The sequence below is a fragment of the Diospyros lotus genome, chromosome 10 (assembly GCF_014633365.1).
Source record: "Diospyros lotus cultivar Yz01 chromosome 10, ASM1463336v1, whole genome shotgun sequence".
NCBI lineage: Eukaryota > Viridiplantae > Streptophyta > Magnoliopsida > Ericales > Ebenaceae > Diospyros > Diospyros lotus.
Window position 1 is genome coordinate 24,778,470 of NC_068347.1, and position 144,179 is coordinate 24,922,648.

Genomic DNA, 144,179 nt, shown 5'->3' on the forward strand with positions numbered 1-144,179 from the left:
TTCAAGAGACAACATATTTTAAAAGTATGTGATTACTTGAGTAAATTGATTTTCCCATTCACAGAACCACATTAATAAACTATCTCTCATGTTATTTGACCGGGACAAAACATACTTGATTAACAATATTAAATACTTCGAGCAATATTTGAAAGATATTTATATCTAACATTCCCAATTATTATTACTTGATTACATTTTAGCTCTATTAGGTGATTAATTAAAGATTAACTCGATTAACATTAATCGAAAGATGTTGACACTTACTTAATTAAATACTTAAGTATTGGTCACTTAATACTTGATTCAACAAACTCTAAATCCTTCAATCACTTGAATATTTTGCTTACCAAGCAATAAACCTTCAACCTTTAAGTTCTTCAAGTGTTCTTCCTTGTTAGAACATTAAGAGGTTTAAGTATTTGTTGTCAGACATCAAATAGACAATTTAAACTCTTTGGATTAGGGCTCAAGTACTATCATTTGAGTATATGTGTAAAGGCCCGCTCTCAAATATTCCCTCTAGTATAGGATGTTCGAAAGGAGATCATCACAGAGATGATATAAAACAAACCATAAATAAACAGACAACTCATTTCATTCACTAACAGCGAAAACTAAATTTAAGTTCAATTACACTTCCAATAGCCCATGAGTTCGGGCTCGACGGCCATACAAAATAGATAAGAGATTCTAATGTTAACTAACAACATAAGTTTATTTCATTACAAGCCTCACCAACTACAAATCAGGATCTTTAAGTTAGGACACATCTCCGTACACCACTATGCCTGGAACTTAGTCCCATTAGATTTGCCCCCAATAATAGCATTTCCTTTACCTGGAATGACAAAGAAGATCAAGTGAGTCACAAGACTCAACAAGTTCGAGAAACAATGTGTAACACTCAAATTTCTCAGGCATATTATAATTTAGGATAATTCTAGGATAATAATTTTTTTTCTTTCAAACTTAAAGTTAAATCATAAGGAAATTCTATTCACAGCCTTTCCCCGCCAAAATTTTTCATCATTTTTCAAAAATCCTATTTTACTCTTCAGTCACCTGCACTATATCATCTTCCTTCCCTTTTTACTCCGCACAGTCACTCTATCTCTTTCTCTCTCACACCAATCTCTCCATCTCTCTCTCCTAATGCGCACACACACAAATATATATATATATATATACAAACACACACACAGATAAATTATTATAATAAAATAAAATTTAAAAAATACAAATAAATAAATTATTTTTAAATATTTGTATTTTAAATAATTATAAATTAACTAATTATAAATTTTTTTAACTAATTTTAAATTTTAAATTTTAAATTATCGTGAGTTAAATTTTTGATACTCAAAAAAATTTAAAATTAGTTAATTTATCTTATTAAATTACTTAAAGATACATATACTTAAAATTAGTTATTCAATTAACTAATTTAATAAGATATATATCTTTAAAAATTAGTTGAATTTATTTAAAGATATATGTATCTTTTTAAAAATAATTTATTAAATAAATTCAACTAATTTATTTTTGAAAATAATTAACTAATTTAATTTATTTAAAGATAGATGTATCTTTTTAAAAGAATTAACTAATTTATTTATTAAATAAATTCAACTAATAAGATATATGTATCGTTTTAAAAATAATTTATTTATTTGTATTTTATTTTATTATAATAAAAAAATTAATTAAAATAAAAAAAAAAAACTTCCTCGACCTCTGGCGATCGGGGAACCCAGCTTTCCCCGAAAGCTGGGGGTCGAGGAATGCCCCCGAAAGTTGGGGGTTGGGGAACCCAGCGTTCCCCGACCCCCAGAGGTCGGGGAACGGGGCATTCCCCAACCGTTGGGGGTTGAGGAAGTGTTCCATGGCCACAGCTACCATGGTCGCGGCCATGCGTATGTATATATATATAGGTGTGTGTGTGAATGTGTGTGTATATATATATATATCGTGTGTGTGTGTGTGTGTGTTTGTATATCTGGGGTTCGGGGCGGCCTTCATGGCCTCTGACCCCCCCATCGGGGGTTCCCGGCGACAATGGCGGCATCGCGACCGCCGTCAGCCGCAAAAGATGGTCGCGACCATGGTCGGCTGCAGCTGCCATGGCCACGGTCTGTGTGTGTATATATATATATAGGTGTGTGTGAGTGTATGTATATATAGAGAGAGAAAGATGTGTTTGTGTGTGTATATTCGTGTATATATATGTGTGTATATTTAGAGAGATGGGTGTGAGAGAGATGTGTTTGTGTGTGTATATATGTGTGTGTATATTCAGGGAGATGGGTGTGAGAGAGTGAGAGAGAGAAATGGGTGTGGTGTGGGGTTGTTGAGGGTAAAATAGGAAATTTATAAAATGGGTGTGAATTTTGGCGAAGCTGGCTGTGGAAAGCAATTTCATGGCTGTGAATAGAATTTCCCTAAATCATATCATGCCTCATATTTATCCCAAAATTTCTATACTTTTTCTCGAAAGAGAATCATCATACACATCTATTGCAGAAGCTAGAATCGAACCTGATATCTTAACATTGATCATAAATCAATTATTACATCTTTATTAACCATAAATAAGGATATACATCATCACTCCTCAAAATGTTCAGAATTCAAAGTAGCAGAACTTAAATATATGGGCTACATAACATACATTTCATTCATTATGCACTCTGCTAAGTGTCATTTCCTGCCTCATTCATCCTTGTTTCTGCTACAATCTCCATCTGGAACGTTTGAATATTCCAGGAGTAGAGCCCAAGTTAGATGATGAATCATCTAAGTAAATGAACAATAAACATATTTCGTGTATGAATGCAAAATGTAAAATGTCGTTTCCATATTATTTCGGTTTGAGTCGACCGCACTCAACTATTGCTCTTCATTTTTACAGCCTCTTTACCAGGCCGAGGTGTATGGGTGTATCATTGACAAAGCAACGGTGTCAGTCCATAATCTCAAACCCTTATGCGATGCATGATCAATAATATCATCGTGAATATATACACATTTCATCATCAATACATGTAAATACAATCTACATGATATATTCACATCAAAGTATGACAACATAATAAAATCATTTACTTAAATTCGGGTTTTGGGTTGAACCACTTACAAACCAAACATTTTTCATAAAACTAAATCTAGTTGGGAAGTACCACTTACCTTCTCAAGTTTATCGGGCTACATCGATATTCGTGTCTTGCCTCGAAATACGTGTATCGCCTCGATTTGCATGCTAATCTCAAAATTCGCACAAGTTACTTCAATTTAAACCTCAAAGTATCATAATCACCACATTTATTTAAATAAGCATTAAAACCTATTTTTCATAATTTCTTGCATTTTCTTTATTTTTCTCTCTATATCTTCCTATTTTTTCTCAATAAATCCAACTGAATATTTCCTCAAATATTTCACTATGAAAATTCATAAAATAATATTCCTAAATTTTTGAAATTTTCTAAGAAATTTTACTTACCTCAACTTTGTCTCTCAAGCTTTCTCAGTATGCGTGTCATATTCTTGAAACACGTGTCCGAACCATTTTCTCATCCAAAATTTTTGAAATATTAATAAATATCCATTTCCTATTTTTTGGAATTTTTCTAGCATTTTTCTATATTTTTTCCATTTTCTTTTTTTTCTTTTCTTTTCTTTTTTTTTTCTTTTCTTCTTCCTCCTCCTTCTTCTCCCTGCTTCTTCCCGCGCGACATGCGCGCATGGCCGCCACCACCCGCGCACCTTCCGACCTTGCCGTCACCCTCACCGGTTGTCCTTGTCTTTACCGATCGCCGCTGCAACTGCCTATGTTGCACCGAAATGGAAACGGGAAACGTTTCTCATACGAAACGGAAACGTTGAAACGGACATTTTTCTAAAAAAATAGGCATAAATATGGTCCGAAATGGGAACGAGAAACGTTTCAAAAATAGGGAAACGGCTCATTTGAGAAGTTTCCGTGCAACATAGACGATCGTCTGTAATACCCAAGAAATTAGGATTATTTGAAAATAAGTGTTTTATTAGAAAAATAAAATTTTGGGAAAGATTGGTATATAAATAGCCAAAAAAATTGACTGAATCGATTGTAGGGAGTGCCCTGGAGCCGAGATACCAAAGAAAAATGATATGGCAGTGATAAGTATTTCAAGGCATGATTTATGGCATTGAAAGAAATCGAATCAGGAATGATTTTCGATACAGCTAAAATGCAGCTGTAATTTAGGCTGCAAAACTGAATTATTGTAGGAGACTTCTGGAAAGTCAACAGAATCTTGAGGGGACTCATATTCGGTATGTAGGACAACCCTTCAGTGGTTTCAAGAAGAAACGAAAGGGTTTACGGTCAAAACGAAGATTTGGGCCTAAGTGCAGTTTTTCAAAATTGGCAGAGGGAGATCGAAATGAAATTTTTTTGGAATCTTAGAGGATGAAATGAAGAGTTCAAAGCTTGAGGAACTCAATGGAAGTTATAGAAAGTTTCATGGCTTCATGGAAAGACCGAAAAGTAAAGAAGTAAAAATGAATGGGGTAAAAATGCAATTTTCAAAACTTGGAAGCTATCATGGCAGACCAAGTTTCCTCCACCACCTCCCATCATTGAATTCACTGGAAAAATAGTCTAGAAAAGTAGTCTAGGATGCTCTTGGGTCAAGCCTAGGCTAGCAATCGGCCTTGGCTTGGTCGAAAATAGCCAAACTTTCGGCCGAAAGAAACTAGATTTTTACCCTCTGTAAATTGATTTTTGAAGCAACTTTCGATGGGTCTTGGGCTCATTAAGGGAAAGAGGAGACATCATAGGCCTTGGGTTGCTCGAGATCTGTTGTTTTGGGGTTCGAATTTAGCTATAAATAGAGGATATGGTGGTCGAGGGTTTTGTAAGATTTGAGATTTAAATCGACATCATTTTTGAACAAATTGAGGCATCAAACCATAGGGATTTTGTTTCCCATGAGGTGATGATCATTTTTGAAAAATTTGAGAAATTTTAGAGTTCATTTGAGGGGTGATTGGAGTTTCGTCGGAAAAATCGAATCTTGCTGGTGTCAGACTGATTTTTACTCGGATTGAGGTCTTTTAAGTGTTGTTTCAAGCTCAAATTTCGTCAAGCTAATAGACTCGAGGTGGGATATCTTTTGGTATAGTCATTTTGATTTTCCGGTGTGCCAACAGATAATTTTTATTATTTTAAATATTAAAAATAAAGAAAATAGAGTAAAAATAGAAATAAGAGGGATAAAATTCTGGAAAAATATCCAGAAACACAGGAAGAATGAATAGTTTATGTTTATGAATTTTGATTTTGAAAATTTCATGAGAAAATAATTATTTGTAATTTTGGAAAGGAAACTTAGTTAGAAAAAAATAGGAAGAGGTTTTGGAAAATTCCCAGAAAATATATGGAGGTTAGAAATGTTATTTTAAGAATTTGGATTAAGAAAAATTCAAGAAATTACTTGATTATGTATTTATTTTGAATTTTGAAAAAAGTTATGACTATGAAAAATAGAGGAAAAATAAGAAAAAAGTGTGAAAAAATTATATTATTGATTTTTCCTTGAAAAGTATTGGCCAAGATGTAACACCCCAAATTTTTCGAGCGTGTTATAACTTAGGATTTTGGGAATATAAAAATTTTTCATATCTTAATAGCTGTCATACATCACACAATATCCCAAAAACTCTAATTTTCACTTTCTCAATTTAACAAACCCAATAATCGAATAACTAAGTCAGGCGTTAAAATCTCAAATGCGGAAGCTAGATCGAACCTGATATAGTTCACAACCATAATACTTTATTTATCATAAAATTGTTCAAGACGTCTACAAAATATATTACATGGACATCATCAAGTGATAACTGAACATCTTAAACATATCCAAAATTACATAAGTTCGCACATAAACAAAAATATTCTAATCATGCCACAGACAATAATTTAAGCTAATTCTTCAGCTACCCATTTTCCCTTAGAGCCGCTCGTCGAACTTGGAACGTTTGAATATTCCAAAGACATAATCTAATTAGAAGATGAATCTTCTAGTGAGAAACTCCAAAAACAGTTTATATTGATATATGATCAGGTACAAAATGTATAAGACAACGAGAACTACTCCGAAGTGCCTCGTGAACACGTCAGCCTCCTCCAACGAGAGCTTTCTCAATGGCGCACGCATAGCGCCTCTCAAGAGGTCCCTAACCATGTCACTTTGGCCCGACCTCATAGAACTCATGCAAGCACCACATCCGTTATTCCTTAGATTCACGGTCTTCCCCACGAGAGCTTTCTCGATGACGCACGCATAGCGCCTCTCGGGCGATATCCGACTTTTGTCCTTGGCCAACAACAAATAGGTACAACAGTATGGCCACACGAATTTTATGAATGCAATAGGTAAAAAGGCAATAGCATATAATTTTTAGAAAAATACATTTCATATATGCAACATGATTTCACGTAAGAGAATAACAAGAGTTTACGTACAAGAACTTCACAAAACATGTCTCATGCAATAGAAGTTTCTCATAAGAGAATAAAAAATAGGATTTGGAGTATAGGAGTCTCACCTTGTTGGTTTATCTCTTCGACTGTATAATTTCACAGAAAACGGCCTAGGTTTCTATAGAAAACACATGTTTTGGTAAACTTAACCTCAAATATTTTTATATAGGGTTGAGGGGCATTAAAGTAGGGACAAAATTGAAAATTATGGAGAAAAATAGGCCCTTTATGCGCTCTCACGCGCCCTGGAAATGTGGCCCACGAGCCTTCACACGCAGCCACTTCCGGCGCATGTATCTCACACGCTGCATAGTAGAATTTGGACAGTATTGCATCATTTTCGTATTTTGGCCATATCTCCCTCGTTTTAACTCCGATTCGACCCCCGTTTGAACCTATGCAACCCTATCTTCCCCCTCTACAAGATTATCAAAAAAAATGGACTTACCTCACTTTTTTTCTAACTGATTTTGGAGAACTCCGGCGAAGGCTTGTAACTCCGACGAGGCTCATTCTTCCCCGACTTTTCCTTCAATTTCTTCCCGCCTTCCTGCCGAACTTCCTCCTCTCTCTCTAGAGAAAGCACCTCCTCTTAGAGTGCCTCAACTCTCAAACTTGCTTGGAATGATTTGAGAATAACCCATAGTGCCTATTTATAGATTTCTTCAACCAATCACATTATGCCACTTGTCACAATCTAAGCCATGGACTCCAAAGACTTAAAGATATAATTGAATGGCTTTTGAAATCCAAAGGTGGAATGAATTTAACTTTTGAAATCCAAGCTAATTCCCCCAACTTCTCCCAAATAACATTTTGGCCCTTATTTCAAGTCCTCAACTTTAATATTTTACCACATAAGCTCTTAATTTTATCCTTATTTCATTTGGATAATTCTCTAATTATATTTACACCCTCAAACATCAAATTTATCGATATACTTAAAATCTCAAAATTTATAACTCAAAATTTCTCGATATGTATGATTTCCGGGAAGCCCTTATCATCATTCGGTCTTTTTAGGCTACAACCTAACTTAATTGAAAAACTGTCTCTGATTTAATTTCTTTCAGCTTCATAAATCTCACCTCAAGACGCTCATCAAAAATATACCTTTATCCTCAGGTATCTAAGCTCTAGGGCACTCCCTGCGACTGATTTGGTCACTTGTTATCATTTCAAACATATTTCGGTATTTTAAACTCACTTAAAATACGTGGCATCTTCACGAAAATATGGGGTATTATACAGGAAGTGATTTGGCTAAGGATCTTGATGATTTGTATTATTTTTTAGGTTAGCATGAAAACTGAGGTGATGCACGTTTATTGAGGTATTTCAAACTTCGTGCTAAGGTGAGTGGTTTTATCTCGAGAACCTATATATGACATGATTGCTTCATTATGCATGATATTTATTGAAGTTATGATCATTTTGTCCTATTGCATGGAAAGTCGTGATTTTTGCATGGCACGATATTATTGGCATATTGATACTCGTGCATGGGATTGGGATGTCGCCCCGATAGTGTAGCCAAAATTTTCCAAGGGCAAATGATGGAATAACGTTAGGATTATCCTGAAACCAGGTCGAGATTCTGCCGAGGGTTCCATGCCGGGCCGGTGGGCCAGGGAAGTTACACTAGGGCATATGATTATTTATGTTATTGCATCATGTATTCATGTATCATGTTTCTAAACCCTCACTAGAAGATTCACCTTCTAATTGGGTTATGCCCTTTGAACATTCAAAGGTTCCAGTTAGGATTTGCAGTTATGGCAAGGGGATGATTAATGACGTGGCCGATGAGTTCGGCGAGTTGTTCAGGTATATGCTCCTTCGTGAGGATTTAGGATACGTCTTTAGCCATGGTTAGGATATTATACTATATTGAAGATCATGTATAATTATGTATTTCTGAGGAATCGTCAGATTGTACAGATAAGTCTCCATGTATTTAAGTATTTGATGATATGATGGTACAAATTCTTATATTATGATTAAGTGAATTCAGTTATATACCATATCAGGTTTCGATTTTAAGCTTCCGCATTTATGATGATTACATGTCTTACCTTATTGATTCTTGTTTAGTATGCTGGGAAGGTAAAACAAGATTGTCAATAAATGGTTTATATTGAAAAAAAAAATATTCCCAAAATTCTTAAGTTATTTAACGCTGGGAAAAGCGGGGCGTTACACTGTAGCACCGCAGTTGGGTGCTGCCCGCGGCTGGTTACTGCCTCGTTGCAACCGGTTGCAGCCATGGCTGCCATGGCCGCGCATGCTTCCCTCGGCCGCCTCCCGAACCTCCAACGACCTCGCCGACCTCGCTAAACGTCGCCGCTCCTACGGCCATCACCGCAGCTGGTGTTGGCTGCCTCGGGTTCTCGCTGCCATGGACGTTGCCCGCCTACTGCAGCCAGTTGCGGCTGCTTTCGGCTATCGTTGTTGTTGCCTTCAGCCATCATCGTGAGCTCCAAGCTCTCCCCCGACCTCTGGTTGATTGCTCGCCACTTCAGTCGCCTATGCTTGCTGCCATTTCTTTCTCGGTCATTGCTTGCTTCATTTCTCTTATCTCTTCCCCTTATATAGTCGAAGCATCCACCGACTCCCCTGCCTAAGCCATCTCTCTTTGCATGGCTTGGAGTTGCAGGGTATGGGCGACCATCACACGCACGCATATATATATATGTATATGTATATATATATCTATATAATACACCCACATATATGGAAATTGCACATTAATCCCCAATTTTATCATAATATCACTTGGGTAATTCTCTTATTGTAATTACGCCGTTAAACCTCAAATTAATTTGCATTACAATACCGAAAACGCAAAATTAATAACTTTAAAGTTACTCGATAATGACGATTTTGCCCCAGTGTCCTCAACGAGCAGTTTTATCCCAAAACTACTGAAGGGTTGTTTATTATGAAAAACTGAAGCCCCTTCAAGCTTCCGTTGACTTTCCAAGAGTCCCCTACGATAATTCAGTTTTGTAGCCTAAATGGTAGCTGCATTTTAGCTGTATAGAAAATCGTTCCCGATCCGATTTCTTTCGATACCATAAATCTTATCTCGGAATGCTCATCGAGACCATATTATTTTCCTTAGACAATTTCACTCCGAGATATTCCCTACAGTTGATTCAGTACTTATAAATTCTATCAAGCCAATTTTTCAGTATTCTAAACTTACTTATATTACGTGGCAACCCCACGAAAATATGAGTTCTTACACAATGAATAGTATATAGGATCCAAGAATGTGGTGACACCCAACGGAGTAATCCAGAACTCAACAGCTATATACAAGATTCATGATTATGACTTGATCAATCCCAAGTTAAATGTATCATACCACCATATATCACCGTGCAAATGTGCATATAAAATTAAATGTCAAAATCAAATCTCGTAAGCTCGCAAGCCATCAAACAACATATGCCAAAGTGCATCAAGAGAATAAAAACTCACATTCAATATGGAGCCAACCTGCCGGGCTATGGCCATCTCGTCCCGCGCTAGGTGCTCTAGGGTATCATTTCCCTCCGCGCAAAATATTAGGTGCGCAAAGATAAATAATACTATGCCTCATAATATGATCATACTGAATGTGTGTGAAACATGGCATGCATTCACTTCCACATATATATAAACATCATGAATTTCATCTCACAAGCTATTGACATACTTATGTCTATTTTATGCCCATCTCACAAATCATGTATATTTCATGTCCCTCGCTTGAGACATCAAATGAACTTCACAGTAACTAGGAAATTTTTACACAAAATATACACAGTGGGAAACACTACAGCGAAGTGACACAATAAACAATAGTTTGCAATGTCAAAGAATAAAAGGGAACTTGCAGAAAGTTAAAGAAGAAATTAGGAAATCAAGAAAGGTTGCATTTAAATACATAATATATATATATATAAAAAAGCTCGCACTGAAAATAAGTGGAAGTGCGAGAAGAACTTGCCTGAGAGATGTTCTAACAGAAGAACCTGAGACTCTTTCTCTAAACTCCAATCGCCAACAGAATAACGGATGAAGATGATGATGATGATGAAGTAGCACACGAACCCGAAGAAGATAAAATGAAGGAGCAATGGAATAGTGGGGGGAAAACAAAGAGATATACAAATCGACACTAAAATGGAAGCAAGCATAGTGCACAGAAGGAAAGGGGCTGCGGCACCAGCTCTGTTCGCCAGTTTTTCGAAGGCTCAATTGCCCCTATTTTTTCTAATAGCAAATAAACTTTTTAGGGCATTTCTGACCTTTGACACTTATTTTTATTTTTCATTCTTCTTTTCCTTATTCACACAAAGTTTTAAATTCCTTTATCATTGGGTCCAAGCCCAACCCAGCAATTATATAACCCACCTGATAAATCCATGGACTCGTTAACTAATTAATTGTGGCCCATCACATCATTTCCAAATTCTTAAAAAAAATCAGGCCCACACACTTATTTTCACAATCACATAAACCATAAAATAAAATTTTAAAATCCAAAACTATTTCTATGCCATCAAAATAGTTTATCATTAAATATTGAAGTACTTGGACCCACATTTAAAATGCCCTCAACCGACATTAAGTAATAAAACTCCTAAACCCATTTTAGGGTCGTTACAATATGATTATTCACTCAATAATTTGATGTTTGTCACCTAAACATCATGTATTTTAAACACATTGCTCTTAAACCTTGAGTGATGCTAACTCCTAGACTTGATGTGTTACTAGATTAACACATGATTTGAGCACTTAGGATATCATCTAATCCTAAGGGTATTTACTTCATGCATTATGGACACCTAGGATATTCTTTGAAAGTCTAGAATAACATGCCTTGTGAGATATATTAAAGTTTTGTATAAAACATTCATTATCAAAATATTCTCAAAATTAGACTTAATAAAAATTCAATGTGAAAAAATCTACAAGATTAAAAATGTTGACAAAGTGCAAAAAGCCCTCTGGGAGAGCCTCCCAAAAAGGGCAGGCTATCACACAGTCTACTATTCCCTCTAAAAAAAACTCGAATGAAATAGTGGAGAACAATTGATGTGTTAAAGATCAAGCCCACTAAAGTCAAAACCTAGGCCTGAGAAAAGGGAGAAGTATACATCTCAAAACTCAAGAGATTGTTCAGTCTCTGGAAGACTATCAACAACTTCCCAAAATACTGTTAACAATTCCAAGAGGTAGTTAACAGTTTTAGGAGTCTATTACCAGTTCTAGTAGATTGGGGAGATTGTTGACAATCTCAAGAAAAAGGCTAATGGAAAGGTTCTAGGAGATCAAAAGTCTCCTAGAGATCTTCTTCTTTCATGTGGAAATCATAAGCAAAATGTGAAAAATTCCTTTGAGAATTTTGTAAAGATTATACATCATTTGTAAAAGTCCTAATAATCCTAGTTAATCTCGAAATATTAACGATGCTTATCATGAATTTCGACACTTTTCTATAAATAAACAAACTATTATTCCCAAAAAAAAAAGGGTTCATCTTGGATACTGATTTAATACTGCTTGCAAGTTTTCTACAAAATTAAATGTTTGATTTAAATATCAAAATATTTACGTAAAAATGGTCTTGTGCTCTCTAATTGTGTTCTCTTTCAAGACTTGAAACAGTTTGATTAAAAATTCTGTCATAGTGATAACAATTATTGCAAACCAAAAAGCAAAAAAACATTCATAGAGTACAAGGAATTAGATTGGGGAAACCAACAAACATAAACACATATGTTCACCACAAGCCTAGAATATGTTTTTGATAATTAGGTAAAAATATGGTTTGGTGGTGTTAGCATGAGAAAATGTTATGAAGTGACCATTGAGGTGACTGCTAAGGGATAGTTTTGTGACCCTGTTTCCCACTGGTTCAAGGAAAAAAAATAGGAAAAAAAGAAAGATGCTGTTTAAATGACTAACAAAGTCCTAGTTCGGTATGGAAAAGGCATGATTATGAGTTACCCTAATAGGTGAATCTATTGTAGAGTTATTATAATAAAATTGAGTCAAGTCCAGAAGTTTAGGTTCAACTTAAGAGTTAGTAACTGGGTTTAGATTTGACTTATCAAAAGGTTAATAATAAGTCCAGTTTGAGCCACGAGTTCGTCAGAATCTATTATTTTATTTAAATTTAATTTGTTATTTTATTTTATTATATATATTATATAATATTAAATAATTAAATTAATATATATAATAATTTTAAACATATTCAATTTAATTATATTATTATAATAATTTAAAAATTAATAAATTTATGTTAAATAATATATTTATAAAATTATAAATAAATATATTAATGTATTTATATACGAGATTGTTCATAAGTTATTCGCGAACTTCTAATCGAATATGTTTACGAGTTTTTAATCGAATCTATTAATTTTTATAAGTTTCTAATCGAACATGTTCATGAACTTTAACTGGTCAAGTTTTATTAAAATCAAACTTGATTTGTTTATCAATTGAGTATTAAAATTAGACTTAATCTCAACTTATTTATCTTAACAAACGAAATCAAATGAATTTTCGTCGAGACGGACACAAGCGACTCGGCTTATTATGGAGTCTAATCAACTGGTCACTTGTAACCCATTGAAATGCTTATATATATATATAACTGGTAATTAATTGTAAATAGTGTATAATAGTTCCCTGGATTATTTTATGATTACTATATTGGCATGCAATGCCCAGCAACTTGCGAAAGAAGAATGTTGACATCCAGTTCAGACATTGAAAATATTTAGGAGATGAGACAAGAGATGCCGGAACCTTCGGACATGCGACGTACCTATGTAGAATATATAAAAATATATATAATATATATTATATAATTGCCCTTGAGCTAACCCCTCTACCTACCCATTTGAGGGGGATTTGACTATACACTAGTTCAAAGTTGAACGAGCCATTTCATTTCTTCAGTGCCAGCGTCACCTAATCTCTGTGAATAATATAATATAATGTTTTGAGTATTAATTATGGTGAAAATTTTAATAGAGGATTGATTTGGTTGGCGTCTGAAGCCAGTAGTCGGCCAAAGGCAGGAAAACGTTTTGGCTTGAAGAAAAAGTCACAGAGCTTACTGAACCCAAGCCCCTGTGGCTGTGACTTCGTCTTCTCCATCTCTATCTCTGACGTTCGCTGTTTGATTTTCTTGCAGATTCCAGGCCAAACTTCATTATCTTATCATTAATTATTATGTTAATGACATTTGAAGCAAGAATTTATTTTTTAACATAATTTTGTCACTATATTAAGATTCATTTTATTTAAAAGAATTAAAATTTAAAAATAATTAATGTCAAACGTCATTTAATGAATTTTTACTTTTTTCACATGTACCTGTGTGTGTTTGAAATGCTATTTATGATAAAAAATATATATATATATATTGTCTCTTTAACTTGAATTTTTATGATATTTTAAGCTACAACAAATTTGAAAATAACTTAATTTATTGTTATAATAAGACTCACATTTATTTAAAATTTGCCTTAAAAAAAGAAAAAGGTAAACTTTAATTATTATTAATTACCCTCTAGCTAGCATGTATATATTCGAAAGGAATCACCATCGATAGGGTAAGGTAAGAATGAGATCAAAAAGAATGACCCAGTAATATATATATATATATATAACAGAAATATTATATAAAAAGATGTATGACTCGTGACGGGGGATTCATGAAAAGAGGTCTTGATATTTTTACTTATGATCGTGACATGCTGACGCTAACACGAACACTTAACGTTAATGTTTACTACACACAAATAATATTTTATAACCAAGGTGTCTGTAGGACAGGTTGGTCAACTGTTAAACAGTTTGAATGACCCAAAAAAAAAAAACATAAATATAATATTAATTTGTTCTATAAATATGAAATCGAGTACCAAAAAGGTGTATCCAGTGAATATACAGTTACTTAGTTAGCAGTAAATTTTTTTTTTTTAATTTTTTCCTTTTGAGATACACATACAGTAGTACTCTATTATATCCTTTTTTTTTTTTTTTTTTTTGGTTCTAAACGATGAGAATTTTTATTAAAATTGGAGCAAAGCCTAAGTAAAAGCCCCTGGCCTGGCCTGGCCTGGGAACAATAACTGTTGGAATTAGATACTAATAAGTCTTCTCTCCAATTAAATAAAGAAAAATAAAGAAAGAAAGAAAATTTAAGTCCAGTATGAATAAATAGGAACGAAGTGAAGTCCCAGAAACACGAACACCTATTGAGGACAGACAACTCAACAAATTCACGACTCCCTCCCAGACCCAGTCCCAGTCCCAGTCCCAGATGCACCACGTACCTAAACAAGCAACCACCCCTTTCCAAATCAACCCCAAGCTTCCGATGTCAAAGTATACGCTCTAAAACAGAGCATCCAGACGCAGTCAACACTTTGAATGTATGACAGTGATAAAACTCTTAAATATAATTAATTGAATAATAAGATAAGTAAGACTTATATCTAGAATTCCCAAAAGAGAGTGATCCAAAATGTTTTTAAAAGTCAGTCTTATCTAACTCTCAAATATGATTGGCTGAATAATAAGACAACTAAGACTTATGCCTAGAGTTCCCAAAAAGGAGTGGTCCAAAATGTTTTTAAAAATCAATCTTATCTGCTATAAAAAATTAAAAAATTAAAAAATATTATATTTTAAAAGGCCCCCCCTAACCTCTTGAACCAACCCTGCTCTCAAGTTTTCTTGAGAGTGGCGGGGTTCGACTTTTAGTGAAGGCAAAAATATTTTATTTGGTAAAAATTGATCGCGTATTCGTTTTAGAGTATATAAACTTGTGATCGCATCCAATTTATTTGGATACTAAATTAGAGGGAATGTTAGTCTTCTCCAATACTACACGAACAAAGTTAAGACACTTGAGTTTTTAAAAAAAAAAGTTACGAGTGAAATATCAATCATGCTAACATATGGATAATTAATATGGAAGCTCCTTGAAATTCGGTTTAGATTCAATGAGATTTTATTTCAAATTTGTGAGAGTAAAGATGGTTTCTCGAATGGATTATCACTTTCTTAGATCTAATCCTAGATTGCAAACAATTGACACGTGCATGCCTAGTTACATAAAGAATTTTGTATTGTATTAATTGTTTGATTAAATATAAAAAAAGTGTTTGTTTTTGTATAATAATAATAATAATAATAAGGCATAATTTCCTATTGTGGAGGAGAATCACACAATAAAGAGAGACAGGCAATTTAATTGATCTGAAAAAAAAAAAAAAAAACGTTTTCGTTTTCATTTACTCCAAACATATATATCTATATATATACTAGAATTTATTATTATAAGAATAAGCAAGTAGTCTTCTAGTATTTATTTTTTTATTTATTTATGAAACGTAACCCGAATAAATAACCCTAATCATGAGATTTTTGAATTAGTCATAAATCTCATAATTGAGAAATGAAAAAAGAATTCAAATTAAATCTTGACACGAAATAGGTGACAACAACTTGTAACCTCTCCTTGTCAAAAGCCATGTGTACTTGTGGTTCTAAATTGGCCGTGTCCCCCAAGTCTAAAGTCGTCACCGTCAATATATTACTATTTAATGGATGTATCCTAGGATGAATTAATGAACCAAATTTGATTGCCCAACTTTTGGAGGTTGAAATTGTGGTGCGGTCATCCATGGCAGATGGCTGTCAAGCCCTACATAGCTAAGCTAGCTCATCCATCCATCCAAGTGTGTGTAGTGTATTTAATTATGATTAAAAAAAGGCAGGTCATACGTACTGTCAGCCAACAAGTTACTTTCCAAATATTATTAATTAAAAGGCCACTGGTTCTATCCTCCCTCCATTCGTCCTAGACTCCCTAGCCCAACAAAATTATCAGCTTCGGGGGGTAGGTTTTCTTTCTTTCTTTCTTTCTTTCTTTCTTTCTTTTTAGGTTCTCAAAACAGTTTTGGTGTTCACAAAATAAAAAAAATTAGAAAAAAAAAATAATATACCACAATCCTCTAAACTCCTAAAATAACATAGAAACATGCTCAGTTACAATATTATATATATATATATCATTTATTTATTTATTTTTTTTGCATTTGCTTACACAACTTCATGCACATTGAACAATATAAATATATATATATATAATGGTAATAATAATATTATAATTTATTATTTTATGCGAAGTTGACCCTGTGTTACAATTGATTACTTCATGTAACTCAAATAGTCTACGCAACAGAAATTTTTATATATTGCTGGCCACGTCGGGCACTCACACTGTTGAAAAAAAAAAATTATTATCTCTACCTAACACCAACTTCCAAATTCCAATTTCTATATTACTTGAGACACTTGATTTTGCTGGCTCCTCTCTCTCTCTCTACAGATTACGTTCTGATGGAGGAGGGTATTGAAGTGAATTTATAAATTAAGATTTAATTGTTCTATTCGTTAATATTTAAAATACAGAACAGAAGGAAGTTATTCAAAAGAGGTCTGAATGGGTGAATGGCGGCCGGGATTAAATTTTAATCATTAGGTATATATATGAATCAAACTTATACACCCACCGGCCCGAGAATAATTATTATATGATGATGCAAAAAGTATATTAGGAATAAGTCAAAAATAGAAATTAATTAGAAAGCAAAGCAATATATATTTACCAGCTCCCAATCCAATGGCTGTCCTCAAACGTGTGGGTGTAGGTTCAATTCAATATGTAGAGAATCATCCTCTTCATATTATTCAATAATATTAATATTGTTTTAACAAAAGGACAGCACAAAGCTTCAGAATTATTTATTATTTTCTGTTCCTGTCCGCATCACGTTTACATCTCCTACAGATTAGCCATCCTTCCATTGCACCCCCATTGGCTTACGACCTAATTAAAAAAACAGAAGAGAGATATAGATCGAGAGAGAGAAGTGGCTAACTACAAGAAGATAGTTTATGTCGGAGCCTGCCTTGCTGATCAAGCAAACTGAAGTTATTAGCCAAAATTAATACAAAAAAAATAAGAAAGATTTGATTCAGTCTAACATCCATATATATATTTTGCAAGAAGGGTTCGTCAGAGATATAATTAACGGGGCCCAAATAATGACAGAAAAGTAATCACGATTTCTTGAAGGTGAGAGAGAGTCAACTCGAAAGCTCTACAATTAATGAAGGCTTTGTTTGCAATGAAAGATATATTGGGAGAAAACAAACAATTAAAATAACTCCAAAAAACATGTTAGGTATTCAATAATTAATCACTTTATTTAAGTCAAGTAAACAATAAATATGTTCACATTCTTTGGCATTGGCACAATAATATATATATATTCTCAACTCAATATGGTACATAATGCCCAATAAATCATTTGTCAATGGGCATGACAAATAATAATTTTATAAATCTCTTTTTTTTTTCTTTATATATGTGATTTGTGTTCACGATAGATCTAAAAAGCACATAGACAGTAAATTAGATGGAGTGACTAGTTACAGTATATATATATATATATATTGATGTCTGGAAAAATTGATAGTGGCTGACGTTCAGTCCAACCTTCCCTTGAATCTACCTCTATTTGTGTCTCGAGTTAATATTTTTTTTTATCTCAAATAAAGTGAAATAAAAAATTAAGTACCTTATATCCATAATGTTCTGATAAATAAAATAATCAGATCGGGTGACTTCGTTGACATCATGAGATAGTAAACTTAGTCGACCTTTCTATCATTATTCAAATAAAATTAATTTCTCGACAAAAACAGAAAAATATACATATAAAGTACTTTGGAGGAGTTGCAAATAACTTGGAGGTAATCATGCGAACTATGGAATTGTTAAATTGCCGGCACATGCCGTCTTTCTAACTTATAAGTTTTGAATTATGCCAAATATATATGCAGAGGGGACACACTTTTTGCCAATTAAAAAATATATATATGTATATATAATTCATGTTAAGATCAAACATTTGCCATATGATTTCAGAAAGAACGTCATGGCTCGATTGGATTTTAGAAATTATTTTTGGGTTTTTCATTAATGAGTTACTGCCACTTAATCATGCATATATAAGAACATGAAGCACACAATTAATGAAATTCATCACCTCCCTCCAGAGACGGGGAGATATGTCATTCATTCCAAGTTTCAAACTCACTATATCTTTCAGAAGACATTCCTAATTTGAAATATGCAGCGTCAGGATGTCCATCCCATTCTAACTTCTACGTAGGATTATATATGGTCTATATATGATGGCTGATGATGAACCTAAAATCTGTCATTTAAGGCAACTCATGGTAAGCTATGATCCAGCGTTCCAAAAATATTAATTTAAAGACAACTGGTACTGTCATCCTACTACAAGCTAAGACTTAATTCCACCTTCCCCACGCAATCGGAATACCACGCACTTGAAAATAATTCACATTCTATCCCAAATTCTTGCCACCTTTTAATTAACAACCACAGACATAGGAAGCGGGGAACCAACGGTTCTTTTATACTCCACATATTAATAATTGCTTTAAGTTTATTTAACTAACTAACTATATATATATATATATTCTTTGTTGGACATTGGAATTTTTCAACTTCCACGCAGCCCTCCCTTGTTAGGACCTTTTCATCACCGATTAGAGAGCAGCACATGGAAGAGGGGGGCTTCAGTTGGGACAATCTCTTAATTATTAGGGCCCAAGTGGTAGCTCCATTGTAATTGATGTAAGTGGATGTAAGTGATGCTATTGATTTAATTTCCTCAATGTTTAGTAACGCAAGGATAAAATAAATTACCTTTGCATGAATATCATTTTATACAGTTCCTCTCTTGGATTGGGAGAGACTTAAAATATATATTGATTGCCTATGATGTCCAGAGACTTCTTGAGATGATCGTTCTTGGGATGTCCAGACTTCTTTGTCACTATGTAACATGTAGTGTTGTATAAAAGATCAAGAATGCATCACATGCATTACAGAAAATATAATTACACATGCCCCTTTCATCCACACCTTTCTTTTTATATAAAAAATGGCTTGAAGACAATTAATGTGAGTTGGGATATATACCTCAGATTAATCCTCAATAGTTTTGGAAAAATTCATTAAAATCCTCGGGAATTTTGTCAAATTACATTTTCATCCCCAAAATTCAACATTTTGATAAATTTCTATTTCCTTTAAAAAAAATATCCATGTAAAATTTTGGATATTTATTATGTCTTGATTGTATTATTTTGTGAAATCATATTATTAATTGGTACTCCTTGAACTATACCTTGACCTACACAATATATTACAAATGACAAAAATACCTCTTGCGCCATCTCATCGTCTTGGGTGAGGAGTATTTTAGGCATTTTAGTTATATTATACAGCCCAAAATATAAGTCATGGTATATCAATACTATTTTCCTATTTTGTCTCATAAATTTAAAAGTCACTTTCAATTAACACTTTGGGATAACAACATGTGATGTTATAGTTTAGGAAGCGTAAAACATAAAAGAGGGGGCGTGCCTTATTTTTAATGGGAGCAAAGGCTTTGAAATTTGTTTTCTCCTGTTTCTCATGAGATTGGTTTACGCTGAAGCCTGTTTGGAGAAAGATTTTTGCTGCATTAATTTGTCTTGGTGACGAGGCTCTCTTCTGTTTGGTTTGGTATCTAGATTTAGTTGTTTGGTCTTGCAAGTCCTTATATTTTGTTAGGCTCTCGTGTGAATCTGTTTTTTTGGGTTATATTCTGAGACCTTAATTACATGTGCATTCATTTGGTTTAAAAAATAAACCATATAAGAGAGTGTGATGAAGTCTCTCCCTTGTTAGAATGAAAAAATAGAGGGCACCAAGCAAAAATGATTGATTATTTGCTCTTTACAATAAATATAAGGTACAACGATTAATTAATGTTATTATACTTCAGTAAAAAAAAAAAAGAAGAAGAAATTATTGCTGTTATTCTTTGGTCTTTGAAACAAGCTATTAATTTCGTGTCAAATCATAATAGGATATAATAATCATAAAATTTTACCCTATAGTTGTTAGGATAATAATATTGGATTTTCACAATGATATATTAAAATATTAAAATTAATAACAAAAAATATTAGTCATTCTCCTTTTTTTTCTCTCCCCATTTTTAATTTTAAATTTACCAAAAACAATCTAGGGTTATATATTTATATGGTTTGCTAACCGGATGACTTGGTATGAGAGAGTTGCTAACTTGCCATTGTCATGGATATGGAAAGTAAGCCCGTTGAATTTAAGGATCCAAACGAAGGAAAGGGTAAGGGCAGACCATCCAGCAGGAACTTCTACTCTCTATAAATACCCACACACGTCTGCGAAAGGACGGTATCTCATCCCACTAATTCCCACCACCATGGACTTCCAGTTCCAGCTTCCATCTATTCCCTTCATCTTCTCCTTCCTCCTCTTCGTCTTCGTGCTCGCTAAAACTCTGAAAAAAAGGGGAACCAAAACCAAGTCCTCTCTTCCCCCGCTTCCCCCCGGCCCCCCGCCGCTCCCCCTCATCGGGAACATGCACCAGATAAACGGCGGACTGCCCCACCATAAACTCAGAAGCCTAGCCAAAACATACGGCCCCTTGATGCACCTCAAACTCGGCGAAGTCTCAAACATTGTCGTCTCCTCGGCCGAAATCGCCAAAGAGGTTCTGAACAACAACGGCGTCATTTTCGCCGAGCGGCCGTACCTTCTTCTTCCCGTGATCGTCTCCTACAACAATCACGGCCTCGTTTTTTGTCCCTACGGTGATTACTGGCGGCAAATGAGGAAGATCGCCACCGTGGAGATTCTTAGCCAGAGCCGCGTCCAGACGTTTGGGACGATTAGGGAAGAGGAGGTCATGAATCTGATTCGATCGGTTTCTGCGGACCGAGAATCTTCAACGTCGGTGAATCTCAGCCGGAAAATTTTCTCCCTGACGTACGGGATTGTGTCGAGAGCTGCGTTCGGGAGCAAGAACAAGGACCAGGAGGCGTTCATCCCGCTTATAGAGGAACTCGTTGCCTTGGTGGCAGGGTTCACCATTGTCGACATGTTTCCGTCGGTGAAGCTGCTTGAAGTCGTCACCGGGATGCGGCGCAGGCTCAATAACTTGCACATGAGGATTGACAGGGTGCTCGAGAACATTCTGAATGAGCACAAGGCGCGGAATAGGATCAGAGACGATGGCAAGAGAGAGGAAACGGAGGATCTGGTTGATGTTCTTTTGAGGATTCAGAAGCATGGGGACCTCGAGTTTCCATTGACGGACGACCAAATCAAGGCCGTCATATTGGTACGTACGTAAGAGAAGAAGCGTGACTGAAAATTGCATCTTTTTGCGTGGAAAAAAATTAAAAATGATCCTCGTGTCTACTCTAAATATAATACTAAATATATAGGTGGCCACACATAGATAGAGTCTCTATTTATCTGCCTATGCCTATGCTATGGTCGGCCAGTCAATGGGACCCGCACTCTATACACGCAACACACACATGGTAACCTAACTTCACTAGCCTGCCTGCCTGCCTGCCTATAATAACCTAACTTGTAAAAATGAATGATGAGTTCTATAACTTTGTATATATTTGGAAATTAGTTTGTTTGTTTTTTTATTTCTAATTAATGAAAAATAAAAAAAAAATAGATATTAATATTATTTTTTAAAAAAAAAAATTAAAGGGAGAAAAATGGAAATTAATAATTTAATTTGTACGCGATCGATTTGCAGGACATTTTTGGAGCAGGAAGCGAGACCTCATCAACAACCGTGGAATGGGCTATGGCAGAGATGCTGAGGGCTCCCAGTGTCATGGAAAGAGCACAGGCGGAGGTGAGAGAGGCCTTCGGAGAACAAGGAACCGTTACCGAGAAAGGCGTTCATGACCTCAAGTACCTTAGCGCAGTGATCAAAGAGACCATGAGGCTTCACCCCTCTGCTCCGCTGCTGGTTCCGCGAGAATGCAGCCAGGATTGCGTGATCAGCGGCTACCGGATTCCGGCCAAGTCGAAAGTAGTCGTCAATGCCTGGGCGATCGCGAGGGATTCCAAGAACTGGGATGATCCGGAGAAGTTCGATCCGGAGAGATTCCTCGACAGCAAAATCGATTTCAAGGGCAGAGACTTCGAGTACATACCGTTCGGCGCCGGGAGGAGGATGTGCCCGGGGATCGCGTTCGCAGTTCCGAACATCGAGCTGCCGCTGGCGCAGTTGCTGTACCAGTTCGACTGGAAACTCGCCGGCGGAATGAAGCCGGAAGAGCTCGACATGGACGAATCATTCGCCTTGACGGTGAGAAGGAAGAACGATCTGCTGTTGATTCCGACACCGTATAACAGGAACAAGAATTGAATATCGGTCCGACTGCAGATGATATCCGAGCACTCAACTTCGATCTGTTGAGGAGTTTGAACTTTTTTTAGTTGTTTTCTTTGATTTATGTATGTGTGGGGAGAGAGAGAAGAGAGAGAGAGAGAGAGAGAGGGGATGATGTGCTGAAGATTAACTCAAATAAGGGGAAAAAAAAAAACAAAAAAGAATTTACTTTTCTGAGGTGAAAGCTATATATGTAAAAATAAATGTGTTTCGGAAGTTATAACAAATTTCTTTTGATTGAAGCCTGTGGGTGGGTGGGTGGGTTTTGTGGAGTCACATTTGGATTTGGTACACTCGTTGCTTTTTTGGTTTACGACCGCAAGTCACTGTTTTAAAAGCGCACATTTAGATAACGTTATCTTCTTGGTGATTTTCAGGCTATACTATGGGTTTATAAATTAAATCTCCTATATAAGAGATATTATCTTGTCATTTTAAATGGAGAGACGATTTGTCTGGCCACAGCCAAACATAAATAAAAAATTATCTTACTATGTCGAAGATTATAGATCCCTTACCCCAAAAAACAAAAAAGAAAAAAAAAAATTGCAATTAGAGTCCCACTGTAACCTATTTTAGTTCTTATATATAAGAAGTAAAGGGTGGTTTATTATTACTTTTGCTTTTAATGCAACTTATAATTTGTACTATTCTTTAAAAGTAAAATGGTTTATCACTTATTTTTAACTTTTCATAAAAAAATTATTGTGCTTTAAAAACACAATAATACCAATAAATCCGATATTTTTAAATAAAAAAATGAGAATCTGTAATTTAATTAAATCTTCATTCAGTTAAAGACCATTCAAAAAGAATCATAGCAAAATTAATAGAAACTAGGTATTATATAATTAACTAATTCTCCTTTTTATTATACCAAGTAGGAAATATATATATATATAATAGTTAATATCTGTCCAGGTTGTAAAAAAAAATTTATAAAATATTTCAATCAAGACTTATCAAAACGACGTTATTTTGATCATTTTTCTTTTACTTTTTTTCTTCTTTTTTTGTTGTCTTGAAATGGGAAGATGAAGCATCAAGAGCGTCTATGAACAATAGCAAAAAAGATGGAGATAATGAGACATTGTGATGCTAGAAATGATGGAGCAAACGGACAAGAATAAGCGATGTAAGCAACAATGTAGGTGCTATATGCAAATTTGGGTTTTGTGACATCCCTTAACTAATGTCCACTATCGGCCCTTTATATTTCTCAATCTGTTCATAAATATGCTGACTATGCTTTGTTTATGTTATTTTGATAAGTTTGAACCATAATTTTTTTATATTCTACATTAATTTTAGCTATCTATTCCCTTCCATGTATATATTTATCTTTAAAAAACATAGTGGGACAATTTTTACCAAAATCCTAAATGAGATCTTAAAAGTTAGGAGTGTACAAATGATCAGTTCAATTACCAAACTGATCAAAATTCACTAATCAATTAAATTGAATTGAGGAGTAAAATTGAACTGAACTAAATAATTAACTTAAAAAATTAAATTAACTGATAATTAATAAAATCGAATTCAAACAGATTGAATAGATTAAATAAAAAATACAAAAAAATAAAAAAATTAAATTAACCAATAGAAAACAACAAAACTCAAGAAAATGATGTAATTTTATAAATATTAAAATAACATTATTTTAAAAAATCAAACTAAAAACTGAATTTAAAAAAAATAATTAAACCAAATTAATATAAAAAAATAAATTAAATCAATAAATTTAATCAATTCGACTAGATTACTTGAGATAAATTGAATTTTTGCTCTTTCATACTAATGGCATGTACAGCTAGGGGTGTGCATTCGATTTAACCAAACCGAACCGAATTGAACCAATAGATTTTAAGATAACTGAACCGAACCGTCGCTAAATCTATAACCAAACCGAACAAAAACACTAACCGAAATACCTAAACCGATTTAAACCAATTTTCAGTTTGGTCTAATTGAATCGAAAAACCTAGCCTAGAACCGTACCGAACCAACCGAAACCTTTAATAAAAATCGAACTAACCGAAACCTTTAATAAACACCAAACTAACCGAATTTGACACTAAGCTAAACAGAAAACACAACCAAATTGTGGTAGACTGTTAATGCAACAAATAGTTCTAGAATGCCTTTCAAAAATCATAAATAATCATTCACTGATAAGCACATAATCAACAAGGTCATGACATAAAGTGCTCAATGTAAATCATCATTCATGAATAATTAAGATGCAATTGAAACAAGAATCATACAATCACTAAGGTAGCATTTAATCTTTCTTTTAAATCATACCATAGCAATCAAGATCATCACAGATAATTGAATAATCAAGAGAGATCAAACAATCACAATTATAAGCTTAATCATGGAATTAATCACCAATGCTCAAAGATTCACTAAGCTAAGTCATCAAAATACTCCCCAAAATTGAATCTTAACATTGTCCTCAGTGTTAAAGAAAAGAAAATAAAGAAAAGTGGAAGAATACTCCCCAAAATTGAAGATGGTTTAACGCACACATGACTTGATCACATTGTAAGGCAATTAGACAACATAAAAAATTAATAAGCAGCTCACGATAATGAAGGATTTGGAAGGCATTATATTGCCAATTCCCTTGAAACAAATCAGCAACTATGCTCTTTGGAACCTACATGAATTGAAACATAAGAAAACACGCTAACGTATTTAAACAAACAAATTCTAAAATCAACAATTGCAAATTCAACAATATCAATTAAAATTAACAACTGCAAATTCTAAAACCATATCTCCACTACAAATCTTAGAAAAGGAGAAAAAAGAACAATAAAAAGGGCTAAATAGAACACTTCTTTCTGCTTAAGCCAAGTTTGAAAAACAAAGTAAAGTGCACCCTACTTAGGCTATGCTTGGGGAGAGATTTAGTGATGAAATAAAAATGAGAGGAATGGGAAATACTTCCTCATTTGGGAGAGAAGGGTAAAGTAATGGGAAATACTATTTGGGAGAGCCATGAAAATGGATGAAATAGAACATTATTAAACAACTGTCATTTATACCTTTACAAAATTTGCTCACAAATTTATAAAAAGATGAGATACATGAAAGTGGTGGGGTAGGTTTGTCCTTGCTTATAACACCATTTCCACTCATTCCTTTTCCATCCACATTCCATTCTCCCCCAATTTAAGGGAGACCAAAAATGTTGGATGGAAGGGTTCCCATCCAATTTCTTTCCATTCCACTACACACAACCCCTCCCAAACAACTAAATCTCATTCCATCTTTTACCATTCCATTACATTAGTAAATCTCTCACAAACAACATGGCCTTCGGAAGAAAAGAGAAACAGGCAAAGACCACCTCATCAGCAAAGCACATAATTACTTCACAAAACATATCCATATTTGTCAAAAAGAATAATCAATATATAAAAGAGAATACATGGGGGAGAAACAAATACATAATGAAAGATTATTGGCAATGTAATGATTCATATCATGCAAAAGAAAATGTGCAACAAAAGAATATCAAAATGAAAATTTCTTAAAACCATCAAGCCAATAACAAAAGGAATTCGGTAAAAGTTGAAAGCTAAGAATATTGATAGAGAATGCACCGGATAAAAGCCTTCATATTATTATAAATAGATCTGCCTTCACCTACAACAACAACAATTGTATTGAAGTTGTCATCTGCTGAAACCATGTCAGAAGCTTCTTTTGTAACCTAGAAAAGGGCATAAAGGGGATAAGTAATAAAGAAAAGGGAGAAAACATAGTGATGTTATAACAGCACCAATTCTAAAACCATATCAGTGGAGATATAAGCAACAACTACAGTATCCAACCAAATGGCACAGCAGTTAAATGTTAAATGTTTAACTGAAAATTCTAAAACCATATCAGTTAAATGTTTTTGTATAAGCAACAACTACAAAATCAAAAATGGCACAGCAGTCAGCACTAGAACAAACCTTATCTCCAGCTTTTCCAACCAAATCTAGTATCCAAGCTTGAATCAGAATAAGCAACAACTGCAAACAATAATTTAAGAATAATATCAGTTAAATGTTTTAGCAAAAAAGGCATAAACTGCAAATCTATACTTTGACATATATACTTACAAATGCATGAGATCTTCAAAATCAAAAATCTAAATTTTCATATTGGACGTTGAGCTACTGCTGTTTATGATAACTTTTGACAATTCTAAAATCATTATGCAAAATTAATTAGTTAATATCAAAGTAACATGTATTGAACTAACTCTTAAGTAAATTTAAAAAAAAGTAAAACTGAGTTTTACCTTCTTTAAGTTGTTTAACATGCTCTAAGTCTTCTTTAACACTTATTGGAATGGTAGATGACTGAAGTCAATCTTGGGTACAAATGAAACTTTCAACCACTTTAAGAAATAAAGAGCTCCTAAATCGATCAAGTACTCGACCCCCGATATTGAATGCAGACTCAGACGCAACAGTAGAAACTAGAATTGTCAATACATCTCAAGCCATCGAAGACAGAATAGGAAACCTATAACAATTTGCTTTCCAACATTTCAAAATGTTGAATTCTTTAGCTGGAGGCTCACACACTTCACTGAAATACTTATCTAATTCCAAAGGCACAATTGTAGGTCTACTATCACCACCACACTTATGTTTTTTGAAGCGAGAAAAAAATAGATTTTCAGAATTGTCCTCGTCATTCGCCACAACAATTGGAGTAGACACTTTAGATGGCTCTCCAACATCACATCGAGATCCCAACTTTTTCTTATAATCCTCGTATAAAGCATGTAGGGAATTTTTTAATAACAAAACTACACCAACTCCTCTCTCACCCTGATACATCTATTTCAGTACATATTCCATATATTCTAACTTGTATCTCGGATCAAGCACCACAGCAATATAAATTAAGTGATTTGTTTTGTACAGATCCCCCTAATATTTATCAAAATTTTCTTTCATTTTTATCGCCATTTCCACCATTTCAAAATCGTCACTCTCCAACCACCCTTGTAAGAGATAATGCATCTTACCAAGGTCATGAAAAAAATGTGTTTGAGGTGACATATGATGAACCCGATACTCGCAAAGTTAGCTCATAAAAATGTTTCAACACTTTGACAAAAAGTCTAACCTTATTCCAATTCTCTGACTTCGATCTCCCATCAATAGTAATAACTTGGTTCAAATCAGTATTCTAATTACTTGTACTAAGATCAAGTTTAAAACAAGGATCTTCTTCATCAAATCTCTCAAAAGCCCTCTCAAACTTTTGAACGGTCTCTAACATCAAGTAGGTGGAGTTCCATCTAGTTGCAACGTCCAACGATAACAAGCCCTTACATTCAATTTTTTCCATTTTAACACATTGTTTGAATTTTCTCAATCTTGCTGGGGATTGTCTAACATATCTCACTGCATCCCTAACTCTTGTTACCGATTTATTTAGGTCTTTCAACCCATTTTGCACAACTAGATTTATAATGTGAGCTATACACCTCATATGCAAATATTGTCTATTCATAATGCTAGTATCCCATTTTGCCATTTTTTTTCTTGAAATTAGCCACAGCAACATCATTTGAACTAGCATTATCCATCGTCAAAGTAAAAACTCTATAAAGCTCCCATCCCATGAGACATTTCTCAATTGCCATAGCAATGGCATCACCCTTATGACTAGATATTGGACAAAAGTTTAAGATTTTTTTCTTCAAAATCCAAGTATTGTCAATATAGTGCGCTGTTAAACACATATAATTAATCCTTTGAATTGAAGTCCAAGTGTCAGTGGTTAAGCAAACTCTTTGACAATAATTTTTTAACTCATTCATCATATTCAACCTCTTTTCTTTGAATAACTCAAAATAATCATGCGTCATAATCAAATTTAAAGGAAATCGAAATTTTGGACAAATAACATTCACAAAGTGTCTAAACCCCTCACGCTCAACAAACTTGAAAGGTAGCTCATCTACTATCAGCATACGACCTAAAGCCTTTCTTGTGAGCACTTGATCAAATTTTCAATTAACCACTGAAGCAACATTATCACCACCCTCTCTCCCACCTCCTGTTGCAGTTGATTGAAAATGTAATTCCATTTGACGAGATTCTAATACATAAGGGTGTTTCTTACAATTTCCCATATAATTCCTTAAAGTTGTAGTCCCATTTTTTTTGGAATCACAGTGGAACTTTTTAGAACAATAGTTGCATCTCCCTTTAATCTCACCTTCTAAATTTTTAAACTTGGTAAAATGATCCCAAACCTCTGACCTAGCTCTTATTGGTTTTCTCTTTGCCTTACCAAGTGATGTTGTACCTCTATCATTTTCTAGTTGGCTATCTTGGGTTGATGCTATTGGTGGTGCAGGCCTTGAACTATCATCCACACTAGGAATATTTGTGGTGTGAGTCATATATTCTTCTCTTGCAATCTAAAATTAAATTAATACAATTGACAATTGTAATTTTAATTAAAATGTATTTAAAGACTAAAGAGTAATTTTAATTTAATTTAAATGTATTTAAAGATTAAAGAGTAAAGACTAAAGAGTAATTTTAATTTAATTTAAATGTTTTTAAAGACTAAAGACTATAGTTGGAAAGGGCATTTATGTACATAAATTAGGAAACCCAACACATGAAAACAAGGATCAATTACAAAAATATCATATAGGAGTATGACTTTACGTACATTGCAAGATAAGGACGTTGAGGCTACTATTTCGAATGAAGTACTAGTATAATAACACTTATACTCCCTGTTACATTACAATAATATTATCAAAATTAGTCTATTTCAAATAATAGTAATGTTGTCATTACTATTATTTGAATGGCCTTGGAAGGATAACCTTAGTGGGGTTTAAATAATACCACCACTAGCATCCAAGAAATCTATGTTCATAAGTAGTATATTGCTTAGTCTGTATTATGCAACTGTGCAAGGATATTTTGCTGTTATAAATTGATGATACTTTTTCTTACAATACTATTGTTAATTAAATGTATTCTACTATTAATAACTTATTTAAATAGCGTTGTTAATTAAATGTATTCTGTTATTATAACCTAGAGAAAGAGAGAGAGCCAAAAAAGAAAACATAAAGCAGAAGAGAAAACCCTAGTTTGTAATTCTAGTGAGTTCTTTTCTTTCAATTAAATGTATTCTATTAATTAAATGTATTATAGTTTTAGTAAGTTCTTTCAATTTTACATAGATTAACATAAATCATGCATATTTATCAGTTGATTATAAATGAAGTCAGAAGCTAAACCTTAGTTTGGAACCAGAGAACAAATTAGGAATGTAGTCTTTTCTCATCAATAAATTAATAATAAACCTCAAGACAACACAAAATAAAGAAATAAATATTTAATTCTACCCAACCAAATCAAACACAAAAATTCCACAACTACAACACATATTAATAAATCAGTCGGTCAACAATCAACATAAGTGGCTCGCAACAGTGTATTGTGTACACGAAGTTGAGACTCAAAACCACAAAACAAAACAAAGTTACAAAACCACAAAACCAAACCAACTGTTGAGTACGTAGCATATCAAAACCAAAATCACAAAAACAAATAAATCAAAAAATACCTAAGAGTGGACGGAAGATAGAAAGCGGACAGATGGTGACGATCGACGCTAATATCTGCAAAATCAAGTTATCAACAAACAAGTTAAATACCGGAGAGAGAGAGAGAGAAAAAGAGAGAGAGAGAGAGAGACGCGATGAGAGTCATGAGACTCACCTGTCACCTATGTGACTAGCCGACGTCTGACAGCAAAGGGAAAGGCGACGGATGGAGGAGGCGACGAAGGAATCGAGGGCGAGGAAAGGTGGAGGCGACGAAGAAATCGAGGGCGAGGAAAAGCGGAGGCGACGAACGACGACAACAACGATGGTTGGGGTTCAGTTCGGAATGGGGGGTTAGGGTTTCTGATTTTGCTCTTTCTCTTTCTTTGAACTCGGGAAGCTTCTTGAACGGACTAAACTAGGGTTGGGTTGGGGTATACGGGTTCTAAGTGCAAAACGACATCATTTTAAGAAATACAAAATGATGTCGTTTTAGATATCGGTTGGTTCGATTTCTTCGGGTACGTGATCGAACAAATCTAACCACAAAACCAAACCGCAAATAAATCAATCTAAAAATCAAACCGCAACCCGCTAAGCTAAATAACTGTTTCGGTCGGTTCGATGAAGCTGAAAAATTGTACACCCAATCTACAGCGGTTATTTTCACATTTCCCCGAGCAAGGATATAAATCGGAATATGAAATATCCCGAGGCTACTTCTGTCATTTGAAGAAACTCCCACTTGCTCGCCGAGAGAAGGTAGAGAGATTCACAGCTGCAGCTCGGCCGAGAAGGCGAGAATACGATAACGGCGAAGAACAAACCCTACTTCACTAGTCCATTCCGATTCGATATCACAATCTCTACAAACTATTTGAAATTTTGAATTCTCATGGATGTAGCATCCAAAGTCTCACTTCTTAATGGCTCAGCGTTCATCACCAGCCCGAAACGCCCGGCTTTTCTACTTCTCCGTAACCAGCATATCACACTCTCCTCCCGGAGTTTCCCTGCGAACCTGCATTTCTCTTCTCGATATCTTACCAATTCCATCCGTCTTTTCGATGATAGAGGCCGTTCCAGATCTGTTGTCGCCAAGGAGAGTGATGATGTTTATGGAGTTGAAGGCTCAATTACGAGTGCGAATTCAGGTTTTTCGGAGGTTTTTCTAAAGCGAGGGTTTCTGTTAGCCGCCACTGTTTTCGGTGTTCTTGTGTTTTGGAGCCGGGGAGTTTTTGCGTCGGAGGGTGTTGTGAGTGCCGGCCATGGGTTTACGGGACAGAATATCATCTTGTTGAAGGGTTCTTGGCCGAAGGCGTTGCAGGTTCTTCGGGTTTTCAAGGAGCAAGGCTTAGTTTTGGCTGTGCTGCTGGGGCTTTCTGCCTTTTTCTCTATGGCCGAGACTTCCATTACCACGCTTTGGCCTTGGAAGGTATAAATGCAAGGGACAGTTTGGTTGGCAGATGAAATAATTTTGTTTTGAATTAACTGTTTCTGTGGTTCTCAGTTCATCAATGAACCAATTGAAAAAACATCTTTTCGACCTCTTGAAACCAAGGTTGCTTATGATTCTTTGTTTCCAAACAATTGACTGGATTTAGATTTTCATGCACAAAGCAAATTTTGAGCAATTTTAAGTAATTTTGTTTGAAGAAGTAAACACATCTAATTATATAGTTCCTAACCATCTAAATACTTTTGTCTAGAGGAAGACCAAGGAAAACTTGGTGGGAGAGTCAGACTTTTAGGTTTGGTATGAGTTATAAGCACTTTATAGAATATAAGCCCATAGAAATGATTGCTGAGCTCAAATTCACATAGCCGAACCCACATAGTGGGATTAAGGCTTAATATGTTGTTGCAAATCTTACATCCAATTCCTTTCTAGTACTCCAATTGGGATATTTCTTACAAAATTTTGTTGGGCCAACTGTTATCGTGAAATATCAGGGTCTTATCTTGCTCCAGGCATGACCTGTTAAAAGAATAACAAGTTCTTGAGTGTATTCATTTTTAGTTTGTGGTTTTGCACATTTTTAGTTTGTACAAGAAATTCTAAGTTGTCTATGCAAAGTATAATCATTAATGAAAACATTTCTTGAATTAAATAATTGCCAATCTTGTCTGTGAAATATCTCCTTGGTAATTGGTACACACTTCTCTTGCTTGATTGCATTTAGCAGTGTGACTGTCTTGTTTGCATGATGCCAGCATATTGGGTAATTATTTATGGTCTAAAGTTAATCTGAAGTCTGAACTTGTGATATATATATATATTGTTGTACTATTTCTCCTTTATCAGCAATAATGAATCGGTTATATGACATCTAATAAATAGAGAAAGTTTAGCTAGATTCAGATTGAATAATCATTGTATATGCTATAGCACTGCCATTGAAGAAGTTAATCACCACAAGTACAAACAAATAACTTTTTCCTTTTCTGACAATGCCTATCTCCAGCTATCTGATGAAACTGAAATGCGGAAGCAACTTTCTTCCAACCCAAATTCATGGGTTTCAACTAAGTTGTCCTATTTTTCCCTTTTACTCCTATCTGAGTGGTTTGTTATACCATGTGCATCAAAAGAAACTAACAGTGTGCATTGGATATATAATCTAAGTTATCTAACACCTTAGAGGGGTTACAGTTCCTTCTTGGAATATGCTAATGAGTTGAATAAAAGGAATATACGAAGAAAAAGCTTGGTTGGATTAAAGATGGGGCATGTCTCACTCATCTAGAGTAAGGGCAGTGATAGCTGAGATTTTACCCTTCTACTGACTGATATCATTAGTGTTGTTTGAATTGATCAATGAAATTGCAATAATCACACTTCCAATCAGTAACTTCTATCTATGCTGTGTTAGGGGAATCCACGAGTAGATGTCTGAAAGAAAAATCGAACTCGTGGATAGAGCTTCGTTTTTCTTCATGACAGGATTTTTGAGAAGGATCTGAATCTGATATTGGAAATTGTTTGAGATGCTGGGGCACTTGTGGTTCTGAGCTGTAATACAAATCTCTTATTAAAATAATAAAGAAGAGATTCGATATTCCTCTGACCTTGGAGATGATTATTTGTTTGCTTGCTGACCATGGCATGACCTGGTTCTATTGTTCTGTAAAACATGATGTTGCTATGTGGCTGATCATTGATGTTATGCATATATGTTGTAGGATTTGGCTTTGTAAAGGTGGAAGGTCTTATACAATCTAGTTTATGAAGGAGCTAGGGCTTATATCTCAAGGTCATTGCATTGCTAAAATTGATTGCTGTTGGTAAAATTTTTTATTTGAGGTCTCTGTCTTATGTTTGGAGATTGATGAGGTTGAGGAATTAGTTTTGAGGTTGAAAATACAAAAAATGTGGGACTAGTTATGATTGTTCAGAAAACAAGTTCTGCAGAGAATGATGTATGGTTACTATCAAATCTGTTCACTGCCTACAGCATTTAACTTGTGGTTAAGGCTTAAAATGGTTATTGATTTTAAGGATTTTGAAGTAGAGAGGTATATGCTCTCTCTGTGGTTTTATCTTACATGCCATTACATGTTTCTTAAGTGTAGACTATTATTCTTTCTTTTCATGATTGTAGAAAATTTTAACCTTCTTTTCATGTGTTCTTGTGCACTTGTGCTTGTAGTACTTCCCCTCTGTTTTTCTTTTTTCCTTGCTTAGAAACTCACTTTTTATTTCTTATTGATTATAACAGGTGAGAGAATTGGCTGAAAAAGAGCCTGAGAATGGTGTCTTCAAAATGCTTCGCAATGACGTTACTCGTTTCCTGACAACTATACTTATTGGCACCACGTACTGCCTTTCCTAAACTTGAATAAAATTGAGACTTTCCGCATCTTGAATTTGAAATTGTATCTTATTTTAGATTTTATTCATATACAGTGTGCTAAACATTGGCGCAACTGCACTTGTCACAAAGGCAGCAACAGCAGTATTTGGCGAAGCTGGTGTGAGTGCAGCAACTGGAGTGATGACTGTATGCCCCGTCTCCTTCTGTGATTAGTTGAAGTACCTAAATCAATAGCAAAAAAGTTTGGTAGAGATAATTGTATGAGATCCCAAACAAACAAATATTCTACTCATTCTTTCAGCTTGCAGAAAATTATTCTCTAGATGTTAATTATCTATAACTATTAATGACCCTTCTTTAAAATTGTCACTATATGCTTTTGAGTATTCGTCCTAGAATTTGTCAGTCCAATGTTGCTGAGATTGGTAAAATTACATTGTTTTTCTTATATTCTAGTAGTAAAATACCTGGATATGATCTCTCTCTCTCTCTCCAGCAACTTACATTTCGTTTGATAACTTGTTTTGAATTACTTATTGGAGTCATGTTGCTGCTAGTTTCTTGGCTTCAGAAATTTTTGAGATAAAGGAATTCATAATAAAAATATTTGCATATACTTGTATGACATGTCTTCTCTCTCTCTCTCTCTCTCTCTCTCTCCGTGTTTTATTCTTGTTAGTTGGGGATTTTTCAGTATAAAAGAGTTCTTGAAAGGTTCATAGGGCCAGTCAGCAGAAAGCTGCTCATCAGGGTCTAGCTGGGGAAAAATATTCTGAAATTTTTACGTGGTTACTTCAGTGGTATCTTATTCTTCATGAGAATCAAGGGTTTCCAACCTTGCATCTCCTAAATTGTGTCAGAATTCAGTTCTTTCAATTTTTTTTTCTTAATTTGATTTAAAAATCTTCAACCTTCTGTAAAGAAATTAACTGCAGTGCACATCCCTGGATGGGCCGCTCTTTCTGTTATAGGTGCTCTTTTAGCTAGTCTCTTATGTTGTCTAAGTGTGGGAAAAACGAGCACAGCTTGGTAAATAAGGCTTATGTTTCTATTTCAGAACAAAGAACAAAAAAAATTTGATTTATATGCCGTAAGTTAAAAAGTTTTTTCATGTTTCTTTAAGGAATCTCCTTTTCTAAAATAATCTAAATGTAGTGTTTGTCTTCGTTTCTCCACTTCTGTTTCTTTATTTGGAATAGTGTATTTCTTTATATTGTCACTTGAACATAGCAATGACTTTATTTATTGGAAACGTCATTGTCAAACCGCTTGGACTCTGTAAGAAAGAGAATGATTAGAGGGTGTAGGGTAGTCTCTGCGTAAACACTCTGATACTTAAGTCAGACATTGAAAACTTGAGTGTCTTATTGAAACCAATATCAGAGATGTACCTCTTTTGGAATTGGGGCTCATCCATTTAGAGAGGAGCCTGGAGCTTTCCCAAATCCTCTTGTATTAGAATTCTTTTAGATAATATTTATCTTAATATTCCAAACTCCACTTGGAGTAGAATTCTTATGGATAACGTTTATTTTGATATTTTGCGATCCACTAGAATTAGAATTCTTATGGATAATGTTTTATCCTTTTCGCAGAACTCTTGGAGGGATTTTTGAATGTTAGAATTATTCTGTTTGCACTTTATTCGGGACCCCCCCTCAAGGGGAATTTACATATTTTTAGCCAAAAAGTTATTTTGGACTTTTTTGATCTTTTAATCGGATTTTGCTTATGACATATCAATTGCTCTCCACTCTTTCATTCGATTTTTTTAGAGGGAAGAGTAGACTATGTTATGGCTTACCCTTATTTCTCTTTCATTTGACAATTGTGGTTTTTTTGGCATTTGTTCGTTGGACAGTCTGCACTATTGATTCCAACATCCCTTTGTCTTTTGAGTTTTTCTATGAAGAGTACCTCAGTTAGTTGCTGAGAAGTTAGCATTTAGGACCATAAGGTTGATATGGTGGTTCCAATTTGGAGCTCTTGCCCAATTTTCAATGTAGCAAGCTTGGCTGAGTAAGTTTTTAGGGCTCTTTTACTTCTCTTGTGTCCCTTCCTTCTCAAGTTAGGGTTTGTCCCTAATCTTTTGGAAGGACATTGTTTTGGCAAAGGACTTTTGTACTTTTATTGCTTTTGTTTCTGGGTTATCCTTGATCATTTCATGCTTTTCACGTCTCTGGCTTTTGCATTTATTGCTTTTGATTCTGGGTTATCCTAGATTTTTTTCTATGTTTTTGCGTTTTCGATTTTTTTTAAATCCAGTTTCACGCATTTTGCGCTTATGATACTAGGTTGTCCCTCTATTATTCTCGCGTTTCTAATACTAGTTTTGTCCCAGATCATTCTTACACTTTTTGCGTTTCTAATTCTAGATCATTCTCACACTTTTTACGCTTTTGACTCCAGATCATTCTCACGTTTTCTGTGTTTTTGATACTAGTTTTTGTCTTAGATCATTCTCACGCTTTTTGTGTTTTTGACTCTAGATCATTTTCACGCTTTTTCTGTTTCTAACACTAGTTTTGTCCTAGATCATTGTTATGCTTTTTGCGTTTTTTTTATTTTGGATCATTTTCATGCTTTTTATGTTTCTGACTCTAGATCATTCTCATGCTTTCTGTGTTTCTAATACTAGTTTTGTCCTAGATCATTCTTATGCTTTTTGAGTTTTTGATTTTGGATCATTGTCATGCTTTTTGCATTTTTGATTTTGAATCATTCTCATGCTTTTTGCATTTCTAACTCCAAATCATTCTCACACTGTATGCATTTTTTATATTAGTTTTGTCTTAGATCATTCTTACACTTTTTGAGTTTTTGATTCTGGATCACTCTCATGCTTTTTGTGTTTTTGACTTTAGATCATTCTTATGCCTTTTGCGTTTCTAATTTTAGATCATTCTCATGTTTTTTGTGTTTCTGACTCCATATCATTTTCATGCTTTCTACGTTTTAGATGCTGGGTTTGCTTTTTTGCAGAGGCTTTTGACTTTTTCGTGCATTCATTATCCTGTAGTGTATTCAAGTATTTTGATTTCTTTTGAGGGCTTTAGGCTTTTGAATGGCGAAACAAGCTTCTCAGATCCACGTTTCATTGGATTAGTAAGAACTTTTATACTCTTCTTGCTTTTCTTGTCTTCAGTTATGCCCCCCTTCCCTCAAGAGTAGTTTGTCTGTTCATCCCTCTAAGCTTTTGTGTGTAAAAATTTTTAATTGAGTGCTCAGACCTCTGTATGTGGTCTCTACAGTATAAATGGGGTAAAACAACTTCATTTCTACTGTCGTGCTTTTTCTCTGTGGGTGATTTTTCTCTGGAGGTTTCCTTCACACCTCCTAAAGACTATTTTTTGGCCTCTCGAAAGTTCATTTCAATCTCTTGGAGGTGTGTCTTTTTGTCATTCCGAGTCACTACAGTAGTCTTCGAAGTTGATTTCTGGTCTTCAGATATCTATTTTTTTTGTCTTTCCAAGTAGCGATTTTAGCCTCCTGGAGGTGTTGTTCGGTCTCTTGGAGGTGTGCCTTTCACTGTTCAAGTTGCAAAATAGTCTCCTAGAAGTGATTTCTGGTCTTCTGAAAGTCTATTTTGTTGCTCCGAGGAACGTTTTTTGAAAATTAATTTTTGGTCTCTAGTGAGTTAATCCCTTAATCTTTCATCGTTTGAGCCTTTTTTGTTCTTCAGATTTGTCCCCCGAAGGATTGATTCGTCAATTCTCATCTTTCGAACATTTTTCGTCTTCCAATCAGTCTCTCGAAGCATTAATCCCGCAAATTCTTTTGTTTCCCAGTTAATCTGCTGGAGAGTCTCTCATTTGGTCTTCTAGAGATTTTAGTTGTTTAAGTCCTTTATCGCGTGGAGCTGTTTTGGTTTCTTGAATCGGTTTCCTGAAGAGTGTCATTTGTTCTCTTGGAGGTTGATTTTTGTTTTTTGTGGGAGTCGTTCTTAGTGTCGAGTTTAATTTTCGGTCTTCAGGAGATAATTTGCAGCCTTCGAAAGTCATTAACTTTTGGTCTCTTGGTGATGATGTTAGTTTCCCAGAGGTAAATCTTTCAGATCTATCGGTTCCTCGTCACCCAGAGATTTTAATAATCGGTCTTCGTTGTTGGTGCATTTTCGATTCTTCAAATCAGTCTCCTAGAAGTAATCTTGGTCACGACAATTCGGGTTCCTAGAATTTTAGCATACAATCTCCCGAAAATTAGTTTTGGGCTCCTAAAATTTTAGCAAACAATCTCTCGGAGATTAGTTTTGGGCTCCTAGAAGTCATCTTGGTCACAACGGTCTGGGTTAGAATTTTAGTGGACAATCTTCTAGAAATTAGTATTAGGAGGGCTATCAACATTAGGACCCTTTTCGTCCTGTTTGTTACATGCGGCTTGAGATCTTGTTTGAACTATTTTAGTATCCTTAGACTTTTTGAACGTTTTTCACAAACGACGTCAGTTGTTGTTGCTCGAGCACAACTATGAATTTATTGACTAGAATCGTCATTGTCAAGCAGCTTGGACTCTGCAAAAAGAGAACGATCAGAAGGTGTAGGGCAATTTCCACGCAAACACTCTAATGCTTAAGTCAGACACTGAAAACTTGAATGCCATATTAAAACCAGTATCAAAGACATACTTTTTTTTGGAATAAGGGTTCATTTATTTATAGAGAAGCATAAAGTTTTCCCAAATCCCTAGTATGAGGATTCTTCCAAATAATGTTTATTCTAATATTTTAATGTTCACTAAGATCAAGATTCTTATGGATATCATTTATCCTGACATTCCAGGATCCACTAGAATTAGAATTCTTATAGATAATATATATCCTGACATTATGGGATCCACTAAGATTAAGATTCTTATGGATAATGTCTATCTTGACATTTCGAGATCCACTAGAATTAGAAGGATTCTTATGGATAGTGTTTATCCTAATATTCCATTTTTCACTAGAATTAGGATTCTTATGAATAATGTTTATCCTTTTTGTAGAACTCTTGGAGGGATTTTCGAATGTCGGAGTTATCCGGTTTACGCTTTATTCAGAACCTGCCCCCTCCCCAAATCAAGGGGAATTTTACACATTTTTACCCAAAAGTTATTTTGGGCTTTTGGAATTTTTTGATCTTTTAATAGGCTTTTGCCTATGACACATCACTTTCTATAGATTTATCTCAATTTTGTTTTTTACTCTCATTGTTTTACATATGTTTCTGAATTATCACCACCACCCAAAACATAAAAATTATATGTAATTCTCACTAGTATAGTTTTGTTGTCCTCAACATAGAAAGAGCCACTATAAGGGTGGCAAGAGACATACTAATTTTTCCAATCACAACCTACAATAAAAGCTAGGCTATGGGTTTTTCAAAGTAGAGCCAAGTTGAGCTAATGCCCCACCTTATTTCAACAGAGTTGGTATGTTTCACTTTATCTAGCATCAATTCTTTTTGCATACTGAAAATACCAATAACCATTTGATAATTGAGGTGGCTTAAGATCTCCTCAGTGAGTTTTTTTTTTTTTTCTTTATGGTTTTTGTCGTGAATCAAGGCTATGATTATGCATGTGGTTGGTCAAATATTTTGTAGATTTAAAGACTGTAACAATCCCACAATCTATGGGATTGATTATAATCAATCTTAATTATTGGGATTGATTGATTTAAATTAGTAATTGATGTAATTAAGATTCATTCTTTTTTTTTTTTTGGTTATAGGGATTTGATTAATTTCTTTATCCTATATATATTGTAATTAAGTGAAAGTGGAAAGATATCAAGTTTTCAGTTTTCTTCTACATGGTATTAGAGCCTAAGAAACCCTATGACTCTTATTTCTAAGCCTTCATCATCGACTATTCTTCTACTGCTACTGACAATCTATCACCAATAACCTTCATTGTTGCCCAGCCTTATCCGCTACTACAGCCATCACGAGCAGCCTTCATTGTTGCAATAGTGCGTTATTTCCCATTCCTCCCTTGGCCCCTCCCATTAACTGGAGATGTTAGCCGCCACTGATGAAGCTAATTCCCATGATACAAGGGAAACACCAGCACCCATGTTGCTTCAGCCGTCAGGAGAATTGCAACAAATCAATGTCGCCTCTTGGTTGGATGGAAGGAATTATCTTAAATGGTCTCAATTGATTCGAACCATTTTAAAAAGGAAATGGAAGATTAACCATATTATAGGAATTGGACCAAAGAAGGGAGATCCAGCCTATGCGGCATAGGATGAAGAAGATTCCATGATCATTGCATGGTTGTGGACAACAAATGAGGTTTGGGAGTCTATCAAACAAACCTACTCAAAGGTGAAGGATGCAGCCAATATCTACGAGTTGAAGACCAAAATAGTTGCAGCAAAGCAAGATAACAGAACTCACTGAGTATGCCAATTTCCTGAAGGGACTATGGCAAGGTAATTGAGTTGAAGAACAGTAATGATGCAGCCACCTTGAAGGCTTTTATAGACAAAGATTATACCTATGATTTTCTTGCAGGCTTAAATGTGGAGTATGATTAGGTGAGGGTTCAAATCCTAGGCAAAGATGACTTACCTTCACTTAGTGAAGTGATTTCAATTATTATAGCTGAGGAAAGCAGGAGGGGTGTCATGTCGGACCCCAAACTAGTTGAGGCCTCAGCAATGGTGGCAAAAGGAGGAGGAAATCGTGGGTTTAAGAAGGACCAATTACTTGGAGAAAATGGAAAAACAAGTCTCAAATCCATGGGCAATGACAACTGTGAGAATATGTTATGTATTTTCTGTAAGAAACCACATCATATTAGGGATATGCGCCAGAAGCTACATGGAAAGCCACCAAGCAAGGAATGGGGAAATAGAGGTGGACAACATCAACATAGGAGCCAGGGGCAATTTAATATGACAACTCCACAAGAGGAAAAAAAATCCCATGAACCAAAAGAATTCAACAAGGAGGAGATTGAAAGGCTGCTGTACTTTTTAAGTACTGTTGAGGCATCATCCTCTTCAGGTACATGCTTACTACAACAATTAGGTAAAACCCCAATTTCATATGCTTTAAATGCCTTTGATACATCCCTTAAAAACTCATGGATTATTGACTCTAGAACCACAAACCATATGACTCCTTCCTCTTGGTTTTTTCTTTCATACTCACCCTGTTCTAGCAATCAAAAAATTGCTACAGCTAATGGTTCTTTGATCACAGTAACTGGAATATGAGAGATCAAAATCAGCCCTTCCTTGACCCTAAAAAATGTCCTTCATGTGTCTAAATTGTCCAATCCACCAACTTAATCTCCGTATCCAAGCTATCCTATGACACTAATTGCAGAGTGTTTTTTTCTTCCTTCTTGCTATTGGTTTTAGGACAAGGACTTGGGACTAATGATTGGACATGCTAAGGAATGAGATATTATACTATCTTGAGAAATTACCTATTGACAGGTGGAAGCAACCTTTAACATGTCTTTTAGGACCACATAACCCCCCCTCCTAGGGACACTATTGGCTACACCATTATAGGCTGGGACATCTTGCTTTTTCTACTCTTAAAATTTTGTTTCCTTTATTGTTTCAAAATCTTGATATTAGAGAGTTTTATTATGATGTCTGTGAGTTTGCTAAACATAGACGTGTTGTTTTTCCAGCTAGAAATAACAGATGTCTTACTCCTTTTGAATTGATTCATAGTGACATTTGGGGTCCATTAACCATTCCAAATGTTTCTGGGGCATGTTGGTCTGTTTCGTTCATTGATGATTGCATGAGGGTTGCATGGGTCTTTCTTCTTAAATCTAAATCTAATGTGAGCAATATTCTTCCCAATTTCTTTTCTATGATCCACAATCAATTTGGGGCACAAATCAAACAGTTTCGGCTAGACAATGCAAGGGATTATTTCAACCAAACCCTTTCCCACTATATCTTTCAACGGGGAGTTATTCACTAATCCTCATGTATTTCTACCCCATAACAGAATAGGATTGCAAAATGAAAAAACAACCATCTCTTAGATACTACCAGGGCATTGTTGTTTCACAAAAATGTGCGTAAACAATTTTGAGGAGAAACTCTCTTCACAACCACTCATGTCATAAACCGATTACCCTCTCGAGTGTTACATTTTCAAACTCCTATGGCAGTCTTATCTCGCTTCTATCCTGTTCTTTTAAACTCCTAAAGTATTTGGGTGTGTTTCATTTGTTCATGTTCACAGCCCTTATCGGGGGAAGTTGGATCTTAGAGCTCTTAAGTGTGTCTTTGTGGGCTATTCTTCTACACAAAATGGTACAAATGCTATCATCCTCGGGCTGAAAATTTTTTGGTTTCTTCGGATGTTACCTTTGTTGAAATTGAACCCTATTTTACTCACCCTTCTCTTCAGAGAGAGATCTCAAGTGTGGAAGATAAGGATGAGTTGCTCCTTCCTAACTTTCTGCCGCCAGCTCCAGCTCCTAAACTTCTACTTGAACAACCTACATTTGACTTTGCCTCGCAAGCTCATGAACCTAAATCCTCCCTCCAACTTGTTCTCCAAACTGTTGGGGAGGAGACCACCACTGACAAATAGTTTCTCCAGATTTACTCAAGAAGAAATAATCTAGAACCCAAACCAAGGCTACACCTATCATCAATTCCAATGTGTGGAAATGAGGTAACATCTATTGACTCACCTTCTAATGTCGATTCCATGGCTGATATTGACCTTCCTATAGCATTAAGGAAAGGAATTAGAGAGTGCACAAAACATCCCTGACATCCACTCTCTCACTTTGTATCCTTTAAAAGATGCTCTCCATCTCATAGAAGCTTTCTTACAAACATACACACAGTATCCATTCCTACCACATTATTAGAGGCTTCAAACTGTGAAAATTGAAGGAATGTCATGAATGTTGAAATGCAGGCTCTTTTGAGAGGAATAATACATGGGAGATTATGGATTTACCAAAAGGGAAGAAACCTGTTGGGTGCAAATGGGTCTTCACAATCAAGTATAAAGCAGATGTGACACTTGAAAGATACAAGGCTAGGTTGGTAGTTAAGGGTTATACTCAAAACATATGTGTTAAATGTTGTCTAGAGTATAGGATAAGAAGATCAGTGAAAGGAGTGAATTTTGAGGGCCAATGAAGTATTAAATAGAAGTTTATATATCAATATGTAATTAGTGATAGTTGGGGGGTTAAACTGTAAATATTTAATAGTCTTAATTTTGATATCCGCCTACTATTATAAATAGAGGGCAAGGGGTAGCAAGAGACGTAGATTTCTCTTTTTATGTGTGTAAGTGCTGATTGTTTATGAGAAAGGCTAGAGCTTTGTAATCTTGGGAAAACAATTGGGATGTACTCGGGATAAAAGAGAGAAAAGGAAGACTGTTGCACTGATCAAGTTTCTATTAATAAAGATTGTTCTTGGTGGCTCTTGAAGACTGGATGTAGGTTTCCTCAAAGGGAACCGAATCAGTATAAATATTGTGTTCATTTGGTTGATTGGTTTGCATTTCTTGATTCTGTGATTTCATTTATTATTTTTGTTGATTATATAGTTTTTGTTGATTCTATTCAGGTGTGGTGTTTGTGTCCAAATCGAGAGGGTTGTGTGTGTGTAAAAGGCAAATCTCTTCCAAGATTCTATTCCGTTGTAGTCCTAGTTATAACAATATGGAATAGACTACCAAGAAACCTTTGCCTCGGTAGCCAAAATGAACATGGTGAGAATTCTCTTATCCCTAGCAGTTAATTTTGATTGGCTTTTGTTATAGTTTGATGCGAATAATAATGCTTTCTTGCATGGAGACCTCGAGGAGAAAATTTATATGGACATACCCCCAGATTCAACAAAAACAGATTTGGGACTAAGGTTTGTAGACTCAAGAAGGTACTATATGGCCTAAAACAGTCACCAAGAGGTTGGTTTGGGAGATTTTCCAAAGTAATGCAGGCCATGGTTTACAAACCGAGCCAAGGGGACCATACTCTATTCATAAAACACTTAGGTTCAGATCTTGTCACAGCTCTTATTGTTTATGTTGATGATATTATAGTGACAGAAAATGATGAAAATGAGAGGCATAACTTGGACAGATGTTTGACTAAGTAGTTTGATATCAAAGAATTAGTAAATTTGAAGTATTTCCTAGGTATTGAAGTGACATGGTCTAGACAGGGGATATTTATATCCCAACACAAGTATGTCCTTGATCTTTTACGAGACACGGGGAAAATGGCTTGCAAACCATCTAGCATTCCAATTGACCCTAATCACAAACTTGGTAAAGCAAAGGGAGATAGAAACACAAACAAAAAGGCATATCAAAGGTTAGTCGGCAGGCTAATTTACCTCTCTCACATATGGCCGGATATAGCCTATGTCGTGAGTATAGTGAGTCAATTCATGCATGAACCCAAGGAACTTCACGTGTAAGTAGTTTGCAGAATCTTACATTACCTCAAGGGTACTCTAGGAAAGAGAATTCTGTTCTAAAAGGGGACAAGCTCACTCTAGAGGCCTACATTGATGCAGATTATGCAAGCTCAGTGATTGATAGAAGATTTATCTCAGGATATTGTATTTTCTTGGGTGAAAACTTAGTTACTTGAAGTAAAAAACAATCTTTCGTGGGCAGATCAAGTGCTTAATCAGAATTTCAGGCAATGGCACAAGGGATATGTGAACTATTATGGTTAAAGATTATTCTGGAAGATCTAAGACTCAAGTGAGAAGATCCCATGAAGCTCTATTGTGACAATAAGTCAGCCATTAGCATTGCACACAATCCTGTGCAGCATGACTGAACTATTATGGTTAAAGATTATTCTGGAAGATCTAAGACTCAAGTGAGAAGATCCTATGAAGCTCTATTGTGACAATAAGTCAGCCATTAGCATTGCACACAATCTTGTGTTGCATGACTAGACAAAATACATTGAGGTGGATTGACATTTTATTAAAGAAAAATTGGACAATGGTCTTATCTGCACGTCTTATATACCAAGCAAATCATAGCTAGTTGATGTTCTAATTAAGGGACTCAATAGTTAGGTCTTTTACAAGCTTACAACCAAGTTTGGAATGGACAATGTTTATTCACTAGCTCGAGAGGGAGTGTCGTAAATCAAGGCTGTGATTGGTCAAATATTTTGTAGATTTAAAGGCTGTAACAATTTCATAATCTATGGGATTGATTACCAATCCCAATCAATCCCTCAATCTATGGGATTAATTATAATCAATCTTAATTGTTGGGATTGATTGATTGATGTAAATTAGTAATTGATGTAGTTAGGATTCCTTTTTTTCTTAGTTATAGGGATTTGATTAATTTCTTTCTCCTATAATCAAGTGGAAGTGGAAAGATACCAAGTTTTCAGTTTTCTTCTACAGTTTTCTCTCTGTATTACCATTTTCCTGTTTCTAATAAAGGTTCCTTCTAGATTTGTTAAGTTCATTTAGACAAAATAAATGTGAAATTACAGCATTCAATTCCATCCGTTTTCATTTGTATCCATTTCCAGCGTGAAGCAGATTTCTTTAATCTGTTTTATGCAATCTTCTTTTCAAGTACAAGAGTAATGAACCATCAAAGAGGAGACTAATGAAACCTGGTTATTCTTCTTTTACCTTGTGTGGGGCAAAGTTTAGGAAACTTGTTTGTAAGCCTAGAAGCTTTTGTCCATGTCTAACCCTCACACACTTGAGATGCATTTTCCTTCCTCATTTAAGCATTAGCCTGATTATACTAAAAGAAGGATTAAGATTTGGGTTGGTTTATTTGTTAACGAAAACAACAAAATTCACTGATCTGGAAACATGCAAATAAACACAAGTTGAGATGCTTTATTTCTCATCTAGGTTATGGCCAGCTGGATGCTTTAATTTTCTTTTAGGTTATTCATCTTATAAATAAGCAGATGTTATTCTTCTATGTTATATATGAGAAATAAGATAAGTCTAATTCCTTAGAAATGTAATATGATGAGCCATTAAATTATGATTTCAAAATGAATCTTCTTGACAACTCCTTTAATTGTACAAAAATGGAAAATTTGAGATGCTTTATTGATTTCTGTTCAACCCTAGGCATGATAAACTTATTTTGCCTGGTGTTTGTGTACACATACATGCAAAAACATATTTCTATATTGCTTCTGCAGGTAATTAAACCAGATAATTTTTTCCCCGATGATATCAGGTTGCCATTTTGCTTCTCACTGAAATTACTCCAAAAAGTATAGCAGTTCATAATCCCACTGAGGTTGCTAGATTTGTGGTAAGTCCAGTAGTTACCTCTTTCTTTTGAACTGAGTCAAAGATCGGATAGAGTTGTTACTTGGTTACCATTATAGAGTATACATGTCTGTTATTTGACAAATGTGCCATTTTCAGCCTGTGTTCCTATATTAATTTAACCTGTGCCACTTGTAATGCCTCTAGGTAAGGCCAGTGGCGTGGCTTTCCGTAATATTATATCCTGTGGGAAGAGTTGTTACGTATCTATCAATGGGAATGCTAAAATTGCTCGGTCTGAAAGGAAGAAGGTGCGCTTATCACAGACTTCTTTTTATCTCTCATCTTATTTTGTTACTTATAGTATCTCTTTAAAAATTGAGTATTGTAGTAACTCTTTTTGGAACTGTTTTGGTCTTAAGTATCCATTGTTTAATTGCTTATGTTTCCACATTGTTTAGCTTTCTACTAGTAGTTGACTGACTGTATAGGAAAATTTCAAATTAAGGATCTGGTAAATGACATGATTTAGAGAATTCATTATTGACAATATCTCAACTTTTGTTGCCTTTAAATTTCTACTATTAGTGGTTCTGAGGCAGTTTTCACGTGATTTTAGCATCACAAGTCATGTGCAGTGAATATAAACCACAGGAGAGCTGAAACATGCATAATATGGTATTGTCAATGGTGCAATTGAACAATCACTAATGAGCCTTTCTCAACTTGTGCTTTTCCCTCTTAGAGGATAGTTCTTAGATCATTAGGCTGCAAAGACTTGAGTTAAAGTCCAATTACATAAACTTTTAAACAAATATTTTCCCTCAGTAATGACTCTAATAACAATGGTGATGTTCATTTTCTTTATGTCAGCCATTTTTTGCAAGGAACATGAGTGTCATTTTGCCGTTTGTCTGCTGTTTATAATAATGATCATGTAATGTTTCCATATCCTATATGCTGTTCTGGTTATGCTTACCTTTGGTCTATGTGGCTAAATTTTTCTGAATCTATCAATATTAGTGTTGATAAATTTTTCTTGAAGTTGTGGCTATGAAATAATGATGTCAGTGGACCTTGTCAAATTTGAGGTACTAGTGAACCATATGTTACTGAGGATGAATTGAAATTGATGTTGCGAGGAGCAGAGTTGAGCGGGGCTATAGAAGAGGAAGAACAGGTAAATGAATAGGCTTATTTTAGCTACTATTGTCCATGCTTTTTCTTTGTTTGAAACTGGATATAAATTATAGGGAGCAGCTTCTGGACTTTTCTAACATAAAATGCTAACTTCATTCATCATTCTACTTTCTACTACCTCTTTCGTCAAATATTGGTTGTTGCATTATATTCAAAACATCGTTGGATGTAAATATTATTATAACTATTTTTGCTTAAATACAACAATAAATTTATAGCTACAAGTGAGTGTCCATCTCGAGCTTCCAGTTTCCGGAAGACTTGCAAAAGAGAGAGCTATTGTTGCAGGGATACAACAATTAAAATTTATATGTCCGGGAATCTCTGCAAACAGTTGTTAGGGCTTAGCGAAAATGAAGAGCCAAAAATTGCTTGAGGAGATTGGCAGTTGGGGGCTCGACCTGTTCACTAGGGAAGCGGAAGGGTGGAGCATCGGAGGAGCAGGAGGAATGAGCACCGAAGAGGTAGGGGTGCTTCAAATGGGTCTCTAGAGGGTGCCTGTTGAGTTCGTGGATGAGTTTTCTAGAGGGTTTGCAAAGCAGAAGACAGTTAGAAGGCATGCAAGGATTTCTCTTACACGGGCCCTACAATACCTAAGTCTGTACAAGTTATGAAGAAGTAAAGATGTAGTGTGATGTAATATGTTTGAGTGTAATACGCAGTGCATTGTGAGGAGGTGCACTGGTGAGTAATATGAGTGAACTACATAGGTGGACTCTTCGGGTGAGTGACACAAAAGGATAGAGAGATTATGTGGTTGGAATGACTTACTTGAGGCTGATGGGCGATATATATTTATAGAGGTCGAACGATGTGATTAGCACGTGACACGCAGATGTAGGGAGTGCATGACTCTCCCGTTGCATCTGATGGTCTTGGGGTTAGGCATTTATAAAGGGACCTAGGTCTCCCCCCCCCCCCCCCCCCTCCCCAAGAAAAAAAAAAAAAAAAAAAAACCCTGAGAGGAGGAAGGAGAACCTTAAGATGTTGGCCTTATCGTTATGAGGTGATGAGGGGTGAGATCTTGGGGGTCTTCGGGTGACCTGGGAGGTCACCTGATGCTTACGCGGATGCCCAGGAGGGTCATTTACGAGTGCTTGTGAAGGAGGAGTTCGTGGCACGATGCGGGGCACTTAGCACAACATGGGAAGGCACACAGGTACGTTTGCTAGAGGGTGTGCGGCGGACATGCAGTAGCATGTGACAAGAGGGCATGCGTGGGGCACGCATAGCATGGCAGCAAGTGTGGCATGTGCCACATGGGTGTGAATGGGGTGCCACTGGCGTGCGCAGGGGCTAGGTAGCAAGTAGGTGAAAGGGCCTTTTGCATGCGTGAAAGAGCCTTCTGCATGTGTAGGGCTTAGGCTTCTGTACCCGCGCACGCAAAAGTGTCTTCTGTGCGTGCAGGGGGCCTTGCGTGGCCAAAAAGGTCGTAGGAAGGATGCCCGCCCCTATTTATAGGGGACAAGCACTACCTTGTTGTGCCTTGCCCTTGCCTCTTTACTTTTTTATTATTTATGATTATTATTATTAATTTTAGCTTTTCCCTTAGCTTCGGAAGGAGGTACCTCTACAAACGCTTGTTTGGCCACGAGCATGCTTCTCGAGCATCTTCCTGGGGACTTCTCCAGGGGGAACTATCTTGGGTGCTAGGCTACAACAAAAGCAATTATGTGCGTGGGATGTTCCCACACGGGTCTTTTGATGCTTAAGTTAGTCTCCATGGAAAAGTGCGGAAAAACAAGAACATTGTAGTTTGAGTAGAGTTTGTCTTTCCTTGATTGGAGGAATCATCTCTTATTTATAGAGATCGAAATTGGCAAGTGGAGGATGTTAGGACTATGGCTATTTTTTGCATTTAATTTCAGTCTTATTTTTGTTTATTCAATATGCGATGCTGTATTTCTTTTATTTTGACTGTTGCATTTATATTCTAGCTATCAAATTCCGTTAGATTAGAGGGTCACGTGTAAGGCCTTAGGAAAATGACAAAATAGTTTGTTGTAACCGTTAGAGGGGGGATGATTTGCTGTATCCACTCCCACACTAAACGCCTATATGTATTCATCCCATTCTATGGGAGAAAGCATGAAAAGACTGAATACAAAATTATCCTATTTTCTCTCTATCGTCTCACTCAATTCTCTCTTCTTCCTTTGTTCTTTCTATCCTCCCTACCCAATTCTCTCTGTTAGTTCCCCTTGAATCACACCAAGTCAAGGGAAGTTCACTGTCTTTGTCTAGGACAGTGACAGAGGAGTATCTACATCTTTTGGACCATCTATTCTAGATTTCTAAATAGAGACATCAGATGTGGGTTTGACACATTCTTGGACCCTAGAGAGGTCTCCAAGAGGGTTTCCCAAGGGTACCTGAGAAAGATCTTCAAGAGTCTCCCAAGGTAGCCTGGAGAGGCCCTTAGGAAGGTCTCTCGAGTGTACCTAGGAGTCTCCCGGGGACAATTTTGTTGGGAGGGTCTTGATAGCCTGATAGGATCCCAGCTAGAAAATCCAAACTGTAATCAATTAACAATGGCTATCAGAGTTTTCGGTCAAGAACAAGCACAACCCAAGGCATTCGAGAGGCCCTTAACTCTCCCAAGAACTCAATACCAAAATCTTCTTTTCCCCCCTCCCAATATCTTCACCCTCTACATATATCCCTCTCTCCTCCTCAACCGCATTCTGTTACGCACACTTACTGGGTTGTTACACAACCCAGCAATTTCCCCACTCTATCCCTTATGCACGTGGCTGGTTGTTATGCCAGCCAACCAATTTACAACCCTACCCTTGCCTCTTGGACCTTATTTGATAAGTCCAATGAACCGAGACCTATCAGGCCTCTCGAGAGCTTCTCTTTTTGGGCTCATTCTTCTTAGGACTAGTTTGAGCTTGAGTCCACTTTCTTAAATACAACAATAACTTCGCAATATTCTAAAGTATATGCTACTCATGATCTTTCTTTCTTCCTTCCAATCGTAAAAATTAACAAGAATTGAAGGGATAAAAGAATAGAGCAATGTACATCCTTAAGGTCAAATTCCTACTTGGATGTAATGGATGCCCAACTATTCTTTACTTTCACTGTAGGTTGTACAAAAAAAAGAAATGGGAAACGTTTCTGATACGAAACGGAAACGGGGAAACTACATTTTTCCAAAACAGTAGGAAATAGAAACACAGGGTTAAGTGTAAATTAAAAAAATTTATGGGTTTTTTTTGTAAATATAATTTTTAATATAAAAAATTATAAAAAATAGTTCAAAGATAATACAAACAAGAAGGAAGAAGCAATCGACGACGTGAACATTGAGCAACAAGAAGCAATCGGTGGCAAGTGCGAGAGGGAACGACCGAGAGAAGGAATGATGACCTTGAGATCAAGGCTTGATTGATGGTGACACGAGCATCGAGTAGCAAGAAGCAATCGATAGTGAGTGCGAGAGGGAAAGGTGGAGAGAGGGGATGACTACGAGACCAAGATTCGATCGACGGCGACACGAGCACCGAGCAAGCAAGAAGCAATTGGCGAGGGAACGACAATGGCGATCTTTGGGATTCATAAATGGAAATTATATTTAGGGTCAAAGGACAGACGGCGTGAAAAAGATTGAAGAAGAGAAGGTAATATATATATATATATATGTATATTATCGGTGGTTATAGACGAAAGCACCATAATTGGTTACCAAACACGCATTTCCAGTCAAAAATGCTTTTTTGACAATTTTTTGTAATTTGCAAAATGCCCTCGAAACGTTTTGCAAATTATAGAAATGGCCCAAAAAACGTTTCGGGTTGTCTTGGACGTTTTCGAAATAGTAAGGGCCTGTTGTCTTTGTCGTTTTCAACTCGTTTTCAGTTTTTCAAAACATTGAAAACACGTTTACTTTGCTATTTTCAAAAACGCATTTTCGAAAACAACTAAAAATTTTGTAAAGAAAACCCAAAACAACGAATTGTTGTTTTGGGCATTTTTAGTGAAAATACACTAAAAATTGAAAAATACGAAAAACAACCTCTCCCCATCCCCCTCACACCCCTACTCCCCAGCCCCCAAAATCTCGAACAGATCTCTCTGTTCTCTCTCTCTCTCTCCTCTCTACTCTCTCTCTCAAGCATCGACCATCGATCACCCCGCGATCTTCGTCGTTGCCATGAACCATGGCCGAAAGCCACCGTCGACCGCCTCCACGCAGACCCACATCTCTTCTCTCTTCTCTCATTTCTTATCTCCTCTGTTCACGCCATGGCAGAAATTAGATCTGATCGGTGTCACCGGCGAACATGGGCCTTGCTACCTTTCCCATCGTGGGTAATCGTCTTGGTTATCATTGTTGTTCTTCGTTATCGTTCGCCATTCGATGGTTTAAAGCCACTGCCATGGCCGACTAGTTGAGTTGCTCCTTCTCGGCCATGGCGTTGGTCTTCTCCCCCCTTTCCTCTCGAACAGATCTCGCTGCGATGATGGGTGAGGAAGGAGATGGGGCGATCGGCAATGATGATGAGGAGAAACAGAGGTGGCTGGCGGTGAAAGGAATAGGCGGTGGTGCTGGGACGCGCAGACAGCCCTAAGAGATGGAAGAAGATGGTCTCCTCCCCTCCTTTGCGATTTGTTTTTTTTTTTTTGTGTGTTATTTAATTTTTTATTTTATTTTATTTAAATATTAAACTGAATGTGATATGATTTTTTTGTGTTAATTTTTTTTAATGATATTTTTAAGATTTTTTTTATTTATTTTATAGTTTAAAGTATTTGAATCAAATTTACAATTTACTAATAAATGTCTATAATTTATTTTGAATCAAATCTATTAAATAAAATAGCATAATAACAAAAAAGAAATTGTTTTTAAAATTTTAAAGTAAACGCGTTTTCTAGTTTTCTGTTTTAAGAAATAGTTTTTCAAAATAACAAAAAGAATGTGTTTTCAAAAATTTCAAAACAGACACCCAAAACACAAAACTCAAAAGTAAAATACAAAGAGAACTCCACCCAAACGTCTTGAAATTGCCAAAACAGTATTCGAACCGTTTCCGTTCATCAGAGCTTTTACTCAGGATACATGGTGTAGATATTTTGTGTCAAGTTCCTACTTTAGCATTGTTAAATTTTCTAAAATAACTAAAATATCCTTGAATTTCTCACTCCCCTATATATTTTTCTCTCTTTATCTCACCATCAGAGAGCCATGTCTACCTCGTTGTACTTCTCTCCTATATATTTCTCCTTCTACATCTTACTTTCTACCTCATTAGATTGCCATGGAAGAGCTTTTCCTCTCTGCCTTTTGAAGGCAACCCAACGATGATGGTTCCAAATCCAAAACCCAATTCTCTCTCTCTCTACCCCACATGTGGGGTTTAATTTGCAGAGAATCGAATCCTCTAGAACCCAATATATCAAAACAAAAAAGCTTAAGAAGTTACAATAAATTAGAAAACAAGAAAAGGAGGAGATGAAATTGCAGGGCATGGTCTCCTAGTCGCCAATCTCTTATAGAAATTTACAAAGAGAGGGAGAAGATGAAGATTCCGATCAAACCCATGTCAAGTCCTAGTAGAATTGAGAAGCATCTGCCATCGTTGATGATGAGATTTTTGAGAACCAATGTTAAAAGTAGAAGCAAAGAAAGGTCTTGTTCTAGCCCAATGTCTGTTCGCATTGATGGGTTCTTTGCAATCGAACCCCAACAATGGGGTTGATTCTCAGAGGGGTTTAATTCTTTGCAAATCGAAACCATCGATGGGGTTTGATTTGCAAAGAAAGGTTGTCCATGGGCGATGGATGATCGCCTTCTCCAACAGTGATGTGCCACTCTTTTTTCTCATCTCCTTTCTCTCCTTCCCTCACATTCCCTGTTTGCAACCCCATTGCAATGGGCTTTTGATGGTTGTGGTGGTTAACCCTCTCTCACATTGAACCCACCACTGGGTTCGGCCACCGAGAGAGAGATAGAGGGGGGAGTGAAAAGCAGGGGAAAAGTAGTTTTTTTCCCCCAATTTTTAGAGACAAGGGGGTCCTTGTTATTTACCAAAACACATGGGTGTACTATGTTTTTCGCTGAATCTCAAGAGTGCCCTATGGAATTTTCCCAACCTAAAAATGTAACATTGCAAGCAATCTCTCTAGCTCTAATATTTATCAACCAAATTGGAAATGTTCTCATTTCATTTTTCATAAAATCAACTGAACATAGCCTTGTCATTGCCCTTTGGGGTTAGCTAAAAGAATAGGCGAGCCTTTTGGATCTTGTCAAAGGTAATAGAAATTTATTTTGTTGGCTGTTGCATTGTTTTTATTTAGAATGGATGGTAAATGTTACAATTGTTTCTATTGTTGCCTTAATACAATAATAAATTTATAATGCGAGAAGGTGTGTGAGCCTCAGGACATCTAGAGAATTCTGAGTTTCCGTGAGACCTCCCTATGATTAGGAGAGTTCCCAACGATCCTGAGTGTTCTCGGCGATCCCGAGAGCTTAAAATGGTCTCGAGGATTCCAAATGATCTTGAGACCTCAAAGTTATCCTAAGACCTCCAAATGATCTGGTGGTTTCAAGATGACTAAGTGGGTTCAAAATGACCAATTGGGTTGCAAATGACCGAGAGGCCTACTAGGACAAAAGCCGGTTAAGGGCGTGGGTGAGTATCCCTACGTAAACCCTTCGATGCCTAAGTTAGTCTCTTGAGAATGCTAGAGCTCAATGAGAGAGTTCAGTATTAGAGTGGTTGTACTTGAGTGAGGAGGTGGCCCCACGTTTTTAAGCAAGAATATTAGAGGCATCTTTGAGGAATCTTGGGAGATTCTTTAACCAGGTTTCACACCTGTTGTTGCCAACATACAACAATTAGAATTTGTAATGCGGAAATGTGGGATAGGGTGTACAACGTCTGCCCGGCTTCAATAGGGTTGCTTCGGGAGGAATGTTGGCTTTGGGAGGAGGGAAGTTGCTCCGGGTGGAATGGTCCACTGGGAGGAAGGGTTGGCTCCGGATGGAATGGTCCACCAAGAGGAAGGAAATTGCTTCGAGAGGAAGGCTCGGCTCCGAGTGGAATCGCTCGAAACCGACCCGACCCTTCCTCTCGGTCTCGGTGGACCATTCCACTCAAAGCCTTCCTCTCGGAGAACCCTTCCTCCAGAAGCAAATTCCTTCCTCTCGATGGACCATTCCATCTGAAGCTGACCCTTCCTCTCGGTGGATCTTTCCACCCGGACCAACTTCCCTCCTTCCGGAGCATTCCTCTCGGAGCAACCCTACTGAAGCCAGGTAGACATTGTACGCCCTATCCCACGTACTCGCAACAACAACACCGGTGGGAGGGTCTTGGAGAGAGGCTCTTGGGCCTAGGTGGTTCACGAGATGGTCTTGTATGGCCAAGCAACCTGTGAGTTGCCTTGGACGGGTCTCTTAATCATGTCGAGAGAGGCTTCTGGGGGAGGCGAATTGTTGAGTCTCGTGCCCGGGGGGTGTGATAAGGCTTGAGGTAGCAAGGAGGTGAATCTAGCCCACATGATTAAGTAGGGGAAAGTGGCCACTCAGTTATGACCGAGTGGCCTTATACCCTCTCGATTATTGTTTTCTTCTTTCTCCGTCCATCAATCTTCTTGTCCTGAGCCCCTTTTGTGGCCTCTAGTGCTTTATTACATGACTTGCTTCAGGTTTGTTTTTTCTTATGGGCTGGTGAGAGGAAGGCCACTCATGACCAAGTGGCCTTGTACCCACTTGGTCATGGCTGAGTTTCTTGGTCTCCATGTTTTGTTTGGCCTTCTTTTGGATTTTTTGACTCATTTGGTCCACTTGGTCTTGGTTTTGATGGTTTTGGTTTGCAAGTGACCTGATCATTTGCAGCTCTACCACTTGGATTTTCGTAGACCTGGGCTGATTACTAGGCATAACAGTTTCCATGGAGATCTTAGTCTTCTACAATTTGAGACTTGTAATTGAAACTTTTCAGATGAGTTCTAACTTAAATAGATTTAATGAAATTGTTCCAATTGGGAATTTGTACTAGAAGTAACTAGGATGTATTCCATAAGTGAATGTCATTGAATTGCAGTTAAATTTTTCTATTTGAAAAACATGGCAACAAAACTTCCATTATGTTGTATGCATGGTGCAAATAGTTTGCTGTGTTTGGTGGCCTATGGTTGTGGAACTGCTTTTACATCTTGGCTTTTATATTGTTACTCAACTAAATGATTGTGAAAGCTTTGGTACACCCTTAAACTATGGGTTGGAAGATTTTTCACCTACATTAAGTCAGTAATATTTTCTCAATCATTTGTCAAAAGATATATTTCTTAAATTGAAATGATATATGTTGCTAGAACTTCACACATATTAGGGGTTGAAGCTTGTTAATAAACTTGAAGAAATGCATTTAATGTGGGAGAAGAAGGAGAAGATAAGAAATGGAGGAGGAGGAGAGGTGAAGGGGAATCATGAATCTGTAGAGGAGACGAAAGCAACCAGGGAAGAAAGAAGAGCCTGAGAGGATAAATGGGTAGTTATTCTCAATTGATTAATTTCATTTAAGCTCAATCATATTTTTGAATTACAGAGCCATATCTATGAGCTAAATAATCTTTAACTAGAACTCTTTCAGAATAATTCTGTAACAAAATCTATTAAAATTTAAAATTCAAAAATCATAACCACATATGCAAAGATAAAATTAAAATCCTAATATATAAAACTGATTTTTATTTGATGGATCCACTTATTTTGATTACATTAGTCTCCCTTTGTCAAAAAAAAAAAAAAAAAACACCTCGACCTTGAGTTTAATGTACTTGCAATTCCCAATTAATTAACCATAACCCTAACAGTAAGGTGGGTAATTGGCTGATCTTTTGTTGTTGCTAGCCATATATGCGTATAAGTGGTGGCCTAAATCTTATGGCCATGCCAACTTGTTCAGAGTGGGAAGAATTACATGTCATCAAGTGAATATCAATGCAACACCCTGTGAAACACATCACTGTCTTCTGCTTATGATGAGTGATGATTCATCCCCATGGTCTCAGGCTTAGCACTCAATGTTGCCTGCTGAGCTTGTGTCTTGTTGGGGGTTACCACTTAGGCCAATTGAGCATGTGCTTGAAGTTTCTATGTTGGGCTACAGACTACTTATTAGGTAAAGACTTTTAATTGGTTAGGTTCCATCACACCAATTGGTGTATAAGTTTGGGTAACAGAAGATCAGGTAACAGAACAAATCAATTAACTACCTGTGCAAGTGAAAGTAATATGTCATGTTTTTCCCTTAAAGACCACCTGGCGGTTTATCCACTTGATTTAACCAAAACTTTGATATCAAATTTGATGTGGGACAAGAATAGGAATGAACCAAGGAGGAGGAAGGAAGAAACTAAAGAAGAGGAGATGACAAGCAACTGGGGAAATGAAGAAGAACCAGAGCGGAGAAGTATTCTCAATTAATTAATGATATTCAAACTGTCATATTTTTATATTACACCCAACAGCCATATTAGTGGATTAAAAATCTCAAAACAAGTACAACTATTTCAAAATAATCCTATCACGAAATCTATTAAATTCAAAAAATTGCAAAAACCCTAATCATATAAGTTAAAATTAAAATCTGAATCTCATAAAACTAATATTTATTTGACGTGTTCCCTTATCTTGACTGCATCAGTATTTTCTCACCAATTTGTACCTTCCACAATGTGGTTTTGGAGATCTAACTGTTCTACTTTCATGTGTGACAGCTAACATTCTGAGATACCTCTTACAGGATATGATTGAAAATGTGTTGGAGATAAAAGATACACATGTCAGAGAAGTAATGACACCTCTTGTGGATGTTGTTGCCATTGATGCCAGTGCAACACTTGTTGATTTTCACAACTTGTGGGTGACTCATCAGTACTCCAGGTATGGAAACCCAGTATTTGTTTGTATGTGTTATATACTAATTCATGTCTACATACTCAAAATTTTATGAACACATTCCTAGGGTGCCTGTTTTTGAGCAACGGGTTGATAATTTAGTGGGTATTGCTTATGCTATGGATCTTCTAGATTTTGTTCAGAAGGTCAGCTAGTTGCTTCTTCTTTCCTCTCTTAAGTTACTGATGCTATATTTTTCTAATTATGCATGAAAATATTATAGTTTGCAGAATTATAATCTATTTCATTTTGAAGGGGGAGCTACTAGAAAGTTCTGTTGTCGGAGATATGGCTCACAAACCTGCATATTTTGTCCCTGGTAAATTTCCATGTGCATTATTTTGGTGCCTTAAGCCATTGGTTTTTATTGAAAAATTGAAGTGCCCAGTAGATTGTAGTTAGTTTCTAGGTATCTATACATTGCCGTGCTAGGTATGTAGGCAATGGTTAACATGGAGACCATATATGTTGAAAATTAATTAGATGGTTAAGAAAATGCTATAGTAATTTGTTTGCCAATATGGATCTCCTAAATTTGAAGGATTTTACTTCTCTACAGATGAAAGTGCATGATTTCCCCAACTCAATTACCCTTTATTTTGAACCGATAGGCAAACTAATGCTTCTCCTCCATCTAAGCCACCAATTTAAAGAGAAGATATCTCAAGTTAGACCTCCCACACTCGACACTCCCTGTTTGACTATTTCCACTGGTAAATCATGGCATTATTTCCTGATTCCTCTCTAGACCTTAATGTCTCAATTACTTCTGTGGTTGTCTTGCCACTATAATGTCCAAACTCAGTTCAGACCACCCTCATCTTATGAGCAAATCTCTTTAACTGTTGGTTTGACAGTCCTAACCTCTCACTTGCTAAGCCACCCTTGAATATTTGGTTACACACCATATGATTACAATTAACCAATTATCACCTAATGTATTGCCCCCGAGGTCTTCAATGTCAATCCTTTTGTCATTTATTGACCATCTTAACTGCTAAAGAAAAATGGTGCAAAGGGAAATGAAATTTGAAACATGGAAGATGTGATCTTCATAAAGATAGGGCAGAAACTAAATTCCAAGTATTTGTAATTCAAGGTTTTCAAATCAGTATATTGCATGCATTTCATAATCCCTTGAAAGTTGAGGTATATCAATCAGTTTCAAGCTCCAAAAGTTTAGTGTTTGATATTTGATTCGGTTTTTGTGATATTTGTTAGATTTTCATCTGAGGATGACAGATTTCCTTTGTCAAGTTTCTGTTCAATGTCCTCTTTTGATATTATAAACAGTCATGGAAATAAATAAAAGCATACAACTTTGCTATCAACATTGCAGATTCAATGTCAGTCTGGAACCTTCTTAGAGAGTTTCGCATCAGGAAGGTTCACATAGCCGTTGTTCTTAATGAATACGGTGGGACTGTTGGGGTATGTGTAGGCCCTGATTCTGGAACCATATGAGTTGTGTACTATGTTTTTGTCTTAGATGTGGCCTTTTTTTTAATCTTTTCTTTAGTTTGTGTCTGTATATATTTTCTTGTTCGGAATATTTAAACTTCTCAAGTTTCATGGATGAAGCAGATAGTGACCTTAGAAGATGTGGTTGAGGAAATTGTTGGAGAAATCTTTGATGAAAATGATTCAAAAGTGAGGTTCCTTTGATCTTTATGATTTTTTATCATGCGATTTGAAGATATTGTAATCCTTTTCTTACTGATATTATCTTCTTTTTAGATCAACCACCTTAACTCCTTGGTAGATCATAGCAGTACTTGTTAAGAAGTGTAAAGTTTAACACTTAAGGCTATTTCATATCTGTTGGCTAATAAAGAAAACTCTTGTTTTAGATAGTGAGATTTTGGCCTTAAAAGTTTGGGCTCACCAAATCCAGGAACTTGCGTAGATCATAATTTGAAACCCGGATTATGAAAAGAAAACTTTTGGATCAGATACCGTCAGTTTCTAGAGTCCAAATCATGTTTCAACTGTTTCAGATATCACTTCGTGGATTTTCATAGTTTTATGAATGGAAGAGAGTAGCAGCACCTCCAGAAAGAAAATAGCACGAGAAAAATTGCCGGGAATAAGGTTTCCAGTGCTGCAGACTAAAACCGTTGACATAGTCTACATGAAAAGATTGATGCAACATTAGATGAAACTCTTGTGATTATTAAACTGAAGACTAAAACTGTTGACATATTCCACCTGAAAAGATTTATGTAACATTAGATGAAACTCTAGTGATTATTAAAACTTGTGTTTAAATGGGTTTAGATGTATTGGCTTCCTTAATACCATTACTAGACTTACTATGATCTTTATTGATAGTTTTGTTCTGTTGCAATGTAACAGGAGGAAATCCAGAAAAAAACTGGCTATATTGTAATGCGAGCAGAGGGAATATATGATGTGGATGCAAACACATCAATTGACCAACTTTCTGAAGATCTCAACATCAAAATGCCTGAGGTATTTCATATTTCTCTGGTGATAATCACTTGGTTGATGCCTAATTATTGAATGTTCTTTATGCTTAATTGAATTATGTGGAGCCTTGTGCACATGTATATAAAATCTGGCAACTGAGTCTGAGCTTCTCTATATTTTGTTTGGAACCTGGTGTTACAGGGGAACGGGAAAGTTATTTCCTGTGGTATCAGAACAAAGTGATTTCCTTTGCATTTAATTTTTCCTGTTCTCCTAGTCAATTGCAGGACTTGAACACAATATTGAGTTCAAATAACTTCACACAATCTTTGGAATCAAAAGCCTCCAGAATTGGATTCAAAAACAGGAAAATAAAAGAAAGGATTTATTAAAGAACTCCTTTTTCTTCTGTTTGGAAGCAATTAACATTTAGAAAAGGAGAACCATTGTTTTTGTTGGTTTGATAAGGAAATGGAAAATAAATATTTTGCTGACATTGCTACTATTATTAAAGAACTGTACCTATCATACTAATCAAAACATAATTCAATCATTAAATTTAATATTGCTTAAATAGAGAGAGAGAGAGAGAGAGAGAGTGAGTGCCAAGGTTGTATACAAAAAATGACCTTTCATTGACCCTTGTAACATTACAAGCCTTGCACACTAGGGTGACAAGTAGGTAATGTTGAATCCACTTTTATTCTCTCTTTCCTCCCTTATTCTTCTAAAAAAAAGGGAAAAAAGAGAAAAAAGAAAAAGGGCAGAGAGGGATTAGTCACACAGATATTTGATTGTATCCCGAATCTTCTTCATTCCTTCCCATGTTAATAACTAGAATGAAAAAAAGGGGAATGTCAATGCATCCAGAAAAAGCGTGATTAATCTCTATCAATAGACCTGCTAAAGCCCCGAACCATAAAGTACTTAGTACCGGTGCCATAGAGAGATAAATAAGTGGAAAGAATCAGAGAGGAAAAGAAGAAACATTGCTTTGATTCTGAATTGGTATGAGACCAAAGAAGACGAGAAAGCAAGGGGAAAGAAAGACCAGAAATAGAGGACAAAATGGTTTTTTTTTTTGGTTGGGGGTGGGATCTAACAATAAGTAGTAGAAGAAAAGAAATGGAGGAGAGATGGGACCCAAAAAGGAGAAGAAAGAGAAAGAAAGGAACTCAATCTCCAAGATTCCATATTTCATAATCAATAATTCAAATATGAAGAATCTTTACACTTATGAGATATTTTTATGCTCACATTTCCCGACTAGACTACAATCTACTAGGTAATGAAATCAAGGGAAAATATTCCCAATCCTCTATAGTTTCTACATAAATAAAGTTAAATTAGTATTCTTCATCTCCATCATTAAGTCATCCATCAAAGCACTATGGGAAATAAATAGAAGCGCAATGTGGAGATTCAAAATAATTTAGTTCTATGAAGTCCAATTTTCATGAATCTAATGATGGCATTTCTACTAGCTCCCTTTTGTTGGATATTAACCTTTGCACAGAAACCGAGAAGGACTAATGAGTCTGGAAGAAAAGAAAATGAAGAGCTTGGTGTAGAGGACATAGAAACAAAGAATCAGATTCTTGGAGGATGAAATCAAGAAGGCCCCTGGGATTTCAAAACCATCTGCTGAGTTCTCCAAGTAGAAGATAAGGGTGAATTTATTATTCTTTATTTAATTTCCTGATTAGTGTTTTTCCTATGAGTAGGCTTAGTAATCAATCATTTGAGATAACTCACCAATAAATAGAGTTGAGATTTTTCTCCATTGTATCCATAATGCACACAAGTGTTTATGAGAGTGTGAAAGGAGTAACAACATACTCCAATAGGTGGTATCAAAGCCGTGGAACGTTCATTAAGACCTTGAAGTCACTATTAATCCCAAACAAAGGAGACAAACCTGTGGTGTGCAGATTTAAAAAAAAAAAAAATCTGTTGTCTTGGTTGGAGTTTCAAAAACTTAGAACCACGGAAAGTAGAAGCATTGCAGGAAAATTAGAAGCTTCGAAAGTCTTTAAAGAAAGCCTCAAAAGCTTTAAAAGGAAGCCTAGGAAGCTTGGAACCTTGATTAGTAAAGCTTCGAAAGCCACAGAAATTGAAGCCTTGGAAGCCTCGAATTAATTGAAGCTTTGGTAGAAGAAGCATAAGTCTTGGGAGCTTCGGAAAGCCTAAGAAGCTTTGGCTAAAAGAAAGTGTGTTTGTGCCTTAATAATTGTGTAGTTGCAAAAGGCAATTTGGTGAAAGTGCAGGAGATATTTGGATATTGATGGAGGAAGAAAGAATTAAAAAGAGGAGGAGAAGTGGAGTCGTGGCAACAAGCTTTAATCGTTGACTCCAAAAGTTGAGAAATCGAAGTTGTGAATTTTGGGTTTGAAAAGTCAAAATTGGTGCTTGAATTGAAAAATTAAAGGAAAAAAAGGAAAATGGCTACAAGTGGCTTTCAACCTCCAAAGCTCACCAAGCAAAATTATGTTTGGTGTATCCAAATGAAGGCTCTTTTGGGATCACTTGATGCATGGGAGCTTGTCCAAGATGGCTATGACAAGCCAGCTAACACTAAAGCTGAAGCCACCTTAAATCAAGAGGAAAAGAAGGCACTTAAAAATTCCCAAAAACAGATAACAAGGCATTATACACAATCTATCAAGGAATTGATGAGACGATGTTCTTAGTTGCCTTGGTAAAAACTTCAAAGGAAGCATGGGATTTACTTGAAAAAGCCTTCAATGGAATTGATAAGGTTAAGATCTCAGTTTGAGACTTTGTGCCATGAATGTTTGAAATTGATGACCAATTATTTTTCACAAGTAATTGGAGTTGTCCATCAAATGAGAAGAAATGGAGAGGACATCACTGATGTTTAGGTCATGGAGAAGATTTTGAGCTCATTGGAGTCAAAATACAAGATGGTGTCAATAGCCATTGAAGAATCGAATGATTTGGAGCAAATGATCATGGAGCAGCTTATGGGGTCGCTTCAAGGTATGAGGAGAGATTAAAGGAAGATGATAAACTCATTGAACAAGCACTGCAAACAAATCTAACACTACAAGGGAAGAAAGGCAAGTCAAGTAGAGGAGGCTCTCAAAGAGGAAGAGGATATGGTTGAAGAGGAAAAGGTGGTTGATATCAAAACATGGAGCTAGTTAGCAAAGGTGAAGCTAAAAACTCATCCAATCAAAGAGGATGTTAGCTTTGTGTAAACAATGGCACCTTACACCCAAGAGGGGGGGTGAATTGGGTGTTTATAATTTTTAAAAAATTTATGGAGGTTTTCAAAGATAAATCACAAAATAGTGAAATACAAGCAAAATGAACAATCAAAATATGCTACACACACAAGAAATTTAAAGCGGTTCAACTAAACCTAGCCTACCCTACTACTCTAGTTCCTCACTAGAGATTTTAAAATCCACTATAACCTCCTACTTAACCAAGTAGGCCCTCTAGCAAAACCGCTAGGAATTACAACCTCCTACTTATACACAAGTATCACTAGGAAATACAATACAATCTACAAAGAGAATAATCTAAGAGTTGATACTCTTAGTTACAAAGATCTCTCTAAAATATGCAACAAGGCTTGAACAAGATATTACAAAAGTGTCACGACCCTAGGGTTTGGCTAGGGTTCAAAAAGGAAATTGGAAGAATTCAGGAGAGAAATAGAGAAGAATTGGAGGAAGAGATAGAGCAAAAATAGAGAGAATGGAGGGAAAATAGGGGAGAACGAGAGAGAGAGAGGGAGAGGGGAGAAATTTGAATTCAACATACCCTTCTCTACATATTATAGCCTATTTATAGGTTGTTTAACTAAAAGTAGAATCTAGAAACAGCACCCATGTGCACTTTAACAGAATTAATAGTATCTCCTAACAAACAATTGTAACTAATTACAATATTGCCCCTCTAATATTCCCATTGGGTCATGACAATCCCCCTCCTTAAAAAGTTTCTTGTCCCCAAGAAACTTACATCTGCTGGCCCTATTCTTCATCCAATTCTAGTCTTCACAATTTGATTTATTCTTTGCATTTTCCTGTTCGTTTCTCTTACTTGTTTTGGCCTCCTTTTCTTTCTCTTCTTGGTTTTATCTGATATTCGAAAGAGGAGGAAACATCTTTTTGTTTAGTAGGTATTTCAAGCTCTCTTATAGGACCTCCTTTATTTTCCTCTAGTAAAATCAGCACCAACGCCTTTGCATGTTCAGTGGCTATGAAATATCCAACACTATCATCTGTTATGATTTCCTTGGTAGTGCCTAACAAACCAACAAAATCTTTTGCCACACTTTGACATTTTTTAGCTTTTTTTTCCTCCTCCTCATTGACACTATTCTGTAGACCCTTAAAAATTATTGTGTATTGTCATCAGGTATTAGAGGCGTATCTATTTCTTCAAGAAAAACAGACTTGAAATCTTCCAAATCCAAAGTTGTTGTGATCCTATCTTGTCTCGAGTTCATATCATCTTTTACTTCCTTATCTTAGGGGTGTGCATTTGGTTATAACCGAAACCGAACCACTCGATTTTAGCAACCAAACTGAACCGACCTTAAGCATATAACCGAACCGAACACCTACACTAACCCAAACCGAACTAACTAATTCTAAATTTGAGCTAACCGAACTGAAAACCTACCCAAAAAACCGAACCGAACCTACACAAAAACTGACCTAACCAAAACTGAATGGCAAATAATTAACATTCATTCATTCAACCTTATTTGTAGGAAAATAATAGCAGCCAAGTACAACAATGTGAAAAATGAAAAGAAAATTCGGAATTAGAATAAGACTTGATTGCCTCTATTCCGAATATGAAAACAACAATGTGACATCGAAGATTGAATGACAGAAAATGAAGCAAAACAAGATACAAATCGTGCAAATCAACAAGAAAGAGAACTGGACCTACTGGTGTTTTGAGAATGAGCAATGATATAAAAACATAAATTCTACACCAAGAGGACTTAGAGGAGGACTAACTGATTGATAACCATAAATTATAAAGAGCATCCAACATACGCTTTACGACATCATTCCAATGAACAAAGGAATTTAAGGAACAATCTTGAATCTGAAACAAATTAACAAACTAACAAATGAACAAATAGTGTTTACAATGGGAAGTCAAGACATATAAGGCGCAGGCACAATACAATAAGGCAGTTGCTTACCAATGGAATAATTTCCAGTGTTCTAAAAGGCGCTAGGCGCTAGTCAGGCGCCCGACTGGGGCCTAGCGCCTAGGGCGCCTAGGCGGCGACTTGGAAAATAGTGTTTTTTTTTAAAATTTTTTGATGCAATCTGAAAATCATAGATGATGGTTAATAAATAGTTTTAAATACATAGTACATACTGTTAGTGATGCTTGAAGGCGGCGGACTGAGAGAGAAAGGGGCTCGGCGGTGGCAGAACACAGAGGAGAGGCGGTGCGGTGGCCGGTGAGAGAGGCGACTAGTAAGAGAGGCGACCAGAGAGGTTGCTCGGTGAGAGAGGTGGTGCGGTGAGAGAGGCGGCTAGACAGGTTGTCGTTCCAGCAAGCAGCGGCGGCGGGTCTGGCGACGGCGAGGAGGGGAGCAACCGGCGACGCACCAAGATGAGACAACGAGAGGCGAGAGAGAGAGGAGGGGGGGAAATCTGAAAACGAAATGAAATGTAAACCCTAAAAACGATCTACGCGCTTAGCTGAAGAAAAGTGTGGGGGGCGGAGGCCTAGGCAGTGGCCGCCTAGGGCTGCGACTGGCGGCTAGGTGGCCGCCTAGGCGCGCCTGGAACCGCCTAGTCGGGGGGCTGCCTAAATGGGCCGCCTCCCCCAAAAGCGCCGCGGCTGGCGGCCGCCCGGCGCCTAGGCGGCCGCCCAGTCTGAGTTTTAGAACACTAATAATTTCCATTGACTATGTGAAGTCTAACGAAAATTTGGTCGATTCTTTGACCAAAGGAGTGACAAAAAAGCAAGTCGCATCTACATCTAAGAGAATGGGATTAAAGTCTGTGAAATGAATATTCCGATGGTAACCTAATCTAGTTGACTGGAGATCCCTAGATCTAGATTAAATAGGCAAACTAGATGGAAGAATTCATAGTTTACACACTAAGGAACTTATAGTTTATTCCCCAGTTCTCGATAGAAAGAGAGTGTGATCTGTCGATGATACAGGTAATATTGATATCTTGTTACAAGAGGAGTAGTGATAGAGTACTCTTAATTAATGATTACCTATGTGAGAGTAGAAGTGGGTTGCTTCTATGAGAACGATTTGGAAGGCTTGGGTTCTTTAAAGCTCTCATGAATTCAGGATGTTATCTAGGACCAAAATGGATACAGTTGTATAGAACTCTTTGGTACAAGACATGTTGTGCATGATATCCGTTGTCTCGATTTACCATAAGAAGGATAGTTCAAGAACCGGTCTCACTATTTCTTTTGTAAGTTCAATGGATGCTCACTAAGGAAGGTTTAAGTCCAAAAGACACCTTATCTGATGCATAATCTGTTTGTTTGCTCTCCGTGAAAGACTGTTATCCAGTTGAGTGCAATGTCAAACTAACCAAGGTGAAGGAAAGCTGGTGAATCCAACCTACTACAAGAGTTTGATTGGGAGTCTAAGATACTTGACATGCACAAGGCCCAACATTCTGTTTGGAATTGGACTAGTGAGTCAATACATGGAGGACCCTAAAGGCTTTGATTTAATGGTTGCAAGGAGGATTTTGCACTACATCAAAGGAATAGTCCAATATGATGCTATTCCTCACAGAACCAGGAGCTTATCTGATACAGTGATAGCGATTGGGCGTGAAGTCCTGATGATTGAAAGAGCACTACAGGTTATGTGTTCTATTTTGGAGGAACTGCTTTCTCATGGTTATCAAAGAAGCAGTTTACTGTTGCTTTGTCAACTTGTGAAGCTGAGTATGTTGCAGCTGCATCCTGTGCATGCCATGCAATTTGGTTAAGGAGATTGCTTAAAGAGTTAAAGTTGGACTTGGAACAAGAAGGTCCAACGAAGTTACATGTTGATAACAAGTTATTGCCTTAGCTAAGAATCCGGTTCATCATGAGAGGTCGAAGCATATTGATACTTGGTTTCATTTCATCTGAGTACAAATCAAGGCTAAGGAGATTGAGTTTGTGCATTTAAAGACAAACCATTTGTGCATCTTTGAAGCCAGCTTGGAATTGTTAACCGGAGCAAGCTTCGGGCTATTAACGGTGCAAGTTTAAGGGGGAAGAATATTGGATATTAAACTTTCCACAGAAGCCAAGAAGGACTAATGAATCTGGGAGAACAGAAAATGAAGATCTTGGTGTGAGAAAACACTGAAATAGATTCTTCGAGAATGCAATCAGGAAGGCCATTGGGATTTCAAAACAATCTGCTATGTGTTCTTCAAGTAGAAGATAAGGGTGAATTTATTATTATGTATTTGATTTCCTGATTAGTGTTTTGCCTGTAAGTAGACTTTGTAATCAATCATTTGAGATAACCCACCAAGAAATAGAGTTGAGATTTCTCTCCATTGAGTCCATAACACACACAAGTGTTTGTGAGAGTATGGAAGGAGTAACAACATGCTCCAACACCTTTTACGTTCCATTTCCATTTCCTACCAAATTATTTCCCATTTTAAATTTAATTCATTCCTACCAAATCAATGCCATTTTAAATTCCAGTTCCAATATATATTCTATTAACTGTTCCCCTTCCGAACAAGGTTTAACCTTTCATATTTATTCTCTATTTTTAGTTTGGTTTGGAATATCATTTTTAATACCGAACATGGATTAAGTAAGTTCAAATGTGTGGTGCACGTGAGGTGGACATATAATCACAATATTTGCAAATATTCAATAGATGACAACTTATAACTATTATTTTAATGCATTATGCATGTCGTAAGAATTAATGTTTTCTTATATTCAGAAAAGGTTTCCATTTCTTTCTCTTCCATATGCTGGAAAACACATTAGTTGCACTTTTTAGATTTAATTCATTCCATTTCCATTTCCTACCAAATTATTTCCCATTTTAAATTTAATTAATTCCTACCAAATCAATGCCATTTTAAATTCCAGTTCCAATATATATTCTATTAACTGTTCCCCTTCCAGACAAGGTTTAACCTTTCATATTTATTCTCTATTTTTAGTTTGATTTGGAATATCATTTTTAATACCGAACATGGATTAAGTTCGTTCAAATGTGTGGTACATGTGAGGTGGACATACAATCACGATAATTGCAAATATTCAATAGATGACAACTTATAACTATTATTTTAATGCATTATGCATGTCATAAGAATTAATGTTTTCTTATATTCAGAAAATGTTTAAATTTCTTTCTCTTCCAAATGCTAGAAAACACATTAGTTGCACTTTTTGACCTCTTTTCCAGAAAACCCGAGTCTCAATATTCCCGTTTGAATGATATCATTGATTATTTGATACACCTGTCTGAGCTTGAGTATCAAAAACAGAGGCCTAAAGAACCCTTACTACCTTAAGGATTTTTCATTTGCTGCAAAGGAACCAATTACTTAGGCATCCATGAAACAGAAGCTTCACTGCAACAATTATTGATGCATGCTGCAGTTGACTTAGATTACATATCCTTTCTTTGCACAGATGTTCAGAAAGATTTTATAGAGGATACGTGACATACTAAAATCCATACTCCCCTCTTCTCCCCCCTCCCCCCCCCAAAAAAAAACTGGCACGCGCACACACAAAAAAAAAAAGTCACATGCACAAAAAAGGAACCTTTTGAATTAGGGGGCCTGAGTTGCCACTCCAGTACCTCTTACACGTGTCTTGAGTTATATTTTAACCTTTGAGTTAATTAGTTTATCTGCAATTTATTTTTCACTGGACAATATGGAAATTTTAACTTTATTTTGTATGAAAAAATTTGTTGCGGTCATGTGTGAGCAAATCTCTATTATCTGATTATGGTTGGAAGTATAAAATCTTTTTCATTTTTTCTTGTTCATTTTGTTCTAGAAAATGTTATGGGCCATAAACCTTTAGTGGCTTGGTCCTTTTGCTTTTGTAAAGACTGTTAACACAACATCAACGTGAATTATATTTTTGTCTATGGCACTTGTAATGTTTATTGAGTCATTTGTGATATAAAATATTTTAATGTTGCTTCCCTGCTTGACCATAAGCCCAACTATATAATGTCTCTCGTGATAGTGCTAACTATGGCATGGTTGGACTTAATGTTTTTTTGCATAGCCCCTACTGTGGTTTTCTGATACTTCATATTATCAATTTAATAGTTCTATTTATGATTCTTTTTTTCATGTGCAAAGTTTAGAAAAATTATATCAATCACAGGAAATGGTTCTTATTGTGGTTTTTGGGTATGTTTTTATTACTTTACTAGTTCTATTGATGACTCTACCTTTTCTTCTTTTAGACATGCAATGTCCAGACAAATCAGCTCATGTCTGTCAAGTTCCATCAATTTCTTCTTCTCTGTTTTCTTGGTCAAAAAGTAACAGATAGAAAGAAACTGTTGATGTTTAAATACAATTTGACAGCTTATTCGTTTCCCTCTTTTCTGATAGGGTCATCAATATGAGACAGTGTCAGGTTTTATCTGTGAGGCATTTGGATATATTCCAAGGACTGGTGAGTCCATAAAAGTGGCACTTGAGAAAGCAAATGAAGAAGAGCGTGAATATAATGAAGCAGAAGCCGACCACCGAGATAAAAATAAAATGCATCTCACTTTTAAACTCGAGGTATGATTTTCATTTTTCTTTTGCAATGGAGTTTCTAATGCAAACAATCTCCAAAGTTTTGGGGTGCACAAGAGCTGTTTGAATTAACCAAGGATCATCTGAGATGCATTCATGAGTGAAACATATAAACTTCAATAGCCAACTCGATAAAAAGCAATGTGAATTTTAACAATTAATCTATAAGAGTATACATTTTTTTATTCTAACTTCACAAGTGGTTGATGACACGAGGAATGCATAGCCTGGACACCTGAAAATTTCCATTGGCCATGGCCTTTTCTTTCCCTTGAATGAGTTGAGAAGTTATTTGGCATAGGCTATGTAGTAAAGCTTTTCAGAAATTAGCCAAGGTTTCAAAATCTAAAGATTGACATGATACTTGATGAAATAACTGAATTAGATTTCTAGTAATATGTCTGGGCTGTACAAGGAAAATATGAGCATAATGATCTGACATTTCATGAATTTGTTGAGCTCAACTTCAAGACCATTAGCTCTTTCTGATTTGTTGTAGGGTTTGAAAGCAAGTTTGAAGAGGTAGGTTTTACCATTTGGCTGGCACCATAGCTTTGACTGGAAAAGGTTTTCTTTGTTGGTGTGGTCCTAATTCCTGTCCCAAATTGCCTGACTATGGTTTTTGGTACTTGAGCAATAGTTATCTAAAAGTACTCTGTTCATGGCGTGGTATTTAATAAAGCTGTGCAAGATGTTAGTCACATTTCTCACTGATCAACATTAATTCACCTTAATTCAGTTTTTCCATGTTGAATTTTTGTCCCTTCTTCAGTTTGAATGTCTAATTGAAAATGTGATGGTGCATTACTTTTGAGGCCATTCTAGTCAATGTTCCTTGCAGAGTTTATTGTTTGGTAATTTTTGCTGTTGATATTGTCGGAAGAGCTGGTAAAATTGTTAAGATTCCATAAAATATTTATGCCATTCTAGGATTTTGATGTTGGCTTTACAGATTTTATACAGTTATGTGCTTGATAATTTAGCTATGATATGTGCTAGTCCGTCCAGGATTTTATTAGCACAAAAGTTTTTTTTTTTTTTCAAGTTATTAGCACAAAAGTTAAAAAGGCACGTAGTCCAACAATTTGTAATTTAAGGATTGCATACTCCTGGCTTTTGAGTGCTTATGTGTAAGCTCGGTTAGTACGATTGTTGTGAGTGATTCAGTCAACAATAATATTACCATCAAATCTGAATTTTTTCCTGTAGCTTTGACTATTAGTTTATAGTTTCAAATTTTCCTGGCTTTGTAGTTTAAATATTGTGCATGAAGTGAGAATGAGATTGGTTGACGCATTCTGGGTTATAGGAACAGCAAAAAAAAAAAAAGAAAACAAAAGGTAATGTAGTGTTGACTAAAGTAACAACACTCCAGAATCCATAATCAGTAGTCACGGGATGTGAGAAGTATAAGTAGTTACTGCAAAGAAGCAGAAATTGGAAATGAAAGAACAGGAAGAGTGGAATAGAGTAGATTTTTCCATTCAGTGGTGGGTGACATTAGGGATGTAAATGGGTCCCCAATTAACTCCATTTCAGAGTTTGCAGAAAAGAAAGGGGGGGCACCACACAACAGCTTTTAGATTCTCATGTTCTCAATTCAGTAGGCTCAGAAATGTGATAATTATGACAGACCTAGAAGTTTAGCTGCATATTCTTTTTTCTTAGCTTCTCACATGTATGATAGCAACCAATTTAATGATTCAATATCTACAGCTTTTATGTGCATTTCGCATGTGTTGGCCTGAATGGCTCTAATATAATGCATCATGTTATTTTCCTGTACTGACTGTTTGATTGCTCAGACATCAGAACTGTTAGAAGTTTCCAATAGCCCCCCAAAGCCCCAAGTGGTGGCAAAAATCTAATATTCACCTTTTCCCCTTCATTTTCTACGCAATTCGGCACAGAAGAAATGCAAGTGCATGATCTTAATTGGCAATTTTAGAGAACATGTTACTGACATGTTGTAATGACTGTTGCAGATATTAGAAGGAAATGCCAGAAAGGTGAGTGCAGTTCGGTTTGAACGGGTAAACCATGATGATTCAATATTGGAGGCAAAGGAGGTGACTCGTTTAGTTCCTAAAATCATGAAAAGGAAACGGAGTGGCATTGGAGACTCAGAAAGGACTGACTATGATGAAATGCCATACCAAAAGAGGATAGATGATGACTTTTCCAATGGCTATGTTGTTAATGAACAAAATGAATATGGCCATGAGCATCAGAGTAAACAGTAGTTGCATTATTCACACACTTCCCATTCTTACAACAATATAAAGGGTTTTAAGCAGTGAAAACATCATAAAAACGGGAGTAAGCAAATAAACTGATACTGGTAAAATTTTCAGAGATGAAGAGAAGTGTCAATATCTGAGTCCTCAAAGTTGCTTGGTCTGTACATGACTGTCTCTCTGTACTGTGAGTTTGCTGAGGTTGGATTCTCAAAGGACTGGAGATCAGATTGCCTCCTTTGCAAATTATGGTGGAGGGAGGTGGAAGAACTTTGAAGAGGCTGCCTGGGTGGAACAATTAGTTCAGAGTGGAAAAATAACCTGGATGGGTCATTACATGTGGTTGAACCAATGCGTTGGAATTCAGTTCGCTGTCGCAAGAGTTCCCTCTCCTCTCTGATCTCCTTAGCTCTCTGCAGCTGTCTGAACCTCTCTTGCAGAAGAGCAATGGAGGAATGACTGACAGGTGAGTCGCCTTCCTTCCTGCTCATCTTAGATTAAGAACTGGAAATGGTTGTATAGAGGTCCTTTTAATGGTTCTTGAAATGGCTATAAGCTATAGCCTATTATATATATAAGGGGGATCCCTGTCACTTGAAACCCATTCATGCACGCATATGTAGCTACTGTAGTATGTCGTCTTTTTTTTTTTTTTTTTTGGTAGGGAGCTACTGTGGTATTTCTTATGCATAAACATGTGTGTGTAATTTAAAAAATGGGGGGGGGGGGGGGGGGGGGGGGAGGATCAGCACCAATTATAGGATGCAACGTCCAAGAAGGAAAAGTTACAATGGTAATTTTAGGAGTGTAGGATTTGATGAAGAGGCAAAAGGGGGCTAAGAGAGGCAGAAAAGGGTGGGGGAGAAAGTCCAAGAAAAGCTGGAGTGTAGCTTTTGGAAAGGCTTCTTAGTGTGGAATAAAAGGGAAGGATGGTATTTACTCTGTCGGCTGTTGGGCTTTGGAGAAGATGGTGCCCTTTTTGGTTGGTTTTTGGAGGTATGCCTATAATTTCTTTTCTTAGCTTTTAAAAGATTTACCCTATTTTGTTTTGGTTTTGGATTGAGCAAACAAAACAAGAAAGAGGGAATAAATTATGGGGCTTCAATGTTTTATCTAGTTGTTTTGGGGGCATCTGTCTTTTTTATCTCTTATGATTATATCAAGTTTCTTGTGATTAGGGTCCTCCTCTCATAGTTTGGATTAAAACGGGATAAGTATGTTTTGGGTGTCAATTTAGGGCATAAAATGTTATATAAATTGTTATGCCAAATGTAGAGGCAGGTTTTCTTGTTTTTTGCCTTTATTTTCTAAATTAGATCTGTTGAGAATAGTGTTTGTTTTGTTTTATCCTTTTTGATCTTATTAGAAGAGGATTTATTTGTGTTAAGAAGTTGAGCTTCGAAGACACTGTTAAAATGTGCTGAGAAGAGGAGTTGTTGGTGGAAGGGAGGAGGAGAGGTGGGGGTGGGGGAACACTGTGAGAAGAGTGGAAGATAGCGAGCGACCAAAAGTACAAAAGGAAAGAATCATGGAAGAAAAGAACACAAGGAGCCAGGCGAAGAAGGTGGAGGAGGAGGCAGGCAAGCAGGCAACAATACAATGCCCGCCAAAAATCTTACTGATTTTAAAGATGGGATTTGTGGTGGATGGATGTTATCTACCCCTTTGTTTCTTTGGTTCTGTCGTGAGGCAACACTCTTCTTCTCCTTTTTTTTTTTTTTTATTTCTTATGGATCTGACTTTTTCCCATTCTTCCAATGCTTCAATTCTTTTCTTTCAGCATCTCTGTATCAATAGCATTTTAATATCAACAACATATCCATTTTGAAACCCCAACCCCCACCCCCGCCCCCGCCTCGAAAATAGGTATGATAGTCTTAAACAAGATATCATGTATCTTGATTTCATCAAAGATGTTACAAATAGAGATTTTTGTTATTTTAGAAATTATATAATCGATCTCATCGAATGAGATTAATACTCACAATTGTTCAAGTTTTAGAGTGACCAATGGAAGAGTGACCTTTACTTGTTTGTACTTATTTCTTTCATAATGGGTAATGTATGGTTTATTTGCTTAATGTTTAGGTCAATTCATAAATGGGGATTTTATGTATAATTAAAATGGTCATATCATTGATAGATGTTGAGTATAGTGGAATATGAAAATGTTATTTAAATACTTAATTTTGATACTTTGATTGATATTCTATATTAATATTTTATACATTTATATTGATATGATACGAAATGTAAAATATTAATACAAAGTATCACTACAAGTGTTAAATTGAGTATTTAAATAATATTTTTAAATGGAATAAGATTTAATGAATATTTGTTATGGGAAAAAATGGTATTCTAACACTTCTAAGGCTTGGTTTAAGACATACCTTTGAGGTTCTAAAAATGACAATTATCTTCCTTTTTTAACTTTCTAGATTTTGTTGCATTAACCTTTTGCTATTAATTTCAATTAATATTCTTAAAATTTCCAAATAACCTCTTTTTTTTTTTTTTTTTTCTCTCCCTTTCTTCCTCGCAACCGTCCTTTCTTTCTCGAGGCTGATGTTTTCTATCCCTCCTTCTCCAACAATGGCAACGATAACAATTATGTGTCCCTCCCCCTTCTCCAGTCAAGATGTGAAACCTCATTTATGATCTAGGCTCATTATTCTTCAAGGATGGATGGCTACTCTTGCGTTGGCTTTAGGGATCTTCTCTTCTAAGGGGGTGTTTGTTTAAATGAGCAAGATAAGGTGACATCAAGATAAGATTGCGATGTTTTTCGGATCAAGATATGAAATAATCAAGATAAGACTGGGAAGCATTTCAAGATTTCTATCAGACTGTTTGTTAAATTTTTTAGAATCCACTGATAATTGTATTTTTTTTTTTCATATGTTTGTTAATACATATAATAAGCACTAAGATAAGGGTTTTTTTTTATCAAAATATCCATATTATCAAATTTATGATTAAAATAGTATTTTTTGATTAATATGAATTGTTAAAAAAAATTAAGATTAAAATTAAAAATAATATTTTATTTTTCAAATTCATGTCCAAAAATAAATTTAAAAAGAGTTAAATAAAATATATATAGAGAGAGGAATTTAAATTTTAAAAATCAATAAAATGAATAATGTCATTTAAATTTTAAAAATTGTCAAAACATATAATAATTTAAAAATATATTAAAAAATATTAATTATAAGAGTTAAATAAATAAGATGTTTTAATAAATTTAAATATTTAAAATGCACTTAATGGCATTAATTATCTTACAAGGGGCAGATAAGTAATTCAACCTTATTTTGAAAGAGCAAGATAAATTTATCCGAGGGGGAGGTTGAATAAATTTATCTTGAAAGGGAGAGATAAGAGGTCACATGAGATCTTTTCCAGAAATGGTTAGATAAGGTTAACAAATATGTTGGAAATACCAAACATCCGGAATGCTTTCCATATTTAATCTTTTCTCCCTCATATCTTGATTAATAAACACCCCCTAATTGAATTGTTAGTAACCAACTTTTGGGTGGGTGCATCTTTAACAACTATCTTCTTTAGTAAATTTCAATCTGCAAGTAGAGGTCTCATTTGTCTCTAACTCCAATATAGGGTTGGTAATGGAGAGCGTATGAGTAGCGTATTTTTTCTATCACCTCTATACCTGAATCCAATGTTTTAAAAATTAGACCGGAGAGCGAACCGGTCTATTAATTGGGTCACGGGTCAGTTGGTCCAACCGATTAGACCGGAGTAGTCTGACCGGATGATGTTATATATATATATTTTATAATTAAATAATATATATATTTAAAATACTAATATTCTATATATTATTATGAGAAATGCTATTATTAATTAATATATAACTAATATTTTATATATAATTGTTATATATTTGTTAAAAAATTAATTAAGAATTAAAAATTTAAAAATAAGTGTGAGGGTGAAAAAAATCGGGGTCAATCCGGTTTCCGGTTTGATCGGATTTTGACTAGTTTTGACTGGGTTGATGAAGATTTGATTTTTTATGTCAAACCGGATCGGATAGACCACCAGTTCCCAATTTTTCTGGTCCGATCGGCCAGTCCGGTCCGATTTTTAAAACAATGCCTGAATCTGAATTCTTGTCTCTATCCTTACAGTTGTACCTTCATCCATATACTTGCAGGGTATTCGTGTATCTAGTCTAGTAAAAACATCAAAAGAAAATTGTCAACAACGAGAATAAACAAATATAGCATTTGCAACATTGTGAGTAACAAGTATTCAGAAGCTTGAAAATCCAACAAATTAGGTCTAATTGATGATCCCCACCTTGTTATAGAAATGAGTTTGACAAACTCAATTTGGTTCACTAATCAAGTAAATGAATTTGAAAGTGACTATTATCAAATTTTGTTAGATAATTTTACAAATAGTTAATTTACTTCTCTATTTGATGAAAGACTTTTTAACTTTAATATATATAATAATTATGTTAGGCTTGTAAACTAATCATTTTGTGTTTGTAAAATGAAAATGTATGATTGGATTTAGGGGTTTTATTTGTCTCTCACATTTAAATTATAATTCATAAATATATAAAATAAAAAATATATTAATTAATAATAACACGTGATGGTGGGTTCCATCCCTGCCCTAGCGAGAGCATTTGAAATATGCCTCCGTTCGAAGGTATTTTTGTTTTGTACACAAACCCTTCCTAAGTGAGGAAGGTATGGCATAAAATGTCTTTCGTGGTGAATTTTAGACCAAAATCAAGGATCGAGTCTTGCAAGCAGTAGTGTGGGGTACCTCTTTCCAAAGTGAGGGGGGCTCCTTGTGCGCGGTGAGTCCGGGTCTAACCACTGCGTCCGACTGGATCACTATGATTAATCTCCTCTCATATTCTGTCGGACCAGGTATGAGGTGACTGAAATGAGCGATTTTACCTTTTGAACCAAGTCTGGCAAGTACTCATGAAATTGTCTTCCCTCCCCTGCTCTAATGGATTCTCTCTCCTTGTAATAACTAGAAGTAACAACAATGGGATTGATATCTTAGTGATGGGGCATTTCTATAACCCAGTGATATATAGGAGAATTGCTGGAGTCTTTATTTTTTTAAAAAAAAAAAAAATACATCATATTTTATATATAAATATTTTTGTAACTAAATAAGTTTTCTATAATTATACTATTTTTTTTTTGTAGTTTTTATATATATATATATTATATTAGATTTTCATTGTGTTTTAATAAGAGAAAATTAAATAGTTTAGAGAGAGAAAGGAGAGTGAAGATGAAAGAAATTAAGAGTAAAATAATTAATTTATTGTAGTTTTCAATGACAGATGGATAAAATTAAGGATTTTGGGGGGGGGGGGGTCATTCCAATTTACTTTTATTTGTTTTTTAATTTAATGGATAAGAAAGATTTAGTGGTGCTAAATAATTGAAAATTGATAAAATCCCAAAAGTTGATTAAAGAAGGGGTTTGATTATTATTATTATTATTATTATTATTTGTTGTTGTCAAGCATAGACAATGGGAAAAAAATAAGAGAAATGAGTTGATTAAAGAAGCTTGTGGGATTGCTATAGTTCAGAGCAGGCAGGAGAGGAGGGGAGGGGGTTGGAGGCAGAAGAGAGACAAGAAGGTGGGGAGTGAAATAGTAATGGTGAGTAGTTGACAACTCCCTTGGACTCAAGTGGTCGGTTTCTTGCATTTGTATGGTAAAATGAAGCATAAGGAACAAAGCTTAGGACACACTCTATTGTTCTCTTTTTTTGGGGGGGGGGGGGGGTAATCCGGATGGACCCCTACACACACTCACCACCCCACCCCCCACCCCAATTCAAAAACTTCTTTGCCATTGTCAACAGAGTTGTAGTCTTCATGGTACGTATTTAACTTTTTTTAGATAGTATTTGTGAATTAAAATATAGACCAAAAAAAGAGAAAAATATTCTAAATTTTTGTCATTTTTAATGTATTTGTTAAATTTATCTGATGATATTTAAAAAATAAATCACATGAGTTCTTATCAAGGTTTTTTTAAATATATTTATTTTTCTCCCCTCAAGATAAGCATATCTTGATTTTTACAAATTAAAAAAAATAACGTTTGTATCTTTAGTGTATTTTAAAAAATTTAATAAAAATCTTAAAATATTTTTTAATTTTATCTTGATTATTTTATATCTTAATCTGAAAAGCATTTAAACTAATTTTATTTTATTTATTTTAATAAATGCTACTTTAGTAAATATACACTCACACACAAGGTGAGAGTTGCTTTATTGAATGATCCCTATAGATAGAATGAGTGACCCGTAGTAAACTATAAGTAAGGTAAATACCTTTCTTGCAAAACTATGGGTCACATTAATTAAGCATTTCAAATGATAACATCATAAATTTCTCTTCTTCCAAATTTTTAAATTTTTCTTTTTTGGCTTGTTTTAGGAGAGCTATATATTAGCTTTAATTCATTTATACAACACAAATGAACTATTACTAAACATAGTTAATTGACTTAATTCACCTTACCAATCGAATTTAAAGGAGCGGAATGGAATTTGAAATCCCAACTAGAAGTGGGAAATTTGCCCTAAATTTCCAATCAAATATAAAAAATAAAGTAGAAAGAAAATTACATAGTTGAAGGGCTTTGACACAATTTTTTGTTTTATTTATTATCTTTTATTTAGTTTTGTTGTCACTTAAAATTTTATGCTTAATTTCTTTTTAGTTTTGAGTTACTTTTCTATTTTTGTGTATTTTTCTCTCCATGATCTCACTCGGTTCCTACTTCGTGCCACTATTCTAACAAGTCATCATCTTTAAGAGTTAACCCATGTTCTATCATTGCGTGACACTTTTCAACGCAATGGGGCAATGGGGCATTGAGAATGGTCTCTTATCATATTCATGTTGGATTATTGATATATATATATATATATATATATCTCTGGTGATCAGTACACGCATGCAATCTTGTGGAGATACTTATTTGTGCTGTTATTATTTGTCGCCCAAAGAATAATAAAGCTGGCTTCGCTCCTCATCATCATCCACCTAATTAATTAGAGTTGTGTCACCACACAAGGGTCCGGGTTAGTGACAAATTAAGTGGTACGTACTGGCTAGAGTTGTGTATGGTGATAGTGTGGAAGCGCACATTGAGTGATCTTGGGGTTGGGCATATTGACAAACAAGTTGTTGTGCATTAGCGGTAGATGCATGTATAAAAGAAGGTGGGTGGGTGTGTTATAAATATACACTACGCTCTAAGCGCTTCCAGATAAAGAGTAAATAGGAGGAGTACTCACACAGCACTGAACTGACTAGTCCAGGAACTTCAAGGTGAGGGTAAGCTAGAATCCAAGCTACAAAGGCATTGCAAATGTGGGTGGGAGAGCATATAAATATGTTACAACCCAGCACTTCCCAATGCAAGAGGCAGCAGCAGCCATATATATTAATATTCCTGTCTGTCTGTCAGATTACTGATATATTTATTTATGAGTAAAAGTATCTATTTTTATCAGCTACGTTGCTTATATGTGGTGTTATTATTCGTCCAAACCAACACTTGTCAATGCAAGAGGCAGTTGTACGTGTACGTTGAGGGTGGAGGGGTGGCGGGTGGCTTTCATATTCAACGAACAAGATTTTGAAGTTTGTTCGATAAACAGATCAAGCCTGAACATAGGTTGACTGACTTATTGCCAACTTATTCACATTTCATGCAAAACCCTCAAGTAAAAATTATATATATTATAATACTTATTATATATAATATACTACAATATTATATATATTATATATGATATTGCAAGGTAAATTGCCCCCAAAATCCCACATGGTTTGGATCATCTGCATAAAGGGCTCTTGTGATTTAGAGATGATCACTATATAATTAGTCTCTATGGTTTTTATTTTTTACTCATAGACCTCTTTTATCAATAACAGTGTTAATTAAATTGTAATTGTATCAAATTAACCTAAATTTAACAAGAAAATAAAAAATCAAACAAGCAAAAAAAAGGTAAGAAATCCATCACTCATGAGTTGGAACTCGTTGGTCGTGGTTACAGTTGTTAATGAACCATCAATGACTAGAACATAAAGAGATGGAAAGAGAGATGGGCAAAGGCATTGGTCTTTGTCATGGCGATGAAGATGATTTGGGGAAGTAGATCTGGGGAATGGTAGTTACAAGGCATTTCATCGATTTCAATTGGTTCCAGTTAGTCCATCGCAAGAACCCATCGATCGTTGGTTTTAAATAGATGATAAAGTTATAGAGAAATATATAAGGTGACAATTACAACTTTCGAAAAGCCATGCACCACCTCAACCATAGCAACAAGAAAATGGGGTAGTGACAACCAAGGTTTTGCAAGGGGGAGAGAGCGGAGATCGGGAAGAAGAAGAATAGAGAGAAGTGAAAATTGTTGGCAAATGCAGCATCAACAAAACAAGGCAACAATGATTGGTTTTGTGGAGAGAAATAGAGAAGGGGTGAGACAGAGACAAGCAAATAGACAATGAAAGAAAGAAAATGAGAAGATCAAAAAGAAAGAGAAAGGTGACAGGCAATAGGTAATTAAAAAGAATGTTTTTAGTGTGATGAGGTGAAAACAACTCATAATAGTGCTTGCAATTAGGGGTAAGTAGAAGTTCAAATAAACCAATTTTTTGGTCAGTTCAATTCAATTTTTCATAAGAAGCGGTTTCGTTCGGTTACATTTTTTTCTAAAAATCGGTTATTCGGTTCAATTCAATTATTTTGATATAAATAACCAAAGAACCGAACCAAACCATGTATATCGTATTACTCGTGAAGCACCACTTCCCCCTCTTCCCCAGCGGCACCCAAGGCTGAGTCACTCACCTGGAAGGCTGGATCGAGACGGACATGAGATGCCAAGAGAGACCAATATCAATAAAGAGAGAGACCCATTGAACCCTAATAGATTTTGTGTTCGTCACCATCGGTAATCATCACCTCCGCCTTCGACGCCTTTCCTTTTACTGTCAACAGTCGATCGCCCAACCTTTCCCTTCGCCGATTGACATCCCCTTTGTTTCCTTCGTTAGACCCACACTGATGATGGACCTAACACACACCATTCTTTCACTTTCTTGTTTCTTCCTTTCCTTGTACTTAGACGATTGACCCATACCAACGACGACCAACCATCGACAAAGGCTAGTATCGATAGTTAGGTTAGGGTTTTGTAAGATTTTTTAATTTTATTGACTTTCAGTGAGATTAGTTTCTTGATGTATTTCTTCGTTTGCATTACGGGTTTTTCATTTGCACAAATGGCTTTGTATTCTCTCGTATGTATTTCCTTTAGTTCTTTCTCATTGTAAATGGTTTTACATTTTTCTATATCAATTGATGTTACTCCTCTATTTCATTTCTATAAATCGGTTTGTTTTTATATCAATTTATGGTTTTGCACAATCATTTTTAAGTTATTGATTTGGTTAACTTGATTTAGATTTCGATTAGTTGGGATTAGTCAGTCAGTTCAGTTCGATTATTACATGTGGTTCAATTAGTATTTTTTGATAAGTTCGCTTCAGTTATAATCGATTGCACACCCTTACTTGCAATAATGCAAGAAATAGAGAAAAATAATGATAAATGGTGATTGACGACGTGCAACATAGGCAAAAAAAGTAACGTGAGTGACAATAAGGATTGTTGGCTCGTCTTTGGCGAAAGAACAAAACATGTTTTTCAGTGTTGTTTTTTGGCTATTTTTTTTTAATTTTGTTTGTTTAAATGAGTTTTAAATTTACTTAGTTATCATAATAATATTAATTTAATTTAATTAATATTTAAATAACAGAGGGGATGTCCAAAGAAAACTTTTAAACCACATGGACTTTTAGAGTCATTTCTGAATCATAAAGGGTCTCCATACAAATGAACCAAACTACAAGGAGTTTGATTATAATTTATCTTATATTATACATTCTAATATATACTATAATAATAATAATATTTTATTATACAAATGAACTTAGAAAGGTAAAAGAGCTTCTTCATGAACATAAACTAATAGAGCTTGAACACGAAAGAATGTTGACAAATAGAATTTGAACACTGTCTATAAAATTCAACTCTTAAATAAATCTAGCTTTAACTTATGTTGTACGGAAACATTTCATAGAAACCGATTCCCCATTTCTGAAACGTTTCTCATTCTCGTTTTAAACCCTATTTATGTTTATTTTTTTTAAAAGAATGTTCATTTTCAAATTTTTATTTTCTATTAAAAATATTTTTCGTTTCTGTTTCCGTATAACATAAGCATTAACACCTAAAAATAAATGAACAAGTCGAAAGAGAAGTGAGCTCGACTCGGTTGACTCTTTTACATCCCTAAATACTACTCAATTGTAAATAATACTTCACCAAATAACCACATAACTGGATCAAACATTTGAAGATTTCTCTTGTCTAAGAATGCTTTTGTTTGCTAAATCAAAATCTAAATAAAGATTAGTTAGAAAGCCAAGACTCAACCTGATCCAACTGGAAATTCATTGAGTTAAATTGGCTTAATTTTAATTTACGAATGAGTTAATTTTGGTCCTAAATTAACAAATTTGATCGTGATTAATTAGGATCGGATCAATGCCTTTACTCATGAACACCCATTTTGAAACCATCTCCAAATTGAAGAAAAAAAAAAAAAAAAAATAGAAGGCACCATTTACTAGGAGCTTTCTAATATTGCATTCACCTCATTTGTCATTAATAAATCAAGCAAAATGACCATTTTGCCCTTGAATTTAAGATGTTTTCCCTCTTTCTTTTTCTCTCCTCATATCTTTTTCTTTCTCCACCTTCGCTCATGTCATTAATGACAACTATTAGTGATGGGGTTACCACACAATGATGGGAAGAAACCCTTTGTTAGTAATCGATGATAGGGTTTCCTTTTCAATCACTGACCAACGAACAATAACTGTGCAATAAGCTAGGGTTTAAATCCTATCCTTATGGGTTCTTATAAAAATCCCCTATTGGGATCAACAAGGGCTTATCTTAAAAGGGTTGTTAGTACTAGTGGTTTGGTGGTAGAAATGAGAGTCATCGAATCATAGTGATTGTGTTGTTGGTGGAAATGTCATGACAACAAACAATGTTTTAGCTGTAAGTTTTTCTCTCTCATTAAAAGGTAAGAACCCCGACAATTGGAATGAACCCAGATTTTTAGGTTTGAAAGTTTGATTCCTTTAAACCTAATATGTTGAGTTATGTTTTGATGATGAATACTAATTAATGCAAAACTTTAATATGAGTTTTTAAGTAGTAAACATATATTTAACACTGAAAGAAAGTAGTTAATAAAGTAAAACTGTTTATTAATCAGTTTAACATGTTTATTACTTAGAAAATCTTAATTGTAATTGATTAATAATGTTTGAAAATGTTAGTTTTAACTAATTTTTAAATATTATTCGAGTATTAAATATCTATAATCGAGTAAAGTATGCTATGACTTGAAGATTAATCAACTAATGCTTAAGCTTAATAGAATAATAATCCTTTTTGATTGAGTAAGAAAATATTTTAGTTGAGTAACAAGTGATTATACTTGACTAACATATAATTTTAATCGAGTAAGACTTGATACTTAATGAATTAATCGATTATATGCTTGTATTACTTGAGTATGTGATGATATAGTATTAACTCAGTAATCAATATGTTAATCAACTATGTGACATATTAGTTGAATAACAATACTCATTAATCGAGTAAGAAATAGGATTAAAATGACAAGTTTCTATATTCTTACCCTTAATCAACTAAATTGAACTTGTAATTGAGTAATGTTACACTTTAATCAAGTAATCAAGAGTCTTACTCAAGTAATAATTTATGAGCAAAATGTCAATTTTCTATACTTTAACACTAATCGACTAAAATAATGTGCTTAATCAAGTAACATATATATGTCGTCGATTGAAGTCTATGTATCTACTTTGTTAATTGACTAAGAAGTAATTTGTACTCGAGTAGAGATGGGAAATGGGCCGGCCCAGCTCGGCCCGTTACTGTAGTAAACGGGCCGGGCCGGGCCAGCAATATGTGGCCCACAGCCCGGCCCGGCCCACCAAAATAGCTCGTGGGCCGGCCCTCTAAAATGGCCCGGCGCGGCCCACCAAAAAAAAATATTTAAAAAATTATGTTTGTATTTAATAATTATAAACATAATAATTAAAAATTATGTTTCTTGTAAACATAATTTTATTGTAATGTTTGTAAACATAATTTTAGTGTAATTTTTGTAAACATAATGTTTACTGTAAACATCATAATTTTACAAACATCAAAATTATAAGTAAACATTAATAAACATATTTTTAAAAAATATTAGTTACATTTGGAAAAAAATAAAAAATATATATTTAAAAAATTATATATAAAAAAATTAAAAATAAATGGCTCATGGGCAGGCCCAAATAACCAGGCCCACGGGCCGGCCCTGCCCAGCAGGCCCATGGCCCGGCCCACTTTGGCCCATTTATTAAGGGCCATAGGGTCGTGCCGGGCCCAAGTTTCCATTTCTTTGGCCTGGCCTGGCCCATCTCCCTCGTGGGCCAAATTCGACCTGGCCCACCAAATTAGTGGGCCAAGCGAGATGCGGGCCGAGTCGACCCGGCCCGCCCATTTCCCATCTCTATACTTGAGTAATAATATATTTTAATCAAGTAATATATTTAAAGTCTCAAATGGTTAAAATGTTAAAATGAGCTTTAACCGAGCAACATCATCATTTAGTTGGGTAACATAAATTTTAGCCAAATAATGAATGTGCAGTTGATAATCTTAATCGAGTAAGATTATTCAACAATCGAGTAATATCTAATCTTAGTCGACTAACACCTAACATTACTCGACTAATATTGTGTTGAGTTTTAAAAATATAGTCATTACAGATAATATTAAATGTACACAATTTTGATTTCCAGACAATTTAACTATTGCAAAAAGTTGTGTGAATATTCTTTCATATAATTTAACAATGTTTTGAGCTTAAAGAATATATAATAACTGTTGAAACAGTATAAAATAAAATATATAGGTTTCAATTTGTTATCCTCTGGACCAAAGCTATGGAGGGCATTGAAGTACCTAAAACTATAATGCTCAAGGCATGCACAAAAATAAGGTAACTGATTTTGAAATTAAGTTATCTCGAGAAGAATGAAAAAGAAGAAAAAGAAAGAGAAGAGTTGAGCCTAAAGCCATCTGTTCTCTTGTCTTCTACAAGGTGATCTCATATTAAAAGGGAGGGTAAAATGGCCCCAAAAACATAATTTTATTGATACAGGAAGATTCTATAAAGAATTACTCTCTTATCTATGCAATCATGGATTTTTTTTTTTTACCGTCATTTCTATTTTCAAATCTCTTTCTCTCTACAGTTAATTATATAATTTAGTTTGGAACCCTTATTCGTTGCCAGCCACCAGTAACTTTTTTTTTTTTTTTTTCTGTTTCCTATAATTACAATAAAGAATGGGCATTATGAGAATTTAAAAAGAAAATTAACAACTGGTTATTAGTGGCGAGGGAGATAAGTGGTTAATACTTCTAAAACTAATAAAAGATGGTTCTATTTTTAGAAGTACAAGAATAGTCAGTCTATTTAATAAAATTTAAAGGGTAAATTACTATTTTTCCATGGGAAATTCATAATTACATTCCAGAAATATTCCTATTATCCCTTTACATTTCAATTTTGTCAATTTCTTTTAACAAAAATTTTAAAAAGATCATATTATCTATCCTAGCCCAAAAAGCATTTAGGGGTAAATTACTATTTCCCTCTAAAGTTAGATAATATTCGTATTCACATCCTTACGTCTTAAAAACATCCTTATTACACCCTTACGTTTCAATTTCGCTAGTATCAATTAATAAAAATTAAGTAAAGATCGTATTGTCCATTCTTATTATTAAACCATACATGATTCATATAATTTTGTATGAATTGTATCATAATTATGTATCTGTGAAATATTTAAACTTATTGCATCATCTTTTAACATAATATTTTATACCTTTTTATTAAAATAAATTAATTGTGTACTATTGTAGCCATAATATATATGAACTCACATAAATTTTTTATAATTAATATAATATTTAACTATTTCTCATCAATTTTCTTTTTTTGTTTTGTTTATTTTTTTTTTTGTTAAGAAAAAATATTTATTCCATTTTATTCATTTTCCTTCACAAGATTAAATATTTATGTGTAAAATTTATCTATATATATATTTTTTCTTAAATTTATGTTTTCAAATGTATATATGTATTATAGGAGTAACTCACATGTAAAAAAATAAAAATTATAATTTTTTTTTTATGATTAAGTTTACTTTCTAATTTATTTAGACAAAATTTAAAATAAAATAAGTTAAATTTAAATAAAAAATTTAATTTTAAATATATAATAAAATAGGTTGCGTAAAGTTTAAATTTTATTAATATAATTTGTTTATTTAATTTTTTTTACAACTTATTTTAATTAAAAAGAAAAGTATTTGTAAAATTATTAATAAGTTATTTGAAACTCATTTATCACGTCAACAATTTATTATAGATATTAAAGGAATTGAAACGTAAGGGGTTAATAATGATATTTTCAAAACATAACGATGCAATTATGAATTTCACCTAATTTGAAGGGAAAACAGTAATTGTTTTTAAATTTAAAAGGTGAAATGTGAAATTTAGCGAAGAAAAAGCCTCCGAACAGAACCCTAATCGCTTCGGTGCTCAGGCTTTAAAACCCTAGCCAGCCTCCATCTACAGTATTCGTCGACTTCTGGTCTTCCTCCTCTTTTTCTTCTTCTGTAGTTCGCTGGGACAGAATGCAAGACCGGCGATTCTGGGTTTCACTCTTCTCTGGTGTCTTTTTCTTCTCATCCGTGTTCTCACCCTAGCCTCAATTTCATTGACCGGTTTAAAATTTTATTTTCGTGATCTTTGTTGTCGTTTCGAGATTCTGTCTTTAAGTTGGTTACAGTTAGAAAAAGGTATGTGATGCTAATGAGAACTCAACCCCCCTCTACTTTGGATTGAGTGTGTTTAATTGATTCTTCTATTATGTTCTTGCTGAATATGTTTGTGCTCTATGGTGCTTGGATAGGATTTCTCAGGGGAAAGAAAAGATAAATTGCTAATTCATTTTTATATTTAAGGGATAATCAAATCTCAACAAATGTATATTCATTTCTGTATTCCAGCGAAAAAAGGAGTTAAATATAGTCTCACTAGATTCGTTTCTTTCATCTTCTGCTTGCTTCTTGCGTTCTTTTAAGACTTAAGAGAGTGGAAAAGGGAACGAAAGGGAGACTGAGATGAGTTAAATATAGTCTCACTAAATTCCCCACTTTTGTTTGGTTGGGATGGTGAAAGTAAGAAGAAACTCAATAGAGAAGAAACTCAATAGTTTTTTTTTTCTTCTTTCTTTTAATAACAATGTTTTTTATTTTTATTTTTGTTCTGTTGTCCACACACAAATGTATACTAGATTTTCATTTCCTCAAAGTCATATTGTTATTGTTTATGTGAAGCAGTTGATGCTTTCCACTTTGATTTCATCCGAGTGGTTGTTTATATACCAAATTGGAGATGCAATTTTATGTCAATTGGAGTTTGGGAAATGATGCGACGATCCAAGCAGATTGTATAGGCTCGCTGCTCTGTACTCTGTTGAACTGTTTTTTTTTTGGTTTGCACGTCAGTCTGATCCCAAACTCCGTTTAGAGTAAAAAATGATGCCTTACTCACTGTTATGATGCTTGTATGGAATAATATTTATAAGACAAAATGAAAAAAAAATGAATCTGACAATCTTAATATGGCTTAATTAAGGGTCCATTTGACTTTCATGCCATGCCTGATTCTTGGTTTTGCTAAGGGAACGTCCAAAAATAAAAAGGGAAATGGACAACAGAAACAACATTACATCAAGATTTAATCAGACTAGGTCGGGTAGGCTACATAAATTCAACCTCACTGATCACCTCTTTCTATTGTTATATCTTCTTTGAGACCACAGGCACAACATATCAAGGCTTAATACCACTAGGTATGAAAGAGATAACAAGAAAAGTAAATGGATAGGTTTTACAGATTTTTGTTTTTTTTTCTTTTTCTTTTTTTTTTCTGTTTTGGTTCTCCATAAATAAATAAGCACAAGTAATTTCATTTTTATTTTAGTAATCCTAACAAGATTAGTGCTTTTATATAGTAGCCAGTGCTCTGCCTTTCATTTTGTACTAGTGGACACCTTATTATCTGTTTTAGCGTGTATTAAGCAAATTGGGCATGTGGCTCTGTGTAGTCATTTTACAGTTTGGGAAATGATGCAAATATCAAAACAGATCACATGAGCGCAGTGCTCTGTCTGAGCTGCTGAATATTTCTTTTGCACGTCAGTCTGATCCCAAACTCCTATGATTTTGAAAATGAATTTTACCTTAATAGTTCCTTGATGCATTTATAAGCAAGAAATTTTATATGCCTGTTCTCTTCTTTCATTTATGCTTGCATAACCAGCACGTCTATCCAGCAGACCTTGCTGGAAGCTTTTTCTTACTCTGTAATCTTTTCTGTTTTCAACTCTAGCATAAAACTCTTTGGATCAAAACTTCATGAGTTCTAGCATCGTTGTGTATTTGTTTTCAACTGAGCAATAATCTTATATGGTGTTGATGTTACGTATTATGCATTTTAGTGGGATTAAGACTTGTGACTGTTGTTGAATGAACAAGTGAATCTCTTCCTATTCTTTTGTTCCATGGCATAAGGATTTATTTCACGATATCATCCTCCTATAAATTTGGTAGATCTATCATCTATCATATAGATTATCCATCTGGCCACTGCTGCTGCTTCTACAGGGAACGGCTCACTTCTGACTTGATCAATACTTTTGGATTGGTTAATCACAGTTGACGACCCATTCAAGTAGGTTAATATTTACCGGTTGAAGTTTGAAATCTGATGAGGCTAGAGTTGGCTTGCCGCAGCCATGCCCCTCCTCCATTCCTTAACCGTTGCTGATTGTCAGTCTGTTTTGCTCCTTCGGCTAGTTTGAGGATTTGATGATGTGTTCTTGTTGGTTAAACTTGAAAGGGAAAATGTGTCAGGTGTTTAGGCAGAGATATCTGTTGTACGCGCTAAAATCTAGAAACAGGGAATTGCTGCGAGCACCCCTGACCAACAAGCCGTGGAGAGGAAACAGACCACCCGACTTGCCTTTATTGGAAATTTGAAGAAAGAGAGAAAAATAGCTGGTGGGGCATTGTTGAAGAGAGAAATAAATTATTGGTTTTCCCATATTAGATATGGAGATAGATGTGTAGATGGATGTTAATTGTTCCAATATTTATGAATTTTGACCCATTGCTTGCTTAGGGCTTCAACCCTACTGTCATCTGGTCGGAACGGGAAGGAGAAATAATATTTAAATGTCTTACTTGTGGTTAAAAGGTCAGGCGTTTAAAAGTGAGAAAAGTCGCTTTTTTTACAATAGTCAATTTTTTGGCTAGCTGCTCTTCAAATGTGTGCAATGGATTAGACCATATTATAATTGGCATACGATTTTATTGGTACTTCTTATCTTTTCAAAGACTTGAAATCCGGATGGGTCAACAACATCAAACACCACTCGATGCATGGTTCCATTGGAAATACAGATTCAATGCATGCAGCGAATGGAGGAATCAGCTAGTGTTGAGGGTTTTCAACTTTAATGAGTGATTTCATTTTATCTACAACCGGGTTGTCTCCAACATCACGTTAAGACTCAAGCTAATGACAGATGCAAAACTATCTTGTTTTATCTTGTAATTCTGAAGTAAGGCACAACCCATAATCAAGAAGTTTACATCACTGAAAGTTTTAGCAACAACAATATATATATTGATGATTAAACGATGATAGAACATAGTGATTCTTGGTTTTCCAAAAACAATGATCCTTCAACGATTTGTTTCAAGATAGAACAAAGAAAGACATCCGAGATACCAGACCAAGATCAGAATTCAAACTCAAAACTGCTCCTGATAGCATGGAAAAGACCTCCCATGACCGGTAAGATTACTTAATGGCAACTAGCAATAAGATGGTGGCAAGGGTCACTCACCAGTTGGTCCTTGTCAAAGATTCCCACAAGACAATTCAGTCTACTTAAGGGTAAGCTTACAACAACAATGTAAACCTTAATCCTTGAAGTAGCTGGTTAGAAGAAAACAATCGTGTCAAATTGTCAATATTTCTTGCGGTTTCTCAAAGATTCCCCTGGCAAGGGCACAACGCGTACATGACGCATCATAAAGCTAAATATGCTACATAGTTAGACACTAGAGAGTGGAGACACTATAGGAGCAGATGAATTTCAAATAATACAAAAAAGATCTTTATGGTAGATGAAAGAAATTTGCAATTACAAATGGCTAGTTCAGAAAATAAAAGTAATAATGCAAATAGTTGGTAGCAAGGTAAGAAGACTGCTAGATATAAAACAAATAAAACTTATAATATTTTGTGCATGTACAAGAAAACATAATCAACAGTATTTTACATCGCAACTACACAAATTTCTTGCCAAGTGTAAGTCAGCAAATGAAAGAAAACCTTGTGTCAGTTATGCAGCATTAAGGTCTGAAAAAAGAAAGGTTCTCACTTGGTCTTTTACCAGAAAGATCCCAGCCAGCTACTTCAGAGCATTCTGTTGACAGATTGCAGTCAAAACACAAGCCTGCAATGGGTTAAATAAAACATTAAGACAGTCATAACCACCTTCACTTGTGAGATTAGAGGGAGATGCCTCATCAAGACAATTTGCATCAAGTTTTCAGTATCCTCCGACTTCAAACCCCTTATGATTTATGCATTTCAACAGTTCATTAACTTTCTTCTTCTTATTCTTTTCTTTTTCAGAGTTCATGGATGATGTAAAGCCATGCAATCATATAAATAGCGCCTGCTCAATGTAAGAATTATCTCATTTTTCTTTTCCAATTTTCTATGCATGCTTGCGGTAGGCACCATACCACAGAACTCGAGCAGTTCCTGTCACGAAATATCAAAGTAACATCTCAGAGTCAAGATATGTTCATGTATTCTGTTAAAAGTAAACAACAAAAGAACATAGTCGGAACATAGTGGGAAAGTGACATACCTAGAGGGGCTTGCGTCACAGGATCTCAGAGCCATTATGGACATATCTTCACTTTACTGTCAAATGTTATTAGTATTAATTACCGGGAAGACATGCATATCAGTTGCAACAAGTTCTCTGACAAGACCATTCTACCTGTCCACTTATCTGCTTTTATGAATCCCCAATGAATTTTAAAGTCACGTATCATTATCAACGTTTATATTTGTCTGCAAACTCTTTAAGCAGTAACCGTTGACGAAATGCCAAATATTTATCTAAGCTAGTACCAGCCCATTGTTGACAGAAGCTTTCATCAGATGGAACCAGTGAACTGAGAGGAAAAGGCCCTTTCGGAGCTTTCTTTAGGGAAACAAGAAACCTATGGCGCGGACGGATTCTCTGGTCAAGAGACAAACTTAGGTATGTAGGATATTTGGCCAAGGACCGCACCTCATTTTGAAGCTCGTTGACCAAGTACATATACTTGGGTTTCAGATTTCCTTCCAGTGATAGAGAAAATACCTGCATATATTTGTCAACTTCATTTGAAGCTTTCGAGATGAAATAATTGGATTTACAACACTCAAGACACTGAATAACTTAAAAGAGGTTAATCTCTCTCGTAACTAACTAAAACTGAGCATGACACAGAAAAAATGAAGACGAAAGACAGTCCAATTAAATCTACATAAAAATAAGCACAATAATTAACTGAGAGCTTGTTTGGTAGAATCTTTCATTTTCAGTTTTTAGTGTTTAAATTTCCAAAACAAAAACACAAAAATATTGTTTGGTTGCTTACCCTTGTTTTAAAAAATTATGAGCACTTTTCAAAAAAAATGAATACAATCAAACGGGTATTTTCCATATATCTCATTTTTATTTCCTTCCCCTTCCCTCCCCTATTAGTTGTTGGACATACAGGACTCATTCAGCAGGTTGCTGGGACATGACAACCCCTTTGGAGTTGCTGGGGACTCACAGAGCCTCGTCTGGGAGTCAGCTGACAACTCTGTGACAGTAACCGGAGGTCAGTTACCCCACCAGTGGACTTGTTGGCGACTATACCAGAAGTGGGAAGAATAAGAAAGAAAGGGCGTGGGGGAATCAGAAACAAAATTATGAAAATGCAAAAGTAATCAAACAACATTTTTAATTTTCTCTTGGCAAAAAATAGAGACATGCTTAATTATCGTTTTTTAATGAAAATGAAAATCAAACAAAAAAAGAAAAAAAATAATGAAAACCAAAACTGAAAACTCTGTCAAACAAGCTTTTAGATGATGAGAGGAACAAAAAAGTAAGGAGGAGAAGTGACCTGGCTAAGGCTAGTCAACACTTTCAAAATGTCGGAATTACGCATCCCAATACTCCTTAGAAAATTGATTCTTGGCAGTAAACCATCCTCTATGCTGTAGTGAAGTAGTTGAGGGTGTTTGGTGACCATCTTCACTATACTATCTCTGGGTGCCCCCAATTCCTTTGTAAGAAAATTGAAACGAGTTGTCCATGAACTATCAATCCTCTGAACCAGGATTTGAGGGCTAAGCTGCACAACTTTACTTAATTCACTCTTCTTAATGCCAACCTCTTCAAGCAAGTACCTCACTGTGGGTTTCAAAGAATTCTCCACACTATAAGAAAACAGAGATGGAGTAACAGTGATTATCTGCCCTATTCTAGAATCTGGAATACCCAAACTCCCCAAAAATGCAACATGAGATTTCAGATTGTTCTCCACTGTGTACCCTAAGATTTGTGGTTGCCTTAATAGTATCTTTCTGATGTCTTTATGTTTGACACCAACACTCAACAAGAACTCCAACCTTTCCCGTGCAGAACCCACATTTATCTGAAGGGAAGGCATGTGCCTCTCATATATTTGGATGAAGTGCGACTCCTTAAGTCCAAAAGTGCTCAAGTAATCGAGAAGTGGAAACCATTTCTCATCTATATCAAGTTCTTCTGACAGATTGCAAAATCTGTCCTTCGCAGATTGCCCAGCCTCCAGCTGCAACCAGAAAAAATTATGTTTTAATTTATCCACTAATATCCATAGAAAGATTGAGGAAATTTTGTGAACAGAATACCTTTCCTCCACAATCACCATGGAAGGAGCCAATATTATTTTGTCTGCTTGATGTAGAATGAAAACTGCCTGCAGTTTTCGACTGTAACGAGTCTTCTGAAAGCCTGTGCCTAACTGCACAAATAAATTTCCTTTTTTGTCAATCTCCCATGGAAATTTTTGTCTCAACTTCAGCCTTACCTTGGTTATTGTTTCTTGGTTTCCGTGATTTAAATCCCTGTTTATCAGAATCAAAGGCTTCTTCATCTGCAAACTCATCCTGGAGACACACCACCATGTCAAAAAGGAGCAATGTTGATCATGAAAAAGGCAAAATGAGTTTGCTTAATCCAAATTGCCTGCTGAACCAGATGTCATGTAGCCAGGAACAAACACTTAACATAAAATTCTCTCAATATCAAGTACCAAATGAGGACGAGTAAATGTAACCAAATTAAAAAGTCCACATCTATGTGCAAAAACATAACAAGGTTACTTGCTGCTTGAACCGAGGACAATCTACCACCAAAATGCAGCAGCACATAGCCTTAGAATGATCCGTGCAACTGCTACTTTCAAGACAGAGAGATTGATGCGCATCGTAGCAAATTTAGTTAAAAGGAAAAGTCTGAAACAACAAGGATATCTTTAGACATCTGGGCCATTACCAAATAAACTACTTGTATCGTCAAGTGGAATAAGCCGTACTGCTACTTTTCTAGGTTATGTTAGGTACTAATTTTGTCACGATGGAAAGGAAAATGGAAAGAATGAAACTACTTGCATAATCCCACAAAATTATCTTCTTGTCCAATATCTATTTTTTTTTTCCCTTTTTTCCTTCCCATTTGCTCACCCAACTAAAATTAGAGAAACCTAGCTTCTATTATCCTATGAACTAGGGTATCTGAAATGGGTGGAACTTACACTTGAAACAAAGATTCTAAGTATTTTCATCTAGTTCATAGATAAATGTTGAAAATGAACTCTGAATGTTTCCCTTACAAATAGCCAAACCGAAAGATGAATTTGTTTGACAAATGGTAATCACTTTTTCCCCTCATTTCCCAACCCCAGCAACTAATAAATAGATAAATGTAGCTTTAAATTTACTTCCTCCGTATTTTCCTTCCCTTCTCTCCCAAAAATTCTAAGTTCCAAAACGGTAGTCCTACAGTACCAAAAAGAATAAACAACGCCTAGCAGGAGACCCAAAAGATAGCAAGAAAAGAAGTCACAGCACCTCAGAGGAAAACCAATCGTCGTCTTCGACGCCGTCGACGCCGTCGTAAGGGGACAGTGCCTTGCCGTAGCGAGAGCGGCGATTGGACTTGAGAAGCTTCGCGTTGGAATGAGACGACAGAACAAAGAGCCGCGTCGCTCTTCCTTTTCTTCCTCCCCTAGTACTTCTGCCTCTTTGCAATCCAATCCACGCTCTTAGACGGTTCGAGAGAGGCATTCCCACATGGAGCCGAAAACAAGGAGGGGCGGAGCCGAAAGTACCGAGAGAAGAAACCGCCATTGAAGAGAGCAGGAGGGGTGGGGGTGAATATAGCCTAAAACCCTAAATCCCAAAAAATCTAGCCCCACGGAGACAGGGAGTGAGAGAGAGAGGAGTGATCACTGTCCTTAACTCCTTATCCGTAGCAGCTGGTCTCGTCTGGTCTGGTTGGTTGGTTCATCTTTTCTTTTCTAATTCTACCTCTTAATATCACTTTCTTCGTCTAATTTTATTTATTTATTTATTTATTTGGTGTTATGACAGTTGAATTGTTTTTGTGTCCCTTCTTGGATTCTTAATAATTTTGTTTTTTCTTTTATTATTATTGTTATATTATTATTTATCTCTTTTAAGTTGTTGTGTTGTATTATAAATTAAATTATTGATCAATTAAGACATGATTATTGAGAGTCATATTAGTGTAATTATTAAAGTGGATAATGACACACCACAATTACTATTTCCTTAAAACAAATTCAACCAATCAAATCCACATTCTAGTGAAAATTGTAAAAATTAATCATGTTTCAAATAAAAAAAAATTAATTTTTTCAAAAAATATTTTTAATTTTTCAAACATATTAATTACATTTCACAGTCACTTTACTAATTTTAATCCTATCAATTAATTACAGAGCAGAGGTATGCCTAATTTAGCATATCAATATAAATATATTTTTTATTTTATACACGAGGGTCTTTAAATTATTAAAATATTAATTTTTATTTTATTTAACTAAAATTTTGATATATTTTCTCTTTTCATTATTTTAAATCATTTGATTAACTAAAAGTTAATAGCTCAATTACCAATAAAAAATAAAATTAGAACCTCTCTAACATGTCAAATTAATTTTTACACAACATACTAAACATTTACATATTATTTATTATAATAACCACGAATAAAAACTTCAAATTTCACAAATTCCTAACCTTTTTTGTCACATCCCTTTCTTCTTTATTCTTTTTTTTGTCGATCATACACCATTATCACCATATTTATCTTTTTTCTTTCTTTTTGTTAGCTATCGACATCATCACAACCACTTCTTTCTCTAGTTGTTTGTTCACTAAAATTCCTCGTTTTCTATTCTCTTTCTACTTTTTCTCTCTCACTTTATACCTTACACAACTACCATCATCTTCATCTTTTTTTTTTTTTTTTTTACTGATCACCACCACCATTAGTTTACGATCATAACCATTCCCTTTCTCTCCAAAAAAATAAATTAAATTAAAAAAAAAATCATCTCACAACACAAAACCACTATTTACCTCCACCACCACCGGCCATCGACCATCAGCCAAAGCAAAATTCACCTAGTTATTTCAACTACCACTATCACTCAATCACTTAGACCTTGTCTTCTCCACCACCACTACTACCAATTGTTTCTATGTGACCAAATCTCACTCATCAAAAACTTCACCCACCACTCCATCACACCAAAACCCACTTACCATGAAATGCAAGACTAAATAAATTTTGAATACAACACAATTGCAATTAAATAATAAATTACAACAAGAATTAAAGAAAAATTACATAAATTCAAAATTACATATTTTGCTTAATTTTCTCATAAACCAAACAAATAGGTAATAGAAACCAAACCTCGTTCATTAACAACAATAGCCTCAATAAGTATAAGAATTGTAATCTAAAAAACAAAAAAAAAAAAAACTAGACCCCATAAAAAATGAGAAATTAAAAATAAAGAATAAAATTTGAATCAAAATTTTGACTCGTTTAGAGATCTCGACTTATTCATCTCACCCAATCACATCACAACTGCTAAGAGAGAGATATATGGAACAATTGGTTGTGGTGGTGGTTATGATAGTTTTAGTTGTTTGAGATGGAACAACTTGTTGCGGTGGTGGTAGTGATTGTTTAAAATGTAAAGGTTAGTTGTAGAGATTTTGGTTGTTTGAGATGGAATGGCTAGTTGTGGTAGTTATGGTGGTTTGCTTAGGATGAGCGGTGGTGATTTTTGGTGTTTGAATATTAGAGAGAGAAAAAGAAAAAGAGATGAGACAACTAAAAGTAAAAAGAGGAGAAAAAGTTGTTGATTTTTTGTGAGACTTAGAGTTTTAATTGTGGTGGCGATGACAACTAAAAAACTAAGAATGAAGTCGACAAAGAGTTTGTGGAGACAAGCAAGAAAACAATCCAATAATAGGCTTGGAGGAAGTGGGTATTGTCGATAAAAAGACGATAGTTTATAAAGTTATGAGTTTGAGAGTTTAAATTTTTAATCCACACTGTTTAAAATTACCTTAACGCATAAGGTTCCTAGACTATTATAAAATATAGTCTTTAGTCTTTTAACTAAAATTTTAGTATATTTTCTATTTTAACCATTTTTTTATTATCTTAAATACTTGACATTAATCTAAGTTAAACCTCATATTACAAGCACATAAACGATACTTAAGGTCACAAAAAAATAATTGAAAGAGGAAATATATCAAAATTTTAATTAAAAGGGGTAAAACTTACATTTCTTAATAGTATATAAGCCTTTCTATTTTTTCTTTCATACTTTTCATGTCAGACAAAATCTAATTCGTATTTGTCCTACTTAAATCAAATTTATTGTGAACTCGATAAATTAAAAAAGAAAAAAAAAAACTTATCATCTCTAGGGAAAGAGGAGTTTGCAAATTAGGTAAACTCGTGCGCTAGTTTAAACTCGTGTAATTGAATCAATTTAATTAAATTTATTTATTTCAGATTTTTTTTTAATCTAAAAAACTTGGTCCAGATTCTAAATTAAGTCAAAATCAAGTTTGGAAATAGATTTGGCACAATATGTGGCTGGCGGCTGGCGGCTGGCGAGCCAATCAAGCGGCCGACGTGGTCCAATTTCAAACATGCACTTCTAAGCCCCCAGTCTCATATCCCACTCGTCGCCGGCGAGGCATGGAAACCATGTTCATGACGGCGGCTTCGAGTTGTAAGGCTGTGTTGGCCCCTTCCTGCACCGCCACCACCCTCCACGGCGCCACAATGACGGAACACTCCAAATCCGGCGTCAAACTCATAATTCCCAGAAACCGAGACAAGTACTTCGCCGCCGAAGTCAGACGTTTAAGGAAGTTTAGGACCGCGGCGGCTTTTGAGGACGTTCCGGCTGCGGCTGATCCGGGGAATGTCGAGGTTACGTGGCAAATCGTCGTTGGTGCGTTGGGTAAGCTCTGTTCTATATGCTCCTCTCGGATGGCTGTGACCTTTCTTTTGGGTATCGTTCTGTTTTCCCTGGTTAATTTTCTCAGGGACAGGGACCAAACACCGTTATATTGATCCACTTTGTTGTTGTTGACTTGGCAATTGTGTAGCCGGTGTTACGCCGTTCGTGGTTGCTGGGATTGAATTCAGCAAACGAATAGTAAGTGCGAACCCACCCGGTATCGTTCCAACTTGTAATGCTAATTAAAGGTTTTAATTTTTTCACTAAAAGAAGGGTATGAAAATAGCTCCATGGTGTGATCTAGCAATTCTCAACTTATGCCTCTTATTCGTACGTTAGTCAAAGGATTGATACAAATCAATAGTCGATGATTTCAATATAGCAAGCATGACACCCATATTCACATCACCTCCTCGTATTCGTACGTTAGCTAAGAATTAGAAAAATTCTATTTGCAGCTACCATTCTTCTCTTTGCAGCCACTAAAACCTCATATTCTCTTTTTTACTTTTTACAGCCATGTTAATAACTCATTACAGCCAAATTTTTTTCAAAAATATCTTCTTTTATCACATCTCTAAAACACGTCGTTGCCACACAATTTGAAACACATCTCAAACCCCAACAAATGAAATCGTCGACCAGGATTTGCCGACCGACTATGTGGGTATGGGCTGCCTTTGCAAAACCAGAGATGACATCACAGCCATGGCAACCGCTACTATCACGATAAATACATATATATATATATAGATCTCTAACATTTGAAGAAAAGAATGCTCTTTTGAAGAGCATCGACAGGATAGAGCAAAGAACGAAAGGCAATCACAACAATCACCTTTCATAACCTCCCGAACCCTAATATTCAAGGTGTGTTGAAGGCCCCTAAACCCTCAAGGTTCGGAGGCCATTAAGGCACCCCAAACCCTTCGAGGGCCTTCAATACACCCCAAACCCTAGGATTCGGGGGGCCATGAAGGTCGGCATTACTGGTGAGTATGGCTGCTTCCCAGTGTCTATATATGTATATATATATATTTATGAATGTGTATATGCAGGGATGTGTATATATGTATATATATGTGTGTTTTTCTATTTTTGTATTTTTATCTATTTTTTGTTTTCAATTGCATCGAATCCAGTGTTTTTTGCTACATTGTCTCTAGTATGAATTGGTGGTTGTGTATGACTGGGAGATAGTTGATTGAGGGAGAAAGTGGTTGTAAGAGTAAAAATGAGTTTTTAAAAAAGAATATTTTAAATATATTAAAATATGATGATTATAGAGAATAAAAATGATGGTTGCAAATAATTTTTTTTCAAAAATTATAGATATGTGCTTGTGCACCGAAGTAGCAGTGAAAATGATATGATATGAAATGACAGATAGCGCAGAGAAGGTGTGAAGTGTGTGGAGGGTCAGGGCTTGTTTTGAGGGAGAAATACCAATTCCGCTGCCCTGGCTGTGGTACGTATGACTGACTGGCTACTCGGTCTTCTGCTTACAGTTGCATGGCATACAATAGGGTTACAGATTTAGATTTAAATTGCAGAAAAAAGAAATGGGTTGTCTTAATGATTCTGTGCAATGGGCGTTGGCAGGTGGATTTCTCCCTTGGCAATCATGGAAAAGGTTCTTTTCTGGTTAGAACTTTGAAGAAGAATATTGCAGTTGTGAACTAGTAATTACTAAAGCAGCAGCTCCATTCCATTAAAAGGAAAAAATACATATGTAATTGCTTGCTTAACACGTACGGTTGGATGGTTGGTCATGAGTGATGTCACCCCCTCTCTTTGTCGTTCTTCTGTTGATGCAAGTCTAATGCTAAGACTTTGAATCCACCCAACTCTTGGCGTTTTGTCAGAGGATCTAAAAGTCTTGAATCATGATTGCCTTTGAATTTTGATTTCTCAACTTGAATGAATATGTTTTCATATTGTTGAAAAAGAGGCAAATGTGAAATATGGTATTTGTTATGTTATTCTGTCACATTAAAAAGTAAAAGGCAATTTATTTGTTCGACAGTAGCCTTGCATCTGATCATCTGCATGGTGGCAACGGGCTAATATTACATGAAATTATAAAAACTACTCCATAAAGCAATTAAAAACTATAAAGATGTTTGTTAATTTGATAACTGTATTTATTTATTTTTATAAAAATGACTTATATGTGCCACTGCACATCTTATTTTTTGGCATAAAAGTTACTTAAATATGACACATTGTAATCATTATTATAATTTTTACTAAAGTTCTGCGCTGGTGAATGTGTTGAGAGTAAATCATGTTCATGAAGGGGCTTTCTGGTAATTATAACGTCACAAACAGGCATGGCGTAATAACAATGGCAGGTGTGTGATTCTAATTAAGAAAGGGGCCACTTGGTCGTGAATCTGCCCTTAAAAGTGGCCGCGAATCTGCCCTTAAATTTCAGAAGAATTTGTTGGGTAGGTGACTTTGAACCCCAGACAGCGAAGTGAAGAGATCACACTGAAACCTTGGAATTCGAAGCAAGAGCAGGGCAGGAAAAGCTGAGCCTCAGGGCGGGAAGGGAAGGTATCGTCAAAACCCAAACGCACCCATCGAATCTGATTGATTAGTTTTTTTTTGTGTTTCATTTATTTCCAGCTTGATTGTAAATTCCTCGGTCAGGATTCTTCTGTTTGCTTAGCTGTGTTTGTTTTCAGTCTCATTCGTGATTTATTAGGATTGTGTTCTTTCTTGCTTGTTCAACTTTTGGGGCTCTTTCGGAATTTCAGTGCCCTTTTCTCTATGAATAATGGTAGTGGAAAAAGGAAAGGAAGCCGCTCTGTTCCCTATCCAGGAAAGGTTCAAATTCCAATGTCTCTTTGGGCTCTGGGTTTGTTTTTTTATTCTGAAAATGGGTTGCTCTTTAGATGCAAGATATGGTGTATCTGTGTTCCCAGATGTATATTCATTGTGCATTCATGTGGCCTTGGCAATTTATGAACTGATTTTATCGCCCTCTACGATCCTTTTGTCACAATAAGTGATGACATAGATAGAACTAGATGCATGTTCATTCGAGTAGAATCAGTAGACTTTTTTTTACTGGTTGTCTTGGTTGCCACTTGCTAAGGCCTTAAGAGTAATTTCCATGAGTTTCTCTTTTGCTTGTGATGGAATTTTTTTCTGTTATTTTCTGATTTCATCTCTTGTGGATGAGGGCGGAACATCTATAAGCTATTGTTTCTGTCCTCTTGTGATGACCAAGTTCAGTTCTTGCAGTCACAAGACCAGGGTTATTTTCTATAGACAATAATCTGAGTCCTAGATCTCCAATATGTTACGTCTCTAATCCATGCATGACCTAGGACTTACTGATTACTAAAGTTTAACACTTTCTAAGGAAAGAAAATTCAGATGGTGAACTGAGGTTCCTCCTGGATGACCTCCCCCCCCCTCTTTAAGTTGCTATTTCAGAAGCAAATCCGGTATGCTCTTTCTTTAATGATCCTTAAGGAGCCTTTGAAACTATTCTAGTCAGTCAGAGGAACTTCCCTCCTTTGGATTCTCTTAACTGGATTGATATTGGTGTTGTGGAATTCCTTTTAAGCATGGTCGGATATATATCATTGTCGAGCTGAATTTAAATGATCTTGTTAACTTCAGTGCATAGGCAGTTGAGCTTTAAAAGAGAGTACTTCCAGAAGCTGGATATAGAAACAGAAAGGAGACAATGGGTTGTGTGATTAATAATGTAATAGCCTAGTTTTGCTAATAAACAGGCTAAGATAAATACATTCCCCGCAGAAACATTCCTGCTAGTGATCTTGATTGCTGTGGTTGTGGTGGATCAAAGAAAAGGTCATTCTCTAATGAAGGCATCTTCGAAACAAGGGAATTCAGATGCATCCGGCAGGATGTATTACCAGCCCGTGCAAGAGGTTGATTCTTATACTTGGCATCCCTCGCAGAATGCGGATGTCGGTTTATCCTCTGAAGTCGGGGACTTTTGCGTTCAACCTCCTGAGCAACTATGCACTTTTGAATCATCCGCCGCAACGGGTTGTTACCCTTTCCGAAATTCTCCATCCACTGGAAGCTTCTCACCTCTTGGAAGCCCTGTCTCAGCACCAGATTCTGTGTCATGTTCTGGTACAGGACAATTCCCCCATAATACTGTTAGTTCAGCAGTAAGTGGGATTTGCTTAACAGATAATGACAATGAATTTGGGCAGAAGCTAAGGGAGCTGGAGGCTGCTATGCTGGGACCTGATCCCAATATCCTTGAAGCACGTAATATAGCAATCACGGGTGGACTTAATCTGTTTTCACCCGATACAAAGAAGTGGAAACAAGTTATGGACATTAGCAAAAGGAGCTTGAAAGATGTGCTTATTGCCTGTGCAAAAGCTGTAGCGGATTCTGATCTATCAACAGCCGAATTTTTATTGTCAGAGTTGCGCCAAATGGTATCGGTTTCTGGTGATCCATTACAAAGAATAGGAGCCTACATGTTGGAAAGCATTGTTGCAAGGTTGGCCTCCTCCGGGAATTCCATATACAAAGCCCTAAAATGTGAAGAGCCTGCCAGTTCTGAGCTCCTCTCATATATGCACTTGCTTTATGAAGTCTGCCCATACTTCAAGTTTGGTTATATGTCTGCCAATGGAGCAATTGCTGGAGCCATGAAAGACGAAAAAAGAATTCACATAATTGATTTTCAGATTGCTCAGGGAACTCAGTGGATCACCCTGATTCAGGCCCTTGCAGCTCGGCCTGGAGGACCCCCTCAGATCCGCATCACGGGTGTTGATGATTCTACATCGGCATCTGCCAGGGGAGGAGGACTCGATATCATTGGGAAAAGGTTGACAAGGTTTGCGGAGTCGTGTAAAGTGCCCTTCGAGTTCCATGGCGTTCCCCTGTCAGGTTCTCAGGTTGAGATTAAAGATCTCAAGGTTCAGCCCGGGGAGCCACTGGCTGTGAATTTTGCGTTTATGCTGCACCACATGCCGGATGAGAATGTGGGAATTCAGAACCACCGGGACAGACTGTTAAGGTTAGTTAAGAACTTGTCTCCCAAACTTGTAACTCTTGTTGAGCAGGAATCCGACACCTGCACTGCCTCATTCCTTCCCCGATTCATCGAGACATTGGACTACTACTTGGCTATTTTCGAATCAATCGATGAGACGCTCCCTCGGGGGCACAAGGATCGGATCAATGTTGAACAGCATTGTCTGGCTCGGGAGATCGTCAACATAATCGCCTGCGAAGGGTCTGAGCGAGTAGAGCGCCACGAGCTGCTCGGGAAATGGAGATCAAGGTTCCTTATGGCCGGTTTCAAGCCATACCCATTGAACTCCGTGGTGAATGCTACGATCAAGTCTCTTCTCAAGTACTACAGCGAAAGATACAGGCTTGAAGAGAGAGATGGGGCTCTCTATCTGGGCTGGATGAGTCGAGATTTAGTCACCTCTTGCGCATGGAGGTGAAACCCTATTCTTGAAAAAAAAGCCTTGCTGGAAGTGCAGCCTCTTGTTTAATCTACTCGCCTGACCCTGATTCCATGCAAGCTGTTTAAACTGAATAGTACTCTCTTGATTTGGCAGTTTTTGTTGGAGTACGTTGTCACTCTGTTCTTTCTCTCTCTCCCTCCCTCTTTCAAACTCTTGTGTGTATAGAAGAGAGGATTTTGTATTTCTTGAGTGTATTAGTTTTGGTTAACAGATTGCAGCCTTTCATAGGCAAATTCTCTACCAGAAATTAAATACAGAATGTTAAAGTTTTTATCAGAATTCTAAACATTTTCTCGGTAATTCAAAGCATATTCTCGGTTTCTCCAATACGCAAGCCTCATCATCACCTTTTTCTTCTAGATTTATCTGCTATGTACGCCTCGATCCCTATGCAAGTTTAATCTCCAACATTCTCCCCCTTAAACTTGCATTTTCAATATCTCGAGGCTTGCTTCGATCATTCACTACGAGCTTGTTTCGGAGATACTTAAATGCTTCGGGTTTCAATGGCTTCATTGGTATATCTGCTACCTGTTCAACAGTCTTTACATGTACCAAATTGATCTCCCTTGACTTGATTTGTTCTCGGATATAGTAAAACTGAGTGTCAATATGCTTCGACTGTTTATGATGAACTGGATTTTTCGTTAAGGCAATGGCTGGCTTGTTATCTACATACAATCTCATTGGCAATTTCAACTCCTTTAGTAATCTTCGTAACCAAATTGCATGACAAGCACATGATGAAGCTGCAATATACTCAGCCTCGCATGTCGATAGAGCGACTATAGATTGCTTCTTTGATGACTGCATGAATGCTGTTCCTCCAAAATAGAATATGTCCCTTGTCGTGCTTTTTCGATCATCAAGGTTTCCAACTGTATCCAACCTACTCCAATTTTCTTGAACCATAGAATAGGCCATACTGGATTGTCCCTTTGATACATCGAAGCCCCATCTTTATTGCCATAAGGTGCGAGCCCTTTGGCTCTTCAATAAATCAACTTACCAAGCCAACTTTGAATAGAATTTTCGGTCTTCTGCAAGTTAGATACCTCATACTACCAATCAAGCTCTTGTAGTATGTTGAATTCACTAATTTTCCTTCTTTAGTTGATTTGACTCCACACTCCATCGGGGTATTTGCTAGATGGCACTCCATCATGCCAAATTTCTCCAAAGACCTTTTGTGCATATCCTGTTTGAGATATGAATATTCCATCATTATCTTATTTTACCTCAAGCCCCAAGAAATGTGCCATGAGCTCCAAATTTGTCATCTCGAACTCTTCTCCATAATTCCATTGATCTTTTGAACTCATGGATCATGGCCAGATTATTGCCAATGAAGACTAAATCATCTACATATAGGCAGACTAGTAATATGTCACCTTCGGGGTTTGTTTTCATATATAGGGAGTGTTCATATGGGCATTTTGAGAATCCAGACTTCGTGAAGTAGGTGTTGATCCTTGTATTCCACGCTCTTGGTGCTTGCTTCAGGCCATAGAGAAGTTTCTTTAGTCAGCACACCTTGCATTTAGAGTTGCAATCGAGCTGAGCCAAGCCAAGTTGAGCTCATGCTCGACTCAATGAGTAACTATATGGGCTCAAGCTCGACTTATTAGGAAGCTCGACAAGTGCTTGAATTTGCAGGCAGTCGTAGGCAACGAATGGGTCGGTGTTGCAGGTGTTTGTCAGTTGGAGAAGGTGAACTAGTTGGAGGGAAGGGGCGAATAGTTGGCCATCGCCTTTCCTAGAGAAGGAGGACGGTCAAAAGCATGGAGGTTGCATGCCAATCGATCGTTGAAGAAGATGGACAATAGTAACAGACAATGTCAGTTGTCAACACACTAGTGAGGAGGAGAAGCTGTCAATTGTCCCAGTAGAAGAAGGAGAAGAAAAGGAACACGCGGTCGAAGGGAAGGGGGAGAGAAGAAGAAAACATGAGAAAGAATGGGGTTTCTTGGAAAGACCGCCCCACTAAAATCATAATAATAAATACATATGATATAAATATAAGAGTGATATTATGTATGTATAAGTATGTATGTATAAGTATGTATGTTAAATAATATATATTTATAAAATATACATCTAATATATACATATATTATCTAACCATAAAATAATATACTTATAAAATTATGAATAAATCTATTAATGTATTTATAAACAAGTCTATTTTCACGAGCTAATTGCAAACTTTTAATCGACCCTACTTGCGAGTCTCTAATCGAGACAACTTGCAAGTTGAGATTTATTAAGTTCAAACTTGGCTCGTTTACAAATTGAGCTTGAAAGTTAGGCTCTAGTTTGGCCCATTTATCTTAACGAACAAACTCAAATGAGATTTTATTGAGCTGAACATCGAGTCACTCACGAACGGCTCGGCTTATTTGCAACCCTACTTGCCTTCTTGTCCTTTTTGTCTGAATTCGAGGGGTTGATTCACATAGACATCTTCCTCAAGGTACCCACTTAGGAAGGCTGACTTGACATCCATTTGATATAACTTCCATTTCTTTGGGCTGCTACCGAGATGATTAATCTGATTGTGTCCAGGCGGGCTACCAGAGCAGACACTTCGTCATAGTTACCTCCATGCTTTCGTTTGTAGCCTTTTGCCACTAGCCTTGCCTTATGTTTTTCTACCTCTCCTTGCACATTCATTTTTGTCTTGAACACCTATTTGACGTCAATTACCTTGTGCCCTTCAGGTAGCTCAACCAACTCCCAAGTTTGGTTTTGTTTATTGCCCAGATTTCTTTCTCTATGGCTCTTTTCTATTTTTCGTCCCAAGATGCTTCCTCATATTTTAACAGATCATAATCTGCAAACAAGCAAAATAAAGACAATTCTTCATCTTCCTCGATTCTCAAGCCAGTATTGTAGATGTCTTGTAAACTCCTTGTTTTCCTCATGGGCAAACTGCTTGATTCTCCAATGTCGGGATGGACTTCGAGGTGATCCTTGGTTTGGGGTGGAGGCTTTTCGTCTTCTTTTTGCACCATAACTTGCTTTCCTTTCTTATCAATCCAATTCCAAAATCGTTTTTCACCAAATTTGACATCTACTAACCACACAACCTTCTTCGCAATTGAATCGTAGAACTTGTAGCCTTTTGAATTTTCTCATGTCTAAGAAAGATGCATTTCTGACTTTTGTTTTTGAGCTTCATTCTCTTCTCTTCAGGCACTTTGGCATATGCCACACGACCAACAATTTAGATACTCTACCATTGACTTATGCAAGCTCCACGCTTCTTCAAGAGTGACATCCCCAATCATTTTTGAAGAAAATCAATTCAACAAGTAGGTTGCACATACCATCGCTTCTCCCTATAATTCCTTTGGAAGTTTACTTTCCTTTAGCATACATCGAACCATGTTGAGGAGGGTATGTTTTTTTCTTACCAACACTCCATTTTGCTTAAGGGTATAGGGCATGGTGTACTGATGCACTATCCTATGCTGTTTACAAAATCTTTCGAACTCCTTTAAAGTGTATTCCCCTTCATTGTCTGTCCTCAACTTCTTTAAATAATAACTACTTTACCTTTCAACCAAGTTTTTAAACTCTCTGAATCTATTAAAGACATCTTCTTTTTCCTTTAACAAGTATATCCAAGTTCTTTTACTAGTCATCAGTGAATGTGATGATATACCTGTTGCCTCCTATTGAAGTTGGACTGATGGAGCTGTTGTTGCCAAAATACAACAATCTATTTTTAATTGCGGATAGACGCAAGAGTCTTGGGAGTCATGTCTTTGCTAATGAGAATCTTGACAAGCAATTGGATCTGGTAAAGGTCCAGATATGAGAATCTGATAGAATTGATGATCTGGTGGCCCAAAATGATCTGGTGGCCTAAAATGACCGAGTGGCCTTGGTGACCGAGTTGCCTTGGTAACGAGTAGCCTTGGTGACCGGGTGGCCTTAGTGACGAGTGGCCTTGGTGACCGAGTGGCCTTGGTGACGAGTGGCCTTGGTGACCGAGTGGCCTTAGCGACGAGTGGCCTTGGTGACCGAGTGGCCTTGATGACGAGTGGCCTTGATGACGAGTGGCCTTGGTGATCGAGTGGCCTTGGTGACCGAGTGGCCTTGATGACGAGTGGCCTTGATGACGAGTGGCCTTGATGACGAGTGGCCTTGGTGATCGAGTGGCCTTAGTGACGAGTGGCCTTGGTGACCGAGTGGCCTACAAAATGAGAACACCGTTAGGACGTGGGTGGGGGTCCTCGCGCAAACCCTCCGATGCTTGAGTCAGATCTCGAGAGAAAATGAGAAAATTGTACTTCAATTACTCAAAATTGCATACCTTGAGATGAAGGCGGGGTCTCATATTTATAGTGGAGGAGAGAGAGAAGCCTCACTGTATTTTCGGCGAGATTTTCGTGGCCCATTCCGGGAATTTAGGGGCCCATTCAACTGGCGAGACGGGGGGCACTCGGCTGGATCATCAATTCCGAAGGGTCACTCGGCATGGCCGAGTGACCTCCACTCGGTTAGGCCGAGTTTGGGGGAGGGGCCACTCGGCATGACCGAGTGACCCCCCACTCGGTGATGTCGAGTGGACGCCCACTCGGTTGGGCCGAGTGGGGGGGGGGGGGGGAACCACTCGGTAATGCCGAGTGGGGGGAGCTTTGGCCGAGTGGTCTTAGCCACTCGGTTGTACCGAGTGGGCTCCCACCCGGCCAGGCCGAGTGGGTCTTCCTTGGCCCTCGACTTTGCTTTATCTCCTATTGGGGCCCACACTTGATCATATATCCATTTCGCCTTCCCGGGTACATCAATTGCTCCTTACTTTTTTAGCCGAGGGGTCGGGTAAAAGAGTATACGATCCCGGGAAATATTGGCGCCGCTTTTGCCGCATTTTGCTTATCTTTCGGGAGATCATTTTTGCGCATTTGCTCTTCATTTTTTGTATTCGTTCCACAGCTTTCCACTTTTTTGCCTTTTGAGCCCCTATAAATAGGGCTTCAACTCTTCATTTAATTCTCACAAGGATTAGCCGCGGTGCTTCAAAACTTCAAATTCTCTCAGGTCTCAGCGCGTTTTCTGGGCCACGTCTTCATTTTCACCATTGGACGAGCCCTCACCCGGCCACTCGGTCATGACCGAGTGGCTTTATTTTTGGCCGAGGCCACTCGGTCATGACCGAGTGGTCTCGGTCTCTCAATGCATTTAAATGCCTTGAAATGTTTGTCTCAGCCTTCGGTTGCTCATTTTTTTGCTTTGTATTGATATTCTTTGCCTTCTTGTGCAGGTATTTTGCTTGCTGTGATCGTCCGCCCTTCCTAACGTAACAAGGTAACGGCTTTGATCCTTTTTAATATGTCGAGGAGAAGACCGGTATCACCCCCCGGCCCCGCGCACATTCCAGCCACTTCGAGCTCTCGGCTTCGATACGGGGCTTTTGAGCAGGTTTATGATGCCACCCCTTCTAGATTTATGATGAGGTACCCTCGTCTCGATGAGCCGGACCCTTCTCGGGTAGACAAAGGCTCCCTTGGTGTTCACTTTGCTTCATTTGAGGTGGGACTCCGCTTTCCTCTTCTGCCCTTTGCAATGGCGTGGTTGCGTCACTACAAAATCGTTCCCGCTCAACTTCATCCTAATGGTTGGGCCCAGATGGTCGGTTTCTCCATCCTTTGCCATCAGAGGGATGTAGTCTCTTCCTTGATGCTCTTCAGTTGCTTCTACCGTTTACGAAGAGCTAGCAAAGACCGCGCCCTTTATACACTCTAGAAAGTGTTAGGTTTCGAGTTGTTCAGCGTTTTTCCTAACAAGATCAATCGGTTTGAAGAGCGATGGGTGGTAATAGAACCTCCGCCTCGTTGGGATGCTCCTCTATATTGGAACTATCAGGATGCTAGCCAAGGATATCCCCCATGCAAGGAAGTTTGAGGCGTATATCGTCGTTTAGTTGGAATGTTGACGGCGCCAGGTCTTGTCGAATTGATGAGCGTCAAGAGTTAAAGGGTTGTGCTCGTCAGGCGGAGCTCGGGAAGAAGAATGCAGAGGCAGAGATTGGGCGTATGCATGATCGACTGTCAGAGGCTTCTGTTGGTACCTCGGGTCTTCACGGGAAAATTAAAGATTTACGCTCCAAGCTAGAAGTTGAAGAGCACAAGAATGTTGGGTTGATGGCGCAACATGAGGAACTTTTGCAGGAACACTCTCTACGGCTGTCAGAACTGAAGATAAGTCGGAAGGATGCTCGGGCTATCCGGGCTGAAGCAGTGAAGGAATATCGTCTCTCAGCCGATTGTCAAGATAGGAAGGGAAAGTATGCTTCCGGCTTTCTGAAATATGGATTTTATCTGGCCCGTGCACATTTAGAATCTCAGCGTCCGGGAGAGACTTTTCCTGAACTTTTCCTTACTCCCGAGGTCGAGGAGTCTCATCAAGTAGATTGGCGCCAGTATGAGCCGGATCAGCTTATGAGTCCTTCTTCTTACTTGGACTCTTACTTAGTGGAAGATTTGGAAAATTTGACGGGCCCCTGGAATCCATTTCCTTTCAATCATGGGGAAGAAGGAATGGCGGTCGATCCCGGAGCCATTGGAGAAGATCCTGGCGCGGCCGTTGAAGATATCCCTCACATGGTTGAGGTTGAAGAAGGGGAATTCCCCACGGGGCCTCCTGAGATTCCTGTTGTGTCGTTGGGATCTACTAAGAGTTCCTCTTGCAAGTCTCACTCTCGCGAGTAGACCCTCATTGTAGTTTGCTTTCCGCTGTTGCCGGGCCAATGTGCTCCTCTCATTGTAGTTTGTTTGTTTTATCAATGAATGTTTTTTCTTTGTCCTACCCAATGTGCTCCGCTCTTTATTGCTTGATTTATTCTTTTATTGTTGACTTTAGTGATACAAGGCCAAGACTTTTCTTTCGCTATTGAATCATGCACGATGTGGTGGGCTTGAGCGTATCTTTCCTCGTTATCGGGCTGTGAGCGGGGCAACGGGTGTGATTGCATTTCATCTCGTTGCCAGGCCGTAGGCGGGGCAATATCGATCGCATTTTATCTCGTTGCAGGGCCATAGGCAGGGTAACGGGTTCGATCGTATTTTACTTCGTTGTCGGGCCATAGGCAGGGCAACGAGTTCGATCGCATTTCACCTCGTTGCTAGGCCATAGGCGGGGTAACGGGCTCGATCGCATTTCACCTCGTTGCCGGGCCATAGGCGTGGCAACGGGCTCGATTGCATTTCACCTCGTTGCCGGGCCATAGGCGTGGCAACGGGCTCGATCGCATTTTACCTCGTTGCCGGGCCATAGGCGGGGCAACGGGCTCGATCGCATTTTTCCTCATTACCGGGCCATAGGTGGGGCAACGGGCTCGATTGCATTTCACCTCGTTGCAGGGCCATAGGCAGGGGAACGGGCTCGATCGCATTTTTCCTCGTTACCGGGCCCTAGGCGTGGCAACGGGCTCAATCGCATTTTACCTCGTTGATGGGCTATAGGCGGGGCAACGGACTCGATCGCATTTCACCTCGTTGCTGGGCCATAGGCGGGGCAACGGACTCGATCGCATCTCACCTCGTTGCCGGGCCATAGGCAGGGCAACGGGCTCGATCGCATCTCACCTCGTTGCCGGGCCATAGGCGGGGCAACGGGCTCGATCCCATCTCATCTCGTTGCCGGGCCATAGGCAGGGCAACGGGCTCGATCGCATTTTACCTCGTTGCCGGGCCATAGGCGGGGTAACGGGCTCGATCGCATTTTACCTCGTTGCCGGGCCATAGGCGGGGCAACGGGCTGGATCGCATTTTACCTCGTTGTTGGGCCATAGGCGGGACAACGGGCTCGATTGCATTTCACCTCGTTGCGGGGCCATAGGCGAGGCAACGGGCTCGATCATATTTCACCTCGTTGTTGGGCCATAGGCGGGGCAACGGGATCGATCGCATGTAAGTTTCCTTTCCGAAAATGTAAATAAAATGACAACCATGCGCACACAATCATTTTTACGTGGTTCGGCCAAATGTGCCTACGTCCACGGTCCCATCTAGGACTTATGTTATTGCAGATGTTTTCTCAGGTACATTATTCATATACAACTTCAGGTAGTTCAAATTCCATATTTTTCCCATGGTGTCTCCCGAAAGAGTTTGTAGAATGCAAGTGTTGGGACCGATCAGTTTTAGAATGCGGTATGGTCCTTCCCAATTTGCTCGTAACTTTCCATCATCCCTTAGCGCCTTGGTTACAACAGATCTGCGAAGTACTAGATCTCCTTCCTTCATGGGTCTGCTCTTTACCCGAGAATTGAAATAACTGGCGACTCTTCTCTAATACGCAGCTATCTTCATGGCAGTATTATCCCTCTGCTCTTCAATCAGATCCAAATTTTCTCGCAATGCTTCAGAATTTCTCGTATCGTTTTCTTCCTTATATGCCATCAGTCTTGGGGACTTAGCTGAAATTTCAATGGGAATTAGGGCCTCTGTTCCGTATACAAGATTGAACGGAGTTTCTCCAGTAGCGACCCAACTAGTCGTTTGGTAAGCCCATAAAATGGTGGGTAGCTCGTCAGCCCATGTGCCCTTAGTTCCTTCAAGTCGAGTTTTTAGGCCATGTAATATGGTTCGGTTGCTAACCTCAGCTTGTCCGTTAGCTTGGGGGTATGCCACTGAAGCGAACCTTAGCTGGATCCCTAGGCTGTCACAAAATTTCCTAAAGGAATCGCAATCAAATTGCTTCCTATGATCCGTGACGATAATTCTTGGTATTCCAAACCAGCACACAATGTCTTTCCATACCATTGCCTCTACTTTTCGTGCTGTAATGGTGGCCAATGGCTCAGCTTCAATCCATTTGGTGAAATAGTCAGTAGCCACTATTAAAAATTTTCTCTACCCGGGTGCTTGAGGGAAGGGTCCCAAAATATCCAAACCCCACTGAGTGAATGGTATAGGATGGAATGCAGGCTGCAGCTGAGATATCGGGGCAGATTAGACTGGAGCATGCTGTTGGCATTTGTCACATGATTTGACTTTCTTTAATGCGTCTGATCTTAATGTGGGCCAAAAGAAATCGGCTCTCAAAATTTTGGTTGCTAGGGCTCTTGCTTCCAAGTGTTCTCCACATATTCCACTGTGAGTTTTTGCCAAGACATATTCGGCCTCTTGAGGGCCTAAACATTTGAGAAGAGATGTAGTGTAAGCTCGCTTATATAATATCCCGTCTATGATGGTAAACCTTGAAGCCCGTATCTTAAGTTTCTTTGCTTCTTGTGGATCATCTGGTAATTCATTGCTAGTGAGATAACGATAGAAGGGCGATCTCCAATCCACTTTTGCCTCACCGCATGATACCTTTTTTTCTTCGATGCTTGGTTGATGCAGCATCTCCACAAATATTGCTCTTCCTGTTGTTTCTCTTGTGGATGCTAGTTTAGACAAAGCATCAACGTGTCCATTGAGCGATCTGTTTACTTGTGTTAATTGGAAACTCTGAAATGTCTGTGCTAGGTATTTTACTTTGCGCAAGTATTAGGCCATTGTCTGCTCTCTGATTTCATATTGTCGTTGAAGCTGCTGCACAGTCAACTGAGAATCACTATGAGCAGCCAATCGTGCTACTTCCAATTTTCTTGCTATCCTCATTCCAGCGATTAATGCTTCATATTCAACTACGTTGGTACTTGGAAAAGCAAATCGCAGTGAATACTCTAACGTTTCTCCCTCAGGGGATATGAGTACTATCCCAGCGCCACTTCCCTGTGAACCAGATGCTCCATCGACAAACAACAACCATTCTGCCTACTTATTTTCAGTTACCTTACCGGAATGTGTGCATTCCACAATAAAGTCAGCCAGCGCCTGTCCTTTTATAGATTGTCGAGGTTGATACTGGATATCATATTCACTTAACTCAATGGACCATTTGGTAAGGCAACCGGAGCATTCGGCCTTTTGCAAAATACTCCGTAAGGGTTGATCTGTAAGTACGACGATCGAATGAGCCTGAAAGTATGGCCTCAACTTTCTGGATGTGTTTAACAGTGCTAATGCCATTTTTTCTGCCACGGGATAACGTGTCTCGGGGCCTTGTAACACCTTGCTGACATAATATATTAGTCGATCTACCTGTTCCTCTTTCCTGATTAATACAACACTTATGGCTTCATCGCTTATCCCCAAGTATAAGTACAACGTCTCTCTAGTTTCTGGTCGTGTTAATAGGGGAACTTCTTTCAAATACTCCTTTAATGCTTCGAATGACTTTTGGCATTGTTCTGTCCACTCAAACTTTTTTCCTGCTCTTAATGTTTGCAAGAATGGTAGCTCTCTTTCAGCTGACTTGGAGAGAAAATGTCTGAGAGCTGCAATTCACCCTGTCAATCGCTGAACTTCCTTAGTTGATACTGGTGGTTTCATATCCAATATTGCTTGAATTTTCTCAGGGTTTGCCTCGATTCCTCTTTGTGTGATCATATATCCCAAGAATTTTCCAGATTGCACTCCAAAGGCATACTTTGTTGGATTCAACCGCATTTTGTACTGTCTAAAGACTCCAAGCACCTGCGTTAGCTTTTCTACATGGGACTCATTTTCTCGACTCTTCACGATCATGTCGTTAACATATGCTTCCATTGTGTCGCCCAGTAGTCTTTTAAAGACTTTATTCATCATGCGTTGATAAGTGGCTTCGGCGTTCTTGAGTCCAAAAGGCTTGACTTGGTAGCAGTATGTCCCTTTTTCAGTGATGAATGATGTTTTTTCTTGGTCTGGAGGGTACATCATTATTTGGTGGTACCCTGAGAAAGCATCCAAAAAGCTCAGGAACTGGTATCCAGACGTTTCGTTCACAAGGCGGTCGATCCGTGGAAGTGGGTATGAATCTTTGGGGCATGCCTTGTTGAGATTGGTGAAATCCACACAGACACGCCATTTTCCATTAGGTTTCGGGACCATAACAACATTAGCCAACCATTATGGATATAATACTTCTCGAATGAAGCCCGCCTTTAGTAATTTGTCAACTTCCTCTTCTAATGCATGTAGCCTATCAGGGGCTATGTTTCGCTTCTTTTGTTGGACCGGCTTGAACTGGGGATCCACATTCAAGTGGTGGCATATTACTTCTGGACTGATTCCTGGCATATCTTTTGGTTTCCAAGCAAATATGTCTGAATTTTCTCGCAGGCATCTCACAATTTCTTCTTTCATATGTTCCGGAAGCTGGGACCCACATATGCTACTTTCTCAAAATCTGATTCACTCAGATGTACTGCTTCCAATTTTTCAATAGGTTGAGGTTTATGTGCGGCTCCTTCTTCCAAGGATTTATGTATGGCTTTCTTGACTATGGATAAGGTTTCTTCAGCTCTTTTCCCTTTTGTAGACGACACATAGCAAGTTCGGGCTTTCTTCTGATCTCCTCGAACTTGTCCTACTCCGGCGGGTGTGGGGAATTTCATCAATAAATAGCATGAGGATACGACGGCCCTTAGGTCATTGAGTAATGGGTGTCCCAAGATCATATTATATGCTGCCGATGAGGTTTTAACCACCATAAAGTTTGCTTGTCGAGTTACGAGTTGGGGGTTTACACCTAGCGTGATAGGTAACTGAATAGATCCTGCAACTGGAACTGCTTCTCCAGTGAAGCTATACAAGGGTGAGGACACTTTCTTCAATCGATCGTGAGATAAATGCATTTGTTCAAAACAGTTCCAGTAGATCAAGTTGACAGAACTGCCACTATCTACCAAAATTCTGCTGATGGGATGCTTGGCCACGACTGCTGAAATAACCAGGGGATCATCATGCGGGAGTATTATATCACCTCGATCAGTTGGGGCGAAGGTGATTGGCTCTTCATCATCTCTTACCTCCATTACTGAGTTAACTTGGTAAGCTTGACGGGCGTATGCCTTTCAGGAGGCTGATGTGTCCCCACCTAGGGTTTCCCCACCTGAAATAACGTGAATGGCCTGTTGAGTCGGCTCATTGTCTACATGAGTATCTTGCCAACGATCTCTTTCTCTGTCTTGTTGTCTCGGGTTTGGCCTTTCATGCCCATCACGTCTATCTCCCCTTTGCCGGGGTTCCCTATTTTCTTCTTCCTCGTTTCTCACATATCTTTGCAAGTGTCCCTCACGAATGAGCATCTCAATCTGGTTCTTCAATTCTCTGCAGTGATCAGTGGAATGTCCCCGAGTTCGATGGTATCTGCAATACTCTTCTTGATTTTTTTCCATAGGTCGGTCAACTCTTCGAGGTAGTTTAAGGAGTCCTTCTTCTTCTACTGAAGCTAGTATAGTTGATCGGGGCTGTAAAAGCCTAGTGTAATGGTTAAAGTAAGGTTTAGGTACATCTGGTCTTTTAATCCTTTCTTGTCGTCGAATAAGCTCTTCTTCCCTTTCGCGCTCCTTTCTCTTCCTTTCTTTGTCTTCATTCCCCGCCACATTCCTCATAATTTCAGTGTGAAGGATATACCAGTTTGCTCTGACAAATAAATCGGCCAGTGACTTTGGAGGGTCTAAAGAAAGTGATTATTGGAGAGAGGCAAGACGTGTCTCTTGGAGCATAGCAGACACTGCCACCTGAGCCGGCAAGTTCGGGACTTCAAGAGTGGCATTGCAAAATCTATCCACAAATTGACGTAAGGATTCCTTGTTCCCTTGTCGTATGCTGAGTAAATATGTGGCATCCTTTTTTCTTCAATTGTTAATCACAAAAGCCTTGATGAATTCTATCCTAAGCTGCCCAAATGATGTAATAGAGGCTTCTGGAAGGCTGTTAAACCATGTTCGAGCATGTCCTGATAGTGTTAAGGAAAATGCTCGACACATTATGTCGTCATCCCATCCATGCAATATTATCAGTGACTCATAATTCTGAACATGATCGTATGGGTCGTCTTTTCCTGAGTAGAGGGTGATTTGTGGCATTTTGAATTTTCGAGGCAGCGGTTTCTCCAATATATCTGCAGTAAAAGGACATTTTCTACGTTGGTGCTCTTCTGTTGTAGGGATTAAGTTTTTCCGCTCAAGCACCTCTTCTACTACTTTTTTCATGTCATCACGTATGGTAGCTGTTGTCTGATTGTCATGTCTTGTTGGTGTACTGGCCACTGTTTCATGATACCTCCGACTTTGAGAGCTTCTGGTTCTGTTTTCAATTCTTGGGTTTCCATTTCTTCGGGGCACGGAATAAGGGTTCCTTCTTGGTGGTGGCGATCTGGGCCTATCCTCCCGTGGAGGCGTAGATCGGGAATGTGAATCGGGAGTAGCCTCTTGATAGGAATCAGCTCCCGCCTCAGGCTGAGGTTCAAGAGGTGGCATAAACTTTTTCAGAGTATCCGGCAACGTCCCTCCAAGCATCATACTTTGGAGTACACCAGCCATGTCTCGTAGTGCTTGTATGCCTTCAACGTGTTGTTGTCTCAATGCTTCATACTCTTCCCATGGGACCGTACGTGGTGGCTGTCGTGAGATCCCAGCTTGATCAGTAGGGAGTGATCCTGAGCCGATGTTAGGTGGAGGTGGGATTGGTTGATTCCCCTTCTGTCGGTTTGGAGAAACGGAACGATCACCTCCTTGCGTTTGAGCATTATGAAGGGGAGGAGAAGCTCCTTATTGTTGAGAATCGTGAATAGTGGGAGGCGCTCCCTATTGCTGAGAGTTTCGTGGTGGCAGATGTGTCTCTACGCCTTGAGAGAGAGTTCGTCGGTGTCCACGGGTGTTTGCCATTCTTAAGTTGATTTTTGTCTTGCGTTTCCCACAGACGGCACCAATTGTTGTTGCCAAAATACAACAATCTATTTTCAATTGCAGATAGACGCAAGAGTCTTGGGAGTTGTGTCTTTGCTGATGAGAATCTTGACAAGCAATTGGATCTGGTAAAGGTTCAAATCTGAGAATCTGATAGAGTTGATGATCTGGTGGCTCAAAATGATCTGGTGGCCTAAAATGACCGAGTGTCCTTGGTGACCGAGTGGCCTTGGTGACAAGTGGCCTTGATGACGAGTGGCCTGAAGATGACGAGTGGCCTTGGTGACGAGTGGCCTGAAGATGACGAGTGGCCTTGGTAACCGAGTGGCCTTGGTGATCGAGTGGCCTTGGTGACCAAGTGGCCTTAGTGACGAGTGGCCTTGGTGACCAAGTGGCCTTGATGACGAGTGGCCTTGGTGACCGAGTGGCCTTAGTAACGAGTGGCCTACAAAACGAGAACACCGTTAGGACGCGGGTGGGGGTCCTCGCGCAAACCCTCCGATGCTTGAGTCAGATCTCGAGAGAAAATGAGAAAATTGTACTTCAATTACTCAAAATTGCGTACCTTGAGATGAATGCGGGGTCTCATATTTATAGTGGAGGAGAGAGAGAGGCCTTACGGTATTTTCGGCGAGATTTTCGTGGCCCATTCCGGGAATTTAGGGGCCCATTCGGCTGGCGAGACGGGGGGCACTCGGCTAGATCATCAATTCCGAAGGGTCACTCGGCATGGCCGAGTGACCTCCACTCGGTTAGGCCGAGTTTGGGGGAGGGGCCACTCGGCATGACCGAGTGACCCCCCACTCGATCATGCCGAGTGAGGGGGGGGGGGGGGGGGGGGAAACCACTCGGCAATGCCGAGTGGGGGGAGCTTTGCCACTCGGCTGTGCCGAGTGAGCTCCCACCCGGCCTGGCCGAGTGGGTCTTCCTTGGCCCTCGACTTTGCTTTATCTCCTATTGGGGCCCACACTTGATCATATATCCATTTCGGCTTCCCGGGTACATCAGGAGCCATACACATCCAAATGCACCAATTCTCGCCTTTGAGTTGTTCTTCCTGAGCCTCTGCTTGGGAAATATCTTCTTTGCTATTTTCCCATAATACAAATCTCACACACCTTGTTTGGTCGACCAAAGTTGGGCAATTCGGTCACTGTGTTCTTTTTTTTTTTTAAAAATCTTCAAGGCATCGTAGTTTAGATGTCCATACCTTAATGGCATAATGTAGACTCATCGTGGGTGGCACACACTCAAGTGCAAGGGGAACATCCAATTCTCTTCCATTTTCACGAAGGCCACCAAAACTTTGTTGTTGTCTCGCATTTCAAGAGTAGTCTTTTATCGAGATTTCATATCCTCTTTCCGCCAACTGTCCCATGCTCAGGATTTTATTCTTTATATCTAGCACAAAGTATTCATCGGCAATGTACTTTTGCTCTCCATTTTTCAACTGTAGCAATATTTTGCCCTTTTCTTTCACTGGCCTCTATGTCAAGTTGCCAAATGTGATCTTGTCGGTATATTGCTAGTTGAGATATGCAAAAAACTCCTTTGTTCCTCAGATGTGGCTAGGCGCACTAATGTCAAGATACCATGTACTTGAACCCCTGGTTTCCATACCATTGTGGGCCATCACCACAACACCAACATTTGTCTTTTTCCTCATTTTTGACAAAATTTACCTTATCTTCCTTCTTTTGAAACCAACATTCCAAGGCATAGTGCCCAAATTTACCTTGTCCTTGGCCATGATCGCGTCCACATCTTCATTGGTAAGACGATCCTTTGGCCTCACCTTCATTTCCTTGCCCTCGGCATCTGCTTCTTTGCAAACCTCCCCAGCTAGATTCGCTCTTCTTTTCCTACATCATGAGCTTTGTCTAAAGTGCTTGCTCGATGGGTTGATCATCCTCTTTCAGTCTTTTTTCGTATGCTTGGAGTGATCCTATATACGTTGTTCCACTGACATCTGTTCTAAGTTTTTTAACTCTTTCATGGTTATTGCAATCATCTTATACTTTGGTATTAGTGACCCCGCAAGATCTTTTCTATTACTCGAACTTCAGGGATATTATCGCTATTTCTTCTCATTTGGTGCACGATTCCGATGACTCATGAGAAATAGTCAGCCATATATCGACTCCGAATTTCTGTGTCTCAACATCTCAAACTGGGACCTTAATATTTGCAAGCGGGTCTTTTTTACCTTATCAACTCCTCCAAAGGATTTTTGAAGCAGGTCCTAATTAACGTGCATGAACAAACTAGTGCAGATTTTTAGGCTTCCAACGTTTACTAGCTAACATCTCAGCAGCAGCAGCAGCAACTTAATGACTTGTGGAGAAATTGTAGGACTTCAACGTTGGCTGGTAGCAACGGCTAATGTTGAATTATTCTTCAACATGCATGAATTTTATAAAATCTTATCTTTGAAAATATGGGAGGAACACCCCCCCCACTCCATATATATAGACATATATTTGCGTGAAATCATGTGAACAAGATAGGATATATAGGAGGATTGGATTTATTATACTGAAATTAATGCATGTTATTATATTGCGCATCGAGGATTGCACTACGAAATTTTAAACAACTCCATGTTGTAATCTTGAATGGTCTGAGAGGATGACCTTCTATATGTCATAATCGTCATTGTCCATATAGAGGGTGCCCCTAGAGCATGCATGCTCTTCTGTTTGTGGTGGACTTGTCTTGGCTACATGACATGCATCGGTATGAAATTTGTATCCATCTGTTCACAAAAATAGATCGAGCAACTTACATGCTAATAATATATATCAGGATGAGCGAGTATTTTATAGCACATTAATTAATTCTCTGCAAAATTGAAGGCAATGCTTGGGTGGGTGGGTGTTGGCCATGGTAGACCTAAGTAACCACTTTGGCTAATGGCTCTCTATTTAGTATTAGGAACAGTATTGTAGCAGATTTGTTTCTCTTGTCGCCGAACTTGGTCAACCACAACTAGCAATCTTCTCTGTGTCTGTGTGTGTGGCCATTTTTCAACTGTGACCTTGACTTTTTGGCTTTCCAAAACACAGAGAATTAAGGAGGAGAAACAGAAAATGTGGCGAGACAATTGCACCTCTTTCTTAGAAATTTCACGTCAACTCGCCACATCGTCATCACTTCATAGCCAACACTTGTATATATAAGAGACCTAGCTAATGCCAATCCATAATTGAAAAGAAACTGAAACTTAGGTGACCTAATTGATAAAATTAAAAGTTTCGAGTTTAAATTTGAAACAAGTTTAAAGTTAATATATATATATATTTTTTGATAATTTAACTAACAATATTATTTAATTTTTATTTTTTGACAAAAATAAAGACTAAACACAAGAAAATGAGAGGTGTTATTGTTAATCTATTTTTTTAAAAAATGATGAGGGACTAAATGATTTTTTCGAACCCAGGGCTAATATATAATTTTTAATAATAAATTATGAAATTTAATATTTATTTAAACCAATCCCAATATAACATATCAACAAATTAAGTTGAGAAAAGCATCAAATCACGATGGCTGACGATCAGGCAGAGGCAGCAACGATGTGAAGGCTGTGAGAGATAGTGCTGAAGGGGAAATGAGAGAAGAGAAAAAAAAGAGAAGAGAATGTTGTGAATTTTGTTGCAATAAATTGAAAATTTATCGCAAGAATATTATTCTGTAAATTTGCTTGTAAAAATGTTTTTAAATAAATAACATTATTCATTTTTATTTTAAGGTGAAATTCAAAGATATCAATGGCAATTAAAACGGATGGTACATTCACATGATAGGTACTTGGAATCTATCCCCACACTTCCCACGGCCACAGGGATATATGCATGATCGCATTAATTAAGATGCAAACATTTAATTTGGAGATACGCCACGCCCCACCCCACACGTGCGTATCGTTGCGCTATAATGTTCAAAAGAAGTTGACGCACGAATTTAACGAAAAATTGTCAGCATACCTCTTTATTGTTGAAGTCCGTGTACGGTGGACGAATGATGAAATTCGCCTGCACTATGCTGGGCGATTTCATCTGAGATGAAATTCGTTGAGCGGACTTCAACATAGTTGAAATCTGCTAGTTCAATTCGGGCAAACTTCGTCGGGATTTTATTTAAACGCGGGTACGATATATTCGAGGTGAGCATATTTTTTATATTTCAAGATGAGCATATTTTTTATATTTGATATCTTTAATTATCCCATATGTCAACTAATTAGGGTAAAATAACATAATCCCACATATATATATATATATATTGAAATGGAAATTAATGCAAAGAAAAGAAGACAAAAGAATCTTTTAAGAAAAACATTTGAATTTAATTACACAAGCAACAATTGACCTAAACCACCCAAATAAACACGGGTGGGTGGGCGGGTGGGTTTATACGTTGTCATGTCATGTCATATCGGGGAATCCTGTTTTCATTATTTTACTACTTTATTAGAAATTATTTTTATGACTTTGATAAATTCATAAATTTTTTAATTATAACAATATGATTTAACTAATAATATTGTTACAAGTTTGGCTTATTGGCCATTTCTGAGTACGAATTAATACAATTTTGTTTAGTCAAATTGGTAAAGAGTAAAGACTGGCAGCTGGCTGGTGAGACTCACACCAGGGCAGGAGGATCCCATCCCCAAATTAGTGACGTAAAAAACGATAACATTTGGGACTCACTTAATTGGTTTTTGAAACCCAGAGAATATTTCTATAACAAGGTCTGGATCCTATTGAGCGAGTAAATTTTTCTGCAGCGCTGCGCTGGTGCCCCTGCTTGTATCCTTTTTAAGTTATAACCATCTGATGGTTGAGTACCAGCTAGCTGTTGCTGAAGATCACTTATCAAAACAGAGGATTAGTATAAATATAAGCAAAATCAAAGAGATTTCGAAAAAACAGTCAAGAACACAAAAGAGTAATAGTAAAAAAAACTCCCTGTAAAATAACTCGTCAAGACTCAGATATGGATCTGTCCAAGTGTGTACCATCCAGATAACTCCAGAAAATAGGGACACCAAACCTCACGAAAGCACATAAGAAACAAGCCACTAAAACTCCTAAATAGGAGCCCAAAACCCTTTCGGCCAGAACATCAAAACTTCTCTCCAAAACCACACAGGTTACGTTCACCGCCAGATCTACGAAGGAGCAAGAACGATCACTCAGATATAGGGTGAAGAACAGTCTAGAAAAGCTTACCTCAAAAGGATCTGTTGAACCAAATAAATACAAGCTACTCACCGATTGACCAAGGGCTTCCAAAGGAAAGGAAGACCCATTGCCATAAGAAGTAGATCTGGCAGAAAAGGGAAGAACCAGCACACGAAGATCAGCCATCAAAGGAAAGTATCGGGAGAGCAAAGAGAGAATGAGAGAGAGAGTTCGACCGTCAAATGAGGGTAAAGAAGGCAGAAAAGGAGCCTTAAATATAACAGTGCTAGGGCACAGCTAATGGGCCATTTGGCTTGGGTTTGGGCTTCCTTAAGCCTTGAGCAAATGGGCTCAGCCCATTTCTCTTCTAAAGGCTTAATTAAGGGCTTATAGCCCGACTTTTTAATGGGCTGCCAATGGATGGTATATTAGACGGTACTTCAATCTCGGGCCGAATCCTATGAAGATAAACCCGAATATTCATCATAGCCTTGGACCTCATTGGGAAACAAAATAACACCAGCCTTATTAATGATCATATATATTCATGCATGCATGCCTTGACCTTTTATATATATATATATATATATATATAAAGTAGATGGGTTGCTTAGACACCGGCCATAATAGCGATCGAATTTGCAGCTGATTTTGCGGGAAAGACCGCCCGTTGCAAACTTTTTCTTCATCCCATGATTAGCAGGATCATCATCCGAATTCTCCGTTGCACTTTCTGTCGAATTTTCTCATCTTTTCGGGCAGCCAGATTAATTTCCGTCCGTCACCTTCTTCCACAATTGACATTCTTCTGCAAGTATACCCGCGTGCCAGACATCTCTCTCTCTCTCTCTCTCTCTCTCTCTCTCTCTCTCTCTTTCTGTAGCGACCCATAAATTGTGATTTAATTTAATTATTCATTATCATGATAATTTAATTTAAAAGAAATATTAAAATAACTTGTTGTTATAAATAAAAATAAATTATGTGATTTTAAGGAAATAAGAAATTAGGGTAATTAATTAATTATTTTAGAATATTTTATGGAATAAGAAAAAAATTAAAATAAATTAAATTGTGTGATTTTTAGAAGTTCCGGGCATTAGTGTAATTAATAAAGGGGGTGTGTGTGAATTTTGAAAGTTGGAGGGTGCTGGTACGAATTTCAGAAAGGGCTGAAAAGTCACCTCAAATATAAAGTAAGGCGTATTAATGTTGAAGGTGGCGTGCGGGCGCACGCGGTCGCGCGCGAGGTGGCCAGGCAGCGGATGCGGGTTCAAAACCGCGGGCGAGCGCGCAGGGCTGTGGAAATTTGGCTGATTTTAATCAGCCAAAGGCGTCTCGAAACGACGTCGTTTTGATTGAGGCAGTGGCCTCCCAGCGGTTGGCCCACGTGCTGCCACGTGGCTTCCTCTCCTCCGCTCATTTTGCTTTAAATTAAGCCCGATTTTAGGCGTTCTTTTTGCAGCCGAACAGTGAGCAAATTGAAGAAAAGAAGCAGCGTGCGCGAGCTCAAAATTTGGGGGATTTTGGTGGAAAAATTTGGATTAAATCCAGTTTAATCGACGATTTAAATTGCTAGGTATGTAGAGAAGCTAGTAATTAATATTCTGTATAGTCAAAATTTCATTTAGAGCCCAATTTTGTTAATTTTGACAAATTATTGGGGTGTTGCAGTTTGTGTAATTTTTACTGTGTTGGGTCGAAACAAGCCTAAGGATATCTTCATAAAGGCAAGTTCTTTATACTCTCATCGTCGATTCTTTCGTTGTCAATTTATTTGACCTCCCTTCGTTTGTTTCGGCTGTTAATAAATTATGAAATTTTAAACGGTTTGTTTTAAAATTTAATTTATTAAACTGGTCTCGATGATTTTATTCGTTGGTTGCCTACGGGGGTTTGTGCCACCCCATTGCCTGTGGGAATGATGTTGTACTCACCGGGGCTAGGTTCTTAGTTGTTCGGGTATTATTATGGATTTTGGTTGTTTATAGGCTAGAGCGGTTGTGCAGTGGGGGCTAGGATCGGCTGTTCGGTGACGGAGTAACTATTGTACGGTCTATCTTAGGCCGTTGGCTGGTCTCTCCTATTCACTGACCGTTGACCGGTGCCAAGCACTATTGACTAGTTCTGCCGTTACGTGATTATAGCATGACCAGTATCATTTTATTCTTGTTGCATGTTTTGGTGTGTACATGGGTACAGGCTACATGTTGGGGTTTTCATGATCTGGTTATGCTTGATCACGGACATCATAGTTTGGTTATGATGCATCTAGCATGGGCATATGCATTGCGTGTGGTTTACTATATGGGCGGAGCATGGCCTGATGCCTGGATGTATGAGCGCTAGTGTATCACGTTGATGCTCATTACGTCATTGCATTTTTATGTGCATTACATGGTTACTGGTAGTATTTAGTTTTCGGACAAGAGTACCGTTCCGAGGGAGCCTATGGCTCGGGTGTCAGGAGTACCGACATGGACACGGGTGACGGGAGTACCGACCCGGGACAACGCGCATAGGTTTGTTGGAGATCTATGTTGCCTTTTAGGGCAGTGGCAGGTTGGTATGGGACTTGGGTGCCAAGTGTCTTATGTGGGCCCCAAGGATCGGTATGTGCTTTTATTATGCTGCACTATTGTATTGTTGCGTTACATGACTTGTGTGTACGTGCGGGACTGTGTTGGGGTGATATCCTCTATTTACTGTACAGTCTTCCTTTTCTTATAACTTGCTAAGTCTTGCGACTCAACTTGCTTTCCATCATTCCAGATAAGGGTAAAGCGAAGGCCGAGGGCGAGGATCGTTCCACCTAATAGCCAGCCGTGTCGGTAGGGTGTACATTTAACTTGCCCCCGTTGTCTCTGATGTTTTGTTAGGAGTTATGTCTCTTATTTTTTACCGTGCCGGGTTGTTCCTTGTATCTTTTATTTGTTGGCACAGGTGTCTGTATATTTTTATATACTCATTGACCGTTGTTCCAGCGGGGTACTTGTCAGCTTGCATGTATATCGTTTTGCTTCCGTTGTTGTATTTTTCTTATGTATGCATGTCAGAATATTTTTATCTTGTATTTATTTCTCTTCCTTTGTATAAGCACTTTCGTTCGGATAAATCGGGTGATTGGAATATCCGGGCAAAATACTTACAGTCTCTCAATATATAGAAACTTGGATGAGCTAGCTAGCTTTATATAAGGAGGGAGGAACACAGATAGAGATAGTGTATATGATATGAGCATAATATATATATTAAAAAATGAACAGTACTGTGATGAGAATAATTTGAAACACTAGAAATGAGAAGAGACAAAAGGAGAGAATTTATGGGGTTTTGTATTGTTCTATATATCACGGATTCAGTGCAGCACCCACTCAACTCAAGTCAACCAAAGCCAATTCATAGGACCTCTCTCTCTCTCTCTCTCTCTCTCTCTCTCTCTCTATTAAATATATAAAAACTGCAATCAAATTGATGAGTACAATCAATTGAATTATTAAAGTGGAAATAATCGAATCACAACTATTATAGAATAAATGAATTCAACAACAAGTCTTAGAAACTTTTCTTAAAACATTCTGCACGCAACAGGAATTATCCATTTGGTTTTGGATAACATTAATTTTTAATTGTTAAATATGAAAACTATTTTCTCATCTTTGATAGCTGAAAAAAAAAAATATTAATTCCAAATGGTTATGTATAACATGTTTTCAAAATTGTTACTCGGTATAATAAAGTATTAATAATTTATGTTATTGGTACAATATTTAATTATGATATTGATAACATTACATTTTTAATCATAATAATAATAATAATAATAAATTATTAGTAAATGAGATTACAGTACTATAAAATTAATATTGTCAATACAATACTCAGGATGTTATTAAAATTGCAATATTATTATTTTTTATAATAATAATAATAATATTTTGATATTATTAATTTTGTTGTGACTGACATTTTATGTTACTATATATTTATTAGTAGTCAATTTTGTTATCCACTAACATTTTTACTATTTATACTATTAAAATATAGCTATAAATCATTGATATTACTAATCAATTCTAAAATTATAATAGGTAAGTATAATAAATTATTTATCATTAATAAAAATTTCTATTGATATCGTTAATATTTTTGTATTATAATAATAATTATTATTATTTTTAGTAGTAGATTTTAATAATTCCCTTTTTTTTATTTGATTTTGGTCAAAGTGGGAAAAAGGTTTGGAAAATTACCTTCATTTGGCTGAAAATTTGAAAAACAGCTTTTCAAGTTTTTAAGTAGTTTTCCAATTTCAGGGCTTCATTTCTATTTTCCATTTAGGAAATTTTTGTATTTGAACAAAATTAATGTTTTCTAATTTTTGTTAGTTTGTGTTGTATGGAGTAATTTTACAAAAATTTGGGGTCTCATTTTTAATTATTAATTAATTTTAGGTCATTGTTTAATTAATAGAATTTTCATTTTAATTTGCATGAGAATGAGTAAAGTAATAAATTAAAAAGAGTGGGAAGGAAGGAAGTCTTGGTCTTGGTCTTGGGTGAGGAAATTAAGTGACCCGCCTAAAACATGTATTTTATAGTCTATTTCACGTGCCCCTCATCTCTCTCGCTACACTTGCCCTTCTTTCTTGGGGCCGGGGTTGTTGGATCTTCTTCTTTCCCTATGGGGTTGTTGGGTCGATCGGTTGACTGCATGCGTGAGAGGGGACGACACAAATTAAGCTGCTGTAACTATAATTCATGGTTTTATAACATTTTTTGTATGCATGGATCGAAGATATCGTTAGAATTAATGAACACAACATCACGCATTGATTTCTCCAAATTCCTTGCTAATTTAGAAAGAAAAACTTCATTGTTTGCAGATCAGTTCCATCACCATCACTGCTATATACGTGTACTATCACAGGTTGATATCATCGTTCACATATTTGGGTTCATCCCATTTCATGCATAATATATATTTTGAGGTTAATTTCATGATTATTTTACAATAATTAATTAAGGCTGTTGCATGATTGGCATCAAAGAGAAGATGTAGCAGTAGCACAAAAGATGAATCATTCAAAGCATTGGTTTTCTCAAAGCTTTGGAAATTAAGAAGAAAATTGTTCACTTCTAGCACGTCAAGACAAAAAGATGAGAGATCAGAAAGTATGGTTCCAAAACTTGCACTCACTCTCGAGATGCCATTAAGAATAAGATCTAAAGCAAAAATCCCTTCACCGATCACAAACTTTAATTAATAGAGACAGTGATAATGCGTGGGAGGAAATGCTTTGTTGTGCTTCTAACTTTCTTTCTTCTGATCGAGGGAGGCCAGTTTTCATCGGATTCTGATTCTCTTTTCAGTTTCATTCGTGCCGTTGATCCCGAGAACGTGCTGAGGATTGATCCAAGGGGGCTGTCGCCGCATCCCTGCTCAAGGTTGTCCAAGGGTGTTACGTGCAATGTGGGCGGCACCATCATAAGAGCAATAAGGCTTGAAAATTTGAATCTTAGTGGTACGATTGATGCAGAATCCCTTTGCAGGATCCCAAATCTGCAAGTTCTCAGCTTAGCCAGGAACCAGATCCAAGGAAGCATTCCCGAGTCGATATTGAACTGCACAAGCCTGACGTACTTGAATCTAAGCAACAACCTTTTGAATGGGAGTGCTCCTATTGGTTTAGCCAAGTTGAAGACTCTCAGGAGATTAGACATCTCTAACAATCAATTTACCACAAGTTTCCCTGATTCCAGATGGGAATCCGGGCATTCAAATAACTTTTCTGTGGCAGAGGATGGCTCCCCTCCAAAGAGTCCACCACAGAACGGAAGAAGAGGTGCCAAAATTCCAAAGTCATTTGACAAATGGCCAAAATTGATACCTCTAGTTGTTGCCATGACATTGTTCTTCCTGTTCATATGTTACATAAACATGAAGGCCTTCAAGTTGGAAAAAGAGAAGGCGGTTCTGAGGTCCCTAGCCATGTCCCCTGCCAAATCTCCTCCACCCAAAGATTTCGAGGAAGTGAAGCCCGATCCAAGGAACACAGAGCTCGTGTTCTTTGTCAATGAGGAAGAGAGGTTCACCATGGAAGATCTACTCGAAGCTGCAGCAGACTTGCAAAGCCAGAGCTTCTGCAGCAGCCTCTATAAGGTGAAGATTAAGAGCAGTGCCTTGTTTGCTGTCAAGAGACTGAAGAAACTGCAGGTCTCTTTCGAGGAGTTTGAACATACGATGAGGACTGTCGGGAATTTGAAACATCCAAACGTTCTTCCTCTTGTTTGCTACAGTTTAAGTGATGAAGAGAAGCTGCTGATTTACAGATATCAAATCAATGGAAGCCTGCTAAGCCTGCAAGAGAGTAAGTCACTTGAAACCGAACCAATTTAAGCCAAGCGTGAACACTCTCGCACACAAAAGCAAATCCATTTTCACATGAAGCTGATAAGCAAAGCTCAGATTTCATCTAAATTTTAGACTTTCAAAGCTTAGAAAGAAGTTTTTTTCTTCCTGTTTTGGCAGACTATATCGCGGGTAAGAGGGATTTTCCATGGAAACTTCGGCTTTCCATTGCAGTTGGGATTGCGAGGGGATTGGAGTTCATATATCAGAGATCAGATGACAGAGAGATCATCCCTCATGGGAATATCAAGCCTTCAAACATTCTTCTGAATGAAACCGAAGTGCCGCTAATAAGCGAATACAGTCTCTCGAAGTTTGCAGATTCCCGGGCAGCCTGCCTCTTCGGTTACAATAATGGCTATACAGCTCCAGAGAAGACTCCATCCGAAGAGGGTGATGTCTTCAGCTTTGGTGTGATTCTCCTGGAGTTACTAACCGGGAAAAGTGTCGAAAAGAGTGGATTAGACCTTCCCAAATGGGTGAAGTCAATAGTAAGGGAGGAGTGGACAGGAGAAGTCTTTGACAAGGAGATTAGGAAGATCGAAATGTATGCTTTCTCCCTGCTTAACATATCCCTCAAGTGTGTGGCTCATTTCCCCGAGAATCGGCCTTCCATAGCCGAGGTTCTGGAGAAGATAGAGGAAGTTCTGAATTCTCAGGAAGATCACCCCCCTTCCCCCGTGTCTTCAGTTGAATACAGCTCCAATTAGCAGTCTTCTTGTTTGCTTCATTAATGTACGTTATTCTCCTTACAATTTGGCAGTGATGAAAGAAGAGTATGATTTTCGCTCTCTGTAAGCTCCAATATCTGCATTCAGTAGCTGTAAATTGCTGTGTGAACTCTCGCTCTCCCCTCTTGATGTTGAAAATGGATTTGACTTCTCTAGCCAGCTTCATCCAGTCTCTGTTGATGTGGAAACCTACTGAAAACCGGCTTGCATTGCAGTAGTAGTTTATCAATCAAACTTATCTGTGTGATTAAAAGGGGGGTTGGTGCAGCCCGAAGCACATTTTAGACATGTCAAAGGTCTAACAGAGTTTGAGTAATAATACTGCAAGTGGTCTAGAAAGGACTTGGAGGCTGGCGTTTCCTTGACTTGCCATTGAGGTCATAATTGTTTCCTTTTTCCTTCAACTAATTGAAGAGAGAGAGGTCCTCTACCTCTACCAAATCAACACCTTCATTCATTTTCATCAAAATATCTAATTAATTGCCATGAGCTTTGCTTGCTTGCTTCTATAAAATTGAGAAATGGGACGGTCTTGGCATGCTGGCTGCCAACTGTGTTGTGTCTTAGTTTTTTCCTCAACAAATAAATTATTATTATAATAATAAATTATTTAGGTCTTGCAAAAATAATAATAAAATAAATTATTAGGTTTAGCATAAACACCCCCCACCCTCTAAAAAAACAAAAACTTGATGACTTGGAAATGGCCCAACAGCATCAAAACACCATCATTCATAATCAAAAGTTCAACTGTTTGAATTGGGTTATCAATTCAAGCATGAGTAATACGTCACAAACACTATAGATGTGCCTAGTCTCCAATCCCATTTGAAAGAATTTGCGCACACACACACACACACATATATTAATAAATACCATATTTTATTAATAATAGTAATCCTATTATAAAAGTTTTTTTTACAATAAACTGTGAAATAATTATATTAATTCAAGTGAATGAAACAAACTATTATTGAAAAACTGTGGAAAAGGGTGGGTCTCATTGTTTTAAGGTTTATATTATATTGCTTTAAGTTTTAATTTGTATATAAATTTTTAAACAAAAAATTAGGTAAACATTTTGTTATTAAAATAGTTTTAAATTAATAAAATAAAATATAATGTATAATATATAAAAAGGGTGATATAATTTTTTTGTGACAAACAAAATGAAACCATAAATGGTTTTTCTCGAAATTCTTAATCAAAATACCCAAAGTCTGTATAAATTAAGAGTAACAGTATGAAGCAAGTTGTGTAATGCATACTAGAGACTGTGTCCTATTTATATTATTTGAGCCAAATTATACACATTATCACTATTTTAGTTAACAATATAGATATTGAATCGCGAGCATTAAGTAGTTTTTAAATATAATATTCAGTTTCTGTAAATATTAAATATATAGCTTTTGAAATTGGAAATGTGAATAAATATTTGCATTTTTGAGAATCCACATTTTAAAAGACTATCTTCTCCTGTCATCTCTCTTGGGCTCCTCCAAATATTCTTGCACCAGAGGATTGCCCAAGTCTCCTTCTTCCTCTCTCTCTCTCTCTCTCTCTCTCTCTCTCCCTCCCTCCCTCCTTCTCTCTCTTCTCTTTCTCTATATTTATTTACTTTTCTTGCCCATCTCAGCTACAAATTCCATTTCTTTTGATTTAATTAGAAGGCAGTGGAATAACCAAGGAGGAGAAAAGAGGAGAGGGACATCTGGGTAGAGAGAGATGAGCACCTCTTCTGTTTTTGTTGTGTATATACATATGTCCCTTCTTGGATCTTAGTTTCCTCCATTTCCCCAACTGGGTTTCCCTTCAATAGGTGAATTTTTGTGCCAATCTTTGATTTGACTCTCCCCTCTCTCATCTTGATCTTCATCAATTTCTGTTTGGTGTTTGATCCACTTGAATTTTGGTTTCTCAGGAATGCTCGAGTGGGATTTGATTGTTGCATGAAGGATCCGATGTCCCTGGATTGAATTCCTTAATACTTACTTCGTATTTGATTACAGTCTTCACTTACTTCTGCCCGATTTTTCGACAAGGTACTTAATTTTTCTTCTTTCATTGGTTTTCTATTCGCATTTGGATCTGTTCGATTGGTTTCAAATTATGATGATCATCTCCTTTCATTTTTGTAATTTTAGTTTCGCTTTTTTTTTTTTGAAAGATCGATTATGTGCGTAATCTAGATCCTGCCTAGTGTGGTAAATCGTTGTCTGTATTTGGATAGAGCTTTGATCCAAGTAAATGATAGAAAGAAATCTACTTTCTTCTGGGTGTTCATTTGAGTTGTATGGGCATGTGTTATTTTAGTTGGTTTATGATCTAGCTGTGATATTGAGAAATTGTTTTAATGTGATCATTCAATATGGGATTGTAGAAGATGGAATCAGATCTTGGTAAGCTATTCATAGGTGGGATTTCCTGGGACACTGATGAAAATCGACTTAAAGAATATTTCAGCGCATTTGGGGAAGTGTTAGAGGCAGTGATTATGAGAGATCGAGTCACCGGTCGAGCTCGTGGCTTTGGCTTCATTGTGTTTGCTGAACCTGCTGTTGCTGAAAGAGTAGTCATGGAAAAGCACATGATCGATGGTCGAACAGTAAGTAGTTCAATTCTACATATTCATGTTATTAAGACATTATATGATGCTCATTCATTTCTCATTATTACCCAATTTGTTTGGTGATGAAACTTAAAAATCTTGTAAGTCTAGTTTTCTGATTGCCTCTGGAAACAATTTCTCTCTTCATAACAATGTAATCAAATATTCTGAAGTTTTTTTTTTCTTCTGGTTAGTTTTATTTATTTATCTGGTTGGGCGCAAATGAGTGAATCAGAAACATCTTTCTGCTTATATTTTCTTTGCCTTTTTATTTGCCCAAATTTTCTTGCTCAATGAATCGGAGTTATGTAGTTCATTCCTCAGTTGCTTTTTGATATATTCTCAGGTTGAAGCAAAAAAGGCCGTTCCGAGAGATGATCAGCACATTTTGAACAGAAACAGTAACAGCATTCAGGGATATCCGGGCCCTGGGCGGACAAAAAAGATATTTGTAGGAGGTTTACCATCTACGGTCACTGAGAGTGATTTTAAGAAGTACTTTGATCAATTTGGTACAATTACTGATGTAGTGGTGATGTATGATCATAATACCCAAAGGCCGAGAGGCTTTGGATTCATCACTTATGATTCAGAAGAAGCTGTTGACAGGGTATTGCATAAAACCTTTCACGAACTGAATGGTAAAATGGTCGAGGTCAAGCGGGCGGTTCCAAAAGAGCTATCCCCGGGGCCTAGCCGGAGCCCTCTTATTGGATATAACTATGTCAGTAGAGCAAACAACTTTCTTAATAGCTATGGTCCAGGGTATAACCTGAGCTCAGTTGGAGGCTATGGAGTCAAGATGGATGGTAGGTTTAATCCAATTGGTAGTAGTCGTAGTTCATTCTCTCCATTTAGTTCTCTTGGTTATTTGGACCCAGTTTTGAGCCCAAGCTTTGGTGGAAGTTCCAACTTTAGTAATAATATTGGTTATGGACGGGTTCTGAATCCTTATATTAGCGGCAGTTCTAACAGGTACAATACTCCTACCGGATATAATGGGGCTAATATTCGAAATGATTCTCTTTTGAGCTCTTCAACTCGGAATGCTTGGCGAAATGCTGGCCTTAACATTGCTGCAAACTCTGGTAACCCAAATACATACTTGGGCTCAGGAGGGGGGAGTTTGGGAGTCTTTGGTAATACCGGAGCAAACTGGGGTTCTTCTCCTATTTCTGCTCAAGGTCATGGAACTGCTTCTGGCTATACCAGTGGCATGATGGGGTATTCAGGTGAAGAAAATAACTATGGATTCGGTGGTGGTGCATTTGGAAGAAACAGTGGTTCAACCATAGCTGCAACATCATCATTTGCCACATCCAGTGGTGCTTATGAGGGTTCCTATGGAGATTTGTATCGTGGTGGTTCAATGTATGGTGATTCAACTTGGCGGTCTGCATCTTCTGAGATTGATGGCTCTGGTTCATTTGGTTATGGGCTGAATCATGCAGCAGATGTCTCAGCTAAAGATTCAGAAGGTTATAATGGAAGTTATAGTATTGCAAATAGACAGGCAAATAGAGGTAAAACTATTCTGCCTCATGGCTTGTCTGTACTTTCTTTCTTTTTCTTTTCTTTTTTTTTTCTCATCTTGAGTAAAAAATCAACCCTCCCGCCCAAGAGACACTCATGAACAGAGTGGCTTGCAAGCCTTGTCTATCAGTATGGCCCAGGCTAGGGCTTATACCCAGGACCTTTTGTCAATCCCAGGGCATGAAAAGCACCTGGCTGCATTTGTGCCTGTCCATTTATATCATCTATTGGGTGTTGAACTTGTACAAATCTGGATTTAGTTGATATGTCAGAAGCAACAGGTTTTATCATTTTAAACTTTAAACAGCCTAACAGATACAGATATGAGCAATTATATGTAAGTTATACTTAACATGAGTTGTAATAACCTAATGATCATAGATAAAAATGATTGAGATGTAGAATACACGTAACTAACCTAGTGGGATAAAACTTGGTATGCTGTTTTTGTTGTTGTCATATACCTAACTTTGATTTGTTCGACCTTAATTTGAGTTGAGAAAGGATGTTGATTTGAAGTGTGACCAACTCATGCTTGATGATATAGCAGCAACAACAATTACAAGCCTTAATCGCTCTAGGTGTGGTTGGCTTTATGTATTCTAGACTTTCAACAATCCCTAACCATGGCCATATCCTTTATAAGGCCATTATATCCTGTATCATGTCTTAAGGATTTTCCACCAAATTTTCTCTAGTTTTCGTCTGCCTCTTTTGCTACATATTCCCTTCATTTCAACCACCCTCCTCACAAGTGCTTCTACCATTCTTTTTTTCACATGCCCAAATCATCTTAATTATGACTCACATCTATTCTTCAATAGGCCACTCTCTAACTTCATTACAAATGATATCTTTTTTTTTTTTTTTTGGGTATGGCTGCACATCCACCATAACTCATGCAACATGACAGTGATCCAAAATTTCATTAAAAACCTCTTTACTCATTTGACTAGTGGCATCCATTTCTTGGCATCAATAACTCTTCAACTGTTTGGAGTATGATTAATCCTTTCAAGATAATTTATGACATCATGTGAATTATCTTCTCAATTGGCCCAATCTTTGCTCTTGCATCAAATAAGTAAAATAATCTTGGAGAATCTTCCTGTTGGTTTTAGCTTATCTTAGTCTTCCAACTTGTCCATCATGCTTCAAGAAAATTCAGCATCATTGAAGACATTGATGTTTAAAAACTTTGTTGCTTTAATGAATTTTTGGAAAGTTATATAATTATCAATTCAGATGTAGGCCTTGTCTACTTCTAAAGTAGCTTCATCACACATTTGAGGCCCAAATTTTATGATGTTGTTGTCTTGAAAATATAATACAACATATTAAGCTTTAATCCCACATTTCTAGCTTGCCAATAATTTCTATTTACGGCCTTATCTTCTTAAGGCTTTTATAACTCATATCATATCTAAAGGTTTCACGCCAAATTTTTCTTGATCTTCCTCTTGCTCTTCTACTGAAGACTTGTCTCATTCCATCCACTCTTCTCGTAAGAGTCTTTATTAGTCTTCTTCTTACAAACCAAACCATCTTAATCGTGTTTTACCCATCTTATCTTCAATATGAGCCACACCAACTATATTACAAATAGCTTTAAGTTTTATCTGTTCTTGTGTTGTTGCGCTTCCATCATAGCATCCTTATCTCTATTGCATTCATATTTTTGCACATGTTGGTTGTTTATTACCTAACATTCTGTGTCAAACAACAAAATTAGACTTATAGCCATCTTATAAAATTTTCCTTTCAGTTTTAAAGGAATTTTATTGTCACGAAAAACATTGGATGCACTTTTCTATTCCAACCATCATGCCTTAATTGTCTATTGGTAACATCCTCATTAATCTCCCCTATCTTTTTGGATGATTAATGGAATATATTTAAACCAATATTATCTTGAGATGACTCAATCTTCAAGTTTTATTATAACTCTATTTACGCTTGTATTTTTACTAAACTTACATTCCGTATATTTGGTTGTCAATCTACTAACTTACAACCTTTAGATTTTAAATTGTTCCTCCATATCTTGAGTTTAGTATTCTTGCCTTCATTTGTCTCATCCATGCAAATAACATACACCAAGTCACCTCTACCTGAATATGTTTAGTGAGTTCATCCATTACTAGGGTAAAAGTTTAATGTGGATTCTTAATATAATCCAATTATAATTTGAAAGCTCAATTTCTCCTCCCATATTCTGGCATGTGTTTCTGCTCATAATATTGTCTGTGATAACCTTTATATAAGCAATTCAGACTCATTTCTTCTCTAAGACCCTCTGTAGAACTTCTTTAGAAGTTCTCTATAAGCTTTTTCTAAATTTATAAACACCATATGTAAATCTTCCTGTTTATCTCTATATATTTCCATTAGACACCTTAGCAAGTGTTTAGCTTCCATTGTTGACTTATAGGCATGAAACAAGATTGACTTTCAGACACCTTGGTTTCTTTTCTTGATCTTTGCTCAATCACTCTCTGCCAAAGTTTCATAGCATAACTCATTAGCTTGATTCCTCTACAATTTCACAACTTTGAAGTTTGAACATCTCCTTTATTCTTATAAATAGGCTCTACAAGGCTTTTCCTCCACTTGTTCGACTTCCTTTTTTATTTAAAGATCATGTTTAATAATTTAGTAAACCAAAAATTTCCCTCTTCTCCCAAACATTTCCATGCTTCTGTTGAGATGTTATGTGGTCCAATTGCTTTATTATTCTTCATCTTTTTGAATGCTTGTTTGACTTCATTTGGGCATATACTTGTTTCTCCTTCTCCATCAAATAACTTTGAGAAATATTCATTTGGTCTCTCCTTAATCAACCCCACATTTTCTAGTACTTTTTGGTTTACCTTTTATATATTTCACTTGGCTCAGCCTTTATTTTTCTTTCTCTTGACATAGCTAGTTTATATAATATATATATATATATATATATAACTTTTCCCATCTTTTGTATCTAGTCATTAGTATAAATTTCCTTAGGCTTTTAACTATGTTTTAGTAACTGCATTCTTTCGTTTTTTTTTGGCCAAAACTTACCTTTATGTTTTCTTCAATATGGCATTCATGTAACCTCTTGTAGCAAGTTCTCTTAGGTTTGATTTTTTCTTGTCCCCTTCTACAATCCATTCTCTCTTGTCACATGCTTTTCTTGAACATAGCTTATCTTTCACTTCTTAAATCCCACCATCTGATTCTTGGGCTTCATCTTGTGTCATTTTTTTCCACCATGTTTTGATGTGGATAATGGATGTCAATGTCTATGTTGAGTGTTCAAGCATTCTCCCAGTATAACTTTATAATCCTTGCAATAAGTGATCCTCATCTCATAAGAAAGTAGTCTGTTTGGGTAGTTGACAAGTCATTTTTATATAAATTTTGAGGTGTTCCTCTTGACTTCTCTAACCTAATATTAGCTATGATAAGCTCGTATGCCATGAAAAAAATCCAAAATAACTTTACCCTTATTATTTCATTCTCCAAATCCATAACCTCCATGTACATCTCTATACATGCAAGCCATTCCCTTCTCTACCCGCATGACCATTTAAGTCGTCTCCTATAATGTGATCTTCTCTCCTTTAGGTATTTCTTGTAGCAAACCCTCTAAATTTTCCCAAAACTGTCTTAATCCCCTCTCCTAACTCAACGTGCTGGGCATATGTGCTAGAAGTATTCATAATCTCTTCTCCTTGAACAACTTTAGCTGCAATAATCTTATCTGTTGTTCTCTTCACATCTGCTACCCCATCCTTTAAAGTCTTATCTATAATAATCCCCACCACATTCTTTGCCCTGGTCTTTCTTTACAACCACAGCAACAACATACCAAACCTTTATCCCACTATATGGGGTCTACTACATGAATTCTAGTTCGCCATAGATTTTCCTAATCGTCATCTCTTGGAAACACATAATATTAATTTTTCTCCTAATCCATCATGCCCACCACTTCCATATATTTTCTTATCAAAGTTCCAATATTTCACAACACAATCCTTGTTTATGATCCTGGACTAACTTTTTCACTCACATCCTTCCATGAAAATGCAAGAACCCTTGTAGCTTTAACACCACATCCAGTCACCGGTACAGTGGCCTAGTGCATTTTTCACTGCACTCTGGCAATGAAAAATGCAGCATGTCACTAATAGGGTTACACCCCAATGAGTTGCTCATTTGTCTAGAATTTGTATTATTTAATCCGACGAGTCTTATGCTAGTTGTTGATTACCTAATGCAATCCTTGGTTTGTGCTCATTGTAGTCTAGCAAAAAGTGCATCATATTTTAACAAAGTTCACACGTTATTGATTACATGTCTAAGAAAATCTTTGCTGCCCTTATTGATTGTTCAAGCAAGTTTTTTGAAAAGATATAGAATTGGTATTACCAATAAAAAAAAGCAGTTCTTGGTAATATATAAAGCAACTGCACCCTGAAACACAAACCCTCTCAAACAAGTTTATCTTCAAGCCAAACTTTTTTCCTTCTTGAATGTAATGCTGAAGTTCATGAAACTGCATTTTTAATCATATTCTCTTATGTCAAAATGACATATTCTCTTGAATGTTAGAAACAGAACCTTGAAGTAAGTTTAACCCAAATTTCTATGCATTTAACATCTGTACCAATTTGTGAATTCTTCTTCAAATGCTAACTGACTGCTGTATCCTTCATCACTTGCTTCAGGTATTGCTTCATAGAAGACTTACTGTTCACATATCAGAAGATAACTGTAGGCGAAGATTCCAGGGTGAAGAGATCATGCATCACCTCGTAAATTAACATATCAGATTACAAGGAAATCTGTCATATAAAGCTAAAGGGAGTTCTTTGAAGTATGCTTGTTCAGAGGGAGTAAGTACAAGGCATCTTGTGAAAGTTTGAGATTTGGTTTTTACATCATAGGTTCTTTTCTTGGCATTTGATTGAGATGAATGAGTTGTGCATTGCTCAGGCAAGTTGGTATAGCTGGTACCATAAAAACAAAAAAGAAAAATAGAGAATTAATTCTTTTGATATTCTTTTTTATTTTATCCGTTTGTGCAGTGTGGCGAAGTTGCCGCTCTTGTCGGAATGTTTCTTCCTCTGGGATATGTTTTGTCTCAGATTGTACGCGAGGTTCTGCTTGATTTACTAGTGTGAAACATTAGAGGGATATCCACTTAGGATCCCCGTTAAATAAATTGCTCATTATTCTGATACAATTTCTGCTGGCAATTGTCTTTTTGGCATGTTCAAACTTCATTCCTGGATTAGATAGACTTGCTTGTTGCTTGCCCTGCTTATACAATTTCTGTTCTTACCTTTCCTGTCTCAACTATTCTGACACCTCAAGCACTTAGGTACTGATATTTGAAAGGGACAAAGTAAGTATGCAGGATGTTGTTTGATATGTGAGTTTCGACAAAATACTACATAGTACGATTAAGACTTGATATGATGTTGTCGTCGTCATATATGGGTTACTTTCTCGTTTTCAACATTTCTTGATAGAATGTTTGAAGAGTAATCTGAACTAGGTATAATGCTCTTGAACCATCTGTAGTTATCTGCATGCATGAAGTGACCAATCGATATAACTTGCCCTTGCGGCCCCCAGTTGTCTATCATTTTGTCATCTCTCAAATGGCATTCACTGGGTATTGGTATCTGACCTTCAAGGTAGTCCTCCTCCTGTTAAAGACTTCCCACATTTTCCAATTTTATGGTCTCTATTGAGTGCGATTTTGTTCACCCCTTTAACAGGTAACGTTGCCCTCCATCAATTTTGTCCCCCCCCCCCCCCCCCCCCCCCCCCCGCGTCTCTCTCCTCTCTCTTTTCTCCTCTTTTTGCTTTTTCTCCAGCAACCCTCTCACCACCCTTGCCTCTCACGCGCCGATCGCCGCTGCATCCTTTCTCACTGCCTCGCCAACTATCCAACTATCGTGGAGAGAGAGGATGCAGCAGTGAGGCGAGGCGACAATGTATCCGCAAGGATTCAGTGGTGAGGTAGCGACGGAGATGAAGGATGCAGCAATAAGAGAAAGGCGGCGAGAGGGTCTGCGACGGGAGGAAGGGGAGAGAGAGGGAAACATGGTGGGTCTTTAGGGGAGAGAGACACCACCAAAATGACTTTTTTTCCCCTAGAGGGGTAACGTTATCCCCGCCGCGGGGGGGCGGGGGGTTGAATAAAATCGCACTCATCTATACTTCCTTGGCGCTTGGATGTGGGTTACTTTTTTATGACCAGAAGGAAGGTCACATGTTTATGTAAATAGTATTATCTTTGCAAAAAACAAGAAAAAGGCTGCATATAAGTACAACTGTTTTCAAATCCTCAGAGAGGAAGGAGCTTTTTTGGCATGGGTCACGAGAGAATTGTTTGAGATTATCATGAAAGATTAAGTATGCATCTGGGTCATAAACGGGACTAACTTTAGAACTCATCATTGAACCAACTTCATAATTTACTTGATGTATAGACTATAAACTAAGAAGATGTGCTGCTACCTAGAGGATTGGCTTACTTTAGCTTGCCGATAATGGTTATAGCGGTGTTTTTAATGAAGAAAGAAATTATAGATAAATTTTTGTGTGTACTCATATGCATATAATTTATGGGTGTTATTACTCGTACCTAATGAGCCTACCTTATGCATACATATTAATTTTTATTTACTTGACCTTAAGACATAAAAATATGATTTTACTGTTGTAAACTGTCGCTAAGCTACCTTAAGTTCTCTTGCTCGTGGTGGGCATGGGTATGTAAATATTTTATTCCTTCATGTTCTTTTAATAAATATAACATCATTATTCATTTTGAATTATTCTCTTCTAATGGGACAGATTTTTTTTTTTCTAATAAAAAAATTATAACTTGATAATATTAAGGGTAAATTGCACCCAACACCCTGAAATTTAACTTAATTATAGATGTTACCTTCCACATTTTGTAAAATACACTCACCTCCTTAACTTTACAAAACTTATAACATTTTACCATGGTATTAATACTTTAGAATTACCCAAAATGTCGTCATTCTCCCTCCTCTATCTTGCCTTACCTCATTTTCTTTTTCGATTATCAAATTTCTCTTTCACCTTTATTTTCTTTTCAATTTAAGTAATGACAATGGTGATAACATTAAATCTTTTTTCATAGCTCCTTTTTTTTGTATCCATTTCCTTCGTCTTCTGTCACTCTCACCTTCTTGGCTAGTTGGAATCAAGGATAACTAAGTGTAGATCAGCTATCATCCTTCTTATTTTCTTTCATTTTTTCTTTTCATTTTCATCCCTTTTGTTTCTCTTTCTTTCTATTTCCCTTAGCCATCACCAGGTTCAACTTGTTCTCTCTTTGTCAATTGGTGTGGAATTTTTTTTTTCAGTGATTTAATATATTTTTAGAGAATATATATAATTTATATATATAGTTCTTTTTTAAGTATATGTTTTGTAATTAAAGAAAGATGGGGGAGAGAGTTTAGAAATGGATGTGTAAACTAATTAATTTATTTTAATATTTAACAATATGAGAGGATATTGTTATTCTCAAAATATGAAGGGTATCGACTATAATTAGGCTAAACCTCAAGGTTGTCCAATATAATTTATTCTAATATTAGTTAAGGTAAATTCTATCCAGATTCTATTCTGGTTGGGTCACTTCAACCAATACTTTCTATAATTTACTTTTGGTATTTCAAGTTCTTACAAGTTTTCCTTTTTGTTTTTTTACAATCCTTCTAGTCAGATCAAGAACCCAAATAATTTGTCTTGTAAGTTGAATTTGAATGGTGAACAATCAAATAAATCATATGAACTTGAAAATATTAAAAAGTGAAATGATAGGAACCAAATTATAATATTAAAAGTAAATCAGGTGATGTTTGTTAAAATGATTTAAATCATAAGAAATTGAGGTAAAATTTGTCCTATTTAATTAATGACAAACATGGTATAATATATGTTTTTTATGTATAAATATATGGGCAACCTAATACTCATTATAATTATGTCCCTTTAACCTAATTTTGGATCTAAATTTTTATCTAAACCAATTTGCCAATGTAAAAAAAATATGTAAAAGTAAATGTATTATGGCATATGAAGGTACAATAAAATTGTGGTTTGTGGAGTAAGGTCTATTATTATTACTATTACTATTACTCAGTGTAAGTATATGTTTGCTTTGGGAATAAGAAACAGATTCAGATTGTTGAAATTAAAAGAAAGGGGAGGTTACCCTTGTATTCTACCATCTTTTGTTTATGAATGGCCTTTTTTTTTTTTCTTTTTTTTTTTTCCTTCTCCCCCACCCCCTTACCCTTCCCACTGCCGGTGACAACCCAAATCACAGAGGGGTTCCTTGGAGTCACCGAAATCCTAGTTAAGGCAAGAACATGAAAAATTTATGAAAAACGGATACAGAAAGCTGTAATGGCATCCAAACATCCCCATAAAAGGAAACCAAATCCATAGATTTTTAGGCCTAACACACACAACTTTCTTCCCTCCCATACTCTTGCTCACAAGACTCCCTCCAATCTTACCAAGAAGCAGTAATGAACATTAGCCCCATTTCTGGGACAATCAAACAATCTCAAGAGTCAGACCACAGGAACAGAGTAAATTCAGGACTCAAGACAATAGGGGAGAGAGAGAAAGCAAATGTGTTGGAACTAAGCTTGGAAAAGATAACAAGTCAAGGTCTTCGGATCATCAGAACATACCCACATACAAAGGATATATAACACCGCAGTACACATTGTAACAGTGTGACAAAATGACAATTACCATCAGCATCAGGGATCAGTTCGTTCTCTAATTTTTCTAAAAAGGCAACTGAGTTTCATCATCGTCTCCAACAAAAGCTCAGAAGAAAGCTCTACTACCATAGAACACTCTGGAACCACTGTTCTTGGTGGCTTCTGATTTCTGATCGGAGGAGGAATTCTCAGAAGAACTCATAGTTTCATTTGCAATGTCCATCGGAAGCTTCATCTTGGCTAAGGATTCCGTGAATTGCTGCATGCTTTTCATGTACATGTCCACTATATCCTGTTGAACCACTTTCTGCTCTGGTTCGATGTTAACTGTGACAATGGGCTTGGAGATTGGATCGCCAGGCACCCTGTCTGAGGCATTACTCTCAGCGTCTCCCACGTCTTCCCTCTTCTCTTTCGGGTTTTCCCTTGGAGGCGAAATGCATTCTTGGTTTGGAGATTTGGAAGGTGCTGAAGTATCAGAGGACTGAGAACTCGCAGGAAGTGAAGTCTGGAAAGATCCATTCGTCGACACACTGCTCGGGGGAGAATCATGCTGCTGAGGCTGGATTGACTCAACAGAGCCGGCTGAGAAGTCCTTAATGGCCCGCAAGCCAATCTCAGTATCCGAGGAGAGCAAGCTCTCTGAGCTCTGGGAGTGGGAGTCCAAATTGGTGCATGACATTCCAAAGTATTCTGAAACCATTATATGATTCTGGTTCATGATCTTTGGATCAGGGAATTCAATCTTGCTAAATTCACTGGAGATCAATTCAGTGACTTCTGAATCCTGGATGACCGTGTTTGCGGTTTCTGCCACTGGTGCAGGAAGCACCACTACTTCAGGGGAAGTTCCGCTGTAAGAGAGAGACAACTTAACAAACCCGGCCGGGGAATGGAAGAGATCAGTTGATGAGAGAGAGAACTCACTTTCCAACTTCCCATTCTTGATTAGGACTTCAGACAAAGGCACCAAAGCAAACCCTAACAACTGGTCCTCCATATAATTCCTCACCCTGCTCAGCATCCATATCTCACACTTTAGAGAGGACTCAATTGTTCGAACACTGAGCTGTAGTTTCTCATTGAAGACTGGATTCTTCCCACCCCCATTGATGATCTGGGTGGAGACCGTATTTTCGGGATTGCTAGTAAGGCAAATCTTGGCGTACACATCTTGCTTATGGTATATGCAGATATTGTGGATGTCCCTGGCTTGATGTATATAGACCTCAAGAACACCAATGGCTTCGTCTAATTTAGAACCAGAGGCTTCCTTGCTTGCAACCTCGATTCCCCTGGGCAAACCGCCAGGATTCCGAGAGGAATAATCAACTTTCTGCTTCTCAGGCTCGGGAAAAACAGAGGAGCCCTTGAACGGTGAGACAACAGATTGAGGAGAATCCATGATGGCAAGCAAGAACACGAACCTGAAAGAATCAATGACGAAATAGTATGAACCAAGTTAATTAAAATCAAAACACCAGAGCCAGAACCCAAGAAGTTAACTACGAATCAAGATCTTGCAGTTATCAAATTGCAAACTTCT

The 144,179-nt window shown here is 36.9% G+C and overlaps 7 protein-coding genes, 1 long non-coding RNA gene and 2 other non-coding genes across 21 annotated transcripts in view; 8 read left to right on the forward strand and 2 right to left on the reverse strand.

The window, feature by feature from the left end:
• The first annotated feature begins 20,910 nt into the window (after positions 1-20,910).
• Positions 20,911-23,201, forward strand: LOC127811484 (tabersonine 16-hydroxylase 2-like). The gene is made up of 2 exons (XM_052351389.1): positions 20,911-21,876; positions 22,315-23,201. The coding sequence occupies exons 1-2, from the start codon at positions 20,956-20,958 to the stop codon at positions 22,933-22,935; spliced, it is 1,542 nt and encodes a 513-aa protein (XP_052207349.1). The 5' UTR covers positions 20,911-20,955; the 3' UTR covers positions 22,936-23,201.
• Positions 23,202-31,292: 8,091 nt separating this feature from the next.
• LOC127811424 (DUF21 domain-containing protein At1g55930, chloroplastic-like) lies at positions 31,293-74,214 on the forward strand. Of its 2 annotated transcripts, XR_008025683.1 has the most exons (15): positions 31,293-31,994; positions 34,279-34,376; positions 34,467-34,560; positions 46,560-46,637; positions 46,802-46,905; positions 47,693-47,774; positions 57,562-57,701; positions 57,784-57,862; positions 57,972-58,035; positions 59,056-59,147; positions 59,301-59,366; positions 60,072-60,188; positions 69,746-69,922; positions 71,923-72,640; positions 73,541-74,214. XR_008025683.1 is itself a non-coding variant. In XM_052351283.1 (14 exons), the coding sequence occupies exons 1-14, from the start codon at positions 31,455-31,457 to the stop codon at positions 72,178-72,180; spliced, it is 1,989 nt and encodes a 662-aa protein (XP_052207243.1). In that variant the 5' UTR covers positions 31,293-31,454; the 3' UTR covers positions 72,181-74,214. The 2 variants fall into 2 exon arrangements, 1 of the variants encoding a protein (XP_052207243.1); XM_052351283.1 differs by having other exon boundaries at positions 71,923-74,214.
• A 12,764-nt stretch (positions 74,215-86,978) lies between these two features.
• On the forward strand, positions 86,979-89,652 carry LOC127811559 (uncharacterized). Its single transcript, XR_008025730.1, has 2 exons — positions 86,979-87,255; positions 89,128-89,652. It is a non-coding gene; the product is annotated as an uncharacterized LOC127811559 (long non-coding RNA).
• On the forward strand, positions 87,877-87,978 carry LOC127812350 (small nucleolar RNA Z122). The gene has a single exon (XR_008025857.1). It is a non-coding gene; the product is annotated as a small nucleolar RNA Z122 (small nucleolar RNA).
• LOC127812349 (small nucleolar RNA Z122) lies at positions 88,580-88,675 on the forward strand. The gene has a single exon (XR_008025856.1). It is a non-coding gene; the product is annotated as a small nucleolar RNA Z122 (small nucleolar RNA).
• A 1,066-nt stretch (positions 89,653-90,718) lies between the features above and the next one.
• Positions 90,719-95,135, reverse strand: LOC127811558 (transcription termination factor MTERF9, chloroplastic). 5 transcript variants are annotated; one of them, XR_008025729.1, is made up of 8 exons: positions 94,706-95,134; positions 93,664-93,742; positions 93,485-93,597; positions 92,713-93,405; positions 91,548-91,916; positions 91,413-91,468; positions 91,285-91,303; positions 90,719-90,989 (listed from the first exon to the last, which is right to left on the reverse strand). XR_008025729.1 is itself a non-coding variant. In XM_052351534.1 (6 exons), exons 1-6 carry the CDS (start codon positions 94,982-94,984, stop codon positions 90,945-90,947), a joined length of 1,281 nt encoding a protein of 426 aa, XP_052207494.1. In that variant the 5' UTR covers positions 94,985-95,135; the 3' UTR covers positions 90,719-90,944. The 5 variants fall into 5 exon arrangements, 1 of the variants encoding a protein (XP_052207494.1); XR_008025727.1 differs by having other exon boundaries at positions 90,719-91,303; XR_008025728.1 differs by having other exon boundaries at positions 91,413-91,916.
• A 2,927-nt stretch (positions 95,136-98,062) lies between these two features.
• LOC127811988 (scarecrow-like protein 21) lies at positions 98,063-103,776 on the forward strand. Of its 4 annotated transcripts, none has more exons than XM_052352222.1 (4): positions 98,063-98,211; positions 98,309-98,358; positions 99,763-100,719; positions 101,797-103,776. In XM_052352222.1, exon 4 carries the CDS (start codon positions 102,003-102,005, stop codon positions 103,623-103,625), a length of 1,623 nt encoding a protein of 540 aa, XP_052208182.1. In that variant the 5' UTR covers positions 98,063-98,211; positions 98,309-98,358; positions 99,763-100,719; positions 101,797-102,002; the 3' UTR covers positions 103,626-103,776. The 4 variants fall into 4 exon arrangements, with proteins under 4 accessions (XP_052208182.1, XP_052208183.1, XP_052208180.1 ...); XM_052352223.1 differs by having other exon boundaries at positions 101,938-103,776; XM_052352220.1 differs by having other exon boundaries at positions 99,763-103,776.
• Positions 103,777-127,850: 24,074 nt separating this feature from the next.
• On the forward strand, positions 127,851-129,806 carry LOC127811194 (probably inactive receptor-like protein kinase At5g41680). The gene is made up of 2 exons (XM_052350901.1): positions 127,851-128,940; positions 129,102-129,806. Exons 1-2 carry the CDS (start codon positions 127,851-127,853, stop codon positions 129,689-129,691), a joined length of 1,680 nt encoding a protein of 559 aa, XP_052206861.1. The 3' UTR covers positions 129,692-129,806.
• A 1,392-nt stretch (positions 129,807-131,198) lies between these two features.
• LOC127812062 (heterogeneous nuclear ribonucleoprotein 1) lies at positions 131,199-139,087 on the forward strand. Of its 2 annotated transcripts, XR_008025812.1 has the most exons (6): positions 131,199-131,534; positions 131,637-131,757; positions 132,096-132,320; positions 132,670-133,846; positions 138,569-138,736; positions 138,929-139,087. XR_008025812.1 is itself a non-coding variant. In XM_052352360.1 (5 exons), exons 3-5 carry the CDS (start codon positions 132,099-132,101, stop codon positions 138,580-138,582), a joined length of 1,413 nt encoding a protein of 470 aa, XP_052208320.1. In that variant the 5' UTR covers positions 131,199-131,534; positions 131,637-131,757; positions 132,096-132,098; the 3' UTR covers positions 138,583-139,087. The 2 variants fall into 2 exon arrangements, 1 of the variants encoding a protein (XP_052208320.1); XM_052352360.1 differs by having other exon boundaries at positions 138,569-139,087.
• A 3,434-nt stretch (positions 139,088-142,521) lies between these two features.
• The window catches only part of LOC127812214 (uncharacterized), a 2,729-nt gene continuing 1,071 nt past the window's right edge, over positions 142,522-144,179 (reverse strand). For all 3 annotated transcript variants that reach the window (XM_052352595.1, XM_052352596.1, XM_052352594.1), the window contains one exon: positions 142,522-144,060. In XM_052352595.1, coding sequence (XP_052208555.1) covers positions 142,740-144,038 — 1,299 coding nt within the window. In that variant the 5' untranslated portion in view covers positions 144,039-144,060 and the 3' untranslated portion in view covers positions 142,522-142,739. The remainder of the gene's footprint in view (positions 144,061-144,179) is intronic.

Excerpts from the sequence above, each read along its gene's own strand:
- LOC127811484 (XM_052351389.1), top strand. The coding sequence starts at position 20,956 with ATGGACTTCCAGTTCCAGCTTCCATCTATTCCCTTCATCTTCTCCTTC. Across the intron at positions 21,877-22,314 it reads AAATCAAGGCCGTCATATTG|GACATTTTTGGAGCAGGAAG; the intron begins GTACGTACGTAA and ends ATCGATTTGCAG.
- LOC127811424 (XM_052351283.1), top strand. The coding sequence starts at position 31,455 with ATGGATGTAGCATCCAAAGTCTCACTTCTTAATGGCTCAGCGTTCATC. Across the intron at positions 47,775-57,561 it reads CTATAGAAGAGGAAGAACAG|GATATGATTGAAAATGTGTT; the intron begins GTAAATGAATAG and ends TACCTCTTACAG. Across the intron at positions 58,036-59,055 it reads ACCTGCATATTTTGTCCCTG|ATTCAATGTCAGTCTGGAAC; the intron begins GTAAATTTCCAT and ends TCAACATTGCAG.
- LOC127811558 (XM_052351534.1), bottom strand. The coding sequence starts at position 94,984 with ATGGCGGTTTCTTCTCTCGGTACTTTCGGCTCCGCCCCTCCTTGTTTT. Across the intron at positions 93,598-93,663 it reads ACCAAGAAACAATAACCAAG|TTAGGCACAGGCTTTCAGAA; the intron begins GTAAGGCTGAAG and ends TTATTTGTGCAG. Across the intron at positions 93,406-93,484 it reads ATGGTGATTGTGGAGGAAAG|CTGGAGGCTGGGCAATCTGC; the intron begins GTATTCTGTTCA and ends TTCTGGTTGCAG.
- LOC127811988 (XM_052352220.1), top strand. The coding sequence starts at position 102,003 with ATGAAGGCATCTTCGAAACAAGGGAATTCAGATGCATCCGGCAGGATG.
- LOC127811194 (XM_052350901.1), top strand. The coding sequence starts at position 127,851 with ATGCGTGGGAGGAAATGCTTTGTTGTGCTTCTAACTTTCTTTCTTCTG. Across the intron at positions 128,941-129,101 it reads CCTGCTAAGCCTGCAAGAGA|ACTATATCGCGGGTAAGAGG; the intron begins GTAAGTCACTTG and ends CTGTTTTGGCAG.
- LOC127812062 (XM_052352360.1), top strand. The coding sequence starts at position 132,099 with ATGGAATCAGATCTTGGTAAGCTATTCATAGGTGGGATTTCCTGGGAC. Across the intron at positions 132,321-132,669 it reads ACATGATCGATGGTCGAACA|GTTGAAGCAAAAAAGGCCGT; the intron begins GTAAGTAGTTCA and ends ATATATTCTCAG.